We start from the raw sequence: 144,179 nt of genomic DNA, 5'->3' as shown, positions 1-144,179 counted from the left end.
GCCCCAGCACCCCTCCTGCTGCCTCTCCCAGGAGGAACTTTCAGGAGCACTGAAATTACCCCAAACCATTTTTAAAAGACCTTATTTGTCTGGAAAGTGTGGGAGGTGAAAGGTTCCTTTAAGGAGATTTAAAGTGAACACCATTAGCATTGCACTGTTCATTCAGCTTCTCTATCCATGACATGAGAAAAAAATGATCTATCTAAGCAAAAACTTCTGGTTTCATAGCAACAATGATTTTTTTTTTTTTTTTTTGGTGGGGAAATATAATGCAAATCAGTGCTTAGGTGCATAACTTGTGACTACTTTATTTCCTGTAGTAGAGTCTGTTGAAACACTATTAAAATATAATTTAACTAAATGGCTTCCTGGAAAATAATAAAAACAACAACAACAAAAAATCTTTCTAGTTTAAAAGTCAAAAAATGTCAAAGTGGTTCATGCATGAAAAATAAAGATGCTGTTTAGCTCTTATATAAGTCTTCCCATGAGATCTCAAAATAATTTTGGAAGAAAATAGTGTGGATTGCTCTTTCCTAGTGCTGGGAATCAAGAGCAGTGTCTTGAAGAGTGGACATCTCCACTAAACTTACTAGAACCAGGTTATTTTGTATTTGGGATCACAGCAGATCTTTCTGCCCTCCAAATTTGGGGTGAAAATGGCCACAGCTCCCGCACTGTGCTGGGTGTTCCAGGCATAGAGCAGATCTGAGGGATAAATACCAGCCTTACAGGTAAAAAATAATTTCTTATGCAGATGTTTTCAGCCTTGATCTTGAGGCAAGTCTTCAGTCCTGACAAGAATTGATAGCTAAATTTTAGGTGACTCTGGGAGCAGGAGAAATTGGACCATGATTTTCTGAGCAGTTCATTTATAAACTACTTCAAGGACCCCAGTGTCCCAATCAAAGCAAAATTTGGCCAGTCCAGATCTTGCCTTTAATCTTCTTTGTTTTCTGCAAAATAAGGAAATAGTTGCCTCAGGACAATCAAATTTATGCGTTTTCAGGAATATTTTATCATAACTCCATCCCACAAGCTGACACTTCAAGAGTTTCCCTTCCCCATTGGGAAAATGGGGCTAAAAGGGTTTTGGGGTGATGGTCAGATGGGGACAAGCAACTGGTATGACAAATGAGGTCACACCAAATCCTCACCACCCCCAAAAATGTGCTCAAGTGCTTCACTGCCCTTCCCCTAAGAAAAAAATGCTCCAGATGTTTAATCCAAACTCCCTGGCTGCTATTTAGAGCCTTTATGTCTTTTCATGTCCCTGATGAGCAATAACAGAGAAACATTATCACATAATATAAAATATTAAACACCTGTTGTAAATATTAAATTATATCCAAATAGAACCTGGCAAAGATAATACTTGATACTTTGTTTACATTGCTGCTGATTAATATTGGAGATTAAAATTAATACACAACATAAACATCAACATGCTTTTAGCATGCAATTAAGCTGAACAATTTCATCAGCACAAAATGTTCTCGTCCTTTCAAAACGAGACACACTAAAAACAAAGCTGCCCTGAAAATATCACTGAAATCAAACTCCAAGTGCAAAACATTTGGATCATTAGGGATTTTTTTTCTCCCCCCACCACTTCAAAAATGCTGTTTTCCAAACTAGAAGGCCACAGTTGGAGGCAGTCAGAAATGAAGAAAGAGGACAGGGTTAGATGGGATATTGGGAAGAAATTTTTCCCTGTGAGGGTGGGGAGGCCCTGACACAGAGAAGCTGTGACTGCTCCATCCCTGGAATTGTCCAAGGCCAGGTTGGACAGGGCTTGGAGCCGTTTGGGATATGGCAGGGGACTGGACTGGATGATTTTTAAGGTCCCTTCCAACCCAAACCATTCTGGAATTCCATTCTTGGTTCTGTGAAATCCCACCATGATGGGCAGATCCTCGTCTTCTCCATCACAATGTGTGTCCCCCTCTTCACTGCTGTGACAGGGCCATGAGCCCCACTGGTATTTTCTTTCCTGACAAAGCCATTTAAAAAGGGATGAGCTGAGACAATTGTTGGATTTAAGGTACGTGAGGTCCTCCTTTGGCGAGGCTCACTGCTGGAAGGACACCATGGGAGAAGGGTGCAAACAAACTTATCAGAGCCCGAAGGAATGGGACAAAGGTGGTCAGAGGTCGGGAAAACCTGAAGTCTGAAGGAAATGGGGAATAAAGGCTGAAGGAAGGGCTTCCAGCAGTCCTCAGAGATACAATAGTCCTTCAGAGACAGTTCTCCACAGCCACTGCAGGCAGGACAAGGAGGGGTGAATTAAGGTGCAGCGCATTCGAGGGAGGCTTAAGGAAATCTTTCCGATTACAAGGTTAATTAAGTGGGGGTATAGATTAGCTGGGGAAGCACAGGAGTCCATGTCACTGGAAATCTTTAAGAACAAGTTGGACGAGCATGTAGGAATGATGTGGAATAGAGTGTCACCTTGGAACTGGTGATGTGTTAAACAGACATCTCTTTGCTCTGATTGCTCTTATCCCCTGCATGTCACCTCCACAGGAGTCTGTCCAGCTGGGTTTTAGCCACATGGGAGCTAAGAGGCACATTAGCTCCTCTGCAAGCTCTCAGACATCAACCAGCACAAGTGGAGGCTGAGCCCAGGGGATGCCCACAGGGACACCGCTGTCCTTGTCGGGGATGTCCCACTGCTCTGACGGAGCAACATCCAAAGCTCCACCTGAAAATCCCATGGCTGATGCCTCTGCAGGGAATCAGGCAAGATGTAAAGCACAGGGGACAAGATGTGGGTGTGTAATTAGGTGACAGCACATGTCCTGGCAGATGATTGCAGTGCTAAAGCATGCCATATGCTCCTGCTCCTATGGAAATCTTCCTCAGCTGACATCATTATGGAGCATTTGGGAACATACGCCAGTCCCTTATGTTTTCTCTGTCCTTCCTAAATGTTGCCAAGCACCAAATACCTAAACACAATTAGCCCCTGACATTGCGTTGAAAGGCTCTGCAACATCCTCAAAGAACAGGGAATGTCTCCCAAATATCCCTGGAGTGCTGTAGCTGGAGAACTGCCCTCCAGGGCTGGGACAAATCCATAGGGGTTGCAGCAGCCAGCACTGGGAGCAAGCAGCTCTTGTCCCAGCCAGCCTTTACCCACCAAAGAACGGGTGAATCAGATGTGCCAAACTGGTCCCAGTTTGGGGTCAGCAATGACGGGACAGGATAGAAATGAGGTGGAGTGGCCAGGCAGAGCCCAGGGCATCCCAGCCATGACCTGGATCTCAGCAGCCAGAAAGCTCCCGGTGCAAATTGTAAAGGAATTTAGAAGTATTAGATCAGAGGGAAAGCAAGGAAAGAGAAATTGCCAACAGGGATTCTTCCAGAGCAAATTTCTGCCAATCCTCCCTGCTCTTTGACAGGAAAACCAGGCGGGAGGATGGAGGGAAGGGAGGATGGAGGGAGGGAAGGGTGCAGAGAAGCCGTAGCTGTGACAGAGCTTTGCTCAGGGAAGGCTCCTGGCATCGTCTTGGTTGACGACTTTGCAAACAAACAAAGGAAACCTGATCCAGGTGAGGTTATAAAGGTGGGGCACAACAGAGGGGAGCAAACCTGCACCCCTCGAGCTGCTACCAGGCATTCCTTGCCAGGCTGCAAGGAGCACCCAGTCCCTATAGATTCAAAATTTGCATTAGCAACTCGGTGATAGACTGGAGGAAGTGTGTGGATAACCCCGGGCTGTGAGGAGTGCCAGCTTTTTGGAAGGCAGATAATTAGAAACAATAAATTCGTGGCATTTATTTTGAGTGAGCTACACGAAATTCACTTAGAACAGAGAGGTAAAGGGCCTGTGTTTTGGATGGGTAAATAACACCTAAATCTAGACTGGGGAATAGCATTTGGATAGATCTAAAACACCATAAAAATAGCTGAGGAGGTTGTGGTGGGACCCAGCTTGGGATGATGCTCAGGAGGGAAAGGGCAGGGCAAGAGCCACCTTTGGGTGCACCCATGGGAGGTGACAGAGGTGACAGCTCTCCCTGGGCACAAGGCAGTGCTCCACAAGGCTTAAGGATAATACAGATGAGCTGGAGCTGGTCCAGGAAAGAGCAACCTCAAATGGTCTGGGAACCAACACAGAAAGGATTAAAGAATTGGGAGCTGCAGACTTTTTCACCATCTGCTATTTAAAAAAAAAAAAAAAAAAAAAAAGGGAGAGAGAGAAAACAAGCTCAGGTTTTGTCTGCTTTACCCGGAGACAGGGTGATAATTGGATACATTCAGCTGCCTATTTCTCAATAAGCAGCTTCACAGCAGTGGTTGGCTCCCCAAAGTGGGTCTCTGGCTCCTGGGCTGAGGTTTCCCAGGCAGCACCTTCCCTTTGCAGCGATGCAACACAGCACACAAAGCTTGGTCGTGATTTTCCTCCATCGTGCTGGTCACCCTTGGCTGCTTCTTAACTCCTGAAGCTCACAGTGATGAGATTCTTTTATTTTTATTCATTTTACAAAAGTTGCACCGTGGACACCTGTGTGTGTTCACTGGAGCTGTCCTGGAACAGCCACGGACATTGTTCTTTAAATTTCTGTTTTCCACCATTTTTTTGCAAAGCTGTTTCCCAAATCACTTCTTTGCAGTAGTGCCTTTTTTCTTTTTTTTTTAATCCCTCGGGTGCTTTCCCTGAATTTTTTTCATTCCCAGTGGAGGTCTGGGCATCCTAAGGAAGCGGGGTAAGAGTCCCCATCACACGGGGTGGGCAGAGCAGACATGGTACCCATTGTTCTCTGCATCCGCCGCGGCTACGAGGGGAGGAAATCGGCTTTATCTGAAGCAAAGGAAGACATCCATTAGGAGAATTATTGGGAAAAACTTCCTGGCAGTAGTGTAGCAATGCATGGGAACAAACACCCCAGGCAAGGGCGGAAACAGCGGTGGTTTTAAGGAGCAGCCTCGCAGGAGGTGCTGTCCCATGCGCAGGGAGGGGACGTTGTCACCTCGTGGGCCACACCTGATCCCCTCCCACGGGATTCCCCTCTCTCCCTACCCCATTACATCCCCCTTCTGGGGTCCCTGCACCCCCCTCTGCTGACAGCTCCAGGGTCTCACCCTCTCACACTGAGCATCCCTTTAAAGGCTGAGAAGATTCCACACTTTCTGAAGGGCTGGGAGAAGGGCAGAGGTTTTTTTACAAGGCACTGAGGTGGATGGGGGTGAAGGTGGGGGTTTCATCTCCCCTCAAGAGCAGCATTTGGCAGGGGTGGTGTCCACTGAATCCCCCTGCCACTGGCACTGTGCAGGAATATGCTGCAGGGTCTGCTTGGAGCCCACCCAAGCATCCTCTGCATGCAGGAGGTCCCTGCTAATGGGAAAGCCACCTGTTATTCCCTCAAAAACACACCCAAAAAAAATCCAGTTTTCTTCTGATAGCCCTTGCCAAGCAACCAAAAACCCCAAAGAGCTCCAAGCTGCCTTTTAACCAAATTATCTCCCCTGAACAATATTCAAGGAGAGAAAATAGAGCAGAGCCAGCCCAAGCAGCCACAGCCTCCATGGCTTGGCACATGGCAGCAGCCAACAGCAAGAGCAGAGTAAGCTACTGGCTCAGAAATCCCATGTCTACTGGGCTCTGCTTGTTTTTTCATTTGTTAGGGAGGCAGAAGAATCAAGCAATGCAATCTGTCATTCACTCAGCACTTCTCAAGTGTCTCCCTGCCCCTAATCTGGGATAAAAACTGTGGGATGCTGAGCTGTAGGATGTTGGGGTCGCTCCCCTGCCATGGAGCCCTGGGAGAGGGGCCCTGAGGGCACAGACACGGGGCTTCCCTGTCCCTGCTCAGCCTCGTTCCCATTGGTTGGTTTGTGTTCCCTGCGCGGGCAGAAGGACCCTTGGTCCCGTGACTGGAACAGTTCCTGGGCAGAGCTCCGGCCATGCGGCTGGAGAAATAAACATCTCTGAAACAGCTATCAAGAATCTGTCTGTCCGTATATATTTCCTTTCCACGGGACTCCTGGTTTGATATATGCGTGTTGCAGGATCCCCACTGCAACAAATGGTGGAGATTTGTGAGCAGAACGATCCCCGATCCCTAAGCGACTGATTTGTGTGAGTAAACCCTGGAAACTTTGGATTCCTCTTCTTGGTTTTGCTTTGCTATTCCATATCTAAACTATGGAGGAACCGTGGGAAGACTCTTGGCTCTCAGAGCCGCATATGGACATTTATCTTAAACTTAAAATGATTCTTGAACAACGATTTGTAAATTTTAGCTTGATTCAAGCTCAAAAAGAACTGAAACACTTCCTGGCATGGTTGTTTAAGAACTTTTTCTATGTTTCTTGGGATTTAATTCTTACGAAGGGCTTTTGGAAAACCGTTTGGACACAGTTAATACTGGAGTCAAAATATATGCCGATGGAAGAATATTTTCGTGAATATTATTTAGTTACCGAGACTGTTGAGCAATGTCAGCTGTGTCCTGGCGAAGGGAAGCCTGGCGCAGGGACCGTGCGGCCCAGGCCACGTGCACCGAGCGCTCTGAGAGCAGCAGCGAGGCAGTTCCCGCGCGCGGGCGGAGCCACGCGAGCCGCAGTGTCGGTGGCGGAGCGAGGCGCGGCGGGACCCAGCGGTGCCCGAATGGCCCCGTGCAGCGCGTGGTGGAGCGAGCCCCGTGAACGCCCGACCGAGAGGGGCGGCGCGCGGGCAGCGGCTGGCGGCGGTGGCGATGGAACGGAGCCGTGCCCAGCCGAGACGCGCGCTGGAGCAGGGCGCGGGGGAGTCGTCGCTCGGGGGCCCGGCCGAGACGTGGGTGCAGCGCCCGGCAGCGGCAGCGAAGCTGCGACCAGAGGAGGCGACGCACGGAGAACTGAGCGGCGCGGCCCGGCCCGGCCCGCGCAGCCCCGAACGCGACCCCGGGAAGAGCGCGCAGGCACCAGCAGCCCCGACAATTCCAACACGGGAGCGACCGAAAGAGACAGCAAAGACGCAGCGAGACAGAAAACAGCAGCCACTCGGAAAAACGAAAAGATCATAGTAACTAAGACCTTAGGGATAGTAAAATGGTATAATGTTAAGCAAAATTATGGTTTTATAACAAGGTGTGACAACCAGCAAGACATATTCGTGCATAGAACTGCTATTAAAAAGAATAACCCTGAAAAATGCATCCCAAGCTTGGGAGATGGAGAAGTGGTGGAATTTAATATTGTACTAGGGAGAAAAGGGTTACAAGCATCGCAGGTCACTGGGCCTGATGGTGTTTCTGTAAAAGGCAGTATATATGCAAAAAATCGTAGTCATGTTAGACAGTATCTCTATTGTAAGCCCCCCCTACAGTTTCCCTTTCCTAATCCCACCTTTCCCTTTTACCCTATGTCCTATTACCCCCAGTGTATTCCCAATCCGTTTTTTCATCCATGGTTTCCCTCACAAAACCATGCTTTTGCCAATTGTTTCCCCAAAAATCCCTTTCCAATGCCGAGTGGGGGATGAAAAGGGGGAGGGAAGAAGTTAAACCCTCTCCTGCCTCAGTTTCCCCACAAAGCATGCTCAGAGAATTCTGTCTCCCTTCTGTCAGCCCTAAGATGTTCCAGAGAATCTGTTTGGACATTTAAAGACTCAGGAGGGTGGCTTGTTTTGTCTTGAAACGGTTCTTGTTATGTTTATCCAGTTGTTTTCATTCTCCTTCTATTAAAATAAAACGGGTGAGGTGTTGGGGTCCCTCCCCTGCCGTGTAGCCCTGGGAGAGGGGCCCTGAGGGCACAGACACGGGGTTTCCTGCCCCTGCTCAGCCTCGTTCCCATTGGTTGGTTTGTGTTCCCTGCGCGGGCAGAAGGACCCTTGGTCCCGTGACTGGAACAGTTCCTGGGCAGAGCTCCGGCCATGCGGCTGGGGAAATAAACATCTCTGAAACAGCTAGCAAGAATCTGTCTGTCCATATATATTTCCTTTCCACGGGACTCCTGGTTTGATATATGCGTGTTGCAGGATCCCCACTGCAACAGTAGGACACATCTGAGCATGGAAATGTGTGTTGGGATGGATGTCTCAGGGAGTTCTGCCACTCACCATGGGCACACATTTCCTGAAAAGCCAGAGAACAGCAAAAAAATAAAAGCCCTTCCCTTCCACCTGTGTCCTTGCTAATCGCCTCAGTGGATGTCTCAGCCCATCAGGCGTGGTGGAGGGGCCCCCTCCTTGTCCCAGCAGGTCCCCAGGCCTCGTGCTGGGCACCAAAGCCACTTGGATGGCCATGGAACGGCACGGAGCCGGGTGGCACCGAGCCAGAGCCCAGGTTGGCAGACCTGTGGGCAGGAGGGTGCCACCAGGGCTCTGCCAACAAGCTGCTCCTGGCATCCACTGCTCCCCAGCATCCCTGCCCTCCCCACAGCCTTTCTGCTCCAACATATCCCTCTCTCCAAACCCGTAGCTGCACTGACATTGTTGCTGTCACAAACGCCCTGTTTAGGATCTCTGCTCTGAGTTAATCCCTGGTGGTCCCTGATATTCCCTGCTTTGCCTCTGCATCTCTCCATTCCCAGGCAATAAAATGACACTGCTCAATTCCAGCTGGCAAAAAAACCAACATTTGAGCCCCCAGGCTGAGGCTCCCTGGGGCCCGGCGAGGTTGGGGCAGCTCGTGTCAGGGAAAAGTCATGACCCACAGAGGAAGGAAGCTCCAGCAAAGAGGTGTATTTTTGTTACTGTGGCTGTGCTTTAAGTTTCTATAGCTACCAGAAGCAACTTGTCAGGAAATGCTGCTGCTCCCTTCTCCACACACTGCTTTGGAGTGGAAAAGCAGGAAAAGGGGCCCACTGGAAATTGTTGTAACTTCCCATATTTAAGCATCTCTCTTCCTCTCATCTCCATACCCCTTTCTGGGATGGAAGAGCACATTTGGTGATGCTTCACCGAGCTCAGCGATCAGATTGCAGGGCCAGATGCAGCACAGTTTTCCTGCAGAGCTGAGTGATGGTGGCCAAGGATCCTGAAATCCACTGGGAAGCCTCATGCCAGGCTGGGCAGGGGATGCTGCCAGAGGAGTTGGTCCCCAGCCCTCGGTTTTCCAGGTTCTGGGCATGGATGTTGCCTGCTGCTCAGCATCCCTCTGTGCCCTGCAAGGCCCCTACAGAAATGCAAATCCCGCTCCATTTTAGCTCCCTTTCCATGATCCATGAATCCTTTGGGGTTTACACACACATATAAATGAATGTGGCATGCAATGGATAACCTTTAAATCACTTGTAATTCTGGTTTCTGTTTTTGAGGGAGTCCAGCCCTCGGAAGAGAAGGAAAAGGGCTGGAGGAGACTCACCACCTCTCAAAAGCCAGAAGCACCCCTTGGAGCCCACGCAGAATCTCAAGGCCACCTTTGCATTCTGGTGCTTGCATCCACAGCTCCCTGCTACAGCAATAAAATCCACCTTCCTCCTTCAAACAATGAGCCAGTCTTCCACGTGTTTTCAGGAATATGTGCACGCTGTTCCACACAGTGCCTAAATTGCTTCAGCAGAACACAGGGGTGCTCAGACACAAGATGACAAACAGGGTGTAAAGAGCATTTCCTCGAAGGGGTTGAGGTATTTGAGTCCCACCAGTAACAAACCCCACTTTGTCCAGGGATGGACGTGTTTCTGGAGGCATCATCCAGATCCCAGGTGTTTCTCCTCCTTCTGCCAAGTGTTGGGACACAACAGCAGTGTGTTCAGAGCCCTGACAGTTCGTGTTCTCTAACAATTTGGGTGTCTTTCCGCAGCACACACAAACACACACACAGATGTCCATGTAAGTACTCCATCTGTACTTATGAATCAGTAAAATGTGAGGCTGGGGAGGTCAGGGGTCGGGTTCATACAAACATCCTGAAGTTCAGCTGTTTCCCCAAAGCTTGTCTGAACTGTGTGTGACCTCCTTGAGTCTGGAAATGCAAGGCAGCCGGTGTTCCTCGTGGGGTTACCAACACATCATGAATCTGGAAAAGTCTGCAGCACCACCAGCAAAAAAAACCACTTTCCTTGGAGTATTCATTTGATGCTTGGCTTCAGCTGCCGAGCAAGGCCAGAAGGGCTCTGGGTCATAGACAAATGCCAGACGGTGCTTTGGACACCTTCCAACCATGTGGGCACCCACTTCAGGTGTTGCTCTGCCTGTTCTTGCTGCAACCCTTGAGACCCAAGACACAGAAACTGGTCAAAGAAGTTTCCTAACCAAACAAAAGCTGCCTCTTTATCCTCATCATAAACTCTGCCTCCTTCCCACAGCAGGGAGATGACTCAGGGGCTGAGCCTGGACACAGGACCCTGCAGATATTCACAAGCGGGAAGGAACCCCGGGATCCCGATGGGTATTTTGCTGCCTGCTCACTGACATCATAAGGCATTTCACAACATTAAAATCACTGTTCTTTAGCATAACTCACAAACAAAACAAAGCCACCTCTGGCCAGCGTTTTAGTTGTGAGTTGCTTAACAGCAAACTATATTTCTGCCGGTTTTTTCTAACATGGGTCTTGCTACATTTTGATGTTGTGTGAAATGCCAGGAGATTAACAGCCTCTCTCTCCTGGGGTCTGCAAAATCTCCTTTTACCACTGAAACTAATTATGCTGTTAACCACTAATGCCCACGAAGGAGAGCTAACGAGTCACCAGACAGTGGGTGTTTTATCTCCCCTGCACGGGGAGCTGCAGCCACACAACACCCAGCACCAACACGAAACTCCCATGGCAGACAGACGGCCTGGCTCAAGGGAAAACCATGGAGGAGGTGCCACAACTGCTCCCAAACACCTCCCGTGCCTCCATCACCTGCTCAGGAACAGCAGCGGTGGAGATGTAAATGAAAGGATGCCCCCATTGCTTTTACATCCCCAGGACATTGTCAGCCTTAATGAGTTAATATTGTTAAATCCTCCTGTGCTCATCAGCTGGGAAACAGGGTAGGAAAGGTGCTTTCCAAAGGAGGCCCTCCCAGGACAGCATTTGTATATTCCCATCTCCTCCAACCATCTGCTGCCTTTCCAGGTCTCCCCAGGAGAGGGGTCCTGTCGTTGATGCTGGGTTTATTGCTATTGGCATCATCAGCTCTCGGTGTTGATATCACAGAGGCAGCACAGAGCACTAATCACAGTCCCTTCCTGTTTCCATAGGGCTGGAGCCATCGGACAAGGGAAATAAAGGGGATAAATTTGAGTAAACTCCTCTGTGAAGCTGAGATGGTGGATATCCAGGGAGAACACTCATGATTTGGCTCATCCTTGAACCTCCAGTAGAAGAGATCTCTGGTGGGGCAGAAAGATTCCCAAATGGGCTCAAGCATAACCAAACAATCTTGTTCATCAGTTTGTCCGTAGGGCTGGCAATGCTTTCCGTTGTCCTTAGGATACCACAGGAATTAAATTCTCATGGTACAGTGCAGCTCAGAGATGAGAGATGACCACAGGAACTGGTGCTATCACAAATTTGCAGTAGACATTCCTCCTGAAGCAGCCAGTTCAAACTCTTCCTTTTCCCCACATCACAGAGGTTGGACTCGATGTTCTTGGAGGTCTCTCCCAACCTTAATGATTCTCTGAGTCTGTGACCAGCACTCCTGGGAGCAGATCCAGAGCTGGGGTGCATCTTCAGGGGGCCCAGCCCAAATCCTTGGGGTGGTGGACACCTTAAACTCTGCAACCCACTCCTGTTGGGAGTCATGCCATGGATCATGTTTAGTGAATTCAATTGAAACAAATTTTCCTTGACCTTAGCAAAGGCCCTGGGAGCAGAAGGAGACACACTGGTTGCTGACTCCACGGTGGGCAAACCCCAAGATAGGAGCAGGATAGATCAGGATGCCCAAACATGCCTGGGAGCTTTCCAGCTCTTTTTCCATCCGTCATGGGTTGCAGTGTATTCTATTACCATCCCCATCAGCCGCTGAAATCAGGTGGGGCAGTGTTTCCTTGCCTCCTCCCCCCAGACTATCTTTCTGTTAATTGCCCATCATTGTCCTGCCGCCTGACTCAGAGATAACTCCCTCCGGACTATCTTCTGTTAATGAGCCTAATCAACACTTTGCCTCATGACTCATTACCCCATTGTGAGATGCTCCACCCAGAGGGAGGAACCAAGCATCCCATCGTGGATATAAGCTGAGGCTGAACACCAGAGACACCGGGCTTCCCACTGGATTTCCAGAGGACAGGAGCTACACAGCCACCATTGGACTTCCTGAGGAAGAGCAGACTGTTTTACTACAGGATCACTACTTCAGAGGACTGCAGCCACCGTTCTACCAGACTGCTACCACCACCCTGCCTAACAGGGTGTCAGGTTGTACCTTGACTCTGTCAGTTTGACAGTGTTTTCTTTTACCGTTGTTTTTTCCCTTTTTCTTTAATTTCCATTAAATTGTTATTCTGATTTGGTGCCTCCCACTGGTTTGTTTTCAAACTAGTACACCATCCTCAAACAGCTAAATCTGCATTCGCATCTACACTTTATCACCTCTCACCTGTCCACACAGCAGGTTATTCCCTGCATGTTGCCAGTTTTTAACCCACACATCCACGTTGTTAGCTGTGCTCGGGGAAAGCGGCAGCATCGCTGTCCCAAAGCAGCCTCCACATTTCCCTGCCTTCCTTCCCGATTCACAGAGCTCCTCCAAGCCCCTCATGACCAACTTCCTCTGCTGTGCAGCCCTTCCCAGCTCACCCAGTTTCAAGCCTAAGAACATTTTTATGTCTCATGCTTTGATGGATCATTCAAAGGCTTCAATCACCGTGTCTCAGGTTTTGCAGCCTTTCCTGAGCGCTGTTGTTTACTTCGGGGACTTTCAATTGCACAACGGTTCCTTCATGAAAATCTCACTTCCTCACACTTGGGTTGAACTTGTGGCTTGAAATTGTCTCTTTCTGTGTGTTTGTAAACATTTTCTGTGTCTGCTATGGCCAGGCAGCAGCTCTCTGCTTCCAGGGAAGAAATTGCTGCTAAAAAAACATCCCCTGCACAGCTATGATGAGTTCTGAAGGCAGAGAATAAAGTATAAGGTGCCACAGGGGTAGAAAAAAGGAGGTCAAAAAGCTTCAGAGACTCATGCAAGCCTGGAAAACTTCTGGAAGTGGAGCCGAGAGTGGGGAGGACTAGCAAAGGGAAAGTTGTTTTCCCCTGTTTTTGCCTTCTCCATTGCATTCCCTTTGCTCCCTGTGGAACTGCAGGGTCTTTGTGCCCAGGAAAGGACCCATCACAGGCCAAACTGGAGGACAGAGATCAGGGCATGAAGAGCCCCAGGGGGCTGGAACCCAAAGGTGAGCTCGAGTTACACATTTGGGAGATACTTTTTTACAGGGCAAATCCGGCGTTTTGGGGAGTTCAGGGATAAGCAGCATTACCAGTGGAGACCAACCCACCACAGACACACCCTGGGGTTTCACACCAATGAGCTGGGACCTTGATTTATGTCATCTGCCACTGCAAAGGTCCCTTGGGACTCCTTGGCTTCCAAGCTGCTCTCCCTCATCCAGGGCAGCTGTCCTGTAGGAGGTAGGTGATGTCTGGAAATGTTGTCCACTCTGATCTGGAGCCTCTGGGGTCTCCTTTCCTCCACAGAGTGGGTGGAGCCCAAGGGACTTTCCCCTCACTCAGGCTCAACATCTGGTGAAATCGCCATCCCTGGAAGTTTTCAAAAAGGTTGTGCGTGTGATACTTGGGAATATGCATCACAGCCTTTCCTCTTCTCGTTCCTCTTTTTTTTCTTTCAGAGACAAGTTCTAGCCCCTGGGCTGGGTTCCTGCTTGCTCTCAGCAAGCTCCTCTCTAATGACTTTCAGCAGGTTCATCCCAGACCCAGCAGCTCGCTTGCAAAATGCTGCATTTTTCAGACTGCTGCCATAAATGCACAAATGAGCTGTTACAGAGAGCATTGGGTGCCACACGCCTCCTCTGACCCCAGCCAGGGAGCATTGAGCTCCCTGGGGCTGGATAAATCATGGAGGGGTTGTTGTGGGTTTGGGTTTTTTTATTTAACCTGTTGTTGTTGTTGTTGTTGTTTTGGGGTTTTTTTGTTTTTATTTAACCACACAAACCCCACCCTGGGGTCGGCAGGGACCCGAGTGCCACCCTGGGAGAGCCCCTTTGCAGCTGAATGAAGCCTCTGTTGCAGCTCACAGTGGCACCTCTATGTGAGACACTCCAGGCTCCCTTTTGTGCTGGCTCCCCTGGCCCAGGGTGGCACAGCCACCATCTGATCCCCCTTTGGGTGCTCTGATCCCCCGGAGCAGATGTGCAAGAGTCGGGTGTGAAGCCCCCGGGGAGTTGGGAGGAGAGTCATGCCTGGTTTCTGCAAAGCCTGGGGCTGGAGCAGGGAGCCAGGGAAGTCACGGGCACTGAAACCTCATATTTAAGAAATAATTCAGATCTTTGTTGCTGGTCCTGCCTGTTCTTCTCCCAGATTAACACTCTGGGGCCACAGGGGCTTTGGGACAGGTACTGTGGCAAAGGTGGGTCTGCCTGTTAAACCCACCCTTTCCATGCCCTTTTCCCAGCACCCAGCAGCCTTTTTGCAAACCATCAGTCTGGTTTTCATGGATACAGCCCAGGGCACCCGCAGTGCTGGGGGCAGGCCCGGAGCCAGAGCACAGCACAGGGCGCAATGGGCAATGAGGTGCTGGGTGTTTGGTCACCACCATCCCAAAGTCTCTGCCTCCTCTGGGAACCCAAGCTGGAGCCAGAGAGGAAAACATTATGGGTGGGCAGACTCATGGTGTCCCTGGACTATCAGACACAGCTGAACACCTCCTGATGGACAAGGAAATCAAGTGATGCAACCTTGGTTTTTGCTGTTGACATTTTTAAACCAATTGGTTTGTCAATGCTGGACAAACAAAATGGGGAAAAGGCAATTACTGAGGAGAGCAGCAGCAGTGATTGCTATTAGTGTTATTGCCCTCTTCCCTCTGAGCCTTATTAGGTGCTTACATGAGAGACAGACTGCCCCAAAATGTCAGTGAGCACCAGACACTTGAAAATCCAGCCCTGAGGAGCTTCAAAAATCTTGTTGATTACTTTAGACATTGTATGAACATGAGAAACCACAGCAAGCCTGCCCTCAGGTGAGTCCCAGCCACGTCCATCAGTGAGAAACAGGGAGCAGAGCAGGGAGGGCAGAGGGCAGCTGTGCTTTGCAGACTTCTTCCACTGAACCAGCTGTGCTGGGAACTCTGCAGAGCAATCCTTGGAGCCAGGGGACAAATCCTGCCATCACTTCCATAGAATCATGGAGTCATGGAAAGGCTTGAGTTGGAAGGGACGTTAAAGCACACCTAGTCCCACTCCCTGCCAAAGAACACCTTCCACTAGCCCAGGTTGCTCCAAGCCCCGTCCAGCCTGGCCTTGGACGCTTCCAGGGATCCAGGGGCAGCCACAGCTTCTCTGAGTAATCTGTGCCAGGGCCTCCCCACCCTCACAGGCAAGAATTTATTCCTAATATCCACTCAGTTGTCCATTTCAAGTAAGGGAAAGAACCTCCATGCATCCTCACCCACATCCAGAGTTCTCCACCAGCCTTATTAGAGATGAGTAAAGCAATGACCATATTTCAAAGGGAAGACAGATTCCCCCCCCCCTTTTCTACAAATGCCGAGTGGCTGCAGCTGTAGGAACAGCCCCTGAAACTGCGGAGCTGAGCAGCAGCTTCCCCAGCCCTGGGTCACTTCACAGCAGCTGGAAATGGCTGGATCTGGGCTTTACATTTGAGGTGTGTGGAGGAACATTCAGGGAGACAGTGCCAGCCTGGGAGAGCCTTTGGTTCAAACACACAAAGAGCAGGGTGAGGAGCCAACACCCCCGAAGGGAACTGGGCTTGTTCCCAGTGACCCCACAGCTCTGCTCAGGACTGGAGAAGCAGTGTCAGATCTCCTGGTTCTCAGCCCAGGGACCTGATCATGGTTAATGCTTCTTTTGAACTCTCCCTCCTTGTAGGTGACATGGCCGTGGGTAGTTGTGGACTTCTCCCCTCAGCAGGATGTCGGTGGGTTGAGTTTTGCAGACACAGTGGGCTTGCCGTCTCCTGGGGACTTATATTTACTCTGCCTTTCCTTGCTGTTTTCTTTAACCTAAAATAAGATGTCCCAGACTGAAGGGAAAAAAAAAAAAAAAAGTGAGCATATTTTGCTCCCAGTGTCTGGATAAACATATCACTTCCCAACCCTTAAATAGAGTTAATGGGATGCGCTGTAGGGAGCTCATTGAGATGCAGCAGCTTCAGAGGCTGGAGAGAATTGTAGAGGTGATGGGGTCCTGTTTTCTTTCTTTCACTGCCTGCTTCCTTTCTTTTTTTCCTTGGCCATGCCCCACACTGCAATGTTTGGGAAATCAGCCCCCATCTGCCTTGCCCTGGCTCTCCCGCGGTGCTGCTCGTTAGGAGTGAGTGGCTGTAATTAACACAGCCTGAGCCTGCTCAGAGCTCCTCCTCGGGGGCAGCTGCTGGCTGGATCCATCTATTTTTTGCCACCACAAAACAACATTCATGTGCCAACTTGTCATTTGCTCTGCCCCCGACAGGGCTCCATCCTCCTCCTCCTCTCCTGAGTCGGACCGAGGTCTGGGAAGGTTGGTTTTGCCTCAGAGGAGAAGCAATGATCTGTTTCAGCCTTTTGACAGTGGAGGAGTTAGTAGTTTTTTTGCTTGGATGGGCTTTTTGTCTACCTCAGACCACCTCTGCCTAGATTAAATGAAATGTTTAAATGTTATCAAGAGCAGATAGGGCTGAAATTACATCCTCCATCAGCTGCAGACAGCGCTGGCTGATTAGCCTTTCACATTTTGTATCCCTTTAAGAATCAAAGATAGTGGGAGCAGGCTTGATATCTCTCACAGACCCTTTCAGAAACACCCAGAGGATGAGCTCAAAGGAGACAAGTGTCCATCAGCTCTCAGAGGTGTGCCAGAAGACCACAAGACGAAGAGAAGAAGAGCATGTGGCCCATCTTGGCATCCCAAAGAAGACTGAGAAGAGGCACCTCCACCATGCTCTGCACCCTGGATCCTCCTGAGCATCGCCAGCCCTTTTCCCTGGTTTGGGGGAGTGCTAGCAAAAGCACATTTCACTTGAACAGGAGAACTTTCCTTCATTCTCTTACCTCCAAAAACTGATCACAGAATCATTTAGGTTGGAAAAGCCCTCTAAGATCATCCAGTCCAATTCCCCCAGCACTGCCAAGGTCACCACTGACCCCTGTCCCCAAGTGCCACATCCACAGGGCTTTTAAATCCCTCCAGGGATGGGGACTCCAACCCTGCCCTGCCTGTGCCAATGCCTGCCCACCCTTTCTGTGCAGAATTCTTTCCTAATATCCAGCTTAAACCTCCCCTGGTGCAACTTGAGGCCATTTCCTCTCAGCTATCACTTGTTCCATGAGAAATGGGTCCTTCTCCTCCACTGCAATGTTCTGAATGTATGGGCCTAGCTAAAGTTATTATCCAGTACAACCAAACCACTCATTTTCTACCACATGATCAGAGCTCAAAGTTACCAGTGCTCAGCAGCCAGACCAGCCCACTACTCCATTTCCTCTACAACCTTGCTTCTGCCATCAAAGATTCCCGTTAAGAAGTCACAGATCCATCTCCACAAGTGACATCTCCACCAGTGCCTCCACCAAGGCAGAGCAGAAGGAAACTCTCCTCTGTGAATCAGCATTCAGCCATTAAAGCAGCCCTGCAATGTCTCTCTGCTCTTTCTGTGTGACTTTATTTTGGTTGCCTTCTTATATTTTTTTTTGATTAATCCCCTTTAAATCTGGCCTTCTGAAAATAACCTTGCCTCTGGACAAAGAGCCCATCATCTTCTACCCTCGTGAGCCTGACTTGCCCCCTTGCGAGGTCATCCCAGCCAGAGGGGACCTCTGGCTGCTGTTCCACCTCCAGGCTTCCCACTGACCCTGAGCCAGTCTCCTGGAGGTGCTGCAGAGAAAAGCACATCCAGCCCTTTGAGATTCCCAGGAACCAGATGTCACCAGAGGCTGCCAGCCCGAGACATCTTGGTTGACAGCTCAGAGATGTTCCTGCTGCTGATGGGAAATGACCCACGGAGCGAGGGAAGCTGCTTGGCGAGGGAAGGAGCTCAGCAGAAACAGCGTGAGTCAGCAGCCAGAACGGGCAGCAGCGGTGATGAGGATGGGCAGGGAGAGGGATGATGGATGGGGAGAGATGAGCAGCTGATCCAGAAGCACCTCTGGAGCAGGGAATGGCTGCAGGGATGCAGGAGCTGCTCACGGAGCTGCTGCCCTGCAGCACTGGGGACCCACCTGCCGTGTTCTATGCGGAGGAGGAGATTTTCTCTCCAAAGAGGAGAGGATTTTCTCTCTGACTCTATGGTGAAAAAAAAACCTGTTGTGGAGGGAATGGGGCATGGGTTAAGCAGCCTACCACAGTGCTTCTGATCTAGCATTTATTTACCACTGGGATTTAAATAACCTGCTCAGGGCTGGATATGAAATATGACTGAATCAGACGGACACAGCTCAGCGGGTGAAAGCCTGAGACGAACAAGCATCATTTCCTTCAGCTCCAGGGTAAAAGTTATTTAAGGACAAGGACTTATCCAAGGAGAGCCCCACAGTGATCTCCAAACTGTCCTCACAGCCAGTTGGCTGGAAAAGAAACCACCCCATGCATTGCTGAAGATTAGGAGCCTTTGGTGCCTGGTCCACTCTGTTTTTCAATGCAGAAACCCCAGGGTTGTCTACCCCCTTTTGTGCCCTCCCTCCCATACCTATATCTGCTGGTGGAGCTGAGAAGCTCAGAGAAAATGTGTGAAATTCAAAGCCCTCACTACATCTATTGCAAAAACATCTGCAGCACAACATCTGCAGCATCGTCACTACGTGCTAAAACAGAGATCTGAGCTGTTCCTTGCACGTTTACACACCACAGAAGTATCCAGAGGCTCAAAAATTGGTGTCCAGCCATGCTGGACAAGACTGGCCCCCAGACTGAAGACCGTGCTGCAGGGAGGAGGAAAGGACTGTAACCTCCATTTCCCAGAGGGAAACCAGAGGGTCTGGAAAAAAAAATAGGTGACCTCAGTCACTTTGTAGCAGAGCCCTCGTAGTCTGGTAAAGTTTCATGATGTTGTCTTAAAATAAAATGGTCTTTTATTAAAGATTTTCTTAGTGCAGCAGCAGGCTGAAATTCCTGTCATTGCACAGTTTAAAAGCCAGGCTGTAAAAGCAAAATGATACATCCCTGATCATTAATGCATCTCCAAAAAGGGCTCTCGCTCCTTTGGTTTGCCTTTCACAGCCTGGATGAAAAAAGGCTTATGTGAGCAAATCTAAAATTAATCACCTGAATGTCTTACAGATTCCCAGGTAACAAGGGCAGCTGTGAATCATTGTCTTTGCAGGATGCAGAGACATCAAAGATCGTCTCGGCTCTCCTCCTGCCCTTTCCCTGGATTTGTTGCTCCAAGACAAGAGCAAACCTCTCATCCTTACATGCAAGTCTTGGAGGCAGAAGCTGGGCAGCCTCACATGGATGGGCAGGAACTTGCAAATAAATAAAATTCTACCTCTGAAGCCGGTCATGGATGGCAGATCCCTTCCCATGGCTCTGCCTCATCCTCATTTTTCTTCCCTCCTGGGCTGTCATGAATAAATGATCCTTCCTGAGCAGCCAGGATGCTCCAGGAGTGGTTCCAGAGGCAATGGGATGAACAGGAGCCAACAGTTTCGATTGCTACCAGCAACACCAGAACCATTCCTGCAAGTGAGATATTTAGCCAAGCTAGGCCTTGGGCTTAAGTCAACAATTTCACCTATGGAAAAGAAATATCCCGGGTGGAAAACACTCTTAGTGAGAGAGCCATGCCTGAGATCCATCTGGTAAAGCCTTGCTGCCTACAAACTCTTCACCACTGACTCCCTTGGGAATGAGAGAGGGATAAAAGGGTATTTAAAGTGTGAGCATCAGCACTGGGGCGGGCTTGATCCACATCCATTGCAGTCCAGAGGATTTCCCATTGACTCCAGGCAGAACCCAGGCCAGCTATGCCCTGGGAGTCCTTACTGGGCTAAGGGGCAGTCTCTGGGCTAGTAGGAGAGTCTTTCCAAGCAGGGATTAATTTGTAAGGAGAGCTGGGAGCTGCAGTTGTACCTTGGGGCCCTGACCCAGCAGGGCAGGTTTGGTTTGTTCAGTATTCATCTGAGCAATGGCTGCATTTCACCCAGATCCTGCCTCGAGAACCAGTGGAGAACCTGATCTCCAGCCTGGCAAAGGGTGACCCTGACCCTGCTGCTCACCAGCACAACGAGCATTCCCTGGGATCCAGGCTGGAATTCACAATATCCTGCCTGCCAAGCATGTACCCAGCTTTTATCAAAGAGACATCAAAGATCCCTCAACCAATGTCTTTCACTGCCCTAAGAACACCCTTTCTGGAGGTTTGTTTCCTATTTTGTTCAGTCTCCTCATCCTGGTGCTGTGTTTTCCACGTTTCTGGCTTTCCCAGAGATGTGAGTCTGTGCAGATCTCCCAGATCCATTGTTCCCACTCCCTCCCCCATAACTGGAAGTTCATCTGTTGCAGTCTATTCAAAGGAACCTTTGCAGGATAAGGATAACCACACCTAGAGCCTCTTCCACCCATCCTGGAGGCACTGCACTGTGTACAACCCACTCTGCAAACTTTCCCTTACCTTTCAGGTTTCCTTACCACAAAACAAGCAAATCACTGTTGCTCTGACTTCTCATGGAAACAAAAGTCCAGGCTGAGAAAAACATCCGTCAAATTTGAGCCCAAAAATGAAGAGGCTGAGGGAGTTACAAGCAGAAGGGGAATGTTTCTCACAGGGCACTGCAGACAATGTGGGTTCAGGGTCAGCACAGGTGGTGATCACTTGTGTTTGGTGTCCCCCTTTTTGCAGAGCTGAGCGAAGATCAACTTTCAATCAGTGCCTCAAACATCTTCCTCAGAGGCTTCTTGAAGGCCCTGGGCTGGTGCTGCACAGCCTTGCCAGCTCCACAGGAGATGTTTGCCAGGAAAAGAGCTGCATTTGTTTTGTCTGAACTGGTAAGTCTGGGAAATCAGCTTAAAGCATTCCAGTTCGGAGACCCATTTCTCATAAACTCCTGAAGTCCCTTTCCTTCCAGCCTAAGCCAATCCAACACATTTGTTTCTAGGCTTAGATCCAGCAGAGAGCTTTCTTTTGAGTGCCAACAGCAAATTTTTACGACCACAAAATAAACCTTGAAATACGATCTGTTTAGATAAGCGGTGGGAATGCTGAGAGGCACTCGGTGATTTGAATCCAGAGGTGTGAACAGTTCTGCTCAAAGGACATTCAAAAATAATGGCACCAGGGCTGTGCTGCAACTTCCAGGAGGAAACAGATCATGCTAATGCTGGTTTGAATGGTGGCTCTGCAAAAGCTGCACAGGAGCAAGAGGAGGCGCATTATGAGCAGCCCTGAAGCAATGACGAGGTCCCAGGGAGGTCAGACCCCAAAGACCTGCCCCAAACCTGCCTCCCAAGAGCTCCTTTCACAGCTCCCCAGCAGCACAACTGGTTGTATCCTGGCTGCCTCCTGCCAAGCAGGAAGAGAATCTTCCCCCACACATCCATGGCTAAGTGGCTTTACATGTCCCGGTGCATTTTTTTTTCAGGCATTGTGCTGAAGGGATTCCCATGATTCCAGATGAAATGTCCAACCTACTCCAGTGCTTGACCTGCTCACCACCACTGAGGTACCCAGTTCAGACAAGATCATTCCCTGTGTAAAGAACATTTGTCTGAAAGCAAAACTGAGGAGCAGAGATTATTTCTATAACACCCTGAAAGGAAGTTGTAGCTGGATGGGGGTCGGTCTCATTTCCCAGGTAACAAGTGATGCCTCAAATTGTGTCAGGAGATGCTTAGACTGGATATTAGGAAAAATTTCTTCCCTGAAAGGTTTGTCTGGCATTGGAACAGGCTGCTCAGGGCAGTGATGGAATCACCATCCCTGGAAGTGTTCAAAAAACATGAGGATGTGGCTGCTGTGGACACGGTTTGGTGGTGAACACTGAAATGCTGGGTCAGTGCTGTCACGGGTTGTCACTCCTAATGCAAAACTCCACAAATACCAAAGGTTGTAGCTGGATATTAGAACTGCTTAAAGCCCACCCAGATAAGATAAGTCCTGGTGGAAATGGAAAATATTTGCACCACGTAGCTCTAGATGGAACAGTTCCTGGAGAGGAGGAGCCTGCAGCTGTTCGCACAGTAAGGATATCCCAGGCTCCTGATTTCCCATCTGTGATGAACTCAGCCACCCTGGCAGCACCCTGTGATGGTCCCCATCATCCCGAGGAGAAACCGCCCCGCCCAGACAGACAGATGATGACAGACAAATCAGCTCAGGGCTGAAACACAGCTGTGGCACAGAGCCAAGCCTGAGCCATCATCAATTTGGAAACCCCAGGGAGCTGGGGATGTTTGAACTCCTGTCCTCAATCCTGCCCTGTCCTCCCCTGGGAATTCAGGGTAACCACTTAAATCTTTGAAGCACCCCATGGTCAGGCTCCAGACCAGCTGAGCAAACCATAACCAGCTAAATCAGTGTCCAGTGGCGTGGCTGGGAGAAGTGCGGCGGTCAGCTGTGCGTTAGCGGTGCTTTCCCAGGGGAGCCGTCGGCGACATGGATGAGCTCCTCCAGGAGCCATCACAGACCTCCCCCCAGCATGCAGAGGGCACTTTGCAAGGCACAACAACACGTCCTCAAATTAACAGAGACACGACAACACGGGCGGCTGCTCCCCGCACTCCTGGGGGACGGGAGAACACGCGGCAGATGCCGCACAGCTGGCTCCAGGAGCAAAACCTGGCCTCCGACAGCTTTCCTGAAACACTGACATCACCAAAGGTGCTGTGGGGACAGGAGCCAGTGCTGCCCACCCTCCAGCAAGTCTTGTCATGGTTGATATTTTAATTAAAGCCCCAGGTTCTGAAGTCGATGTGGTGGTGCAGGCGGCTCCACTCTTTATATTTCGACCAATTTCGGCCCAAATGCCTCCACTGAAGCTGGAGACACAGTTCCTTGAATATTTTAGCAAACCCATATTTTGAAGACAGGCCCAAGGGCAAGCTGGAAGCCATCCTAATGAGTTATATTCAATCACCCAGCCCCCACAGATGGCTCCAAGACATGTCAGGTGTCCTGCTCTGGCACTGAGACCCTGCCTGGGTTTCCCGAGCTTTGTGTTAAACTTCACTGTGGATTTTTCAGAAGAAAGAACCCAAGTCTGGGACTCCTCTCTATTTTTATCATGTTCCATCAGTCCCAGCAAGAACCAGACAAACAACCCCAAGAAATGGCTTGGGAAGTCCGGAGGACAAAAATAAATGCCCAGACTGTGGTTAGAGGGGCTGAGCTTGGCAGAGCCAGCTTGGGCTGGAAAACAAGCGAGCTGTTTTCCTTTAAAATAACACTGGTGCCCAGAGAGACAGAAATGCCATCTCATGGGGTCAGGACAGCACAGATCCATGAGGCAGGAGAGAAGGACAGGTTTGGACAACCCCAGCCTCAGCATGCCCAGAGAATTGCAATCCCTGTGCTACGTTAACAGTGCCTTTCAGTCCCTGTCTCTCCCTGTCTGCCTCCTCCTTTCTCTTTGCCTCTCAGCCAAGCCTAAACTGGGATGCATCAAAAACAAGCTTGGAAATCCTTTTTTGGCCCAACTTCAGCCACCCATGGGCAGGGCTGGGAAGCAGATGTGGGACACGGTGGCTTTGCGGTGACATAACCCAGAGAAGACGTGGGTTTAGTCTCCTGCTTCACCTCACAGAGTTTCTGTGCAACCCCAGGAGGAGTGGGACACGTCATCCTTTGGAGCATCTCTTTCCTCACACCAGCTCTTTATCCACCTTATCACACCAGTTGCTGAAGATTTGCAGGTTGAAATAAATAAAATGGATACTCTGCTCTGGTGAGATTCCCACCTGCACTGCTGCACCCAGCTCTGGGACCCCCAACATCAGAAGGACGTGGACCTGTTGCTGCAATTTCAGAGGAGGTCACAGAGCTGCTCCAAGGGCTGGAGCCCCTCTGCTCTGGAGCCAGACTGGGAGAGCTGGGGGTGCTCACCTGGAGAAGAGAAGGCTCCAGGGAGAGCTCAGAGCCCCTTGCAGGGCCTAGAGGGGTTCCAGGAGAGCTGGAGAGGGACTTGGGACAAGGGATGGAGGGACAGGACACAGGGAATGGCTTCCCACTGCCAGAGGGCAGGGATAGATGGGATATTGGGAAGAAATTCTTCCCTGTGAGGGTGGGGAGGCCCTGGCACAGGGTGCCCAGAGAAGCTGTGGCTGCCCCATCCCTGGGAGTGTCCCAGGTTCAGCTGGATGGGGCTTGGAGCCATCTGGGACAGTGGAAGTTGTCCCTGCCCATGGCAGAGGGGTGGAACTGGATGATCTTTAAGGTTCCTTCCAACCCAAACCATTCAATAATTCTATGAAAAGAGCCAAGAAAATAAAACTTGTAATTTCTCCAGACCTGATGGAAGCAAAGAATCACCCCACCAATACCCCACAAGCCAATACACTGAATTAATCTGGGCTCTGGGAAGGAGCAACAGACAGTCTTGTCAGGGCATCAAGACCTTTCTGGAAGGGAATTTCTTACATAACTTGATCCCATCAGGGTGATAAACCCAGGTGTGTGGGTGGGATATAACCCAGGAGCAGCTTTTCAGGAAATTGAGATCAAGAAACAGAGGAGAGAGGAGGCACCAGCATCTTTTTAGCAAGGAAAAAAATGCTCTCTAAATTAGTAGGGACCAAATTCCCTGCCAGCTCCTCTGCTGAACCCAAGTTTGATCTAGAGCTGCTCTTGTGAGCATGGAAAGCATTTTGAACAGGGATGGGGATGGTTCTACCAAGCTTCTACCTCCCCCTAAATCTTGTCTGATGTAGAACTCTGGATCTTAGTGAAGGATCCAGGAGGCTCTGGGTGCAAGGCCCAGCTCTGGCCAGCCTGGCTGGCAGAGCAAAACCCTCCTGCTCTTTACCTGCTGTAAATAAAGACACAGCCTACCTTGAGCCTTCTGTATTCCTGGCAACTCTTAGGGAATTCCTGCAATCCTCAGTAGTGAGAATAATGCGATTGCCTCCTAATGTGAGATTTCCTTCGCTGGGTAAAGTACACCTAAGGGCTGCTGATGTAATTCTCTCATACTAAGCTGATTAAATGCTGAGGAGTTCGAGCCTTTTATAATTTTATTACATTAGATTCCAGAGATGAAATGAATAGAAATGACCAGACAGTGAAGGAGGCAGAGATCTGTGTCCGCAGATTTTAGAGACTCCAAATTACATTCAGACAATCCAGCGAGGTGTCTGCAAGAGCAAATCTAATAACAGAGTGTCTGTCTGTTCCACAGTGTGGATAAACTTGAGTTATCAGGGTTGTACAGTATTAAAAGGACAATTACAAGCCGAGAACACGGAAAGGTCGTGGTATCCCAAAGATTCACGCCGTCCCTTTGAGGAGGACCAGCAGCCATTAGCACTGCTTAGCCACTGGCTGCAGGGTGTTATTAGCACCACTAATGACTTGTAGTGAGACAGGAAGGTTTCTGGGGCTGGACAGAGGACGTGAGAAATCCATTATCCCTACCCCAAAATGTCTGAGCTGGACCACATCTCTCTGTGGAACCTCGTAAAGGTTTGGCTGAGCTGGAAGAGAAATCAGGGTTGAAGGCTGTTCTGAAGAAGCCTGGATAACTTTAAAAATCCGGACAGAAACAGCAAAATGCTTCAGGGTGCAAAAAACACCCTCTGTCATTGGCTTTGGGTCAATTGGCTCATTGCAGCCAAACCCTTAATTTCACTCTGGCTTAGACAAGTCAGCTGGGACAGAGATCACCATGAGGCATCTGCTTGCCGAGCTCTCTCCTGTTTCCCTTCACAAGGAAAAGCTGGATTTATGAGTAGCTTCCAACCAGGTCTCTGTGCACACCCTCGGGCCATCCTGGCCCTATTGACCACACATTTCAGTTGTGGGACCGGGTGATTTATGCCACTCTCCAACAAAGCAGCCAGTGAGGGCCACAGACCTCACAGACAATGTGAAATTCAGGGGATGTTCACGCACCGATTCTTTACATTTTTCTCTGGGCACTGCCATCAGCAAAACACTCCAGTATTCAGATGAGGGTCCTGCAAAAGGTCAGACTGAAATTTGCTTGCATATCCGAGCAAATATGTGTGAACAATTTCCCCCATTATTCTCTAAGCTTTACGTATGGCCTGCTCAGCCAAGAGAAGTGTGGTGCTTCTTAAAATATTTCTGGGGACTGCAGTGACTTAAAAAACTGCCTGAAAGCAATTCCTAGGCTGGCTGTTCAAATGCATTTTCTGCAAACAAAAGTTTATTTGCTATGTATAGATAAATGCTGTCAGTGGGCTAATTTGGAAGCACTGTTGATTACCCATTGTAATGAGGCCTATTACATAATTAAAAGTGTTTTCTCCTAACTGCATTTTTCTGCTAATTAACATTTTATGCCATCTACAATGGACACTTTGGCTGCATCAAAGACATTATTATGCAATTTTATCCTAAGAGCAGACTATGAATTATTAATTAATATCAAATCTGTTGATTAAAGGGTAATTTGTAAGCCAGCCAGTCATAGTCAGGAGCATGCTTCACCCATAAATATTCCCCTGAAACACCATCCAAAATAACACGGAGTAAAGAAAAGGTAGAAGATTGGGAGTGTGAAATATGGGAGACTGGGATAATTTATGAGGACCTCTGATGTTTTTCCAGAAATTCCTGTTGTTAGTGTTTTAATTAAACAGAGTCTTCTAAAACACTCTGTCATGTCCCAGCAGGATTCACCAAGGGAAAACTGTGGAATCCTTGTTTTCTGAGCAAGCCAGACAACAACAGGAACTTAGTGTACAAATTCACCTCAGCCTGGAAGTTCAGATCAAAATTTTACCCAGTTTGGGGGCGGAAGCAGCAGATGTTGGCAGAGATTGAGGAACACCTACAGAAATTATTTTGCTGCAGCATCACCTTGAAAAACAAGATGTGGGTGAGAGCAAGGCTGCAGTGTGAACATGGGGGCAGTTGCCTGCCCACTGCTCCCTTATACAAGTGCCCAAATTGGCACAAATCTATACAAATTTCTAAATTCATGTTCAGCTGGTCAAACCAAGCTGGAGGATGGATACTGGATAAAACCTTGACTTATCTGGGTCGAGAGTGGACTCCTTTCAATGTGAGCCAATTCATCATCTGAATTGCCCCCCATGAGCGATAATCAATGCACAACAGGTCCTGGAACACCACATCCAGCCCAGCTGCACCCCCTGACCCTCACCCAGCGGGAACAGGGAGCTTTGGAGGGCAGCAGTACCTGCTGGGAGCCAAAGCTAGCCTAAAAAGTCAACCTTGGGGCTTCATCCAAGATCAGGCATCTCATGGGACTGTTGTGGGACGCTGTGGAGTGCCCACCCCATGCTGCTTGGCTGCCCTGAAGTCAGGGCTCATCAATCACAGGCACCAGGACACGGAATCATCCCGGGATTCAGAAATGAAGGAGCAGCCTGATGCACCCTCTGCCAGCTTTGGCATCTGCTCACTGCTGCAGCAGCCTGGTTCTGCTCTGGGCTCAGGCCTGAACTGGCTGCAGCCCATCCTGAGGTCAGGAGAGGTGGTATTATAATAGTAGTAGTAGTAGTAGTAGTGGTGGTGGTAGTAGTAGTAATAGTAATTGTTGTTGTTGTTACAATAATTTTAATAGGTGTTGTTGTTGTTATTCTCATTATTATTATTATTACTGTTAATCAGGCTGGTGATGTGCCTGCCTGTAGCAGAGCTACAGACACCTGAAATGCACTCCACATGCTGCACAGATTGCATCCGGGCAGGGAAAAGCATCCAGGCTGCTTCCATCCAGCACATGCCTGTTGGGAAAAGCTGCTTGAGCAGCCTTGTTTACCAACATGAGCGGGCTGCAGGAGGGCTGTGTGATAGCACACACCACAGTCAGGCTTTGTGCTGGAAATGTAAAAGGGGAAGGGGAGAGGGAGGCGCTTGGAGTGCTGGCGGTGTTCGCAGGGTGGGACATGCCCAGCTGTGCTCACCCTGTTTCTCACACCCTCTGTGATCAGAGTGGCACCCGGGTGAGAAAAATAGCAAAACAGGTCATAAATAAAAAATAGGTCAAGCAAAGAGCTGCACTTCAGGTCTTGGACATCCATGGATGTCCCTGGATGGAAAGGGCTTCCCTGCAGGCTGAAGGCGGACCCATGACATCCATCCCTCTAGATCAGCTCCAGGATATTCCTGCCCCCAAAAAGGTGAAAATCTTCCAGATTCCTGGTTCAAGCACAAGCTCAAGCCCAGAGGTGAAGATCCTCTCCCCTCTCATCACAAGAGCTCTGTGTGTAGACTCCCCCCCACCCTCACTCAGCCTGGCCACGGGCACCTTGTTAAGTCCTGCCGGACCCAGGAGCATTAACGAAGCCCAGGACCAATTAATTAATCGTTGTCCTCCTTGCAAGAAAAGTACACAGAGGAAACAATAATCGGAATTCATAAGCCCTTGGATACATGATGGTTAATGAGAGCCTCTAACTACAGAGACCTGCAGGAAGATGCAGCTCTGTTTATAGCAGCCCTTTTCATTGAGTTTTCCCCATTTCGACTTCTCTCATTATTTCTGGAGGATGTCATGAAGAGCTCCTTCAGACATGCAAAAATGAAGCCAGACAGTACAGAGAGGGTCTGGAAGGTTTTTCTTTACAAGACTGGGTAATTCTGAAGGCAGACTAAAGGAGAGGTGTGTTAACATCTTTTTTTTTTTTTTTTGCACTCTGTGTTGCCACCTCACGTTTAGCAAGAAGTTTTGCACTTTGGATTAGCTGACAGGTCCTATTTCAAGTGAAAATCAGGTCTCCCAGGTTTGGGTACCACAAAAATAGTGATGCTCCCCAAAATTGAAGCGAGATTTGTCTGTACCTCCAGTCCCACACCAGCTCTCATGGTTTATTTGTAGGGTTATGTGGAAGATATCTTTTCTAACAGGTTTCTGGCCATCAGGACTGCAGAGGAAGCATGGAAGTATTAACTGGATGCAAAAAGAAAGGGGGGTCAAACGGTAGAAAATCATCCCCTTCATTGCTGTTTTCCTCAGGCTTTAAAAGCAATGCATCACCTGGCTAATTTCTGTTCTTTAACCACCAGAAGGTGGAGATTATTGGGGTCCCCCATTCACTACCCAGTGTAACTCCAGCCTCAGCATTTCCCCTCCTCACTGATGGTTCTCACGGTGAAACCAACCCATTCATTTGGAAAGCCATGAAAACACAGAGGACATCCACAATTCCTCCCTGGAAAGCTCTCTAGGTGGCTAAAGCCATGACATATTTCCTTCTCCCACCACACTGGGCTGGGGACTTTTTGACCCTGGCCTCTGGCAGAAAGCCAAGCCATCCTGTGGACTGCAATTTTTATTTTTTTTCTTAATTAATCATTTCACATTTGAGAGCCTACAAATATCCAAGCAATCTATTGCAGATTTACCACTCTCCATTTCCCTGATCTCAGCGCTGGGGCTCAGAGTTCAGCCCAAATCCAAGTTAATACACAGCAGAAGCTTTGCATGTCAATTAGAGGGAGAAGGTTGTTTTCTGCCTCGACCTCTGGGATCAAGTGCTAATGCACTACAGGAAAAGGCAGTGATTTATCATCCAAACCCCAGCCAGGACCACTTTTTCCTGGGAGAAGGGCTTGCAGTAACTTACTCAACACCATCAGTCATCTCTTGGCCGTCCTCTCAGGGGCATTCCCAGCATTGCTCCAGGACCAGGAGCCTTCAGCTCCGGACACTGATTGAACACAGCACCTTATTACTCATTTTATGGCAGCAGCTTGGTACCCAGGTCATGGAGCAAGACCCAGATGTGGAGAAGAGCAGATCTCATGCCCAGAAACTTTGTGGTTTGGGGATATGTTGAGTTTTGATGGTGATGCGACAAACGCTCCTCCCTATCCAGGGGTTGCTGGAAAGGGCAGCGGTAACGGAAGGAAAAGTGACCTGGTCATGAATTATGTCTCAGAGCAGCCAAAAAGCAATGTTTCAAAGCCATTTCACTGCCTGGTGTTGTGTACTGGAAATCACAGCCTGAGCTGTTCTCCTGCACAGACCAAAGTGGGGACACAGCATCCAAGGGGAGCAGAGATGAAGCTGTGACCCCAAATGTTGAGCTACCCATGGGGGCACAAGAAGAAAGAGCTCCCAAAAGATATCCTGGAGTGTGGCACAGCTCAGGATATTCTTCCAAAGGGAATATTTGAGGACAAAAATGAATATTTTTTTTTTAATCCCCCATAAAGAATTTTGTTTTCCTTCTCTTTCCCGCCTTTCCTTATTTTTAGAGGGAAGACTTTAGGCTGGGAATGGGTGAAGAGCTATAAAGTCTTCACCCCAGCACAGTCTCCAACACAGAGAACTGATGGCAGCCTGTCCCTGTGGGCAACATGAGCTGGGCAGGATGCCAAGAGCCTGGGAAATATTTCCAAATACCTGCCACAGAGTGCAGTCTGTGCATCCCTGGGGAAAAACAAATCTGCTCATCAGAGATGCTCCCAGGAAAACAGCACTGGGAGATGGTTTATGGGGGAGGAAGGGCCTCTCTGGACAGGATGGCCCCTCACAGCACACACAGCACATGCCTCTGCTTCCAGGAGCAAAGCGCCGTCCCAGGTGCCCTTCAGGGAGGCTCAGAGCCTTATTTGCCTTTTTTCCCCAGCTGCATATTCATCTGCTTAGTTTGTAAATCCCTGGAGCCTCGTTTGTCCAATTAGTGCTTGCTGAGTCTCTTGCTGCTGGCAAATAATAGGCTCTTCCATGCACTATTGCATTACCCAAAAGAAAATTACTTGGCAGCTAAGAACCGAGGCGTCTTCGTGCCACGAGGAATTGAAGGGAGGAAAGGCAGCTCCTGCACCTTAACTGGCCCTGACATAAGCCCTGAGTGGACAGGAGGGCTCAGCCCCATCCCTTGCAGGAGGGTGAGGTCATTTCAGTGCTGTTTCAGTGTTCTGGGAACTGGGATTTGAGAAAAACCTGCCTGGTCCACCCATGCCCAGAAGTTTTGTCATCAAACCACTTCACTCCTCTAAGCCTTCACTTTACAGGTGCTGTAGCATCCCACAGCTCCTCAGTGGCATTCCTGGCTTTGCTCCCTGTTGAAGCTTGCTGCTGGTGAAAGCTAATCCAGGAGCCTCCCCTCCAGCCAGACCTTTTGCAGCAGAATAAATCATCTGAGTGGGATAAAAAAGATTCCCAAGCATTTGAAGAATGAGGCTCTATTTTTAGCTACAACAACCAAAAAAACCCCCTCTTTTTTTCCCCACTCCTTTCTACTGGTGCAGTTCATCACTCAGAGGGAAGGCTGTTGATACCTCCCACTATCCCAGGTTGCTCCAAGCCCCATCCAACCTGGCCTTGGACACTTCCAGGGATCCAGGGGCAGCCACAGCTTCTCTGGGCACTCTGTGCCAGGGCCTGCCCACCCTCACAGGGAAGAATTTCTTCCTAAATTCTAATCTAAATTTCTCCTCTTTTAGTTTAAAACAATTCCCCCTTGCCCTGTCACTAACATGACAGCAGAGCATCCTGCTGGAGACCAATCACTTGTCTGGGGGGAAAAAAGGAGGGGCAAAAAAGGAGCAAAGAAGGATATAACTGATGAAATCACCCACACAGGGATGTAGCAGGGCCACAGAACCCAGGTTTTCTTTCCTCCAGCCTGACATTTAGGTTAGACATATATTTATTCCTTGACAGAGGTTTGTGAGCAGTTTGACCTGTGCTAATCCTTCACCCCCAGCTGGGAGAGAGCCTTGCACCAGAAATCAATCTGCCTTGCCTCCATTTCTTGTCTGACTGCACCCAGTTCCTTAGGAAGAGGCAAAAATGTCCCTCTCTGATTTATCATACAACTTTAATAAGTGCATTTTATAGTTCAGGTCGTATCCTTTCATGAGCCTCATTATTTTAGACTGGTTTTATAACAAGGAAAATGTGCCATTAAAGTGTCTTTCTCCAATGGCCTCAAGTAGCCCTTCAGTTAAAACCTCCCTCACGGCTTGGAAAGCTGGAATTTTGTTTGTTAATGCTGAATAAGACACCAAGATGATGGCACCAATGCCTAAAAGGTGTGTAAAGTGATGGTGGCTGCAGTTGGAGTCTATTGAGTGTGGCTGGATCATCACTCACTCCCCCACAAGGGGTTTGGAAGCACTGCCTATTTACAGCTTGCCAAATCCTGCCCCTGGGGATGGCTCTGTGCCCACAGGCCTGTTCTTCCCTTGGCTCAATTTTGGCTTTACAGAGGGCTAAAGCAGAACAGAACTGGGCTTGGATCTGCTGGAAGACTCTCCATCCACAGGCCAGGTTGGTATTGAGAGAATTGAAAGCTCCATCAGATTTCAGTGGGCACTGGGTCAGACCTTTAGTTGTTATCCAGCTAAAACCAATATTAGAACTGGAAATAAGCCAAAAGCAGAGATATTTGCCCAAACTTTAAGTTTAGTCTGAACCCAGATTGATCTGAGTAGAAACTCTGGAGCAAACTCAATGGATTTTAGGGACAGCTTGCACATAAACTAAGCCCACCCTTGCTAGATTTGCTAAAAACAAAAGTCAAACCATCCTCACTTGGCATTTACAGAGGGCCAGTGAACTCCCTTTCCCTGCATCCCTGTCCAAACAGACCAAATACCCCAGACTGCAGCCAAAACCAAAGTGAAATTCCCTTCCACACAGGTCCAGGGGAGAAACTGGCACACCCTTGGCTGGTGGTGTTTGACAAAGCCCAGCTATTCAGGCTCTGCCTTCCACCTTTACTGATTTCTGCTAAAATCTGTGCACCCCCAGTCGTTCTCTACCTGTGTGACCACACTTTGTGCTCTCCAGGTGGGTTCAGCAGGCTCTACTCCTCACCTTAAACTGTGTTTAGATCTGGGCTTGCACATCTGGGGGGTCTTGTTAAAGGAGGATTTTGATTTGGGGCAGCAAAGTTTGGAAAGCTTGGGAATGACCAAGGCAAAGGGTCAGCCATGACCTCTGCTCAGCACTGATGGAGGAAAATGTGATAAATGGCCATCCAGCGGACACCCTGGAATGATACAGTGCAGCAAACAGGAGCAATCCCTGGCCCCAGGGAAGGAAAACAGAGCTGGGTCATGGCTGCAGTGCCAGGAGCTGGTCCTGGAGCTGATTTTGCACATTCTGGGTGAAACATCATCCTTGGTCTGACACAGATAAGGCTGTCAGGGATGGCCGCTCACCCGTGTTTAAAAGATGCTGCCTGTGACAACTGGTTCTTAAGGGCCCTTGCTCCACAGCAGGATTAAGACAACCTTTCCCAGGCAGTGGGAAATGCCCCACTGTTGCTTTAGCAGACAGAAGGAGAACCTATTTTTACTTCTATAGCCACATAGTAGAGAAAACAGGCAAAAAAATTCCCCATATGAACTAAAGGGGTGTCAATACAGTCACTCCCAAATCCTCTCACTTTAGCAAAACCCAAGACATCTGCTGCTGAGCTGCACACTCAGCACCACACAGAAATTATTCCCTCTGAGCCCAAAGAGGAACCGAGTGAGTCACGGCTCCGCCACGGAGTCTTTTTGTCTCTCCTCTGCAAATATTTGCTGTGGGGCGATGCCGTAACTTTTGTGGTGCCTGCAGAGCAGCGTCTGAGTGTGTGCAGGGAGAGGTTGAACTGGGGGACACCAAAGAGCTCAGTGAGTGAGTGACTGCACAGGTGAAATGGTCCAGGTCGTGCTGCTCCAGCTCACAAATCAGGCACTGAATCCTGGCAAAACACCCAAGAGCTGCCACTCTCCCTCTGGAGAGCTTCTGCCAGCTCAGGCTTTACTCAGGTGGGTTAATCACTGTTGCCTCCACAGCCACAGTTGCCATCAGCTCTGTTTTGGCAGCAGAAAGGAGGAGAGGGCGACTCCACCTGCATCGGATCTAATTGTGGGTTGACACAATTAGAGCCCCAGTGTATTCCATACTTGGATACCAAGATGTTGAGATCCAAGGCCCCCAGAATCCCAAGATTCCCTGCCCAGGTGATCCTTAAGGTCCCTTCCAGCCCAAACCATTCTGAGATCCCTTGTCAGACCCTGGTTTAGGCACCAAAGCACTTGGGAAATGAACTGCTCCATGAAACCACGATCTCCCAGCCCGGGTGTTCCAGCACTGTGAGCTTCCAGGAGGATGAGCTGAAGCCAGGATTCAGCTGGATCAGCTCTTGGCTCCATGGGAAAGGCTGTGCCTGGGATGCTGTGCTTTCATGCCAAGATGCTGTACTTCCCCTCCACACACAGCCCTACCCCTGCACACCCAAAAAAATAAGAGCTCCCCTTTCCTTCCTGGGAATGTTCAGACCTGCAAAGTGCCCCAAATCCAAAATACGAGCAACAAGAAGCTGGGAAAAGACCCAGACAGGGTCTGCTGCCATCACAGACTCTCTGGCAGGGTTGGCCCAGGCCCACTGAGCACCAGCACGTCCCCCCTCCGTGGCAATTTACTTTAAGAAATAACAAAAATCCCCTGGTTTGTGCGAAGAACAGAGCGAGCCTGTTCCCCAGGCCGCATTAAAACGCTTAGCTTAGTGTTGCAACAGGTTTTTCAAACATTTCTGGCTCTGTAAAACATTTTAATAACCCTGATAATGTTTGTCATGTGGTTAGGGGTGCTTGGGCTGGAATAAGCTGTAACTCCAGCTGCCAGAAACCCCAGGAACCAAACAGTTCCTGTCTCTGGACTGTGAGCTGATGTCCCTCACTCACACGTGTCCCAGGCTGTTCCCTGGGATGGGAAGCAGCACGAAGCCCTCGGGGAAAAGGTTTTTAATGGCCTCAGAGACTTAGGCACATAATGCCACACAAAGCCAAGGAGGCTTAGGGCCAGATGTTCCACAGCAATTCCAGCACATATTCCCATGAGGGTTGAAGCAGAGCCCCAGGGAATTACATGGCAGAAGAAGGTGTGACAGCTCCTGGAGCACCAGCTGGAGAAGGGACTGAGGGGGATGGAGGGAGATGCTGGTTCAGAGAAGCCATCACAGCCCTGGATTCCACCACCCTGCTCACCAAGCCCCTGCTCCAGGGGCTGCAGACCTCTTATCCTACCAGTACCTTGCAAAAAAACCCCTTAAATTAATAAATTCCTTATGAAGAGCACGATTCCAGCTCCCATGGGGATGTCACTCCTCTGTGGTGCCTGTTGGAATGGTGGGAAACAGCGGTTTAGGTAAACAGGATATTCCCTGCAGGGAGAACTCGCATCCCCCAGCAAGCAGGAAAGAGGTGGATCCCTGGAGCAGGGTGTTTTCCACTCACTGGTAGAAATAGGTGGATGGAGCCCCAGGCTGTGCTTTTCCTGTTATGTGAGCAAAGTGTTAGGTGGGTTACTCTTTTCTTTTTTATTTTTTTCCATTTATCTTGGACAGTCCGGATTTATTTTGTTGATTTAGTCGAACATCTGATTGTGCCACACCAGTTTACTGGGGTTTTCACCCTGGCTTCAGGATATGTGATGTTGTTATGTCTGCTTGCACACGTGCATCAGCCCAGGGTGATTTTTACACTGCTTGAAAAGCGTAAAAATGGTTAAAAAGGACTCCCAGCAAAAAATATCAGAATAGATCCATGTGGTGGAGGAAATAACAGTGAGGAGAAAACCACCAGCTGAAATCCCAGGTCACATAAATATCTATGCAAACATCCCCTGTTTTTTCCTCTCCCATTAGTTAGGGAGGCCATAAGCAGCATCAGGCAGCTCTGTGCTAATCCTTTCTCTTCCCTTCTTCACCTGTATTTCTAAACTGTTAATTTCTAAGTGTCAATGAGACCCTGAATCCAAAAAGAAAAGCTTGGTACAAGCCCAGAGCATTACCCAGAGCTGGAGCCATCCTCACCAGCAGCTCTCAGGGACAGTCAGGGCTGGTGGTGCTCCTCCTGCTCCCCATGGGATGGCAGGAGAAAAGCCAAGGGGAGAGGTCAGGCTTGTGATCAGGTGTCTAGGAAGGGGCTGGAGGACCTGAACCACACTGCACTGCTCAGGAGGCTCTGCACGGAACAACGGAGCTGGAAGGCCATGGGAGAAGGTGCTTCTCAGGAGATGTTCTCACCCCCAGGATTCAGTGGATGGAGCCTGCCCTGGGGGACCCAAATCCTTTGGGAAGGGGATTCACAGCTGATAAATAGTCCAGAAGTGATTTAACTTTTCGCTTGGTAGAATCACAGAATCATAAAATGGTTGGAATGGACCTCAAAGCTCATCTCATTCCACCCCTTCCAAGGGCAGGGACACCTTCCTCTATCCCAGATGGCTCCAAGCCCCATCCAGCCTGGCCTTGGACACTTCCAGGGATCCAGGGGCAGCCACAGCTTCTCTGGGCACCCTGTGCCAGGGCCTGCCCGCCCTCATTATGAAGAATTCCTTCCCAATCTCCCATCCATCCCTGCCCTCTGGCAGTGGGAAGCCATTCCCTGTGTCCTGTCCCTCCATGCCTTGTCCCCAGTCCCTCTCCAGCTCTCCTGGAGCCCCTTTAGGCCCTGCAAGGGGCTCTGAGCTTTCCCTGGAACCTTCTCTTCTCCAGGGTGAGCAACCCAAGTGGTACCTGAGCCAGCAGGGGATGCAGGGGGGAATTACAGGGCTGAGGGCAGCAGGATGCAATATTTGCTGTCCCATTCAGCCACGTGTGTGATGCACTCGGATCAGCCTCCCCAGGAGCAGCACAGCAAAGCCTGGCCTAAGCCACTGACTTCTTTTCTTTTCTTTTCTTTTCTTTTCTTTTCTTTTCTTTTCTTTTCTTTTCTTTTCTTTTCCTTGTCTTGTCTTGTCTTGTCTTGTCTTGTCTTTTTTGCTATAGAAACAGGAACACTCCATGATGGATTATAGGACTTAAGCAAGAACATGGACCCTACAGAGGGAATAAATTCAGTGGGAAGGGGAGGCACAGAAGGTTGAGTACCAGGAGTCAGAGCACTGACTGATGTGAAATTGGCTTTGGTGGAGCTGTGCTGATTTATTGCAGCTGGAAATCTGAGCCAAGGTGCGAAGGGGCAGCCAGCAGAGAGGTATGGGCAAACTTCCCTGCTGGAGGCTGGTGCAGCTTTGGAGCACGAGTCCAGGGTGGTATCTCTGTCTCCAGGGGTTTCCAGGGCTCATTTGGCCAACAGGAATCAGGAAAATCCCATTCCAAGGAGCAGGGGATCACAAATCCCCAGACATCTCTCCCCACCAGCACTGGTGTGGTTCCTGATCCAGGGTGTGTGGTTTGCTCCTGAAGGACACAGCAGAACCTCTGTCTCCCTGTTGGCTTGTCCCCAGCTATCCCAGGATGGTGGGGGGACACCCAGCATGATGGCACATCCACACCAAGGCAGAGACCCCTGTGGTCCTTCAGCCACGCCTGCTGTGACCACTGACAGCTGAATCTGCTGCCACACCAATTATTATCAGTAGCAAACCTTACAAGGAGCTGAGGGGTGGTCAAAACCCGTCGAGGGACTTCCACCCCTCTTTCAGGGGTGCAAGAATGGGGCTGGGGTCCCATGGGCTGGGCAGTGAAAAGCCCAACACACCCAGGGTCTGCAGGCACTCGGCAACCAGGATAGCTCCAGGAAAGCTCAAGGCTCTGGCTGTGAAGTTTTTTGGGAGGCTCAGCTCCTCAGCCAGTGCCCGAGGCTGCAATAGGGAAAGGAATCCGAAGCAGCATTGAATTTCACTGGGATCTGATCCCCGTTCCCCCCAGGGCCCTTTCCAAACCCGCAGCCAGCAGAAGCAAACGCAGCACTTAGCAGCAGCAACACCTCCCACAGACTGGTGCTGGCACCTCAAAACACTGCTCCCAGGGCAGCCAGCTCCACAGGACACCTTCCACAAAAGGTCCCTGCACCTACAGACCTGCTGCTGCTAATTAGCCTTGATATTAATGCTGTCAGGAGCTCCTAGGCCCGCAATTAGACACAAAAAGAGGAGATGGATCAGTGGCAGGGGGAAGACTGGGAAGCACAAGCTGCTCCAGGCCAGCGGGCGGGCTGGAGAACATGTGCAACAAGAGACCTTCATGAGCATCATTAATCTGGAGCCTTTAACTGGGAGTTTGGAAGGAGCCTTTTCCATCTGTCTTCAAAGAAGGAGGGCCAGAGCTGCCCTGAGGAGGCTGGAGCAGGGTGGCTACCAGCCCCTATGAGGCTGGCTCGTGGAATGAGTTCCATCCTCCCTCTCTGCAAGCAGCCTCCTGGACCAGGGACACACGTCACAACCTTCTCCTGGCCCTCCTGTGCTGGCTCAGCCCTGCAGCCCCGGAGGAGGATGAATTTCCATTGCTGGTTATTGCTTACCACCGTATCAGCCATCAAAGTTCCCATGAAAACACTGAATAGGACACAAATTGCAAATTAGGCTTTAATTAGAAGCTGGCACCTGCTTTCTGACCAAGAAATACAATGAAGACATCTATATGTTGCTATGGCAGTCCAGAAACATAGATTTCTGTTTCAGGACCCTTTGAAGACAAATTTACTCAGCACTATAAACTTGTATGCCAAAGTGATTAACACTTTAATGCTAATATCAAGCTGGACCAGTTACACACATTTTATTCATTAGAAGGCATCATTTTTCAACTGTGTCTTATCAGTATGTAAATGAGATTTTGACTCAGTCATTGTCTGCTCCCAAAAGCGCAGCCAAAGTGAATTCAATTAATGCGATTTACATCCCAATGTGACACGCGAGGCTGTGCCGGGCGTGATAAGGGAGCCAGATGGGAGCTGGGCTCCCGGCACAGCCCAGCCCTCCTCCTCCTCCTCCTCCTCCTCCCGGCTCCCCGTCTTTGCTGGGCACCCCCGGAACAAGGACACGCAGCCAACTCCAACCCAAACCTGTTTTCCCCCCCCAGATGTTTCTGCTGGCAGGGGACACCCCGTCCCCTGCGCCTCTGGAGCCACCAAAATGTTTAAGAACGCGCAGACGCCTCCCCAGCCAGCCCAGGATCACGTCAGGGTAATTGAGGACAAACTCCAGCCGTCCTTCCTCGCTCAGTCGAGCCTTACAGATGTGCAAAACAGCTGGGTCAGCAGCTTCCGCTGCGAGGGCAGACCCTCACGAGATCCTGGCTTCCCCCTTAACCATCCCTCCGGCTTTTCCCTGGTTTGGGCCAGACTCCTGGTCCTCCTTATGCCTGGAGGATGCCTGCTCGCCGTGCTGGCCCTGCCCCAGCCGCAGGGTTCGGTGTGAGCCCCGAGGCTGTGCCCGGGCTTGGGCGCTGCTCGCCTGGGACAAAGGGAAGCAGGGCACTCGCTGTCCCCTGTCACTCTGCACATGGTGCTTCGCCCAGAAACCTGAGCTGCATCTCAGAGCTCGGGGTTTTTCTATGGCCCCCACGAGTCTTTGACACCTGTTTGGCCGGAGCTGGGAAAGCACAGGCAATCCCCTCCTGGGAATGGCCTCATGGGCGTTTTGCCAGCACCTGGTCAAAACCAGAATGTTTTGGAGTCATCCCAAAACCCCTGAAATGAGGCTCAGTGCCTGCTCTAAACACAGGAGCTTGCCCAAAAGTGCTACTGATATACATGGTCAGTGCAAGAACACGTACCCACAAGCCTGGAAGTTAAAAAAAGAACATTTTCCTTCAGTGTCTGAGCTGCACCTGGGAATTCAATGGGTGTTTCTGCCCTTGTTGGTGCCAGGACACTGCCCAGATGCTGCGTGGATGCTCCTTGGCTGGATGTTTGGATGGCTGGGTGTGAGGCTGAAAGCCACCAATACCAGGCCAATTTGTTCACAGGATAATAAATTTTCTGCTGAAGGGATGAGCCTGTGCTAAAATCTCCAAAGCAGGCAGCATTTATTGCTTTGTTTACCTAATGCTGCTTGCATCCAGGTAAACCTCTGGAGTCTTTCCCAATCCCAGAGTTTGCCCAGCCCAGGCAGATGCTCTGTTTGAGCACCGGGTGGGTCCACAAGGTAAAAGTGGCTCTGAGCAGCACCCAGGCTGAGCTGGCAGCCCTGGCACAGCTGGGAAACATCAGTGGAGCAGAGCCCACACATCCATGAGAGTTCATTAATCCAGGGAAGGTTCAGCCCTGCTCTCAGGCTGCATGGGGAGAGCCAGGAGAGAAAAGTGGTGCTTGGTGGTGCTGTACCCAAGAGCCATCCACCCTCTGCCTGCAGCAGGGAGCTGAATCTGTCCCCAGTGTCCCCAAGCTCACCCTGCCCGCTGTGCCCTCCATCCCTCAGGGTCCCCACCCTGCCCCTCCTCTCTCAGGCCCCAAAATGACCCTCATTTTCTGCGGCTGCACAGCTCATTTTCATGGTTGCATAATGCAAGGTGGGAAAGCTTTCCCAGGCACATCCCTGCCCTGCTTGCTCCCCTTCACCTCCCACCCAGGCACGGATGTTCATCCCCTCTCTCCCAGTATTCCCTGGCCCATTTCCACCTCCTGCATCCCCATCTCCACCACCACATCGATGTGACCATTTTCCCCACAGCAATCACCCCGTCCCAGCTCCAGTTGTGTTTCCAGGCATGGTTTTGGCTGGGCAGACCCCTTGTGCTGAGAACCACCAGTAAATCATCGTGTGCCCCCTTTCAGCCAGCCAGCACTTTGTTATCCCTGAGCACAGCCAACCTTTTTCCGCAAATGAAACATTCCAGGACAATTATTCACCTTGGCAGAGCGATTGTGGAGGAAAGCAAAGAGGAAAAGACATTTCTAGAGAGGCAAACTCTGCCTGGGAGCTGGAGCGGTCCCCGTGACCCCAAACACAAAGTCAATTGTTGCTCAAAATCTTCCCTTTTTAGGGTTCAAAGGACAGGCAATAAGCAAGCTCAAATTATCGCTGGGCTTTAATGAAGTTGCGTTCAGCCCGGGCAGAATTGCCTGTTTATTCATGCAAATTCACTGTAACCAGCTTAGGCACATTATCCAGCGCCAGGACCTGTGGGAGATCCCGGCTGCCTGGGGGAGATTAGGAGAGGAAACTCAGGGCCGGGTATCAGCACAGGCAGTTAAGGTGCTTCCAAATATCCCGATTAATACCCAGATTGGCCTGGCATTAGGATAACACAATAGGCCCTTCTTGTCTGAGTGCATATGACTGTTAATGATGGGCAAAGTCCCCAGGGGCTTGGGACGAGCTCCAGCTGAGCAGCCCTGCACGTCCAGCCAGGGAAAACAGCATCCCATTGATCAGCCCCTGCCCGGCCCTAATCAATACTTGCTTTGGCTACGTGGAAATGCTCATTTATCTGTTACGTGCAGGTAATAATGAGAGTGTTGATGTGGCTGAAATAAATCCTGGGGGATGTTAACAACCCCCTCCAGTGCTGGCATCAGCGGGAACTCTCATTTCTCGCTCCCACAGGGCTGCAGATTTTAGACACAGAGCCCTTGTGGCTCGTGCTGCCTGGGGAAGGGCAACCACAAGCCACTGCTTGCCAGAGCACACAGCGGGGGGGGGAGCAAAGCAGCTTCCAGGGTTTGTTTTAGGGGAATTTGGGCACCCAGAGCCAATGACCCTTACCCAAGCACCCTCCCAAGGACTGCTGAAGGGAGAACTCAGAGCCCCTTGCAGGGCCTAAAGGGGTTCCAGGAGAGCTGGAGAGGGACTGGGGACAAGGGATGGAGGGACAGGACACAGGGAATGGCTTCCCACTGCCAGAGGGCAGGGATGGATGGGAGATTGGGAAGAAATTCTTGGCTGGGAGGGTGGGGAGGCCCTGGCACAGATTACTCAGAGAAGCTGTGGCTGCCCCTGGATCCCTGGAAGTGTCCAAGGCCAGGCTGGATGGGACTTGGAGACATCTGGGACAGTGGAAGTTGTCCCTGCCTGAGGCAGGGGTGGAACTGGATGATCTTTAAGGTCTCTTCCAACCCAAACCATTCTGGGATTCTGGAATTTTAAGAGCAAAGGAAATTTCTCCAGCTGCAAGGGCTAAAGTTTAGTGTCAATTTTCAGTCACTGTAGGGTAAATCCAGAGTGATCGAAGCACACACCATCCCTCATGAGCATCAGTCTTGCAGGTGACGAGAGAGTTTGGCATCACTGATGCAGGAAGAAGGAGCTGGAGGAGCTGCCCAAGGCTCAGGGGATGGAGGGAAGAGCAAACAGCATTGGCCTGGTTACCCCATGCATCTCATTCAAGCTTATACCTTTAAGGTATCACAAAAAGCCAACCAAAAAAGAGATTTAAGTGCACGTAGCTCAAGACTGAGGTGTTCCCAGAGCACATGGCAAGCCTGTTCACCAGGAAAAACCCACATCCCTACAAAACAGATGAGCAAGGCTTGCTCTTAGGTGGCAGGAGAGGCAGCCCAAGCTGTTGTTCTGCAGCTTCAGGAAAGTGGGGTACCTTCGGAAACGTGTTGTTTTTCCATTTGTTATTTTCCTATTTAACGAGGCTGTCCCAGGGACACAAAGTAGCAACTTCCTTTTCCTTATCAGCTGCAGAGGGGGGGAAAAATAACAGGCTGCTGACCCCGGTTAACTGCTTCCCACAGCAGGGTGCTCCATGGATGTCACTGCATCCCCTCCAGGTCAGTGGGTTACAGCTCTTCCCAAGGATATCTGTTTCAACCCAAAAGAAAAAAAAAAAAACCAAAACCATCCCACACTGCCACAAAACAACAGCTGGAGGGGGAAAGGGGGTTTGTTTTCAGCTGGGCCTGTTAAAAATACTGGGTGCCGTGAAAGTAGGAGTCCTGTGTTTCCAGGAGCAGCTTTGTGGCCCTAATAACTCAAAATTGGCTCGGGTTGATGAGGCTAAAGTCCTCCTGCAGGTGGGCTGCTAACCAGCCTGGAGAGCAGGATGGGCAAGGAAAAGCCCTGTTAGTGCCTTGTGAGTGATAACGAGAGAAATGTTTTAACCACCCCGAGTCTTCCCACCAGTTATTTCCTGTTACGCTGCCACAGCCCACCCAGCATCCATTCCCTTCCACCAGACACCTTCAAACACCCTGAAAAGTGCAGGGCTGGGGCTGACTATCTAAAAATGTGAGGGAGTAAAGGAGATATTTAGTAAAGGCTTGACAGGAGATGGATAGGACGGCCAGGGCTCAATGCGAGACCTTCCTTTATGACAGCCACTGCTTCAGGCTGTCCAGGGGGTGGTGGGATCACAGTCACTGGGGATTTGGGGTTTTCAAGTCCCTAAAATACTCCACTCCCATTGCATTCTCCTTCTCCCCATGGAATTGCTTCATTCACAGGGTTTGTATCTCCCCAACCAGCCCAGAACCACCACCAGGTGCCATGACCCAAACAAGTCCCACGAGGAATTTCTTGCAGCCAGGGCTAAACTCCAGCTCATCCAACAGAAAGGCCTGGCTGCAGAACACACACGTGGGGGTACAGCCCTAGAAATCCAGAGTTAATTAAGCCTCTCACTGGCAAAAGCTTTTAATTGCATAGCAGCCGCCTGGCCGGAGGCTGGGCTGTGGGGAGGCTTCCTGCATTCCCGCTTCCTGGCACGCGATCCCATCCTGGCTGCAGAGCCCAAGGCAGCAGAGGAGGCAGTTCCCACATGGGGGTAGACCCAGAGCCAAGGTTTTGACCCCTCTTCCCCAGCCAAACCATCTCCAGTCCCCACTACAGGTGAAACCATGGAAGGATTTGCAGCCCTGACTTCTCCCTCCAGTCCCACACGTTGCTCTGGGGAGGGGGAAGAGAGCTCCTCTGCCTTGGGCTCATCTGGGTGCTCTCCTCCCCTTCAGGAGGGCTGGAAGAGACAGGAACATGAGGATGCACCTTCAGGAGACTGGGTGCACTGGGCACACCCAGAACCACTCACTGGGTACCAGCAGGGTCACCCCGGGACCATCCCCTTCCCAGCCAGGGGATGGGCACGGACACCCCAACCTGCTCAGCCAAAAGAAGCCACAGATGTCCCATCTGTAAATCTTTTGCCACGTGGTTTTGAGCCCCTTTCCCCAGCTGGGGAGGAGATTCCAGGCTGAAGAAGATTAAAGGTTGCCCAGAGAATTTGTGGCTGCCCCATCCCTGGGAGTGTCCCAGGCCAGGTTGGATGGGGCTTGGAGCAACCTGGGATAGTGGAAGGTGTCCCTGCCCATGGCAGAGGGGTGGAACTGGATGATCTTTAAGGTCCCTTCCAACACAAACCATTCAATAATTCTATGAAAAGAGCCAAGAAAATAAAACTTGTAATTTCTCCAGACCTGATGGAGGAATCACCCCACCAGTGCCCTACATGCCAAAATACTGAATTAATCTGGGCTCTGGGAAGGAGCGACACACAGACCTGTCAGGGCATCAGGACCTTTCTGGAAGGGAATTTCTTACATAACTTGATCCCATCAGGGTGATAAACCCAGGTGTGTGGGTGGGATATAACCCAGGAGCAGCTTTTCTGGAAACTGAGATCAAGAAACAGAGGAGAGAGGAGACACCAACCTCTCCTTAGCAAGGAATAAAGGCTCTCTAAATTAGGAGGCACTAAATTCCCTGCCAGCTCCTCTGCTGAACCCAAGTTTGATCTAGAGCTGTTCTTGTTGTGGGGCTCAAACTAGATGGCCTTTAATGGTCCCTTCCAACCCAAACCATTCGATGATTCTGTGCTAACCCAGGGAAATCTCACAGCAGCTGCAGGCAGGGACAGTGGCACAGGACAGGATGCTCACCCCTGGTGACACACAGCCCAACACTGCCTCCACACATCACTCATCCAGCCAAAAAAACATCAGGGTTTCCCTCCTGAAGGCAAAAAACCTCCACAAATATTCCTTAATCAAGCAATAACATTAAACAAAAATACTATTGGCGTGGGGTAATGCTACCCCTGAGTCCCCATAAACGCAGGGAGGGGCAAGCTATGTATTTCCAGAGGCAGAAGAAATGAATCCTCAGATCCTTCTATCACTGTGACATAATTTACATTACAGCCTGGCACCAGTGGAGATGTAATCATGTCACTTGATGGATGGGCCTGTACGAGGGTGCAAATTGCATTATTGACCTGCTGAGTCCGGGCTGCTCCGCTCGCCTTGGCCAGCGAGGGGCTGGAATGGGGATGTTTTATCCACCCAAGTGGATGTTGAAGGTGCGTGAGGCCCTTCCAAGCCCGTTTCTTTTTGTCCTGCCAGGCAGGCCCCATCTCTTTGACCCCGCTGTTAGAACCTGCTGCTGCAGGGACATGTGGCAGGCACAGAAATCGCAAATGAGGCTGTTGCCACCTGCTCCTGCACAATGCAAATCCCATTCATTCGGGACAAGGGGCTGCTGCCGGGAGCCCCTCGGCTGACCCAGCGCCTCACCAGTGCTCCCAGTACGCCACCGTGGCTGGGGGAAGAGCGCTGCACTCAGGGATGTTGGGTCCTGCTGGGAGCATCCCGCCGGTGGTCCTGCCGTGGGATGCAAAATCTCCTCCTCGCCTGGATAATACAAACCGAGTAGCAAAAAACCCCCCAAAACTACCAACAAACAAACAAACAAAAAAACCTACAAACAAACAACCCAAAGGAAATATTCCCGGGTTATATGTTCAATTTCTATTTCTCTTGCTGATGACGGAGCAGTCAGGGCTGGCTCCTCCGGGCACTGAGTAACGCAGTCGGCACCCAACCATCCTTCACCAAGCCCTACAATTGGGCAAAGCACCAGGACCTGTTTTAAACCCCTTTTTCGTGTCTCTGCATGGTCAAGGAAAGGTGGCAGGGGGTTGGATACTTCCAGGGAAGGAGAGAAAGTCCCAAACATTCCATGGCCACTCCGCAGACATCGCCTCCGAGCAGGGCTCAGCCTCTCCCCCTCCAAACCATCCATCCCTGAGCGCTTCGGCCGCTGCCCAAACTGCCCAAATCTTTCAGGCCGGCCAAAAATCCGCCACCCACTTCCCTCATCCACCTCATCCAGGAGGAGAAGGAGCTCGGGGCGAGCGGCGTCCCGGGGCCGCGCCGGTGACGTGCGGGGCAGAGAAACGCAGAGCACAGTAATTATCAGTCGCAGAGCCCTGTTAATGATTAAGTTTGGGAGACGCCAACAATCAAGCCTATTGAAAAGACTACAAGGGTTTCAAAGTGTTTCCTCCGAACCATGTGACGGCAAATTGTTCCGAGTAGACGGCTCTTAATTCAAATGCTCGTTGTCATGGGGACGGGATAACACCCCTCCTATTCAGGGATGCCACACAAGCAGCCTACTATTTGCCACAATAGGCTTTTGAGTTCCAGCCACACTTCATAAATAGCCCCCCAAAAAATGATCTGGAGATTGATATCGGCGCTCACCTTTCCTAGCACAACACAGCCTAAAGGCCAGAAGGTGCCGGGGCTGGAGAAAGAGCTGCGGGCACATGGATGGATGGATGGGTGGATGGATGGATGGATGTGGGAAGCAGACACTGTTCCCGTGCTCTCGTGGTGTTGATGGGGTTCAGCCACGTGTGCATGGGCTGAGTTTCCCTCTAATCCCGAAATGTCACTGACAAGGTCACATCTGCCTCATACCGGAGCTAAAAAGCTGCCTGGAAGCTGCCAAAGCATCAGCAGACACTGGAGGAGGGCAGGAGCTGGCACTGGCTGGGAATCCAGATATGGAGAGACATGGAGAAACAGCCTCAGGTTCTCCCAAGGCCAGGCAGCACGGGCTCAGCTGTGATCACCCACCCCATTGCATCTCTCCCCACACCCAGACCTTTGGAGGGCTCTTGAACCGATGCCTGAAGAAGCCTCCTGGAAACAGAGACTGGACAGGAGTAAGGGAATAAGGCAGGGATTTATCTGAAAGGCCTTCAAAGGTGCCCCTGGGGAGCCAGAGGCCACTGCCAAGATGGACCCCAAGGTGGACCCCAGGTCACGAGTTCTTCACCCTTTTATAGGTTTGGTTCATTTGCACAGCAGGGTTAATTCTCCAATTAAAGCTTCAGTTTAATGATGTAATTCCCCTCAGCTTACTCCCCTTAGAGGCTCTTCGGTTTATACTTTTTGGGCCTAGGATGGTCTGGGTGTCCTTGGAGAGCAGGCCTGGAGAGGCTTTGTTATGTCTACCTAGCATGAGAGGGCAGAAATTAACAGGCTACAAGAAACTCCAGAGTTACACACTAAGCAGTGCAGAATCTGAAAAATATAAAAGTTAAAACCTGAGGCATCATTTCCCCCTTTAGAGGCTTGACAAGGCCTCTATTTTGTCGAGACTCTAAACAAGGTACATCTAAGCTTATGGAAAGCATCCAGGCATTGCTGCTCCACCCAGCTTGTGAAATCTCTGGGACAGCTGACTGGAGCAGCACACGGGAGCCCTGAGGAAAGGCTGGAGCTGATTTCTCGGTGCCTGCTGGCGACAACTTGCTTCAAACTCCTGGGACTCATTCTGGTGTCTGAACCCAAGCAAAAGTCAAACCCTGCTGCTAGGGAAGGATGGAGAAGCTGAAACCTTTGGGCAGGCTCTGAGCTTAGAGCTGCCAAATTTGGGCTAAAATCAGCTGTGACACCAACAGCTGCTGCACGAGCCGCTCGCTCGCCTTCTGCTCACAGGGGCCAGGGAAACATTTGTACAAAATATGAAATCAGCTCCCAGGAGCTGCTGAAACACGCCAGAAATTTCTGGAACAAATCCTGCAGGCTTTAAGAGCTTTGTTCTCGTTTGGGGTTGCAAGCACAGGGCCAGCAGGATTTAGCAGTGGATCCCTATGAGTGCGGGTGTTTAATCAGTGGATCACCTTGCCTCGGGACACCACGGTTAAGGGAGCTCCGGCAGGGACAGGATAAGCTCATGGATGGTTTTTAAACACGTGGAAAGCACACTTGGCTCAGGATATCCCGTGCTGCAGAGCACCAGCAGCCGGGAGAGCATCGCTATACACTGCCCAGCCCCTGGGCTGGTGGCTGCTGGAGAAGGTTTGGAGAGCTTTATCCTTTCCCTGCCCAAAATCCCTTTTATTTTCCCTTGGGTGAAGCACAAAACCACAAATCCCCGTGGTTGGGAGGTGTGTGACAGCACTGGAGGGCCACGGTGCCACCCCAGGGTTCCAACCTGCTCCCCCTGAAGGCACCTCTGAAAGCACCCGGGGCTTCAGGCTGCAGAGGGAACAGCTCCGACAGCTTCATTGTTCCCTGACAGGAAGGAGGAGAACCATCACCTTCCCGCGTGGGAGCAGCGCTGAGGGAGAAGGGACCCGCTAGACGGATGAGTCATTTCCATCGCCACCTCCTCCCCCAGTGCGAAGCATCCTCAGGAAAGAACAGGAGGCAATCCTTTCCCTCCAAGCTCCCTGGCTGCCGGCAAGAGGAAGGAAAAAAAACCCCGAAGAGCTGCCAAAACCCCATCCCTGCAGGATGTGTGTGCCCCCCAGACCCAGCAGTGAGGGAGCAAATGCTCTCAAGCACCACTGGCACCCAGCAGTGGCACCCTTGGGTGCAGACTCAGACCACAGCAGCAGCCGCCCAAAAATGTGATTCCCAGCCCAGGGTTTCCTCCTCAACAGCTTCCCAAGCCAAGAGGATGGTGGAGACAACCCTGCTCATGAGTGGCAGCCTGTCCCCATCCCCAAAACCAGCTCCATGGAGGCATGGATGCTGCAGCACCCCCAGGCTCCTCACGTGATGCATCTCCGGCTGCTGATGAGGAAAATCCCCATCCTCATTACTAAAACAACTGGAAAAGGCAAAAGGCAGCACCACACCTCTCCCAGGAGTTCTACTCCTCGCTCCCACCTTGGGAGAGTGGTGAGGGACAACTCATACCTCCCTAAATTCCCTTCCAGGCTGATGCTTGTCCCATCTTGCAACTCCCTGCAGGCAGAAAGCCAAAGCTGCCTTCACCACTGTCTCCCATGTCTGGTAGCCAAGGAGTTTAACGCCAGGTAGGAAGAGATGTGAACCATCCAAACCCTCTCAAAACTGTCAGGGGACACATCAGCCCTACCATTGCCCCGTGCAAGGTGTAAATATTTCAGGAAATTAAAAAAGATGCTCTTCATTAAGTGTCTGCATGCTGGTTTTGGGGAGACAGAGGTAAGAAATTGTGCAGTTGTGGTGCTGTTTTATCAACCAGCACATCCAGATCCATCCAGAGCCACCATGGAAAGGAAAACCACAGTTACAGAGCCAGGAATGTTTTATCCTGCAAAGTGCCAGCCTGATTTAAAAGTCTCTCTACCTTCAGGATGCCCCATTCTCCCCAGTCAGCAGAAGAAAAGACTCGGAGGTTTCACATAAAAGGAGGCTTTTTCATGGGAGAAAAATGATGGAAGTAGGGAAAACAGAAGTGAGTGGGAAACACTGAAATCAGGATGCAGCAGTTCAAAGCCTGTGCAGGCTTAGCTGCTTTAATCTGAGCCCTTCCTCCCTTCCCTGAGATGCCCAGGGTACACAGAGCCGCTGCACGCAGCCGCTGAGCAAATGGTAACGGAATATTATAATCGGATTTTAACAAAATTAAAGCCCCTGCAACCCGAGTGGGAGAGCAAGGTAAACAGCACAGAGGAAGGCTTAAATGTGCCTTTCCATCCCACTAACTCCAGGTTTGCTCCAGCTTAGGCAGCAAAAGGACGTGGCCCCTGCACCCGCCCGGCACAGAGCGAAGCCCTCCCTAGAAGGGTTTCTGCCAAGGACAAACCTTTGCCACCATCCCACTGCTGCTCCCAACGCTTAATCCCCATTTCCCTCCCTATTATCCCATCCTAACGAAGGCGTCTGGTGACGGTGGACAGGGAGAAGCCTCGGCAGAGCCTCCCATTTCCAGAGGGGCTGCTTAATGAAAGGCTTCTCTATTATCAGGTTATTGCTCCCCGATTTTCTTAATTGAGGCGATGCACCTCCATCCTCTAAACTTCAGGGATGACAATAATTAGCACAGCGAGTCGTTATTGCTCTCATCATCTCTCCCCTTCAGGAAGTACAAGATCTAAGGCACCAGCCATGAATAGGAAATCCAGCTTTGCCGGGCACATTCTCACCGACCTCGGAGCCGCCGAGGAGGCGGATAATGAGAGGATTAACCCAGAATACATATGTGGCCCTTTAAAGGGGAATATTTATTAAAAATACATCAATATATCACTGCTGGGGCGCACACGCAGCTTATTAACAAGAGACCCCCCCTCCTGAGCGGGCTTTTGTCAGCAGCAAACAGAGCTGGGGAGATAAACAGCAGCTCCTGTAATTAAGAGTAGCCCTTGTGTTAATGCTGGTTGCTGTTACAGCAGCTTATTGTCGGCTGCAGGGCCTGGGGAACCAGGATGATGGCAAAGGCTAATGCTGAAAGGTGGATTTAGTTAGTAAAAGATGAGCCTGGAACATGGGTTTTAAGCAAAAGGTGAGGGGGAAAAAAAGTCATGCTTGGATTGAGTCATCCTGAGGCAAGATTTAACTGCAAATGAGGAGCCAGCACTTACAGAGTCACAGGATGGTTTGGGATGGAAGGAACCTTAAAGATCATCTCATTCCAACCCCCTGCTAAGGGCAGGGACACCTTCCACTAGCCCAGGTTGCTCCAAGCCCTGTCCAACCTGGCCCTGAGTGATAAAACTCCTCCCCTTGTTGGTGAAACACGCACAAACAGAGATATGTACGTAACATATATGTATGATGTTTATATGGGATCAGAGCTCCATTACTGGCACAAGACATGCTAAACATGCAGTATTGGGGGATCCTCTCCTGGTCATAGTCCCAAAGGATTCACCCTTTACCCAGCTATAGGAGATGAAATTGTCACAGCTTCCAAAAGGACCCTGCAGAGAGAGACTCACCTGTCCAACACCACAAGATTGGCAATAAACTCATGCTGAGCAGCAAGAACAGGAATCCCAGGGCAAAGAAAACTTGGGGACGGTTTGTGTTTCTGCCTGTACAGCCCCCCAGCCCGGCAGCAACATGTATATGTGTATTTAAAATACACCTGTGTGCTGCAAAGCTCTTCAAAAGACACCTCCCAAGGGGGCAGAGGGCCAGACACAGCGACCCCACATCTCCCCCAAAACCAGCACAGAGCCCAGCTGCACCCCCCCCAGCAAGGCAAGGGGAGAGGGGAGGTTATATTTATATTCCATTATATATATAAAAATACATAATATATAAAACATAACATGTAAAATATATAGAGATCAGATATTAGGAAGGAATTCCTGGCTGTGAGGGTGGGGAGGCCCTGGCACAGGGTGCCCAGAGAAGCTGTGGCTGTCCCTGGATCCCTGGAAGTGTCCAAGGCCAGGTTGGACGGGGCTTTGAGCCACCTGGGATAGGGGAAGGTGTCCCTGCCCATGGCAGAGGGTGGAACTGGATGAGCTTTAAGGTCCCTTCCAACCCAAACCATTCTGTGGTTCCACGATATTTAGAAGTTCCCATTCCCTGAGTGTCCCATTTTCAGGCTTCTTCCCAACACACACTTACTCTCAAGAGAGCGATTGTGTTCTCACACTCACACACCAACAAACAGGTTGCTCTTGCTGGTTTTCCTCATCAGGTTTCAGAAGCCCTTTGAGAGAACAGAGGTTTCAGTTTCTCCTTATTTCAGCTGGGTAACAAAATGCCTCATTGGGTTGGGAACAGGGACTGATCCCGCTCTGCCAGGGCAGCCAGCAGCTTGGAGTCTCCTTAAGCCAAGATTTTCACTCCATCACAGGACCCCAAAAGCAGGAGATTTAGGACAGACATCCTAGAAAGCACAACTGACTGTTTGGGAGTCCAAGTCCTGCTGTCACAGCTTTTTACACCCAGGGACCGAGGACACAGACTGAGGCATGTGCAAAACAACTATTTTTTGGTTGTATTTAACACCTGGGTGAAGTCTGGGGGCCCCATTCTGAGTCACTGAAGATCCAGCAAATTATCTCAGCTATGTGGGGGCAAGCAGCACTTAAAAATATAGCTGTTGTGCTTCCTCAGCCAATTTACAACTGCATCCATTGAATTAATAATGACCAGCCAGGACCAGCACTGCTGATAGAGACCAGCTCCCTCTGCTCCTGAAATATTTATTGATTTTAAAGAATTATATCCAAGCCTGGTGCAGCTCAGGTTATTTTCCATAGGGTTGGGTTAGGATGAGCCCATTTGCTTAGGCAAGAGATCAGGTTCTTCCAGGATGGCCCTGGGCAGAACTGATGCGCTGCAGGAACACTCTGGCTCTGAATATGAGCTTTGAAATGGTCTTGGGGTCTTTCTTTTCTGTGCTTCAAGCCTGGTTGAGGTGGTGAGGGGAACTTTACCCAAATAGGTCCTGTGAGAACATCACAAGGGTCATGAACCTTCAGGGTCTCCCTCCTCTTGTGGCTTTGGGTCCCACAGTGGCACAAACAGGGCCCACGGCCACATTTGATGGTGGTTTTGTTGATATAAAGAATTGCTGATGGCCAAGCTGGAGACTCAAAGCCCACTGGGACCCCTCAGCTCATCTGAGCTGGATATTAACCCCAGATACTCAGAAATTAAAAGGATGAAATTTAAAGCTGTTTTCCAGGCCCCCATCCCTTCTCCTTTGAGGGGCTGCCCAGGGGATCCTGTGATGGTCACAGTGGGGCTGAGAATGAAGTTCAGGGTCTGGGGAGTCACAGCTGCACAAAAAAATACCACATGAATGCCCAAATACCCAGGTGCAAACCTGCCCTTCCCACAGAGGAAGGATAAACCTCTGGACCTTGCCCATGCAGTGCAAGAGGAACATGGATCGCTGCAAAAATGGGGAAAAAACAAACCCACAACGTTTTCAGCAGCGTGGAATAAACCCTGCTCGAGGGCCTGCGTTTCCTCCAGTTTAATTAGCTCCTCAATGATGCAGAGCCAGCTTCCCCAGGAGCCTGAAGATGTATTTTTAGGTGCAACCACTCCAAAAATAGAAGCATCCCTGCAGGAAGCTGCAAACAGCCACCAAGGAGCCACGTGCGGGTTGTGCTGTGGATGCACGAGCTGAGAGCAAAACTTGCACCCATCCTGAGCACAGGGGACATCAGAACAGGGGCACTTCCAGCAGCCACCTCAGCACCCTCCCACATTTGGGCTTGGAAAAGTAGAAACACAGAAATTCAAACAGAAAGGAAACATTTTGTACATCCCGGTGTCACAGCACGAGGAGAGGTGGGGTTTGGAAGGGGACACACCACAGGAAACCTCCCCCAGTGAACACCTGAGCAAGTCTTGGCATTCCCATGGGTTGTCCTGTACTTCTGGTCATTCATACAGACTTAGGAAACTCCTCAGGACTTCTACTGACCCGTTTGCTTTGGCAGTCTCACAGAGGAAAACATCCAGATAAAGCTCCAGAGGAGGCCACTCTCGGGCTCTAATCCTGCCCCTGTGACAGGCAGAGCTCTCAGCAGAATCTGTGCCTTCAGGAATTAGTCCAGCCTTATTTTAAGCGAGTCTGGGACAGAAGACACCCTCCATGAAGATATTTGGCTAAACCTCCCTCCAAGGAGCACCCCTTGCCCATCACTCCCCCCCAGCCACTGCCCAGCCAGAGCTGACAGGGGATCCACAGGGATTTGTGAGAGCAAGATAGATCTCCAACTGGATGTGAGAGAAAGCCTGAATGCTGGGAAAGTAGCAATCATGTCCATTTTGTTTTAAAGCTTTTGGAGACTTTACATCCCACAGCATCACCAGCGGGTTTCTCCCCAAAACCTTCCCTCTCCAGCCAGGGCACAAGCACAGTCTGGCCCCATGGAGGAGAGTTTTTGCTGGAAGATGATGTCTAACCTTGAAGTCTGGCAGAAATATGGTGGTTTTCACCTTCTGGATGCTCCCTTAGGAACTCCCACTCAGCTTCCACCAAGACCCACAGAAGAGCCCCCCCCACTACAACCCCTCTGCCCAGGAAGGCAGAACCCTGCCAAAACCAGCCTGGCAAGATCCTTGGTGAGCACCAAACTGCAAACATCCCTGAGAGAGCTGCAGGAGAAAGCCAAGGTCACACACGGAGCAGGGGGGACACGGGGACCCCCGGGGGAGAACACACAGCTGTGTCATTGCAGAGGGCTTTTATGGCAAAATCATCTGAATTATTTGGGGTTGAATTAAAGCTGCACGAGCTTTCTTTTTTTAATCGCAGTAATAAATAGCTGAGTGAGTCACTGCCTGAGAAAACCCAGCAGCAGCTCCCGGGTAAACAACCTGCCGCTCCCGAACGCCGGGAACAGCCGGGAAAGGCTGGCAGGGCTGTGATGGGGGGCGCAGGAAAGGCAGCACAACTCCAGGCAGACAGCTCAGAGCCTTCCCTTGCACTTCCCATCCCCATTTCGAGGGACGGTGACGAACTGAAAGCAAGAGGAGCCAGGTTGGTACAGGAGTCAGGCTCGGCAGGCAGCACCTCACGGGAAGCGCTCGGCCCCGCATCGCACGGCGCGGGCTCTCCCGCTGCGAATCACCGCTAAAAAAATAAATAAATACCCCAAAAAATCCATTGCCAGCATCTGAACATCCCACTTTGGGCTTTTTCCAAGAAAAGCATCCCTGTATCCATTAGCTATTGTCTCCCTCTAGCGCGGGCAGACACCATCCTGCGCCTCTCCTGCCGCGGCTCCCGGCCTGGCTGGGCACCGGGGCTGGAGCTCTGCGGAGATCCGGAGGCTCCCGGCCCTGGGAACACGCCAAGCACCAGCTCTGCCTTTGCACTGATGAGTCAGCTTCCCACACTTTTTAGATTTTTCTTTCTCATCCCATTTTGTCCCAGCAGATGCTCCGAGCAGGAGGGATTTCTCAGTGACCAAACCGGCGAGGCAAAGCTTCCCAAATTGGAGATGGCTGCCAGGAGCGGTGTTTGATCCAGGGCTGGAGAGGACAGCGAGATGAAACAGCATCCTTCCCTCTTGCCAGTGCTCCTGGGGAAGCAGCCTGACCTCTCCTCGCCCGTCAGAGGGGATCAGGCTTTACTCTAAAGCTGGCCTTTCCAGGGGATCCTTTCACAGCTGCCTTTAACACCTCTGTACATCCCCTAAAGCAAGATAAAAACCCGCGCCTGAATTGCAGAACTAAAAGATCTCCTGCCCTCTCCAGGGAGAGTTCCTGCCAAGAAAGAGAACGATGCTGCAAATCTCTCCCCTTTTCAATTGAGCACTGCAGCAGCACCTTCACCCCCTGCTCTGCAGCTCAACCCACAGAAAATCAAGAGCCTGGAGACACAGCCAGGCTCCAAAGGCTGCATCCAGAGGCTCTCCAGGCACTGCTGCCCCTTCCAAAAGCATTTATTCCTTGCACAAGGCACATCCAGCATTTATGAACCCACTTTTTAAAGGAAAAAATAGACATTGCTTTACTTGCAGAGCCCAGTTCTCACTGGAATGATGTTTCAGAGAGCATGGATGACCAAGGGGACTCCCCCAGAGGGGCAGGAAAGAATCAGAGCCACAGGGACACGCCCTACCCAACCCTCCATCACTGAAGCTCCTGGGTTATGCTCTTAAATCATTTTAAACCTGTCAAACCTGCATGGATCCATTAGACTGCCACTCACCCCCCAAAAATAGGTGTTCAGACACCTGCCAAAGGACCAGCCTCTCACCCCAACCTAGGCAAGTGTGGAGACCCTCCAGGGTTCAGGTTCTCCTTGGATCTGTAGCTGCAGGGGGTGTCTTTCTATGTTCTGTATCAAACACCTGGACAAGTGAGGGTAGTGGCACTTGCTTTTTCATTCCACGGAATAAAATCTCCAAGGAACACATGGGACACGTTAGTGGCCACAGCTGGAGACCAGGGGTAGCTCCTTCTGTGAGGAAACCACATTGTCCAGTTTTTCTCTCCTTCTTCTGAGCTATTTCACAGCTCTCAGCAGGATTTAGCATGATTCAGATCACTGGAACCACGTAAGGAAGAGGTTTCTTTACCTCCTGTCTGGTGAAGGCCAATTATTAACTAAAACATAGCACAGAGGGGAGTGAGAACAGCTCAGGGTGAGCATTCTGATCTGTTTCACCTCTGCAATTAACCCCCCAATTAACGACTGATCCCTGTTTTATTGCCTTCCCTTGGGTAATCACGTCCTCAAGTGTTCTCAAGAACCAAACCACCCCTCACCTTGCCCACTGAAGAATCCCATAGGGATTCTCTTAGGGTTCCTCTAAGACACTTAAAACCCTAAAGCAGAGGAGGGGCCACCTGATCTCCCCACACCCCCAGCAGAATCCCTGTCCCATCAAAGATCCTCCCCACACTTGTTCCCAACAAAGCACAAGGTAACAGAGCATCCAGACCCCCTCCCCAGAACTCCTTCCACCCCAGACTCCCATCTAGGAGGTGGATCTGGGGCAAATGGACACACTCTGCACCCCACTGGCTTTGCCACATCCAGCATTTCCAGCTGTTCCTGCCCCTTGCACTCCCTGATTTTTCCCAAGGATAACACATGACACAGAACCACAACTTACATGGCAGTTTGATGGGGATTTCTTGTCTTTTTTAAAACCTTAATACCTTTTCTTTAAAACAACAACTTGCTCTGGAGTTTGCCTCTTTTCAAGCTGGTGCCTCCTCCTCTGCCCACAAACAAGCACAGCGGGTGCAGCCTGATGCTCATTTCGGGGAGGGGACAGGTGGAGACCTCACCTGAGTCATCCAAATTCACTTGAAAGAAGAGACCAGGAACACCTTGAATAATAGCATCCCTTTATTTGCTGACACCATTACAAAAACTGATTACATTAGCAACCAAAAAAAAAAAAAAAAAAAAAAAAAAAAGGAGTGTTTACTTGAGGTTGAAGTCAGAGGCAGCTAATCCCAAAAATGTAATTAAGTAAAACAGTGTACAACATCAGTATTAAAATGTCATTTCCCATTGGTGACTTTACCACGTTGGAGTTTTCCGAACAAGTTTGATTGAGCAAAATAAGATAAAAGATTATGTGTTTACTGTCTCTCCAGGAATGTAAAGGTCTAATTATCCAAACAGGTTTGTTTTTATTATAAAACTAAACTCTGGAGGTGTCTACAGAGTTGGGGTTTTTTTTAAATCAGTAGTCTAACAAGGATTAGAAAAGACAAAACTCTGTTCAGTGTTTCTGACGAAGTAGAAAGGGTGAAAACATAAATAAGGCTTTAATTTGGCAAAATATGATACAATGCCTTCTGCTATCCTCAAATGAACGATTCCCCCGTGACTTCACTCTGCAAGAGAAACACAAATCACCAGGTCAGAGGAGCAGCTTCCAAGGGAAAATCCAGGACCTCACCAGCGTTTCCTTGGTGTCAACCCACAAGGAAGCCCAGGGGAACGAGCCTGGGAGGTGGAGGCTGAGCAGGAACAGCCTCCCAGAGTAGAGGCCAAGGTGCAGCAGCACCTCCCTCCCACCTGAACAGCCAGGTGCCCTCTGCTGTCTGTGCATTACAAAGGCAGGAGCATAAAAAATACCTAAATCAGCAGTAAGACAAGTCCCCATCCTCAGCAGATGAAAGGGAGCCCTGACACTCCTTGCTCAGTGTCAAGGCTTTGCTGCCTCCCAACACAAAACAGTTCCAATTCAGACCCACATCTGCACCAGCTTCCTGAGAACGTTCAGTGCCTTGAGTTCATCCAACTTTCAGCTAACTTTGGGTCACTTAAGAAGTTTACCAGCACAAAGGCCCAGTTTTCCAGGCTGGCTGTGTACTGAAATAAAAGCCTTCTCCATGTGTCTGTGACTGGATGAAGAGCTCATGCCAGGCTGGTGCTTCAGGCACTCGCAGCCAGCCACTGCTGGCAGCTCAGTGAGAGCCCAGGGGGTTATTTTATATCCTCCATCCCAAAGCAATCAGAGCATGGAAGTGCAGACAAATTTGCTCACTTAGCAAACAAGGAGGAAAAACAGCACAGGCTCTGGGAGAACAAAACCTGGGGCAACTGCTGCAGGAGCAGCAGGGAGTGGAAGGGAGGAGTGCAATTACATGCCTAGAGAGGGACCTGGGGACACACAAGGTTAGTCTCAGCTGATTGACATGTGCATCCAGAGAGGAACAAATCCAGTCCCTACCAGAAGCTTTTTATGATTTGCATGTGGAATTCAGATCAGGTATTAGGAAAAGATTCTTCACTGAAAGTGTTGTGAGGGTCAGGCTCAGAACAGGCTGCCCAGGGCAGTGGTGGAGTCCCCATCCCTGGAGGGATTCAAAAGCCGTGTGGATGTGGCACTTTGGGACATGGGCCAGCGTTGGCCTTGCCAGTGCTGGGGGAATGGCTGGACTCACAGTCTTAGAAGGCTTTTCCAACCTTAATAATTCACTGATTCTGTGATCTGATTCTAAAAAGTCTCATATTTTGACACCAGAGTTGTTACATTTGAACAAAGTCCCACCATCACAGACCAGTAGCCTTCTCAACAGCTGAACTGGGGGGGCACTGGTCACACCCACCTGGCTGTAGTGTCCTCATCCCTTTGACAGCATTTGGCTTATTGACACGAGCAGCTTCTTGAGATGACCCACATCCTGGGTAAGATTCACCGCCACATTTCGCCTTTTATCACTCAATTCCTGGAAGAAGGAAAAAAAGGAAATCATTAAAAACTCATTTACAATCTAATTACCAAGGAAGCCTAGAATTAGATCCTCTGTATAAAATTACAACTCGTGGTGCAGATAGGAACAATTCTTGTAAGTCAGAGGGTTATGGCCACGTTTAAGGAGAACATGGTTCAAAGTCAAGGAGCCCTTTCCTGTTCCAGGGAATCACCTGCACATCCAGCTCCTACCCTCCCTGTCTGGGACTCCAGTACTCCCTGCTTCCAGGAATTGTGCTGGTATCCACAGCTGGTCTAGCCTCAAAGGTTATTTCCCCACCAGCCTGGCTGAATCCCCCCCAGAGATGTGGTTTATAACACAGGTCGAGGTGCACAGGGATGACATCTGACCCCACAGCTGGAACAGCAAAACTCCTGGACCACCAAGGACTGGGTGTGACTGAGGATCTGTGGGGTGGTGTCCTCAGCAGTACCCGATACCCGAGCCCAAGGCAGCTCCAGCTGTGAAACAGCATTTGGAACAGCTGCCTGGAGAACCACACCCTCCCCCACCCACAGCTATCCCATGGATTCACCCTCAGCTCCAAACCACTGTGAAATTCCCACTTGCCAGCAACACCTGCACTTGGATGAGGGCTTCACAAAGCAGTCCAAGCACCAGCCAACACGGAGAAAAGGAAAAATGAAAGCTACCATGAGCTAGGAAGTTTCCTGTGCTGAAACGAAAATGCTGAGCTTGTGGTCTGAAACAAAAATAAATGTCTTTTTTTTTTTTTTTCCCTAGGAATTCAACAGTTTATTAGTCAGGAAGTGTCACAGCTGAAGATGGACTCTCCCCCTCCTGCCTCCCTGCCTGCCAGCCTTGCTGGGCTAACAGTGCTGTGTAAACCCTGTTTTATTACCTTTATTGATTAACTCCTCCAGAGACGCACAGAGCACTCCACATCCAACACACACCTTACTGTTCCTCATTCAGCTCAGAACACAGACATGCAGATCACCTGCAGGAGAGCTTTTCCTTGAAATTTAACAGCTAAAAATAAGCAACTCTGCCATGGTGTCAGCAGTGCAGAAGTACCCAATTCTCCACAGGAGTGCAGAGGTGTCGGCAGGCGCTCAGCATCCATCAGCCCTGCTCTGGTGTTACCCCAGAATGAGACTGATGCACAATGTGGGTGCAAATCTCTCCCCAGAGCTCCAGGGAAATTAAAGGGAGTTCAGAGAGGGCCATTTTCCTTGCTCCCATTTGGCTGGAAATGCAGAACGAGCAGTAAATCAAACTCAAGCACCTGCACCATTACAGAAACGACTGCGGGCTCAGACAAGAGAACAAAACAATCTACAGCAAATCTCTTACTCCTGTGCAACTGGTAAACATTTTCCTACTGTAAAAAAATCACTGGGATCTGTATTAGGGTAGCCTTAACCTGTTTTACCCTTATCAAAGTAGAAAATCAGGTCTGCCAAGGCTGAGACTTGGCTTAGCAGTCTCATACAGGCTGATGGAAGTGGAAAGGCAAAGGCAATTAGCAGCCCAGCAGATGAATTAATCCAGCACTGACCAGCAGTGAGGCTGCCTGGGCATCAGCACAGAACGCAGCAGGAGCAAGGAAGGAGCCCTCCAGTCCACTCCCACCCCCATTTGTGGCAACAGCTCCTCCCTCCCTCCCTCATTTACTGCGTCTCCCTTCTGTTTTGTGACCTCACTGATCTCAGGCAGTGTTGGCTCATGAATTATAGACACATCCCCAGCCCTCCCGGGGGCAATCCTGGCTAGATCCCGATGGATTTGGGCTCAGCACAGTCCTCCTGCAGCTCCTGCTAACCCAGGAGTGTACAGCTGCCTTACACAGCCACTGCTGAGCCCCAGCCCTGTGCTCTCCATGACTCGGGGGAAAAGAGGGGAAACTTAGGTCAGACATACAGAAGAAATTCTCCCCTGTAAGGGAGGTGGGGCCCTGGCACAGGGTGCCCAGAGAAGCTGTGGCTGCCCCTGGATCCCTGGAAGTGTCCCAGGCCAGGTTGGATGGGGCTTGGAGCAACCTGAGATAGTGGAAGGTGTCCCCACCTGCAGCAGGGGGTGGAACTGAATGGTCTTTAAGGTCCCTTCCAACCCAAACCATTCTGGGATCCTATGATTCCACTCCTTTGGGATATGGGGATGAAGAGAGGAAGAGGATGGCAGCGGGGAAGCCCCTGTGATTTCAGATTCAGACCCAGCAGCTAAAACAGGAGCTGAACCGTCTGGACAGATTCCCCTCCACTGTTTCACACATATGGCATTCCCAGTTCCCAGTGATGGAGTGTTCTACACTGAGATTTGGGGGGAAAAGCACATTAGATTTCACATAAGCCTCAAAATAAGCTCAGAGCCTAAGCAAGCTGCTGAATATAAATTACTCCCTTAAAGCACACTAAAAAGCCCCCTTTAGTCATCAGCTGGTCCCACAAGTGACAAAGCAGCTGATTAGAAACCCCAAATGGTCTATTTAAAACAGAAAGAAAAGGAGTCTAAAGAAAACACTCTGAGTGTGTTTGAGGGTTTATGCAAGTATCATTTCTCAATTTTGTGGGTTGGTTCCAGCACCCAGAAGGAACAAATATGTTTCATTTTCAAGCATGTGTTTTCAGGTCCTTCATAAAAAAAAAAAAAAAAAAAAAAAAAAAAAAAAAAAAAAAAAAAAAAAAAAAAGAGGCACTGTTGCTAGGTGGAAGTGGCTGGAAGACTTTCTTTTTTGATCTCAGAGCTATTTTCAGCTGGGTTTTTAGGCTTCTGGGGAGACAGTTTCTTTTTCTCCCCTCAGAAAAAGAAAAAAAAAAAAAAAAAAGGCAGCAGAAAAGGCTTGAAGAAAAGATAATGTTCTAATTCCAGCCTCTGCCAATGGCTACCTGTCAAGAGTGCTGCTTAGACAATTAATGTATTTTTACTAATGAAGGCTTAATTACAGGTTTATTAGGACTGTTTTTCCACACTCCTCTCTAGAATAAAGCCATGGATATTCTGGCAGAAACCTGGGTTCCATGATGTGCAGCAAGAGCAGAGCGATACGAGAGCCAGAGGGGTTTTGTGAGTTTAGGCTACAGCAATTAAGCCAAACGAGCACATTTGGGCCACCACAGGGCACAGCTCATGACAGCCCAGCTCAGGAGGGCTGACCAGAGCCACAAATGCCATGGCTGATGGCATGGCTGGCCCAATGCACCACACGGGTAAGCCATGAGGGCACAGCAGAGAGAGCTGGGCATTGGCTTGAGAGGGGCTTTTCTCCAGCCTGCTGCAGACAGGGACACACAGCACCTGGCTGGCACCATAAACCCCTGGCCTCCCTCTGGGAACACAGCCCTCCCATCCCTCCAGGATTCAGCTCCCAGGGCTGGCACATCTGAGGTCTCACAGGTCCAGTTGCACCTCTGGCTCAGACTCGGCAAGCCCAGGGTCCATCAGCATCCAAGACTGATTAGCCTGGAAAAGCCATTTCATTCCTGCTAATGACTGCAAAAGCTTTTCTACAGCTCTCCTCAGAGGACCTCGAGCTTCCCCTCGCAGCTGATGAAGCCACTGAGGCTGAGCAGCTAAAAGGAGTCAATACAAATTATTTGTCCTATCAGCAAGTGCTCCTCTCCCCTCAAACGACAGCGGTTCCTTCCACTCTGTCCCTCAGAAGAAAATGGGAAATGAGCTCCATTGACACCAGTGAGCTGGGAGAGAATCTGCCTCAGCCTTCCCGTTCCCAAGTGTCTCCTGGAAAGCTGTTCCAGGGTTGGTGTGAAAGGTCTTTTTTCCAGAGATGGAAAAAGCCCCAGCCCAACCCCCTGTGCAGGTGGTGTCTTTAGGGCAACACTCTGAGTACCAGCTCCACAACCATCTGTGCTAACAGCAACCCACAGGCTCAGGTGAGTCACCTGCAAGTGTGAAAAGCTGCCCACCTAATTCCAGACCCTAAAACTGGAATGTCATTGCTGGAGGATACAGGAACACCAGCAGTCTGCAGAGTCACCCACCCACAGGACAAGGCAGTGCTCAGGGCTGGGCCTCACTGAAGCTCAGCTTAGCAAGATTTTTGCTGCTGGACCACATCAAGGTCAACACAAATGCCCAGGAGCCACAACCAGCTGAAATCAAATTCTGGCTCTTGGCCACAGGTGCAGAGGAGCAGAAAGAACCATGTTCTGGCAAGTGAATCTCTGCCTGAGTGCTATAGGTAGTACAAGGCTGCCTTTCTTTGGCATTACTGATGTCAGCAAGGGCCAACCCAACAGTGTTTACAGCCCACTTAACTCATCAGCACAGTTATTTTTAGCTTCCCTTTTCCCTTCTTGAAGGGACAAGTCTGGGGATCTCCTCACTTTTGTCCAAGCCAAACCAAAAACCCATCAAAAGCCCAGAATCTCTCCCCTCCCTCCTTGCAAATCCAAGCCACGGGAAGAAGGTCACGGTCTAGACAGCAGCAGGATTCCCAGTGAACCCTTGACACCCTGGCAAGCTGTAGGACTGGAAGCTTCATCAAGCCCTAATTACCCACCAGCAGCACTTTGCTGGACCTCACTTCCCAAGGTTCCCACTTTGCCCAAGATTTGTGTGGCCCCTGAGCACGAGCTCATGGAAACACTCACCGAGTCTGTGCAAACGTCGCTGTTTTCAATAACATTGGCATCCCCTAAAACCTTCCCAATTTCTCTCTCAAGAGCTGCCAAAGACTCCTGGGCCTGTAAGGGAAAGATGTTATTAAAAAAAAAAAAAAAAAAAAAGGAAGAAACAGGGAAAACACAACAATTAGCAAAGCCCCATCTCCCTGAGAGCACCACAGACACAGGAAATCACTGTTCAGGAGGAAATCTGTTTATGCCAGATTTGCTCCAGGGACCAACCCATTTGCCAAGACTGACATGTCTCCTCACAATCAGCATGGTGCATGTCAGCCTGTCTGCAGCTGAGAGCAATCCTACAGGGAAGCTTTAATAGTCTCACATCAAGTTATTAGGTAAAAATTGTGCAGTAAATTTTGCAAGAGCAGGAGTGCAGGTCTCCAAAATCCTGTACTGTGAACCATGGACATCAGCACAGCTCGCTTTGTATGTTAACATCCAAGATAATTGTCCAGAGAAAAATGTTTTAAATTCTTTATTGTAACTGGTTTCCTTTGGCTTCTCACCTCCTGGCAGTGCTTTTGTGATCATCTATCCCTGTCCCAGGACAAGATATGCTCCCCCAACAGCATTTCCCACTCCAGCCCTGGAAGAACTCAGCCCAATTTGCTTACTATGCTGAAGGAACAAGGTGTTCCAGAGTCTGGAGCCAGAGCCCAGCCACTCCACAGGCTACTCCTGTCTCCATTTATCAATTCTCCCATGACAGCTTTGCTTCTGCAGTGACAGACAGCACTGAGACCTCTCATGCTTCAAGATTTTCCACTCCAATCCATCTTGTAAGAGCAGTCACCAAGGAAAAGCACAGGAAACCCACCTGTTTGTCCCATCACAACTGCACAGATCTAACTTTTAGGACTTGCAGGCTCCTGGGTTATAGTGGATATGTCGCCAAGCACAAAAGGGCAGATGCTTTGTAAACCAGCTTGTAACCCTCTGCCATTTGAGTCTGGATTTAAAAGCCTCATGCTGTGGTGTGGGTGGAGGGCTGTGGGATGGGCTTTTTGTTAGGCTGGGGTTTCTTTTAAATAAAGAATTATTTGTCAGCCCCAAATCACCACTTGTTCCTACTGGCATAAAATTATCATGAACAAGGGAGCCTTTCAAGAAGGACAATTAAACAGAGCTGTTAGCTGCAGTTTCATCATTTCTGCAGACATGATGCAGGTAGAGGCCTTACAGCCCCAGTCACTTGGAGAACCAGCCAGTGAAGCAAGACACCCCACCAGGCAGGCAGTTTAAATCAAGTTCAAATCATCATTTCCAGCACTGCAGAACTACAGACATTGAGGGGTTTTGCAACCCTGTTATAATGTTATAAATGTAACATTATATTATATAAATGTTATAAATGTAACATTTATACATGCAGCTGCTAAGGGTCTCTGCTTACCTTGGGCAAGTCACCAGCTACCTTTTCTCTCTCGTTTTGATCAACTTTGAGTTTTGATAGTGTTTCATTTAGCTGCGTTTTCAGCTGCAAAACAGTAACAGAGAAAATCAGTTTCCCTCACACACACACAGATTTCGTCTGTCTGTCCCAGGGATTAACCCAGCGCACATGGACTGCGAAAGGAGGAAGATTTACTAACAATTACTGCACACACTGGATTAGGCAACATGTATGATGAGGTTTACAGGGACAGTCAAGAAAGAGAGACTCCATCTGTAAAGATAAAGGTAAAGAGTGGAAACTACAGAAGACAAAACATGGTTGGCATTGGCTTCCTTACAAATGGTTTCAGCTTTTCAACTCCATTCCAGGAGGAGCATCAGCAATACTGACAGTGCATCAGCCTCTCCAGCATCCTTATCACAGGAGTCAGCCCAGACTCCAACTTAACTCACAGCAAATATGCAGAAATGAAGATTGTCATCTTCCTAGTGCAGGCTAAACAGTCTCTCTACTGCTGAATAAACTAAAAAGCTCTATTTGTCATCTTAATAAAGCACCACTTACTACAACTATGTTGACTTAACCAGTCTGTTAATGTCACATCAAGGCATGAATCACTGACAGGGGGATATTAAGTTGTCGATTGTGTTTAGATTCAATCCAAAAAAGTGAAACTATTTCAGTCAAGAGGGATGAATACTTCATACTGGCTGCAGTCAGTACTTAAACTGCAGCCTTCCAAAGGCTACACAGTTTTTTAAAGGTTATTTTGATTGCTCTTCAACACAGCACACAGAACCAGCCACAGCACTTGAGGCTTGAGCCTCAAACAGAAGTGCTAACAAGGAGCTCAAGTGCCAATTTTGTTGGATTTGTGCCTCTGAAGTGTGCTGTGCTAATGTTCACTATTCCTGCTGTCAATCTTCCTGGGAGCCAGCAGGAGATTAAAGGAGGGAACAATGGACTACCCAAAGCCCTGAATTCTCACCGACTCCAAACCTACACATTGTGTTTGTCTCACCCTTGGGAGGCTTCCCCCTTTGGAGTACCTGGACTGGTGAATGCTGGGTTTATACATTTTGGGGAAGCTCCTCTGCAGTTTCAGCTTCTCCTTGCTTACCTTGTAAATAGTGGGCAACCCATTATGAAATACCGTAATTTCTATTCCCCAGCCTCCTGCAAAAGCCACTCTCACACACTCAGGACAGCACTCCTGAGCCAGCTGCATGGGGGTGGTCATTTAACACATCCTCACACTCCCAGCAGCACAGCACCATCAGATTGCACTCAAGCTGCCCTAGCAGGGAGCTCAGCTTTTTAAGCTTTTGTTGTGCACAGACATAATAAATTGTTGCCTCTTATATTCAAAGAGGTTGGCGTTTACTGATTAACTCCAAGGTATGCATTCAATTCCCATTTCCCTTGCTTTCAGAATGAGAGGCTCTGCTTGCTGAGCCAAGTGTACTATTAACTTAAGCAGATTGCTACTGTGGTGGTAGTTATTTTTCTAAATCAACTATTTCAACCCAGTTACATCAGTGGCAGTAGCCTGGTTGTCCCATCATCCCAAAGACACGGTGACAGAGACAACCTTTCCCCATTCTGGCTCAAAAGCAGGAAAGCACTGGCCAAATACAAGCAGAGGAAGGCTCTGACTGCTCCTGCAGCCTTAAAAAACAGGTCACCGAAACAAGTGAGAAGGGAAAGGGCTCAAAACGGAAACCCATGCATCCTTAGGTCTATCCTGTTAATCCAAGTCCTTCTTGAGAAAGCAGCTATAGGAGCATTATTGGCTGGAAGCATTTCTAGCCAAACACGCTGTAACACATGCAAGCACCAAGCCAGCACAGCCATTCAGCCACTGCAGGGTGTCAGCAGCTGAATGGCTGAATACTCTGAATTAATCTAACTTTGGGTCTGGCCAATTTTAGTACATACAGAGCAGGATGGAAAAGGCTCTGCACAGTCAGAGCACCTCAAAAGCTTTGGGGGAAAAAAAATCCCACCAGAAAATAATCCTCCAGTTAAACCAATGAGAGCACCACTTCTGTTGCTCCAAGGACATGACATTTGCTGCTGCATATGCCTACACTGCAAATCTTCTCAAGAAGTTTCAGGAATGAAAATCTTACAGACTTCGGGAAAAAGTCTTAAGAACCAGACATGCTATTGTTAGGAGCAGAGAAAAGAGACAAATTGTAAAAGTCAGACTACATAAATGATTTCGATGGACAAAAATATCAAGCTGAAGAGGTTAGCAGAACAGACAGGATTTGAAATAAGTCTCCGCTTCATACGTATGCTGGGAGCCTCGTTTGTGCCCAACGGAGAACAAGCTTCTTACCAAATTTAACTCTTCATTCTGTCTTACTGCTTCAGAATATGAATCATCAAGTTTTTTCTGCAATTCAGTCAAGAGATCTTTGAGCTGAAATGAAGTTTAGAGTTTTAGGATTTGTCTCCTTAGGATGCCCGTTCTCTTCTGCTCAGTTATTTGTGTGCTGCTCTACCCTAAGGTCACAAGCATACAAACTCCTCAGCCACAGGGGCTAAGCACTAGGTTAGTTTGCCAGCCAACTGGTAACCAAAAGAAAAAAAAAAAAAAAAGAACAGCTTGGACAATTATGTTTACCTCTCTGACTTCTGAAACATAAGTAGATCGTTCTATTTCTGCCTTTTCTAGTTCACTTTCCAAATGTTCTCTCTCTTTTTTAAGCTAGGAACAGAAAAACAGAGTTAAAACAGATGTTTTCAGTGCTTTCTTGCAGTATCATTTGCTTGATTTATAATTAGCTGTAAATTTCTATCAAATATTCCATGATGTTTAGAGAGCATTTCAAACCCAGTGATTGCACAGTGCAGATTTCAACTTCAAAAATAAGATAAAAAGAGAAAGAATCAAGCCCATGATTGTCAACAAGCAGCAAACTGCTCAGTCTCACAAGAAAGAGCCCCAGTGGGTGAGCACAGAAGTAAAAATCAGAACAACTTTCCAGCTTCTCTGCCTTTTAAAAACACTGCTCAGGTTAAACTGAAGCACAGGCTGTGCCACTGGCAGGAGAAAAGCCTGAGAAGTTCAGATTTACATCACAAGCCTAAATCACGTTTAAACAACATAAAATTTCGAAGACAAAAGGAAAAAACCACCTGCACGTACAGTTTCAACTTCTTTGTTTTCTTCCTTTAACCTCTCCACCTCGTGCTGCAAAGAAGTGACCACGGAACGCATCTGCAGTTTGGGGGGAAAATAAAGATATTTAGTTGGGTTGGTCTAAGACAAACTCTGCATAAATACACAAGATTCTAGAAACAATCTAAGAATATTAAGGATGAAATCAAGAGTGGCTGAATAAAATAAGATGTTCACTCAAATAATTCAATATACTGAGTCTACACCATTCCTACCTATTCCCAGCCCAAGTTCTTTGACATATTTAGAGCCCACATGCCTGAAAGATTTGGAATATAAGCACTAATCCTGTTGTCCATTAGCCATGGCAAGGAAAATATCCTTCCCAGACAGGGAATAGTCACCATCCACGTACCCAAACCCAGCATTTTTAGCCTTATTTGGGGCTGTGGAAGTGCAGCAGATGGCAGCACATCTATAGTTCAAGATCTGACAGCCTTTATAAGCCCCTCAAACAAGATGTTTATAAATCATCTGTTGGCTGCCAGGTCCACACAGTGGCACTCAAATTTACTAAGCAGAGATACTTTAGAAATTACTTTTCAAAAAAGCAGTCTGACCTACTTTAATTGTAGATTAGAAAAAAACCGTAAAAGCAGTTTTTCTTCCCACTTCTGCTATCAACAGAGCCTTCCTAAAAGGAAAGCTTTGCAGGCAGTTTCAAGTGTAATTAGTTGACCATAATGGATTGAGCAGTACTTTAACAGCTTCCAAAAAACTGTTATGATTCTATGATACTTCAATTTTAGCACAAAGAGTCCATATCTGCTCACAAATATACTTGGAAAAAAACCCATGTGCTCAATAAAAATAAGTTACCAGGATTAGAAAAATATATATTCCTGAACACATTAATGGGACACTTGTACGTTCCTCAATCTTTGGCTTCCTATCCCATCAGCATTAATGTTACTGTTTGGCTGCTTCCTGCAGCACCTGCAAAGGACTCCCCTGGATCCCTGGAATTGTCCAAGGCCAGGCTGGACAGGGCTTGGAGCAACCTAGGCTAGTGGGAGGTGTCCCTGCCCATGGCAGGGGGTTGGAACTGGATGATCTTTAAGGTTCCTTCCAACCCAAACCACTGTGATTCTGTGACTGTGACACAGATTTATCATAATGGTCAAACACCTTCCACCTGTGCTGCTTATTTTGCTTCCTTCTGTAAAGATGGCAATAGAAACAGCTACACGAAACCAAAGATATCAACAAATCCTCCATTTTTCAGCTTCTTTAATAGAAATATGTTCCTTTAAAAATTAAAAACCAGCCTTTACATGAAGTTAAAGTATCAGAGCACCAAAATATCACTGATAAGAGGAATCATTCCTATTATACTTGTTGCAGGCTTCACCTTTTTCACCCCCTGGTCATGCACACATCAAACCAGGCAGCCAGGGCTGTTCCACACCTGCTTTCACAGAGCTCAGACACTCTCTGTGACTTCAAGCAGAACCTGCCTGGCTGCTGAAAAAAAAAAAAAAAAAAAACCAGCTTCAGAAATACCTGTTTAAGTTCCTTCTGTGATTCTTCAACTTTTATCTTCCATTTGCTTTCTTCCTCTTCCACACTCCTCTGTAGCCTTTGTAAAATCCCTTCCTAAGAAGAGAGAGGGATTTGAAAGCTCAGAGCAGAAGAAAGGCAGCTGGAACATCACAGAAGTGACCAGGCATCCCACTTACTGTCTCTGCCAGAACAGATTTGTATTTCTCACACTCCAGCTGCAGCAGGATGTGCATTTCCTCAGCCTCCTTCAACTTCTGCTCCATAGCCTGGCAAAGGAGGAAAGGGATCACAAGAGTCATATCTCAGTGGATGGATTTCAGTTCTATTCATCTTATTTCAACAAGCTGGTATCACTCTTGGGCAGGTCTGTCTTTCCAACCCACAAAAAGACAACAGCAATTGCAGTGTTCACCTGCAACTCTCAATCACAAACTTTGAGTTACTGAAAAAAATCCCCATTACTTAAAAAAAGAGAACAGGGATTTTCAATTTTATGAAGTCACAATTCCACAAGGTACTCATCAAAGATGCAAATAAATTTCTGTAATTATCTAAACAGCAGGTTGCCCAGAGAAGCTGTGGCTGACCCATCTCTGGAAGTGTTCAGCACCAGGCAGAATGAGGCTTGGAACAACCTGGTCCAGTGAGGGGCATCCCTGGCCAAGGCAGGGGGGTTGGAACTGGCTGATCTTTAACTCAAACCATTCTAGAATTATATAAAACAACTTTCTTGTGACTTGTCTGAGAACCTGAACTTCCCAACCCAAAGCACAATTTGTAAGATTTATACTGGAGAAATACATTATGCCACACACCAGTTATCCATCTTTCGTGCCTACCTTGACATCTTCAGATCCTGAAGCCTCTCTCAAGTATTCTTTAGCCATCTTTTCAAACCCACATATCCATTCACTGTGGCTCTGTTGGGAAGTCAATCAGTTAAAGCTGAGAATAACCTCAGGAGAACTCTCCTCAGGACATCTGCCTCCCCACTGCAGGCTGAGGGAGCAGTGTTGCAACGCCCCAAGTCCCTGGAGCTCACACACAGCCCCATGGTTGTTGTTCAGCCAGTGCCACACACAGCTGGCAGCAACCCAGGAGCACGAGGTGATGAGACACACACACAGTTCAGGGGGGCCTAGATGAGCTGAAATACAGCTGGGTGACAGAGGACTCCCTGCAAGTGTCAGGGCTCTCTGCATAAGCATTTAAAGATTCAAGGGAACCTCTCCTGAAATCCCTGAGCAGTTCAAGCAGACACTTGCTGCATGGTTCTCAGAAGGTTATTTTATAACCTTACAGAAAGTCTTTTTAAAGACTGGTTCATCAGGACGCTTACTTTAGCACATTTGGGAACAATTTTAAATATGAATATTCAAAACCTCTAGAGGTTATAAATGAAATGCACCCATTCTTCCAGACTCGCTTGATGTTATTCATCCCATCTGAACTCCACAAACCCAGGGCATTTTCCCTGCAAACCACTGAGAGCCACCAAGAATATAAAACTGAAAATTGGTGCTTGGGGACAAAATAAATCCTCCTAAATTGTATTAACTGTCACTGAGGCACTGCAGCTCCTGTGGAAAGATTGGGAATCTACAGATCCCCATCATGCCAGACAGCGAGCAAACACAGCAGGCATTATCCACCCCTGACAATTTTCTGTCTCAGTGAAACACAAGATAATACAGACAGGTAAATGTTGGGGCATAAAACACACAAGATAATAACTTCTTTGTCGTTGTTTTAACACTTCTTGAAGCAACCAACTGCAGCTTTGCCTCCCTGTGCAAGTACAGGTATCACCAGCAAGAGACACTCTCATCCCACTGCAAAAACCTTGGGATAGAGGGCACTCTGAGGAAACACTCCAGGACTGCCCAGCACAGCAGGACCAGAGCTCCCTGGCTCCCAGAAGGAGATTAAGAGCCACTTCTCTTACCATGTTGGAAGGAAGAGAGACTTTGGGGAAGAGCTTCTGGAGGAGCTGGCGTGTCTCCACCTCGGCAGCTTCCAAATGCTGCTGCTTCTCCTAAACCAAGAGGAGGGCACAGGTGAGACTGGGCACCACATTCACCGACCTGGCAACAGCCTCTCCTATGCCTACAGCAATTTACTTAACCCAGAAAGTCTTTTTCTAAGTGAGAAAGGCGCTACACTCTCTAAAATTGCCAGTAAATTGCTTCAAAAATGGGCACTGAATTGCTTCAGAATTTGGCCTTTGCATCTGTTCTCGCTTAAGCTTTTATTTTCTGAAGTTCTCCTCCAGTCCGGCCTGTTTGTACAGAAATTACACCATCATTCACTTGTCCACAACACAAGCTGCACTGTGCTGAGTAACTGCATCCACAGATCACACCAGCCCTGCCACCCAAGTTAAGTGAGCTCAAAATCAAATAGTTTGGTCAATCAACTTTTTTTTTTTATCCGTACTTTTAAATTAATTTTAGGTGTGAAAAAAATCACCGTAAGTTAACGTCATGACATCAAAAATAGAGAATTAAAGTCAAAAGGAAACTTTGTGTTAATGCACATTTGAACCAGGCCAAGAAAGTAAGACTTTAAACATTACTTTTAAATACTTAAGAGGAAGCCCCTTACATCCTCTTTTTCCCAACCCTGGATGCAAAGGGAGATAATTATTAGAGCTGTGTGACAATCTCCAACTTTTCTTTGTTAATGCTTTTCAAATATAAATACCCAGAGCCACAGACAGGCACCACAGACCTATCCCTCCCTGTATTTAACATTAAAAGCAGAGCAGCCATAGGACACGTGCTTGCTGTGCTTGTGGCAGATTGGTTTCGTTTAGCCATACAATGCTCAGGCTCCCACTTAAAATGTAGAAAGCCTGAAATACTGCTCAGAAAGGCAGCTTTCAGCCAAAACCCTTCACTGATATTCAGGATTGTTTTTCCCTTTGACATCAGTGCTACTGCCTGGCTGCTCTGAGTTCCTGTGCTGCAAGGGATCGGTGGCATGAGCAGGTTGAGATTCAGAGACAGAAACGGACAGGAGACATTAGGTGGTGAGGCTGTGCTAAGTGTGTTAGTTGGCAACAATTTAGGAGCCACCATGAAGTGGCAAAAGGCTGCTGAAGTCTTCCAGCTGCAAGAGAAAGCAGGCAAGCGTTAGCACACGGCAAAAGCAGGTACAGGCTCCTCCCAGCACAGAGCGGAGATGGCTCCAGAACGCAGGCACACAGCCCCAAACCAGAGCTCCTCTGCTTCTGGCTGCCTGACTGGTGTTCTTAAAGTTAGTCAGATGCCTTTTTTTGAGTCCTGCACAGTGACAATTAACAGCGAATCAGGCCCACAGCAAACCCGAGCTCCTTTCAGAGCAATTCGCACCCCGTATCGTTTTGAACATTGGTCCAATGGTCCCTGTCGAGCTTCACATGCCTTCAAGGAGGAAATTCACAGCTGTGGTCACACCGTTTTCCTCAGATGCTCCCAGGTTTTTAAATAATAATTTAGTCCTGGTTCTTCCCAGGTCCAACAGATGTGTTCAAGCACAGCCAAAGCCCAGTAGAAGAAAGCGGGTTGCTCACCAGCACAGCTTTTATTCTGGAGCTCCCCACAAACCAAAAACACTTCACGACAGCTCTAACAATTATGCAAACAGAAATCAAAGGTCAGCATGCCCACAAACTAACGATTAAAAAAAAAAAAAAAAACACAACCTAAAGACAACAGGAAGAAGCAGAGGTGAAAGTATATGAATGATCACTCAGAAGAGATTATACTTAAACTGCAGTAAAAGTTAAATGCCTCCATTTCACTTAAAAAACCAGCTGCAGATCTGCTTCTAGCTTAATGCATCATTTCTAGCAGTCAACATTACAACCTTGGCAGTCTTGTTCACTTTGTCCTGCAGCAATTTTTCAGTTGATGCCAATGCTTCCATTGCTTCCCAGTTTTTCTCCCGAAGGTCCTAATCATTTTTAGAAAGAATGATTTCAGTTCAGCCAATATTCAAACTGTTTTCGCTTTTACTTCAGAGAAATATTGCGCATTACATTCCGCCATTTGCATTTAAATGCTGGTTACTGCAAGGTGATTTTGCTGAGGAGTATGACATACACTAGCAAAAACAAGTGTGATGTTCAAAGAGTCTGAATGAAAAGTGAGGGGAAAAAAATGCCAATTTCTGCCCAACCTGCCCCTGTGTCCAAAACTGATACAAGTGTTACTGCAGAGCGTTACCACTACAGCGACCCCACACTTTGACTGCACTTGGAAGAAGAAAGAGGGAAGTTTTCAAAAGTAGTGAGGAACACAGACACCAAACCACAGATTACACAACAGAGTGTTAGGCATGTCGCAGTGCAGAACCCAGCACAGACCCAGGAGACACGGAGGTGTGTGCATTTACACCCCTGATCCTGCAAACCAGACCTCAGCCCAAACCTGCTGCTGCACCGGGGCTGATTTCAGGAACGCAAACCTCAGGGTTCACAGCTCTCTCCACTGCACCCAAAGAAAGCTGGTTTGGCGCTCACCAGCCCACCTGGGAGGCTTTGGGATTTCAGCAGTGGTGAGCACAACCCCGATCCACGTGGGAAGGCCACGGTGCTCCTGTGTCTTTCTTGGCGAGGTCATCAAACGTGTACTCCACAAGACGTCAACACAACTCAGTGAGAGGCTGAGAGCTCTTCTAAGAGCAGCCTCACGGCTCTTCTCTAGGAAGGATGGTGGGGGCTTGCAGCGAGGCAATTACAGTGATTGGGATTTAGATTTAATTTTTTCCAACCCTCAGAGCAAATCTCCTTTAGCAAAGGGCTACTTTGGAAAGGTTGCATTTTAAATTCATCAAAACCCTAGCAAGCACCTACACTAGTTTTACTTTACCACTTCTATTTGCCCGCAATCCTAAGGGCTGTTCACAGGCTATAAACCCAATATTGGCTAAAACTGAGAAAAAGACCTACAGGCCTGTTCTGCCTTTAGCAGCAGCCAGACTTCTGCCTGCAGCACAAAGGGTATTCAGACCTTGTGAATCCCCAGGAAACAGACCTTCTGTTCTGCCTTTCCAGCTCATCTGTCTTCTGAGACTACTCAGCCACTTCCTCTCTACTTTATTTCAGCTCTTAAGCAGCACTCCTTGCTCGGAAGTTCAAGTTCTCAATATTTTTCTTGTGCATTTTCCTTCGATTGTCCAATTATTAAGAAAGAAAGCTTATTGCTTTAATAAATAAAGCTTATTCATTGGATTTTACAGGGTATCAAGGAGAGACAGGTGAGATAAACACCCTGTATTTTACCTTTCTTCCATATAACTTAAAAGATAACACTCTCCTGCCCTGCACAGGTAATGCATTACAAGGAAGTAACTCCACAGCTCTGTGATGGAAGATACAATCTTTAATTCCATCCACAAACAACCCAGACTGCACCATCAGCAGCTGTTGTGAAGGAAGGCTCAGTCCTTCACTTCTTTTGGAAGATCAGGATTAGCGACTCTTAGGAATGGGAAGAGCCAGATCCTCCTCCCATGTCCACACACAAGGACCAGAACTCTGTCAGAGCACAGCACCTTTCCTCCTCCCACCCTCCCTCCCCTTGGCAAAGGACTTGTTTCTGAACAGGGTAAACCAGATTTGAATCCAAATCCAAGAACTTGCTGTGGGATGTGTCCCCTAGCAAGTCTCCTTCCTCTCATGCAACCAACAAATTGTCCAGGAGCTGACACGACTCTGAGCAGTGAACTCAGGTGTGCTGAGTCACTCCCAAGAGGAAAGGAGTGCCCAGGGACACAATACAGCAGACAGCTGTCAGAAACACTCTCTGACTCTGCAAAATGCCCCAGGCCTCAGGAAATGCTGGGAACACAGGTTTGGTTGTTTTGGGGGGTTTTCTGGGGTGGTGGGGGAAGAATTTCCTTACGTTGTTCTTTTTCCTCTGCTGCTCAAAAGCATTTCTCTGAGAGGCGAGCTCGCTTTGCAGACTGGCAATTTCCTTCTCTTTGCCTGCAACCCTGAATTAACAAAGGGAACCACAAACAAGTCAGGAGATACTGAAGAAATTTCCAGTGAAGCACTGGCACCCTTTCCCACACACTCACTTGCCTTCCCCTTCCAGCAACACGCTCTCTCTGAAAAGCTGTTTTCACTGCCTTGGCAGCATCGCCTGCTTCCCACCGCTCCCTGAACCACTTTGCCTGAGCAAACCCATTGTAAAGCTGTTGTTTGCCTACAACAGGCATCTGCACACATTTATCAAGGCCATGGAAAGGCAACACATTAGCTGAGGGTAGAGTCAGCCAGCCCACGCCAGCACAACACCACAGAACAGGCACTGCCGGCTGGATGAGAGCGTTCCCTTTCAAGCACCTAATCCACAATTTTTAAGTCATTTAACTTGAAAGACAAATAATTCAGCCAGCCAAAAATGCATGACAGTGGCAATTTGCTTAGCACAATATAGCATTAACTTCCACATAGTTATTTAATGTGCTTCAGCCCCACATTATAACACAATTTTACCCTTGAGATTTTCCCTGGGAAGATATTTCCACCAGACAATCTTATCATAGGAACAACCCTCTGCTAAGGTGAAATTCCAAGAAAAAAAGCCTGTCACTTTTGCTTGAAACACCAACATTTAACTCTTCAGCCATACAGCTGAGCTGGAATGCATTCAAAATTACATCAATCAAGGCTTGCTTCTGTGGTGGGCACAACATATTGCCAGCACCGTCTGCCTGCAGGAGATTACACCTGAGGATTAGCAGTGTGAGCACAATCTCCCATGTTCAACTTTTATTAGACAGTAATTTCTTTTTTTCTTTTTTTTTTTTTTTTTACTGGCCACTTCACATACTCCGATATTGTACATTTGGCATTTATTTCTAAATTCCCTGAGCAATTAAGAGAACTGAATCAATTTTCTAAAGCATTCAACTCCTGGCAGTACTCACACTTGCAGAAGCTCCTCACTTTGGACAGCCAGAGATGCCTACAAAGAGACCAGAGAAGTGTTAGGAGCAGAGCAGCAGCAAAGACCAGGATCTGCCTGGTTAACCAGGCACTGCTGCAAGCCCAGAAAGCTGCACTCTGGGCCTTTGAGGGAATCCTGTCCAGCCTCCTCTGGCCAGGAACACATCAGGCATAAGAAAGAACACAAGGCTGCAAATCCACATGATAAAAGGAAGCAGGAACAGATATGCAACAGCCAGAAAAGCTGCCTCAGTGCAACCCAAAACTGAAGCTGTCCTGGATTTCCATGGGCAGTACAACTCCTGGTTTTCCATGCCATCCATGCAAGCTACCACCACCCACTTTTGACTTCAGTCAGTAACACTGCAATTGGAAGCTGTACCTGTTTGCAGTTCTCCTGCTTTAATTCCTGTATTTGAGCTTTGAAAGATTCATTTTCTTTTTGCACATCCTGTTGAAAGAAAAAAGGCAATATATACTTATGCATAAATAGAGATATACACTCAAAATACATAGACTCCTCAACACAAGGCATTTCTGCCAAAACTTTACCTGCAACTGTTTTACTTGGTTTGCAATTTCTCTCTCTTTTTCTTCCACCATAGCTTTCAACTTCTTCATTTGCTCTTCTTCCCCTTTCAACCTGCAGAGATGGTTTAGAAAGTAAGGAGGAAGGGTTAAAGTAGGAAAAAAAAGTTAAAGTAAGAATTTATGCTAAAAAGGGACAGACACTCAAACTGGGACAGTTTGTGCAGCAGAAGATAAATACATTTTCTGTGTTGAGGCTGCCTCAGGTACCACACACCGGCTGTACCGGAGCTCTGCTGGGAGAGCAGCACGTCACAGGAGCTGCTTTGAAGATAGAGCCCTTTCTGGCACAGCCTCATACAACCTTCCTCTGACTTGGAGCAGCCAGACTAAGCAGAGTCAACACAGAGGAAAGCCTGGCAGCGTTTCTCCATAAAACAGGCACTGGAGAATTGGCTATTGCATCTCAGCCTGAAAATGGCAAAAACCGGATCTGTTCGCTGCTGCTACCGACTGAGCCACAGGCACTGCAACCCTTAAACATGCTGAACAGAAGGAGAAATTAGCACTAGACACGAGAAGCAGCAGCAGTTCCACGAGTTAATAGAGCCCTGGGTGCACATTCCCAGTGTGTGAGCAGCACAGCTCAGGGCAGGGACGCCAGGCACGGCAGCAGCCGCGCTCCAGCCACCGGCACTAACAGCTTATTTTAGCAAAGCCCATGAAATTCCTGACACCAATTCAAACATTCCAATTTAAGACAGACTCCATGCATATTCCCAGCAGGCACTTGAGGAGCTGCTACTCCCCATACTCACAGGTTCTCCACGTCCTGGACTTGGGATGCAGCAGGTACCTGAAAAAGTAATTCCCAGTCTCATTTTGATGGCACAGTTTTCAAATTAACAGCAGCTCTTTGCACGAGAAGGGGCAACACACAGCTTGCAAGACACTTGCCAAAGAAATACCAGGAATTCTGCATCAGGCACTGCTCCAAGAATATCTAAACACATAATGGATTTCAGAAGCAGAGCTTACACCAAGCATCCCAAACGTCACACCAGCCAATTGCTCTCCATTCAATCTTTTGCCTGGGATAAATGCCTGTGTCTAGACATCCACTCAAAATAAAAGTTCAACTCAGTCCTTTCCTTTTACCATCAACAAAAATCCAAACTGAGCCGGAATACCACCTTATTGGAAAAATTCTTCCATTAAGTAACACCTGGGTTCAAGGTTGTCCAGTTGTCTGCTCTCGAGTCCAGTGCAGGAAATCAAAAGCCAAAATATCCCAGCCCCAGGGAAAGGCAGGAAGGAATCACAGCACAGCCTGACCACTTCAAGAGGAGCTGCTACGTTCAGTTACAGCCAAAGCTCCTGCATGAGCAGAGCCTTGCAGAGATGCTGCTTCAGCCTGGCAAGGAGGTGCCTGGGACACAGCTGGGACGCTGTCTGGGAGCTCCAAGGCTTTCAGACCCCCAAAGCACCTCGTTATGCACAGTGTCATCCAGTTAAAGCTCTCAGAACTTGCTATCCATGTAAAACCTGTTCTGGATGAGCACAGCTGAACTAGTGGGCTCTCTGCATTGTAAACTAATAGCTCAGTCAAGTAGGATTTAAAACATCTCTAAGTTGAAGCCAATGCAAATCCTCTGTGTGAGGCAGAGGAGAAAAATATCTTCCTGTTCAACCAAGCAGCACTCCCAAGCCACATCCGCTCTGCAGGCTGTACCTGTTGGAGTTGCTGCAGGTTCTGTTGTTCCAGCTCCTGAACTTTACTGGTTAATTGTGCAATTGTATCCTTCTGACCCTTTGGACAGAAAAAAGCAAGGTTAGAAGTGTGAATTTATTTTTCCCAGCCAGAAATGCTGCAACAGAACTTATTTCCCTTCAGAATATTAAAGCAGCTTACCTGCAAACATTCTCCTTTCTTAACAATCTCTTTCTCCTTCTCTTCCAATAAGGCCTCCATGGTTTTCACCTGCTTTTCCTTCCCCTTCAACCTGTACCATTAAACACAGACACACAGCATCAACCCCTCACTCTTTCATCCATCTGACAATAAAACATCCTATGCTTTGCAGCACCCAACAAAAGCAGCATCTGTGATCAAAGGCACAACCACAATTCACCTGCTAAAAATCAATGTGTGAACACTTCCACTTCAGCCTGGGTTAGCAGGAGATGCCCTTGATCAATGGCACTGCTCATTAGGTGAAAGCAAACTCTGCGCTGACACATTGCAGGGGTTTCACAAATGTGTGCTCTCCTCACCCAAAAATACTTCCTTGCCCCTCCCCAGCTGGGGATACAAGGGACTGACTGGTCATTTCCCCACCCCTACAGCTCAGATATTACCAAAGCAAGCTTTCCACTATGCCTTGCCTACACCCCTCCATCCTGATTGAATTTAAGGGGTCAGTAAGGGGTGCACAGGGCAGATCAGACATTAATAACTGCACTTACAGAGTCTGAAGTTCTTTGACTTGTGATGTTATTGTCACCTAAAGAAAGTAATAAGCACTTCAGTTCAATGCACATGAAAAAGGCACGTAAATGCTAAAAATTGCTCTATGAAGAAACAGGGGGAAAAGCGTTCCGACATTATCAAAATAGGCACTGTTTTATTGCAGTAAGCATAAAAACACATTTTTAATTACAATACACCAAGTCTCTCCCACTATTCCCATTCCCCACATTTAAAATGTGACTTCCAGAGCAGCAAAGGAAACAGTGCAAATGGGAACATAAGCAGGCCCACAGGAGACACACAGGGAGAAGCAGAGAGTGACTGTGACCACCATCTCACTGGCAACTGCACCTCCAGCCACAGAGATCATCCCTGGCCATTGAGATCCTTGCATAAGGAAGTGCTTTTTAGGTGCTTTCTGAAAAGCCAGCACTCCCTTAAATTGCCATTCTAAGGCTGAATGTGGACTGAAGACACAAGATTTGGTGGGAATGTTACTTTTGAATGCTGTGTGAAAGCCTGACAGTGGTTATCTGTGTAGATAATCAATCCTCTACCACAACACAGCAGGAGCTTCAGACATTCCCAAAAATCTCTCTTCTGCTTGCAGAAGACCAGAAGTTGCACAAATACATCACCTTTGGAGCAAGCATCCCTCACAGAGCATTCCAGAGACAGCAACTCTACACTGCATTTTTTTCTGGGCTCTGACAGTTCCAGGGAAGGAAATACACACAAATAACTCCCGCAGTTCCTGAAAATTTGCTTCAGAGGAAAAGCCCAAGATGGAAACACATTCTGTGAAGCTTTGCCTAAAAAGGACAAAACTCCAACACTGAGAAAGGGGTGACATGTTGGAATGTAGCTAGGACTGGAAAGAGTGCAGAGCAAAAACACAACCCACACAAACAAGCAAACTTCCTGACAGCACGATGGATTAAGCTGCCTGCAGAATGGGCTCCCTAAGGAAACGTGGGCTTCCCTTGTTTTGGATGCCAGACAGCAATCAAGCCAAAAAAACCAATACTCCTCCATCCCTGCATTCCTGATAGCTAAAGCAAAACTGACTGTGCCAAGACTGAACTCTTTTTGGGCACTGGGAAAAAAACAGTGTTGGGTTTAGCTGGAAAGCAGGTATTATCTGGGCCTGTAGGATTACTCCAGCAACACAGAAAAAGGCCAACAACAGGAGCAGCAACTTCAGCACTTGAAATTTCCAAGTTGCCAGCGTCCGAGGATGTCCTAGGATCTCATGTTCACTACATGGACAGTGTGCCCAGACAGAGCTGATGTTGCAATGCATTAAGCTGTAGCAATTCCTGCCAAATCTCATACTAATGGTCCAAAAAGCTCAGGCTTCCAGAGGTGTGTGGTTTCTGAAAGACAGCACTAGTTATCCTACATATTTCTGGCTATATATCCAAGAACAGTGGAGCTCTAGCATTAAAAAGTTCCTTACCCGATGACATTCACCAGTGAAACAGAACACACTAGAACAGAAACGAGTGAGCAGCACATCCAAGGCAAGGCTGGTTCACACTGCTGGCACTAAAGTATTTTACCTGTTTTTCCATCTCAAGCTGGGAATTTCCTACTTCTTCTTTCAGAGCCTCTATTTCCTGTGTCAAAGCCTTTTCAATGACAAAACAAGACAGGGTTGGACAATGGAAACACGAAAACGCCACAAAAATGGATGCTACAACTTGATCACTGTAGAATGCCATGCAGTAACAAACAAATGTGGTCGTGGCATCAACACAGAAAGGAAGGCAGGGATTGCACAGAGATACCTGAACAGTCTTCTCCTTGCTTGCTACTTTTAGGATTTCAGCTTGTAGGAGTTCTTCCACTGATTTTATTTTTCCATCCTTCTCATGGATCCTTAAAAAGAGCAGAGAAATGACATTAGCTGGATGAAAAAAATGTGCTACTCAAGCAAACACACAAAATTTGGTTCTGCTATCCCATCATATCCTATCACCAGCCTCTGGGATCCACAGTGGGACCAGGCAGGAGGAACAAATAGGAAAAATAAGACTGGGACTAGTGCAGAACCAGCTGGCTTTACATAACCATCCTAAATAAATACTATTGCAGTCTAAAAATGCAAATCAAGATATCAAGAGTGCTTGGAATGACACACACTTAAAATCAGCCTTCACTGGACATTCCAGCAAAGTACTTATCAACTCAAAACTCACACAGCCTCACTCCTTTTAAAGTGCCTATGGAACAAAAATGATTATCTGACAAATCAGAGCAATTCCTCATCTAGTCAAAGTAAGGCTTATGAAATTAACTGCTTAGCAGAGAAGCAACTGGATTTTCAGCAGGTATTGATCTGGTGTGACATGTTTCAAAAATGAAAATGCCTCTTGCCACACACACACTTCACCCAGTTAAAGGCAAATCATTTCAGGGAAGCAATACACTTGTAGTCATGGAATGAAGACAAAGAGAATTAATAATCAGAAATTAAATCTGGGCAGTAACTTACACTTTCTGCAGTTCCTCCACCAGTGATTGGAAGGAAACCTGTTAAAAACAGAGCTTCATCTTAGAAACAGCAGAACAGAGCAAAACAATCTGTGACCATTAAGGGGTGAGGATAGAGAGTTGGAGCTCTCTGGCACTGGATGAACGATGCAGCAGCCTAATGATTTTATGTATCCGGCTGCTCCTAAGAAAATTAGCTGTCAGTCTCCAGTTCCTAGCAAACCAATAATACCAAGCCTGCTGCAAGTTCCAGGAAAACAAAGGCAAACCCACACCATCTTTACCTGAAGAGGATGAGGTTCAGGACCAGCATTTCATCAGCTACTCTTTAATACTGACACTACTGTACATCTCTTCAGGGTCATGGTGCCTCCCTCTTCCATAACTTATTTTCTAGGAACTAATTGCCCTCCTGAGCTGTCCAAGCAGAGCTGGATGTCAAGGAAAGGCACTTCCTGATCAGCACATCAAAAATGACAACACTGTGACAGCGTCACTGATCAGACACAAGGAGAAGGGGGATAAGCGACACCTGCAGAGTGTGGATTGACACTGGGAACCTCAAACGTTCATCACGAAGCTGAGGCAGTACGAGCTGCCTGCCAGCCATGCCTGCTGCTCCAGGCTTCTGGAAAAGGAAACCCACAGCAGTTTCAGAGCATGGCAACCTGAAACCAACCCACAGCCAGCACTGACTGGATCCTGCACGTCTGCCCCGCTTCTGACACTTCTGCAAAGGAAATATTTGACAGAAGCACCAGCTCCCAGACCAACACTGAAAGAAAACAGGATGCTTTGCCAACAGGCTTCAAAGGCATCTCCACCTTCTTCCCTTGACTTTTGCAACCACAGCAAGATTCTTTCAGATTTAGTTTAGGTGTAATAAAAGTTTTAGATTAAAAGTACTACCTGCTCCGATTGCTGAATTTGCAGGCTTTGAAGTTCTTTTCTCAGAGATGAATTTTCCGTTCGCAGGGCCTTTGAAAGCAGACACACAGATAATGAAAGACTCATTTGTGGGGGAAAAAAGTGTTAAGCTTGACAGAAAAGTAATTTCTTTTAGAATAAGTGAAAGACTTTGAAAGTCTCAAAGAGACCCCCCTCTGCAGCTGTTGCAGCCAAAGTATTCAACAAACTAATTATTCACCATGGATAACTTGGAGTGGACACTAATTTATAGGAAATTAGAGCCCAGGTATAGAGCAAGGTGGGAATGCTGTAACTGAGCAGAGAGGTCAGGAAAACAAACGTAACAGATCATGTTCCAGGCCCTCTTTTGGACACCCCATTTATTTAGATGTATTTACATAATACTAGGTTCTCCCACAGACAGGCTTCACACCACTTTGGGAATACAAATAAAAATTATAACACCACGGGCTTTAACAGTCTAGATCCTACTCTGGAGTCAATAGTAACATCCAAAATATATAAGAATTCAAAGATGCCTTTGTACAGAAACACAGTACAGGAATAAAAATCATATAATCTAAACACTGTCATTAGCATTATTAAAAAATTGTAGATTATTATTTCAAACAAATAATTTGCAAAATACCACCATCCCTGGAGGGATTTAAAAGCCTCGTGGATGTGGCACTTAGGGACATGGTTTAGTGATGGGCTTGGCAGTGCTTGGGGGATGGTTGGACTCAATGATCTTAGAGGTCTTTTCAGCCTGAAGGAGTTTATGATGTGCTCACAGCTTTGGCTGTTCAGTAACCTCAGAGTCTGAAACCCCTCCCCAGCACACAGATGTCAACAATGCCCCTGAATTTAGGCACCTTAGGAAAGGGAACATTGTCTTGGCTATGTCCAGGTGGACACAGCTTTCCAGCAAAAGGCAGCTCAAAACAACCAGGGATTTCTGTACTGGCTCTCCAGGCTTGTCCTCATTACCTTCCTTATAAACAAACAGGAAGGAAATAACTTTACCATCATCCCAGGAGACTCACTAGTTTATAACCCACTTAGCCCTTCCAATTATCAACTAAGCAAAAAAATGCAGGAGTCTCATCATGCCAAGTTTGGACAAAACACCCTTTCCTAAAGAGAGATTCACTGGAGATTAAACCAAATGTACAGCTCTAGAGATGTATTCCCTTTCGTCCCAAGGGCATCCTAGCAAAATCTGCCCTAGACTAAGCAGAGAGAAGCACTTATTCTACCCCACTGATGCTCGTGCTTAGTCTATCTTATAGAAAAGGTTTTAACCTCATCTCCACAAAGTGCTTTTCCTATTCAGAAGGAATTCACACTGAACCATGAGCACTCCAACATGCACTTTATGTCTACTTCCCCATCAAAAGATGATACAAGCGATTTTACCTTCAGCTCCTCCTCTTTAGTAGCCACCTGGATGAGTCCTGCCTCAAGCAGCTCTTCAACTGTCTTGATTTTATCATCCCTCTCTCTCATGCTGAAAAAGCGAGGGTGAAAATTAGGAAAAAAGAGAGTTTAACTTTGAAGGCAGTTCAGCTATCAACAGTAACCTTACTGCCACCAAAATCTTTATTTTAGACTCTAACTCAAAACAAAAAAAAAGTTTCTTACCTTTTTTCCATCTGCTCTATCAAGTCTTTGTTTGTCTATGAAGAAAAAAAAAAATAGAGCCATCATTAATTGGATCAATAACGGTTTGGGATTTAAAAAACAAGTAATTGGAAAGCACCAAGTTAACCAGAAGCTTGGTTACATGACTCATCCAGAAAGGAAAACAAAGTAGGGGGAGAAAGTCCTCATGGCATGTGTGTCTAATATTGATGCTGGAAAGATGTCAGTTTTTCAGGGGAGGGACAGATCCAGCCCAAATGCCTTGATGGTTTTACACTGATGGACTGGCAGCCAGCTCAGTACCTGAAAAATCAGCCTCTTTTGAGCATTTACCAGAACTACAAGCTCCACCTGAGGCTCACTCAGCAGAACATTCATGATTTCTCAACACCACCACATTGTGAGAGAACAGATGGGAAATATAAACCAGCTTCCAAGAAAAATCACCTCCAGTCTTTGAGACAGGACACCAGATCAGCCAGGCCCAGGGGAGCAGTGGCTGCAAATCTGGCTCTCCACCAGAGGAAAGGGAGCTGTTCCACACAGGGAGCTCCTGACTAGCAGCCACCAACACAGCACAGGAAAAGTTTCCTCTCCTGCAAGTCTTTTTCCAGTGTTTCAGGAAGTTTCCTCATTCCACAATGGTGCAAAGTCAGGGATGTTCACAAGGGCTCTCCCAGAGAACATCCCAAAGGAGATGGAGCTGAACAACACAAAAGCTTTGAATGTGCAGCATCCTGTGAGCACCAGTCCGGCTGCAGCAGGTGAACCATGGGCGAAAATAGAGAACAGGAGGCAAAAGACATCATAGTGTAAAGAGTTTTCTATTTCCAAGGGTCAAAGTGGTTGCAGAAATAAGTTCTTGCTTGTGTTAAGCTATATGAGTCTTCCAAAAAATCCACATTTTGTTTTGACACTCTTGACTAGGTCTACAAGGCAGTCACAACTGCCTTACTTGACCCTCCATGAAAGAGAAAATACCTAAAACAGCATCAGGTTTTGACACCAACTAATCCAGCCTACAGCCAGGTTAAGAAAAAATGCTGAAGAAATTAAAAGCATAGAAGGTATTTGATAAAAGCTCAGCAAACACTGGCTGTACCTGCTCAGACAGAAGAGTCTGCAGCTTCTGAACTTCAGCTTGCAGGGCTGCGTTTTGATCCTTCAGAACCTGGAAGAAAATTGAGGCATTTTATCAGTTCAGAACTGCAGAGCCTAAATACAGTGTTTCCATAATGGCAAAGAGGTAATTAAATAGCACAGAAGTCATTACAGAGAGTTCTTTGGAAGCTACAAGACTACAAAGAGTCCTTTCCTTCTCTGTCTTGCTTTTCTGTGTTAAGGACAAAAGTATTGTCCTTATGTTCCCATGAGAAATTCAGCTGTTACCATCTTTATTCCCTGGCAGAGAATCAGACAGTACCAAATGTGAGAAGCTTGGAAAAAAGCTGCTTTGGTTTTCCTCCTAAAGCAGCATCAGCATCGTGTCAAGATTTGATAACTGCCTCTTACAAAACACTCCTCTGGCAAAGCAAACGGTCCAAGTTCCCCTTTCTGAGTTCCCTTCAGCTGCCTCCATGCACAGCAAGGAACTGGCAGTCCAGCAGCAGAGAGGTTTGCACAGCTCCCACATTTGGTCTGACCACAGGCTGGGAAGAGGTGGATGGGGAGGACAAACAGACTTTGCCTCTCCTCCTGCATTCCTGCTCCATACAATGGACTCAGCAGCCCTTAACACACAGTATTTTAAAATCCTCCTCTATGATTGCTTTCTGTCTTTCTAAAGACTTGCTTGGTGCTTTACAAAAGTGAAAAGCAGGACACGTGCTCTGTGCTCCAGCCCCAAAGCCTTACAGGGAAAACACAAGCAGGAAGGGACAGCAACAGTGAGGATTAAATGCATTGCTCTGTTTTGAACCTGGTTTTTCCTTCTTTCATGTGCATGGGAAAAAGCAGCACTTCCTTAGGTGGAAGCATTTAGAACAGCACTGGTCTGGTTTCTGTTTGGGATCAAAGAGAGGAGGCAGGGGAGAGAAGCAGTGCACATGATATTCATGCTGAGAGCACACTGTGGATTTCTGCACCATCATGATGACGATGATGATCTGTACTCAGTTCTCTATTCACTTCCCAAGAACTGCTGGAACTGCCTGCAGGTGATTTTTGCCATTACTCAGCACTGAACTGATTACAGCACATACCCATTCACAACACCTCCAAGGCCTTTTTCCTGGGTAACAGTTACTACAGAAACCATCACACTAAAACGATGCTCATATTCCCTCTCACATTCATTTTCACTTCACCTACCATTTTATAATGTTTCACCACACTGAAAGCCCTCAGAGTGTCACTAACTCGCAACTTGCCTGCTTACTCCAGCTTGCCATCTCTTCCCACTCTCCTTTCCACAGTTTATACACCTGTGACCCAGCCCACACTTCACTGATGACTCAGTCACCAGCTTTATTCCAAAAATCACCTGAAATTGTACTTTGTTTCCTACTCCATTAATAGAACAAGCTTCTTCCCTCTTATTCTCTGACAGCTTAGAGAAACTACAGAGCCTTGGAAAGGGACTCTCATCAAAACCTCTTTGAAAGTGTCACTTTAATACAAGAATCAAGTTTACTACCTGCTTCAAAGAGCTCCAGGAGACTCCAGAGGCTTCTCCTACAAAAGCATCCTGCCTCTGCCACTGCCCACTCACTCTGTCCCGCACTAGCAAACTCCCCAAGGTGACAGTGGGAGGTTCAGAGGGACTGACCTCACACCAGAAACATCAGAAGAGCAGCAGCACCCACCAAGGGCTTTAAAGGAGTTAAATGGATGGAGTCATCACCTCTCTCGGGAAGCAGGGCTGTTTGTAACAGCCCAAGTTCAGAAGAAAAGGCCAAGGAGGCAGAGGGCAAAGAGGAATTAAGCTGCTCTCTGCACACACCACATAGAAACAAGCAGCAGCTTTGCTGTGCAGACCCCAGATGTCAGAACAAAAGCTTCAGCAGTTTAGCTGCAGCCTTATGAGAAGCAATCTGGAAGGAGGCAGAATTAAAATAAGCATTTTTACATCTGCCTTGACAGAAAACAGAGGCTTGGTATGATAATCCAAGCAACAAAGGCTCCAAACAAGAGCACCAAGGCCTTGAAAGGCACATTTGTGGGTGGAATGCAGGAAAATCACAACAGTTTTTACTGTACAACCTCCTCTAACAGAATTTAAAGCCCTCACTCTCCACAACTGCAGACATGGCATTTAACTTGTGTTATCCCACCTCTCACTCTGCTGCACAGTCTGCTACTGGGACATCCCACATTGCTCCTGCCTTACAAACACAATACTGTAATTTACCTTAGCACCCAAAAGTCAGTTTTATTTCATTGTTCTACAGGTGCTTCACAACCTCTGGAGCCTGGAAAACTTACTGAAAACAAGCACAAAAACACCTGTTCTGTATCTTACCTTGAATTCTTCTTTTGTGTTTGAAATCTGCGTGAGTTCTTCTCGAAGCTGATCTTCAAGAGTTCTTATTTTGTCATCTTTTATGTGAATGCTGAGACACAGCAGAACAGTTAAACACGTCCCCATCCAAGTCTTACAAAAAGCATCATTGAAAAGAACATAAAAGACTGATAAACATTGTTTATCAAATCCCAGAGCCATTTACCTTTTCTGCATCCTTTCCAGCTCATGTGCAGCAGCAGCCTAGATATAAAGAGGATTAACACAGACTTAGGATACATCACATGATTCAATCAACCTTTCATTCCACAATATTAAAAAGCTAGAACAACTCATTTGGCCTCCCAGCACATGACTGAAATCAAGAGTGAAAGGGGTAAGCTTGTCTTCATGCACTTTTACAACACCAATCTACAAGCATGCAATTGCACAAAGGGAATGATCTCTAAGAGATTCATTTGACAACTGGGATTATCTCTAATTAAACACTTCATTTCCACTTCTGTAATGAACAGACCACATAGCAGCAACAGAGGGACAGCATCTTGTTTGGCTCTAAAAACATCTCTGTGGTGAGGAAGGGGGGCTGTGTGCTTTGGGGGGGTTTTGGGGGGGTTGTTTATGAATCTTGTATGCAAATGCCAGGCCTGCACATTCCTAGTGCTCACTCCTGTGAAGTGTCCTGCACTCTGTGTGCCTGAAAATCTAAACCAACCAAGCAAAATGCTTCAGTAACTTGGATATCCAAGCACAAGACTTTGCTGGTGAAGGAGGGGAAAGAATTAGTCCTCCCACCAGCTCTGAGAACACCAGGGAATCACATATTAGCCCAATCCGGAAGCCTCACACCATTAATGTGCTTAAGCAGAGCTTGCTTAAAGCCAACAGATCTGCATTTGCATTTATGACAGAATAGGTACTGGGAAGGGAGCAAAGTCAAAACAACTGCTTTACCTGTTCATTTGTCAGAGCCTGTAACTTCTGTACTTCTGATTTCAGGGAGAGGTTCATATTCTGTAAGACCTGAAGGAAGGAAAAAAAAGAAATATATATGCAGTTCATACACAGAGAGTATTTCACTCTCCAGGGTGACATTGCAGGGTATTTTTTGATGGAAAATCCTCAAGTTTCCTTAACAACAGCTTTCCCAGCATCTAGCATTGCCTAGAAAAGCAGACCTGTACCTGAAAAGGCTGTTTCTACACCCAAAGAGGGCAGCCTTGGGGGCTTCATTTTGTACAAGCAGCCAGCGAGCCTCTCCCTGGATCAGCTGGCACATGCTTTTATTATACCTTGAGCTCTTCCTCCTTGCTGGTTAAGTTGGCACGTTCATTGCCTAATGAGTCCTCCATCTGCTTTATCTGTTTGTCCTTCTCTGCAATCCTGCACAAGGGAGAAACAGGGACAGATCAGTACAAAAGACTCTTCTGGATGGAAGTGGTGCAGGAAGCATCAAGCTAAACCCAAAATACACCCTGGCCCTTTAGTCCAGCTCCTGCTCTAAATCCTGCTGACTGTACACTTTGGGTCCAAAAGCTTTTCCATTTTAAATGTTGTCTGCTTGCCAAAACATTTATGAGACATTCCCTAGTTCTGAAACACAACTACCACCCAACCTCCCAGAGGGAGAACCCTCCTGGCACAGCCCCCCAGCCCAAATAATAACAATTCTCATGGTCACGCACATTCCTGCACGCTGCACTGACCCTGCACACAGGCAGGGGTAAACAACAGAGGAGATGCTGCTTTCTCTGGAGCTCAGAGCTACAGCAGACTCCAAACCTGAGGCCAGACACGGAAGGGAAATCCATAGGAAGCGGTTTCCCAGCTCCCAGGTTGATCTCATGAGAAGTTGAAAGCACAGACAGCAACATTTCCTTTACCAGTCCCTCCCACATGCTCTGCACGTGAGTGGAGGGAAGGTGGCAGGCACTGAAAGCCACTAACACCTCCCAAATCCCAGAGGAAACAGATGCTCACACTTTGTGAAGTTCTTCTGCCAGGACTGAAGCCGAGGTCTGCAGGAGGGAAAAAAAAATAAAAACAAATAACTGGAAGTAAAGCAAGTCAAAGAATCCTCATCTACAGTGAGCCAGGAATAGCATTTGTCTGCTTATTGTAAACTGGCACAGGATGCTTCCAACAATTTCCTGGCTATGGAACATTGAAGGAATACCAGCACATACCAATGTCCTTTCCTCTCTGGCCTAATGCAACATGAAGGGAAGAAAGACCCCTGTTATTTGTCCTTCACTAGATTCAAACAAGCCACAGGGTTCCCCAGCACTTCCCTCCCAGGAACTAAGTGCTTTATGGGACATTCTGCTGACAAACCACTCAAATGAAGAAAAAAGAAGAAAACCCTGCACAGTGTATCAGGAGTTGTGCTGGGAACAGAAACAGCACCATAAAACCAGCAAGGGGCGTTTTTCCCTCTGGAAAAAGCCTGTCCCTGTGCTGTCACACACAACAGGACAAGGGAGACCCATCACACTGCTTATGAAGGCCTCAATGGACCTCTGCAGACTGACACAGAACTTCTATGTTCACAATTCCAGTCCCTCTTAATAACTAAAAGATATCCAGAGCAGGATCCAGTCCCAATTCACTTCTCCAAAGTGTCGTTTGCACATCCACTGTCCATGGTGGAAAAACTTCCCTGAATTTTCATGGCCAGTTGGAGCTACCTGGGGAAAGCACACACCTCCAACATGCTCCCGCTGTAACTCAGAGCTAAAAAGTAACATTTCCCTAGGAATTTATTTCCAAAGCCCTTAAAGGACTGGGATGAGAGGAGCAGGCCATGAAGATGCTGTAAATCCAGAGTGGCTCTTCCCTCACTACTCTCCTCACTCAATAGGTTAAAGCACTTCAAGCAAAGCCAGATTTTCAGCCTGATGTCAAATTTAATCAAATTCCATCGAGCACACCCACGATTAAAAGAAGACAGCACCCACACTTGTGCCCCCAAAGCCTTTCTGAGCTGATTTCTGTGACCCTCCTCTACATGGAAGCAACTCCAGTGATCCTAAGGCTTTAGACAGTGTTTAAAACAGAAATAATGTCTCAAAACAACTAGCCAAACCAAAATTTTAAAGATTAAAATAACTGAGAAAGGCATTGTGCAGGTTTGGTGGGGTTTTGGTGTGATTTCTCTTTTTTTTTCTTCTTCTGCACAGAAATCAGCACTAAAATGAACAGACAGCTTCATACACTAGCTACCACAAGGGAAAAAGCACAATCAGGTGGTTCACAGGAGGACTACAGAAAAACCAGAAGAACCACAAGACAGAATTGTAGACATGCAAAGTTACAGAAAAAAAACCATTGAAAAAGGTACCCTACCCTTTAGTTATAAATGAGAGCCATTATGGGAGAAAATAAGTGGATTTTCCCCCCCAAAAAAGAAAGAAGCCTAAAGTTCTAAAAGTGTTTAAGAAACATTAGAAAAGAGGATGCTAACAATTCTCTGCTTTCAGCATTACATCTCATACCCAGCTACAAAAAGTCTTACTTTTAATGAAAGTTCACAAGTCATGACTACAAAAGAAAGTCTGAGAACATGCTGTACCTGGGCTGCCATTTGTGAATGAAACTTCTGAAGCTGAGCATTCAAAGCATCATTCTGCTCTATCAGCTCCTTGTAAGAGAGCACAGAAAGAAAAGCAGGCTGAGATCTGCAGCTACTTGACCTCTGCTAGGATTAGCTTTTAGCCATGATTATGTTAGTAAGAACAGTTCAGCATTGACATGTCAGACACTTTACAAAAGATGCCAGTTTTTTCTCCCCACTACAGCCAACCAGTTAGAGTGGAAGCACCAGAACTTGTTCTGTATCAAGGAAAGTATTCCCAGCTCCACCGTAATCCATCTGGTTTCCCTGAAGCCCTCAAGAGTTATGTCCACCCTGCCTCTCACCACCTGATGCCAGGAGGAGGGAGATCAACAAATATCAAAGGTTCATGGCTGCTGTCCCAGGGTGTTCCCCAGACCATGGACCATTTCACAGCTTGGGAAATGGGGTCAGCACCTTTTCCTGACTTGCCCCAAGTGCTTCTCAGGTGTGAGGTGGCCCCACACCTCCTCACAGCACCACACAGGAGGTGTCACTTCACAAGCAGAGTTTTTTCATCCTTTATTCAGTGGAAAAGCCTTACTAAAGCAGCATTTCAGGGATATTTCGGCATTTCCACAGACACAAAGTGAGAGGAAAAACCCCAAACCCTTAAAACACTTGAGCAATACTACCTGCACCTGCATTTGCATGGAGTCCTCCTCAGAAGCTCTCTTTTGCTCAGCCTCCAATAACTGCAGCATCCTCTGCTCCAGCTGCTGTTTTGACACCATTGTATCAGTAAGTTTACTGTGCAAGCTCTGGATTTCATTGTCTTTGGCCACAAGCTTATTCTGCACATCTGTAGCAGAAATGTCAGGATTTTAATTCAGAAGTCAATATTTAACTTTGGGGGAAATCATTTTCACAGTAAACAGGGAGGCTGATTAGGAGCCTCACTTCAACAAGCCAAGGTTCAGCTCCCCCATCAGCATTCAGACTACCTGAGGTCCCAACACACACCTTCCCCAGGGTGCTGAAGCAGGGCTGACTCCACCTGAGCTTGATTTAAGACATTTACTCAAAAATGCCCTTTTTTAACAAATGGCAACAGCAAGCTCACTGCAGCAAGCATTATTCTGTGATACATGCCTTGCTGTGCTGCTTCGTGTTCTGCTGTTCTTTTCCTGAGATAAGCCTGGATTTCTTCCCATCTTCTCTCTGCTTCCTGCTGCTGGACCTTCACATTGAAGAAAGAGTTGATGAAAAGAAGTCTAACCTTTAATTTATTTTTGAAGCATTCAGAGTGCTTCTCCTCAGTGCTATTCCCAAAACATACAGCAATGAAGTGAAATTGTTTCTTGTTTCCATTAGGGCACATCTGAGACAGAGTGCTCTGTAATCCTCCTCCTAGACTAGTTTAGCCTATTAATTTGAAAGGCAAATTGTGAACAGGATTTCATTATAGGCTCTTAACAGAATGGTTTGTGTAATATGAAAATGTAGCATCTTTGCCGTGATAGTTCAGAATTAACACCAGAAGCCAGACCAGCTAAGCATTACATAAATCTGCATCCAGTAATTAAAACATCTTAACTCTAGATACCAATTCTGCACCTGCCAAGGCAAAAGGCAGGGAGAACTTCTGGTATGTAAGATTTAATTGCAAATATTAAAGAAATAATGAGCTCTGGATTGCCATTCTCACCTGAAGACACTTTCTCTTCCAAAAAAAAAAGAAGCAAAAGACTTTTTCTTCCAAAGAAATTGAAAGAGATTCATCCAGAAGCCAGTCCACTTACATTTTAACTCTTGAAAAAGTATATTTATTTTCAAAATTAAGCATACATTTAAGCAAAAGCACATAGCTTCAAATAAAAACCACACAAGGACAATGTCATCTGGATGAATGGCTCCAAAGTATCAACTCTTGTTGGAATTGTACTCTCACAGAAAGCAAAGTAAAAAGCTAAACTGGTGATGTTGAAAAGATATTTACCTGGAAGGTAAGTTTCACTTCACAGGGAGGTCTGTAATCACTCAAAACCCAGTGCACTGAATAAAAACATTAAATAAACCCCTAGGCTGGCTCAGCCCATCTGAAACAAGCAGCTAAAGCAATTCCCACACGCCTCACATCCTGGCTCACATAAAATCCTGAGCACAACCTGACAGGCAGAGAAAACCCCAGGCACCTTCAGCTGAGCCACTGCCTGCTCTGCATTCTTCTTCTGGAGCTCCTCTTGCTGCAGTTTGCTGCTCTTCTCCCCCAGCTCGTTCATCAGCCTCGCGTAGTCCTGGCGCAGCTTGTTCAGCTCGGCCGACTGCCTGAAAACAAACATTTCCACAGGGCTTTTCTACAACGAGCAAAGGCCACACAGCACCTACTCAAATGTCAACACCCAGTCCTGTATTTGCAACCAAAGGGCTGTACAGGGTGGGTTTGGGGCGTTTCCCCCCCCCCAAACTGTTTCATCCTAGGAAAGGGATGAGAGCCAGGTACTCCTGGCCACAGCAGCAAAACACATCACTCCTGGCCATCAGCACAACTCAGTAGCTACAACCCAGGGTCAGAAACAAAAGGTCAGCAATAAGCCACAAGCATCAGTTCCTTGAAGAGGTTTGCAAGCTGACTGCTATGATTTGGGCAGGCTGATGTAAACCAGAGAGACTGAGCATAAGGAAAGGTCTCGCATTGAAATTCACATTCTCTTCCTCTTCCCATAAAGGATTATTGATCTCAGGCTTGCTCAGGACTATTCCTCCTGGACTAACTGCAGACATTTCTTCAGACTATTTGCTGCCTCCTGGCCTTGACCTGACTATTAACTTATGGAGGTATCTGATGCACTTTCTCGGCAGGGAGAGAAGATGTATTTGTTCAGCCCGAGGGAAGAATTCTAAGAGGCTCCCCTTTGTGCCTAAGCAAGTAAAAAGCATTTCACATTTATCTCAAGTTTGCTTGAATTAAGGCCTTCTCAGGATAACTGTCTAAAAGATAATGATGCTTCATTTAAATGAACAGGGCCCCTAAAACCAGGGTTCCACACCCTTCTCTCACCACTTGACATTCCAGACTCCAACAGTAACAAATATCTGATATCAAATATCTCGTCAGTTTTGTCTTCTACACACCTTACCAGGGTGCTCAGCTTTTACCACAATGGACAAAAGGAGCAGCTCAGGGGTAGCCTAAGTTGCAACTTAACTCACTATAGACAAAACTTGGAGATACCTTTTTTTCTTGCTCCAAACATTTACACCACCAGCAGATAAATCCAAGTGCCACCGCAGCAGTACCAGTAACTGCAAGGTATTGATACTAATCTCTAAGTTTAGAGCTGCTGTTCTCCCAAGAGGTCACAATCAGCACCTCTCCTAAAGCCCCAGGGGAAGGATACACACCCTGCCAAAAACAGTAACTGTGCCTGAGCACTGCTGCACTGTTTCATTTAAAGCCTCAGCACCACAGCCTAAAAGCTCAGGCTTCAAGTTGAAAAAAAGGTAATTATTTGCTCTGAAAGCCCTGGCTCAATGCAAACACCACCAGCTACCTGTCCAGCCCAAAACATTTGTGTTCCCAGCTTAATCACTAATTCAGAGACAGCCAAGGACTCGGAAACAAAAGGAGAAGCCAAAATAACTCTTCAGAGGAGGCTCAAAAACACCCAGAGTTCCGAGTAGCTGCCAACATACTTGCTCTCCATTTGATTGGTGGAAGTACTGACAGCATCTCTCAGGATACCATTTTCCTGCTTCAGGTGGCTTATTTCTGCCTCCATCTGCTCACGGAGTTGCTGGAACTGATGGGGAAACAAAGTCAATTCTGTAAAAGATTAAGCTAAGGAGCAATAAAAACAAAAAAACCCCAGCTTGTAGCAGTAGATAAGATACCACAATAGTTTCAGTAAATAAAATGAAGTGGATTTTTGGGAAAAGGGGAGCTTTGTTCCCTCCTCACACATCCCTTCTTAAATTAAACTGTGCTACTGAGACCCTCATGCTCAAACCAAAGCACAGGTTTCCTTTTATATCAGTGCATCAACCTATTTATCAAGGCAACCTTTTTTATTGTTTAAAAGACTACATAAGTGTTACTCAGAATACCAATTGCTCAGCTACACAAGTTGAGGTATTTATCAATAACTGGGTATCAATATGTTACTTTTCCAAAGGGAAATAAAACAAACGTGCTGTAAGTTATCATTAGAAGTTTACAAAGCCTTTAAACAAAGCAGAAAAAGTAACAAAAAACTAAAAATACATGAATTATAGCATGCAAACTGCAAAAGGCATCTAATCTAATAATCTAATATTCTGATTTTCAGCAAGGTTCCAAACTGAGGCAGAAAGAAGCCCTGATAACCCAAGGTTCAGGATAGTGTGAACAAAATCAAAAGACAGGATTCAAAGGGAAAAAAAATGGACTCTGCATATGCAGACAACAGCAGAGCTGGTCTTGGAGCCAAAAGTCTGCTCTGAAAATCCTCAGGGACACACAACACTCTTCCTTTATCAGTGCCAGTTTGTAGGTATGGCTGACACTGCTCCAAGATACCATTCATCAAGTGGCTGATTCATCAATGAGCATTTCTTACATAAAAAAAAAAATCCAAATAAAAGTTTGTGTAACAACCACAGCAGCAGGGAGCAGTCCCTTGTAGGGCAGCCACCTCCAGCTCTGCACCAACAAATGTAACAAGCTGGGCCTTGGACGTTTATTGGGGGGGTCTTTTCCTTGCCTACTTCGTTTTTTAATGCCAACAAGAGAAGCAGGGGCACAAACCCCACAAAACTGGAAGCTGTGACCATTTTCAGCTCCTCTGCCATGCTGCAGCACATCAGCAGAGGGAGCAGGACCGGAGCACTGGATCTTTTGTATTTCCTTTCTCCAGCTCAGCCCGGCACTGCAGCATTTGCTAAAGCCTCCCAGGTGTGCCCAGGTCTCCATCCCCTTCCCCAGCCAGCAGCAAGACCCTCTAATTGTCCAGTTATTTACACAAGTTCCATGGAAGTTTCCTCTGCTCCAAAACTGCAGAGATGCTACTCTCCAAAGTGCCAAGACAGAGGACACAACATGAAAATTGGGGAGTTCACATGTTGGGCTCAATGCTGTGACATGCATACAGAAAAAAAACCTTCTAGAATGAAATCTAAGAAGTTAAATTGGTATAAGAAGGGCCATTTTCCTTAGAAAAATCTAAGTTAAACTTTTTAATCTGATGGAACAAACCCTTCTAAGGTCACTCCATAAAGCAACTACAACAGAAAGTAACAAGAGTCTTAAAAAAATACAAGTGTCTGCTCTTCAAATATTTCCAGCAAAGCACTCCCCCAGGCAATGATATTTCATGTGTATTATGCTACGCCGTCACTCTGTACTATAATCTTCAAGACACTTATCTGCTGGTAAATGATCATCAGCATTAGTGGCTCCCTTAAGCTGGGTATTTCAATTAGATTTTACACTTTAATTGAATAACATTTCAGTAGAACACCAGAAAGGGAAAGTAACTAGATCAAGGACCAGCTGCCTGGCCAGCACTGGGCTTTACACACCAACTAAAGTCACCTGTGAGAACTCCCTGTCTTTTTTTTAAGTCAGAAAACTGCCACAAAGTTTTGCAGTAACGTCTCAGCATTTACCTTTATCTTCATCTGCTGAGACTCTTGGTAGCTGACGTGGATTTTGCTCTGGAAGGTGCCGTGTTCCTTCTCCAGAGCGTTGATGCGTTCTCGCATCTTGGCCGTGAGCAAACCATTCCTCTCCTTCTCTGCAATCAGCTCCTTGGGTGGGAAGTAACAGGAAAAGGGAAACAAATAATCCACTGCTCCTTTCTAAAGGCTAAGAGTCTTTAAGATAACTAAAAATACAGCAAGTGTGCATCAAAACCAAAATCAGCATTGATCTTCACTCAGCAAATTCACAGTATCAGACCAAACTTCCAAAACCTTATGATGATCCTAAATCATCATAAATCTCACATTTATTAAAAAGTTTACCAATTTAAAACACTGATCTTCTGTTGTCTCAAAGAGATGGGAGTCTTTTTTCTATCTCTGACCAAATCACAGAGTTCTAACAACTAAAACCACGGGTGTATCACAGAGGGCAGAGTTTAGATTTTCATCCCAAGTTTAGCAAAATGGAAGAACACAGGTAAAGCACCATGGCAAAATAGAGCACTTTAGAGCAAAATAATTGCTTTGTAGCAGGTTGCAAAGCCAACAGCTTTGCCACAGGAGATGGGCTATTAGTGCACTACAAAGGCCAGAGAAGCCCTGAATCCCACCAGCATGATGCCATATTATAGCTTTCAGATGAAAATACGCATTGCTTTTTAATCTTTTATTAGCCAGTAATTCAACCCAGACACCTGAGAAATCCACAGAGCTGCTCCTCTGCAATATAAATGCACTTGCTGTAGTAAGCAAAAATATTAAGTGCAGCTTTCAGCAGCTCCCATCACACAAAAAGGAATTTTTACCACCCAAGCTTCAGGTGTTTCCAGCCACACAGCTCCTAACAGTGCCAGGGAGCCCTGACATAATTTAAGTGCTCTAAATTATTAGCCTGAATACCCTCCATCTCTTCAGAGTAGTTACAGTTTTTTTCACCTTTTAGTTTAAATAAGAGCTATTCTGTCTTGTAGATCAAACTCAGTTTTAAGACACTTCTGCAAATACAATCTAGACAGCTTGACACAAATCTTTCTCCATGTTATTTTTAATTAAGATGCAACTAAAAGAAGAGCACCAGGACACACTGCAGCTTCTTCTATCCCTACACCAATCCCACTACTCACTTGCAGTCCTCAGTAACCCAGCTACCCTGTCAGGGCAGAACCAGAGATCCTGGGAAGATTAACTTTTCACGAGCTTCTGTTTTGCCAAATACCTCTGAATCTTGAGGTACTCAGCTCTTGCTCTCATTTATCCCCTCCAGTTGTTATCTTTATCAAGATCCCTACAGGAATAGCTCTGCACCTTAAAGCACCTTTAGCTTTTGACAGTGCTTTCAAGAGAAACACATTAATTGGAAGATAAGAGCTTTTATCAGTCAAGCTGAGCTTTACCCTCGTTTATCCTGATACTTCAGCACTGCAGCAACTTTGCTGTTATCCATTTTCTCCCAGCTTTTCCCTTCCCCAAACTAGATGGAAAAAACCCCTGATGACTCCTGCCTCTCTGCAGATCCTGCCTCGCCTTCACAAGCCCCACTTTGCACATGGTTTTTCCCCAACCACATATGCATTTCCCACACTCAGATTCCTTCATACATTCCCTCTGCTTCTTCAGCAGCAAATCCCTCTTTCCAATTTGATTCTGTAATCCTGAGGTAGTTTCTTTCTTCCCTCCAAACACATCACAAGCCCCTTCTCCATAAGATTACATACTGACTGTCCCAAACCTCTTGATCCCACCTGTGAACACACACCTACCTGTGCCCTGCCAGGAGCTCACACAATACCCACTCCCTTCTCCCCTCCTCATCTCCCAAGGCTCCCAACTCCCGCATCCTCTGGCCACTCTGCTCCCATCTTTGCCCACCCAGCTTTCTGTGCCCAAGTTTTGTCCCACAATTCCTGAGTCTAATGCTCATGTGCTTCCAAACCAGCCAAAACACACAAATCCTTCTCCTAAGACTCTCAAATTCAGTCCATCTCCACCTCACTATTTGTTCTACTTTAACTGTTTTCCTCTGAAACCTTCATAAAAAAGTATATTTTCACAAACTAGTTTTGACAGTAATGCATCAGCATCCCAATAAGTCCAAAGCAATCAGAGCTGCACCTCCAGGGGCTGAACAGGCACATTCTGCACTTTCTGTACCTTCCTTCTTGAAGAAAACTGGTGATTGTTGTGCCTAGAAGCACTTAAGCACGTGAATGCTACAATAAGGACCAAATTAAAACTGCAGCGCAGGAAAGACGTTTAATATTTACATCCATGAAATAGTCTCACAGTGGTGAAGGAAGTGCTTTTAAAGTAACCATTTGAAAAGAAAAACAGGCTCAGCTTACAAGTCTCAGTAAATGAACTCTCTGGAAAAACTACTGGAAAATACTTGTGCATAAATACATTGTAAAAGCAAACGTAGTGTCTTGGTAAGCCTTTTCAGCATAAATATTTCACCTTTTCACTTATAATATGCTCAGTAAACCAGCATTTGCTGGCTGCTAGTCCTACAAACCCCTGCTCCTCTCTATACCCATGAACCCCTCAATGTTTACCTGGGAGAGCTGCTTGCACTGCTCCTTTGCAACAGCTGCCTCCTCCTTCATCGCTGCGAGTATCTTCTCCTTGTCCTGGAGCTGGTGCAGAGCTGCAGCCGTCTCAGCCTTGCTGGCCTGCAGCAGGATGACATAAAAATAACCACAAATAGTGGCACAGCACACTGAAAGGCAGCAAAGCAAACCCGAGAGGAGGAAACACCCCCTCCTGCCCCCAGATTTTCCATCTGCACGGCGCGCGTGGCACCACTGCTACCCAGTTATGCCACTAATGGATCCCATTTCACCAGGCAAGGAAATGCATTTTCAAGCCATGGAAGCCAATTAAGAGGATAAATGGGCTCTTAAGGTGCTTCCCATTGCAAAAGAGCTGCTGTGGTGGCAGTGGGGAAAATAAAGAACAGCCATTAAGAGAAATAATGGGAAAAGATGCAGAGACACTGAATCAGTCAATAACTGCGGTTGGAAGGACTTCCAAGATCACCTGGTCCAGCCCACACTCAAAGCAGGTATAATCCAAGAACTGTAATTGCTTGAAATATCTCAGCACAAAGGGAAAAGGAAACACTAATCTGGTGTCTCCTTCCACTTCCCAGGAGAGCCTCCAGCTGATATAATTACATTTCTACTGGCACACTGACACACAAAGTTTCAGAGATACTCCAGGAAATAGACCTAAAAGAACAATCCCCTTGGTCCTGCCACTTGCATACTGGTCCTACCAATCAAATCAATGTAATAAGGAGCACAACTTCTACGTGTTTGGGCTCAGACTTGGCTCAGTGAAGTGTGATGGTTGCCCAGAAGGGTTGTGCAGTCTCAGTCCTTGAAGGTTCCAAGCTAGACTGGATAAAGCCCTCAGCAGCCAGTGCTGACCTCAGAGCTGGTGCTGCTTCGAGGAGGAGGCTAGACTACCTTCACTCAATGAAGCCTGATAACTGAAGAAGCAAAGAAGTGTCAGTCCCACAAATGCACTCCAGATTTGTTTGGAAATTCTTCTTTAGTGGTAATGTGCATGCCTGCAGTACAAAGACACTGTCAGGGACTTCCATGAGCTACAGAGAGAACACTGTTCACACTTCCACCTACAGAAACCTACATGTTTTTGTTGTGTACAAACCCAGGAACTCATTTTCATCCTAAAGGTTCAGCTTTAACACCAAACCTTCCTTTAACAGAAAAAAACACAGCAGGCAGGGTGGCTGCTAGAACAGGTGACACCATTCCAAGTGTAGCACTACTGGGTTTTGTCCTTGGAGGTTTTCAAGATGCAACTGCACAAATTCCTGAGCAACTTGCTCAGAATTCAGTGTTGGACCTGTTCTGAGATGGCTGCTGGACTGCACAACATCCTGAAGTCCCACCCAGCCCAAACTGTGTTGTTATGGTGATATATTGCATTAACTGGGCTGACACGTAGCCAGTTCTGCATTTCTGCTCTGGTACCACGTCTGCAGAGGAACACAGGACTGCCAGAGTTCAAGAGTGACATTCAGGATGTGACACAGTGACACCCACAGTGAGTCATGGCAGGGAGGAGTAGGTATGTGCCCAGCAACAGGATGGTGAGCAATGGTCACAAACTAAAACACAACAAGTTTCACCTCAACGTGAGGAAGAACTGCTTTCCCTGGAGGGGGTAGAGCCCTGGAACAGCTGCCCAAGGAAGGAGTGGAGTTTCCTTCTCTGGAGACATTTCAAATCCACATTTCTGTGTCACCTGCTCCAGGTGGCCCTGCCCTGGCCAGGGACTTGGGGTGGCCTCCAGAGCTCCCTTCCAACCCCAAGGATTGTGTGATTCCGTATTGGTAAGATATTGGTGGACACCATTCTCTTCTGTCTTGACCACAAGAATTAAAAAGAACTGCCAAGCACTGGCACAGGTTGCCCAGAGGGGTTTTGCAGGCCCATTCCCTGACAGCTTCAAGATATCCAGACTGAACAAAGCCCTGAGCACTGTGGGCTGACCTCAGAGCTGTTCCTGCTTCAAGTCAGAGGCTGGACTACAAACCCATTGAGGTCCCTTCCAAACCTGAATTGCTCTACGATCCTATGAAAAATATCCAAAGAAGTCAGACTACATTGTATAGACTCGCAAAACACAGAATTAGCTGATCAAGTGCACAGCCACAGCAGCTTGTTCTGAATTTCTCCCACAGCTTATCCTATTTACACATTTGGGAAAGATCACTCCCAACAGTCAGCAGCCATCCTTCCCCGTGCCAACACACGCGCGTCAGCAGCAGCACACCTGCTGTATTCCTTGTTCTCCATGGCCATGCCTGCTCTTTCCAAGTGGCCAGAGCCACCCCTGGCATGGCAGATGGCAGCACAAAAGCATCAGACAGCTCATTCCCTGCATGCAAGGCAAGCACAGACCAGCTGGAGAGAGTCTTCCAAAGACAGAGTGCCCAGATCACACGAGAACATTGACAGAGCTAATCTGACAGCACCTCTTCCACTTTCTGTTTGTTTAATAAATTTTGTCTGCCCCCCACAGTCATTCACCTTTTGCAAGAAATCATGAATTGCACCGGATTTTTCCTTTAACACCTCCACTACACAACGGGCCTCATCTTCAGAGAAGACCATATTCTTCATGGATGTTACAAAATCCTTGAATTTTACTTCAGCATTCTCTGCAACACAGAAGGGAGGATTTATTTACTTTGGACTCCATACAGAATTATTTATTTTGCCTTGAAACAGCATGTGATGGGGTATCATTATGCATTATATTTAATTCCAGTCTGAAATGCCAAGAAGCAAGAGGTCATGAACATTCAGCAAAAACAACATCTCTCCAATTTAAATCCGATAACAATCTGCCAGCTGATAGTTTTGGGAAAAGAGAAAATCCCACCACTTTGTTTGCACAGTTGGTAACGTTTATAGTGTTGCTAGAAAGAAGACAAAGCATAACACAGATTTTGGAGGAGAAAAATAGCACAAATGTGAAAAACTGAAGAGTCCTTTCCAGGGTATCATGACAGTAATTTAAATTGAGCTCCCAATTTGGAGGACAGCCTGGCTGCACAAGCAATATGCACATGACAAGTTAATTAATTTTTAAAACTGGCACATTTTTGATTACAATATATGGAAGACAAAAATATTAACTTCCAAATTTAGATTGAGGGAACTGCAGCAAGAAGAGTTCAGGAGTAGGAAGATAAATCAGTATCTTAGTGGCTGACCAAGTGTTTAAAGAGACACACACAAGGAAAGACAATTCAGCTAAACTATTCTCTAACAAAAAACACTGCTCACAAACAGGCTGCACGTAGACAGGTCATTAGGTGGCCCTCTGACTCCAGGGAACAGGAGCACAAGACCAAGGCATCCCATATACCTGTCAAACATTCACCAGTGCCCAAAACTATGTGAAGGGATGGGAAGAATAAAAAAAACCACAAGCTTAAAAGTGATGCTTGGTCAGAAATTGTCCCATAGATCATGGAGAAGGGTCTGGGTTTCTCACCACAGGTGCTAAACACGTCCCTGAAACCAATTTACACATCAAACCCAAAGATCTGTCTGAAAAATAAATGAACAAAAAAGCAGTGATGACATTATGCCCTGAAAGAAATTATCACGGATAAAAATTGCTGAATAATAGAGCAAGGGGAGGGAGTGCTGAGGAGTTCTAGCACACTCTCTCTTCTAGTCCTAAATCCAACTTAGTCTTGGCCACAGACTTCAGCTCACATCGGTGCTGCATTGACATCATCAGTGATGCTGTTACCAGGAATATGCCAAGATCCTGAGACCACAGTCCGGTGAGCCGGGAATCCATCGCAGCTGGGCCAGGACCAGCCTGAGCCCTGTGCTCCCTGAAGGCACAGAGACCTTGCCCTTGCATCCAAGGAGCTTACAATCAGAGCAGGGGGAGATTTCTATATCGGGAGGGCAAATCCCAGCTGACACAGGAGAATTAGGAGTTCATGGAGAAGGTCACAGCGTGCCAAGGAAATGAGAAGGGACGAGTGCACGTGAGGGGCTTTGATGCTGCAGGACAGTAACATGCAGCCACTGAACCAGAAGCACAAGAGGAGCCTCAGGAATGTGGGAATCCAATCAAAGAGCTGCCAGGAAGCTTTCCAGGGGGCATTTTAGAAGACAAGACTAAAAAGAAAGGTTCCAAAGAATGAAGTGAGTGACCAGACAACGCTGAAGAATCAGCCTAGCTACTCACAAATCTGAGGTCTCACCTCATGGCTCGGTATATCTGTCAGGCTTTGACATAGTCAGAGGCCTATTTAAAGCTTCAGGGTGGAACACAAGGCTCATTAATCACTCCAGGCATTTGTGGGAGAGTATGAAGGAAGTTCCCCTGTCCCAACCAATTCCAACGGCACTGAAGGGAAAATTCAGAGTCTCCCTGGAAACTGCCAGACTCTCTCCACTGGCAGTCTGCTTCAGGTCACTCTGTATTGCACTGTGTCAGTCTCGGCTCCATGAACAGTCCTGGAGCATGCAGGCTGCACTTCCAGCCTCCAGCAGACTCCAAGAGCCTGTGCTGAACGCCCTGGGTTTGGAGTCCATCCCTGTGGGCAACGTCTGAACTCTCCACTGTGAACTCCCTTGCTGCATCTGTGTGGTCTGTGATCACCCCTGTGCTCACTGAGGACACAAAAGCCCAGTCAGAGCTGAAAAGATTCAGATGGCACAAAGCCCTTTCCACAGTGCCAAAGACAAGCAGAAATGAGCACACACAAGAAGAGCATCCTGCTCTTTTGTTTTCCTCAAATCCTTTCTTCACATTACATCAGAGAGGATCCCCCTCCCCACACATCTTCCCTGTTGAGGTTTGCAAGCCGGCTATGCCAGAGACAGACTGAATCATCAGTTTCTTACCTTTATCTGTTTCATTCTTCAGTTTCTTGCCACTGCTCTTCTGGATCCCCTCATTCACATTGTGTTTTACAACTTCAACCGGCTCACGCTTTTCCAAAGTGCCTGAGTCAGAATTATCCATCAAAGGAATATAAGTAGTTGCTTGAATAAGAGGTTCATCCACCAAAACTGTAATCATAAGTCCATAGGATGGGTTAAAGCTTTGGAATAATTGACACCAACCTTTTTAGAAAAGGTGCCTAACATATTAAAAGTTGAAGTAAAACATCTCTAACCTCAACAGTTAATTATACTCTCTATTTCTATTATCCTTCACAGTTTAACTCATTAAAGCTCTTCAGGTAAGTCCATTAAATAAAGGTCTCTAATGCATAGTAATTTAATAGCTTCAATTAAATTTCTACTTCCAAAGCTGCCTTTTAGCATTTTAACAAGAAGACAAGAACCTTTACATTTTGACTTTCATTTCACTTTAGTGAGAAAGTTGCACATAGCATCAGTGAGACTGTTTTACTTGTGCCTGTGCAGGAAACCATTCAGCATCCCTAACATATAAGTCAAGTCTTTTGTCCCTATTCTGTTAAAAGCTGGTGCTGCACTGCCATCATTTTCATGGATTACATCACCTGTGAACTCAACCACTTAGGCAGAACATGCAGCAGGGGCAGCAGTCAAGCTTATTTTGCATGCAGACTCCACTGCACTTAATGAAGAGCTCTCATCTGTCAGAGCAGGCTTTGGGCACCATTAACATGCAGAGAGGTACCCAGGGCTATTGCCTGACCCCAGGTCTCCATTCCCACACCACTGGATCACCGTGGTAAGGAGCAGCCTCTGTCCAAAGAGCTCTTCAGCGGAGACAAAAGCAGGCAAGGGGAGAGCAGGAGTGACAGACCTGGGGCAACAGGTACAGCCAGAGCGGCAGCTGCTGCTTGCCCAGCTCCTGCTCCACACTGCCTGCAGGATGCCAGAGGCTGTGCATGGCCCAACAGGAAAATCACTGCCCCAGCCAGCCCAGACTGCAGGGCTGATGGACAACAGATGCCAGGCAGCAGCACAGAGAGAGAGGAGGAATTGGGTGAGATGCAGGGTTTTGGGCATCAGTGCAAAACAAGTATGCACTCCTGGCTGCCAGAGAGCCAGTTATAAAACACTCTTAAATTCTGGCTGCTGTAAAAGGAGCAGAATAGGCCAGATGGACCTTTTTGTGTCACCTGGTAAGAGCCTTTCACTTAAGCAGCCAGCAAACACCTGCAGGTACATTGCAAGCTCAGAAGTGAGGAGAGCTCTCCTCTCGCAGAAACAGCCACCAGCTACTCCAGTTGCTATCCTCATATTTTTCCTTCCTCTCCTTATTAACTTCCCCTCCTTTCAAAACCTTTTTAATATCAATGAGACATTTTGCAGGATGAAATCCCCATAGTACTGTCTTGGCTAATCCTGATGTCCACCGCTGCTCATTTTTGCTCTGTCATTTTGGAGAGGTGGCTCGAAAAAGAAACAGTTTGCATTCAAGTAATGCATAAGCTATTGCCCTGTAGCACTGACAGCTCAGCTTTGCTGCTGGCTGAGCTGGTACTGACATTTATTGCCACATACAGACAAGTTTATGGCCCCTAAAAAAGTGCAGTGCACCTGCTTCCCATCAGGAAAACAATAAGCACATCCATAAAAGGTGATCACATCCTAAGTTCCCCATCAGTAGGTTTTTTCCAGGAATCATTTAGGAGTTTTTCAGTTATACAGGAACTTTACACTGCTTAGAACCCCATCCTGGACTGAACAGTGCCCACACCCTTATAACCTGACCAAAGTACAAAGGGAACAGTGGGGAACAGCGCCTACTCCAGGAGCAGCCCATCAGCTCCCAACTTCGCAGCTGCCCCAGCAGAGAAGAGTCCTGAGCAGCTAACAAGGTGGCCTCACAGAACTTCATGGTCACGCTGTGTCCAAAAGCCAGACACAAGAGCACTCATTGTAAAACATTTTTAAAAAAGGAGAAAAACACACACACAGAGGCACAGTGAGCCAAGAGGACACAAGAAGCAGCATCTTGGCAGAGAACAAGGGATGACGAACAGTGAAGGCCTTGACAGCAAAGATGAACAGTTTGTGTTGGAGCAAGAGCCAGCCAACAAAAGGACAGTAAGAGAGGAATGTGGCCAAAGCAACTGGCTGAAAAAACTGCAATCTTGTTTGGGGCAGATGACTGCAGCAGTTCCAGACATGCCTTGCTCAGAGCAACTTAAAACCTGCTCAGCTTATACTCTAAGTCTGCACATTACTCCTCATTCAAGCATGGATGTTTGGATCCAAGAGAGCTCAGAAAGGTTCACAACATTCATTATCCCGTGCTCAGTGGTACCAGACGTTCATAAAATTTAAGAGTATCTCAGGCTCAGCAATCTTTCCTACCTGCAATTCCTGCGTTTTCAAATCAAAAGAGTTACTATTCTACAAGTTCCTTTTCCAAAGGAAGAGAAACTGAAGCATGGACAGCAAAAAGGTTTAACAGTCAGGTTTACCTGAACAATGTCACAGACTGAATTCTTACCATTATCAACTTTCTGCTTCTTTGCAGAGACTTTCTTCTTCCCCGACACATTTTCTTGCTTTATCTCCTGGTGGAGCAGCACCGGTTCTTGCTTTTTGGCAGGAGACACAACAGAATCAGTCTTACTATCTTGATCATCTGCAACAGACAATTAAGACAATACGCTCTTCTGGATATCCTCAGCAATACTTTTCAATCAGCAAATCTGTAATAACCAAAGCCTCCACTCCCAGGAAAACAAACTCACATCTTTTAAATCAGAACAAAGTTATTCACATATACATACGTACACAGACACACACACACACTTCCCAGATCAAGTGAGACCCCAAAGCAACAGGAAGGTTTAGCAGAATCAAGAGCCACAGCACCCAGTGATTTTTAAGACAGGAACCTCATGTGCAAGCAGAACACACGGCAATGCAAGGAACAGTTTAACAACTCCAATCCAGATTTCACTGTGACAGAGCAGACAGCACATGTTACCCATATTAGTTTCTTATTTAGAAGTGTACTCTTCCCTTCCGTGAACCCACTTGGGCACTTTAAACACACACCCCCAATAGCTACTGGGACTGTGAGAAGCAGAAAATAAGTGTTTCCCATCAGGGAACTGTTCTTTTTAAAAGCAGTTTCTAGTGAGAATTTTTTTATCATTTTGGACAGCCTGTGCTATATTAAGATTCTTGCCAGAGCTGACACGCACAGCACAGGGCTCTGGTGTCAGCTCCTGTAATCAAGGATAAGAGTTACTTGTGGCTGCCCTCAGAACTGTGCTTGCAGACCACGTTTTAACTGTGCCACAGAGATTTTTGGATAACACCCACAAACAAGACTGGATACTTTCTCTGTTGATAGTGGGTGGGTCTTTTTCTCCTTTTTTTTTTTTTTTTTTTTTTTTTTTTTTTTCCAGAAAAATACAAAACCTACCACATCAAGCAGCAATGTCATTCTTTTTCCTCACTCCCTGTGTAAACCTGCTGTGCCTGCATCTCACAAGGGGATCAGCAAATATCTTGGGTTTCATTTCTAGAACTGGGTATTTTTATTCTTTTTTCACTTCTATTCCTAGTCAAGACAACCACACTGAGACATGTCAGCTGCTGAGGATATGGTCAAGACAGTCAGAAGTGATTTTGATGAGTTTTTGGTCTGTTCTAGGTTGGATATTTCAGTTACAACAGCCAGACCAGTTTTAGCATCGGTTCCATTCAGTTATAGAGGTGTAGCAGGCGGGCAGCAATGAATCAATCACCAATCCATGAATCAGCCACCAAACACCTCTCTGTGCATTAACCCTGAGCTTAAACAGTGATTTATTTTGCAGACTGCTATGAGGTTACTCGAGATGCCCTCCTTTATCAGAGCCACCACTCTTAGGACTCCACTTTTTCACAGCCTGACTCAGAATGCACCCAGCAAACATCTACTGCCTTCTCTCAGGTAATCAAAATTCTGATTGAGAGCAAAGCAGCCAAACCACAGAGCAAAGCAGAGGACGAGCTACTCTGTTCCACTTCATCTTTAGTAGAAGAAAGCAAGGACGGGAGGAGGAAAACCAGAGCACTGCTGCCAGATGAAAAACAGGAGGGAAAAAAGCAATAGCTTGTAAAAAAGGAGAAGGTTAGAAGGGAGCTTTGCCCCATAGAGATCAGGCAGAACAGTTGTGAGAGACACTCTGTGGCCTTGCAAAAAGCAGAACACAGTTTTGGCGTTCTGTGCAAAAAGCATATGCAACATCAGGTACCCATTCCATTTTTCTGCTTCTTCTGCCCAGGCTTCTTCTTAGCTGCTGTTGATTCAGATGGTGGAGTGGGCTGTTTTGTAACAGGGACTGGATCTACTTTCTTGCCTGAAGACTTGGATCCTTCCAAGTCCTTAGTTACATGATCATCTTGGTTGGCCTTGTGCTTCTTCTCCTTCTTCTTCCGCTCCCTGACGCCGGCGGAGGCCTCGGTGACGCCCGAGGGGACGGGAGTGACGTGCTCTTCATCCGTGCTCAGGGCATCAGACAGCTTAAAGTCCCGAGGGGCACTTTCCGAGTCAGACTCGTGGATGTTCCCGTTCTGAGCCTCTTTCTTCTTGTTCTTCTTCTTCTCGGTTTTCTTTTTGTCAGCCTTGGTAGGTGGGAACTTTAGGTCCCGTTTCTGTTTGGCGAGGACTTCATCGTATAAAGTCTCTTTCATGAAAAGCCAGAAGAAGAGGAAGATGACTGTAATAACCACAGAAGGAATGAGGATGATAAAGTAGGTAGACTCGTAAAACTCCATTGTGCTTTTTCTTAGCTATGATTTCTTAAAAAACCTATAGGAGAAAGAAAGAAAAAAAGAGGAAGAATTAGGTTTTGAACAGGTTTTCCCTAGGTGTTATTTCCTCCACCAATTATAATAATAAAAGAAGATTTCTCATTGTTACAGAGTAGCCTTAAAGTAGCTTTAATAAAATTATCAAACTATATCAGCCATGGAACAGCTCCTGGAATCATTTACCACTTGCTTCAAAGTTGTTGGCCTGGATAGGAAGAAATGCACTTTGCCAGACTGCTGATCTGGGGAGAGAACAATTCCCTTCCCTTGCTTTCCTTCATCTTCCTCACTCTTCCTTCCCACGCGACTTTATGAAAGTGAAAGCTTTTGATTTCAGAAATACATGAGACAGCATTTTCAGAGGCTGTGAAATAAGGACCAGGGACCAGAATATGCAGAACACTGCCTTTTTTTTTTTTTTTTTCCTCCATAAATCAAACATACTGAATTAACATTCTTACCCTGGCAAGTGGGAGTTAAATTTCACCTTGCTTTTGTTCCCAGATTTATGACAGCTTCAGAAGTAGAATGAGGAGAAGACAGGAGAGAGCCCTGAATTTTAGTCAGCCATAAAGAATCAGATATTTTCAAAACTGTTTTTTGAAGTCTTAAAACCCAGCTTCACACTCATGAAAATTCCATACATTTATGGGGCAACAAGAAGATCTGTTATTTATTTTGACCATGTGATGGTATAAAACTTCCAGGGCACTTACACAGACCAGAGGATTCCAGGACAATTTGCTGAAAACAATATTTTTGTCCCAAGCATTACATTTATTGTCTTTTTAAAAACAGCAGGAACCACAAAGTTAAAGAACAGTCAAAACGACGTTAAAAAACCTAACTTCAGGGTCAAGACATGCCAGATTTTCCCATTTCACAGCTGATTGCTATGAACAGACCTGGATTTTTGCAGAAAGAATCCAAATCTTCTCCAGACTGTTTGTTCCAAGAAAGAAAAAAAAAATTTCACCAGATATTGAAAAAAAAAAATCCAGACATAATCCAAACTAATTAGGCAATTCCCAATCCACCAACCCATCATAGGAAGCACATGCTACAACTACATTTTCCTGCACACAAGAAAAAATGACTCTTCAACTTGAGTGTCCCTTGGGACACCCATTCTCTTGGGAACAAAAGGCAAGGGATTTAACCCAGGTTGCTTGGAATATTTCCACTGCTGCTTGAAAAATGAAAACAGATGTGCGTACCGAGGGCACAGGGAATAAAGTCCACGAAGAAGCTGCATGGTGCAGGCAGAGGACAGGCTCTCCTTGCTGCTGGGCAGAAGATTTACTCATTTAAAGTTGTTTTACCTCAATTCCTGACTGTTTTGGAAGCTGCTATCACAAACTGGCTTGTGCCATCCTGCCACACTGGAGAGAGCTCGGTGTGGAGTCTGGCTCAGGCTCAAGGGGGAATAGTTGTTACATAGAATAATTTCTGGACAGAGAGGAGTTACTGTGATAATATATTTGTACAGTGCATTGAGTAGCACAGAAAGCAAGGATTGGGAACTCTAATTTGGCTATTAAGTTATCCAAATAAAAGACTAACACTTCAATACACTAATTATTCATCAGTTGTCTTAACATTAAGTCTCCTCCCAGTTTGTATTTATTTTCTGCATGCACGCAGCTCACTGAAAATTACAGGGTCTAAAATTACATCCAGCACAGAAAGTTTTGGAAGGGTTGAGAGGGATTGGAAGAAAAGCTTGTCTTTTGGGGAGAAAAAGCACAGATGCTCAAAACTAAGCTGGAGCTTTCAAAATGATTAATTACAGCTACTTGATAAACCCAGCTCCCTGCACTAAGTGATCTAATATTAGTCATCTTTTGAAGGAAGCAGATCTTGAAAATTTGTCTCAGCCAAAGTCAATATTGAATGCTTGGGGGGGGGAAGCTAATCCCCAAAGTAAATATGTAATTAAGCAGATTTCTCACAAGTGTAATTAAGTTGATCATTACAATACATTACTGCAACAGTTACAATACCCAAGCACAAGGAGCCCAGCTCTGCCCTGCTGCTGACACCATGCACACAGCCAGCCATGAACTCATGGGATGGACAGTCACACCCTGTCAGTCCCTACACATTTCCCAGCATCTGACACCAGATGCTCAGGTCAAACCACAGGCTCAGGGTAACATGTGCTGCTAAAGAGGTTCAAGGCTCAAAGGTCAGGAGGGCACAGTGGCCATCGAGGCAGGACATGCTCACACAAAGCGGTTGTTGCTCCGAGACCAGAGAGCAGAGACGCATTTAAAAGCTTCAGCTGCTTCCAGAGGAGCCATAAATACTGAATTACAACAGCTAGTCTGGGTGGGGAATGTGTGCTGGACTAGCTGAGGTCTGATCTCAGAGCAGCACAAGCAGTGCGAGCTCTGCCGAGCCTCTGTCCCCCACCCTGCTCCCCCTCCCTGCACTTCACCAAAAACGGGATCATCTCCCAGATCTGGAGCATGACACTGCAGTGATGAGGTCCAGAGCCTCTCCAGGCTCCATTCCTGCTCCTGTCCCCCTCCTGCTCATCGGGGCAAAGCCAAGCACAAGCCACGTGAACCCTTCCACCCCAAACACTAATCAGAGGCAGGTAGATCTGATCTCTGAATGCCATACACAAATCCAGTTTTTCACATGCAAGCAGGGTCCAAAAAAACTAAACCCAAATAAAAGTCTCAGGGTTTAACTAGAATTGATTAAGCACACAGGAAAGGCAAGCAGAAGTTCTGCTCTGATGACCATGCACTAATTTCTCATCTCAGCCCAGCAAGGGTATTTAAAACTCACTCAAGGGGGATCCCACTGCTGCTGGCTCTATGCAGAATGACAAAACAACATCCATCACACCACCCCGTCAAAATGTCTTTGCAAAGAGGCATCCTTGCCATGGGGTAAATTGGCAGTATTTTGGTTCACACACAGTTTCCAGTTGTCCTCTGACAATCTACAATTACTAAAACAGTTCCATCATTCCAATTGATATTTCTGTATTACACTGACAAGCCATCTAGGAAAAAAAAAAAATCTATAGGGGGGGGAAATAGAATTCTATGCCATGCAAAAAGAAACAGGATGAAGAAACTCATTCTGTTAAAGCAGCAAAAAACAACTGCTACATTGACACACCTTCACCCACCAGCTTAACTGCTCCATTTAGTTTTACCATCCCGGTTAGGAGACACCCTCCCAAAAAAAAGCTTTTCTCCCACAGAAATGCTGCAATGGAACTTTTATCACTCGCAGCTCCCTCAGAGAACTCCCCAGGGCGGCTGCACCAGCTCCCCACCCGCCCAAACCCACAATCCCAGGCAAGGCACTCCCAGTAGGAATCACACTGCACTCCCCCTCTCCCTGCTGCCTACAAGAGGCACAGTGACTTTAGCTACATTTAAATTTCAAGGTATTTGGTTAAATACTCACCTTTCACTCATATTTGATATTTGACCTGCTCTTGATCACATTTCTTAGAGTCCAGCACCCGTGCCAGGCTCCCCCCTTGCAGACATGCTCCTGTCTCACCCGTAAATTCCAGACCTCACAACATCCCTTTAGTCATTCTGAAAAAGGGGAACAAGCTGCATCTGTCCCAGGCCGTGCACAGACCCAGTTACTGTTCCCATCCCGCCTTTAACAAAAGAATTGCACTTTTGTTCCCTAAACAGAGCCCGTGCCACAGAAAAAGGACTATTTCTGAACTCCAGTGTGCTATTACTGCTTGCACCTGACTTCCCCTGCCAGTTCATGCTGCCCTGGATTTTCTAACCCACCCTCTGCCTTTTTGAATTTAAATCTCAAGTTTCACTCTGCACAGATACCACATTTCACAGGATATCCATTCAGTTTAGGTCCAGGGGATTAACTTACTTGAGAAGATAGAAATAAATTATAGCTCCATCTGGCTAATGAGTCACTCACAGCTTAGTCCCAGCACATGAGAAGCACAGCTTCTGTAAATGCTTGGGTCCCAAAATGCACATAATCTTCAGGGATTTGTGCCTCTTTGAAAAACTAACATTAAAGGGGGGGAATATAGGTACCAAGGTGCCTTCTTTTAAGTACTAAGCAGTTTTAAGAGATACCACGTATGATTTAGCCAAGGCAAGAGCTCCTTTAATTGGGATATTTTCCTGGGATTTTCTCAAGCTGGCAAGCAGACTCACATCCAACAGTCACTAGGAACACAGCAAGCAGTCTCAGAGCAGTATCTGGATTCAATAAATTCCTCAAACAGATAACACTATTTTTGTTCTCCCTAATCTGCACACAGTTTGGAACACGCTCCCTATCAGCCAGCTGCAAAGAGGATCCTCTTGAAAACAGCTTCACTCCCAAGCTCATCCTCCTCCAGAGCTTTTTGGGAGAGGATGCCCAGCAACTTGGGCAACTAAACCCAGACTCTGCCAAAGGCAAAGAACAAAATTAAATAAGAAGTTCAGCCACTCCATGCCTATTCCACATTCATACAGCAGGAGCAACCAGCTCTCTGTGACTTGTTCATGAGTATTACCTGACTAAAGCACTGCTGGGCTCAAGCTCTAGGAAGGGGGGCTGCCAGAAAAACCTCAGGGTAGTTCATTTAACATCACTGTTGGTTTAGGACATGGGAAAACTGCAGAATTACAGCTTAGGTTGGTTTAGTTTTAGGGTTTTTTAAGCAGCACTGTGTGTTACTGAAAAAACAAGATGGGTTTTTCATGCCCCAGGACAAGACACAAGACAGCAGAGCTGCTGTGATGTGACACAAAGGAGCTGTCGGAGCAGGCAGGGATTTTAGCCCATCAAACTTGCTTGAGTTCATTAACACCTGGCTAACTTCTGCAGGTGAGCCACACCTGCTGGCCTCAGCCTTCACAAAACCACCCAGTCCAGAGAACACCAGCAAGGAGCTGACTGCACCCGAGCAGTTTTTTACACAGGAGAATACGGTATTGCACATAAATCTCACCTGACAAGGAAAAGGCACAGTTCCAGTAAGATCACAATCTCCTCACGGGTCACTTTATAAACGGCACAGTTTAAAGTCATGCATGAGGCACTCACCACACAGAAAAGCTGTCTAAACAGACCTTTGAGTTTTGACCTCAACGACAGTATCAGAGAATTACACAGTAGAGTCATAGAAAACCCCGAGTTGGAAGGGACCCACAAGGATCAGAGCTCAACTCCTGGCTGTGCACAGGACACCCCAACAATCTCACCCTGTTCCTGAGAGCGTTGTCCAAATGCTCCTGGAGCTCTGGCAGCCTTGGGGCCATGCCCATTCCCTGGGGAGCCTGTTCAGTGCCCCACCACCCTCTGGGAGAAATCCTGATATCCAGCCTAAGCCTCCCCTGACACAACTTCAGCCATTCCCTCAGGTCCTGTTGCTGGTCATCAGGGAGAAGAGATCAGCATCTGCCCCTCCACTTCCCCTTGTGAGGAAGCTGAGACCAGGATGAAGCCTGTCCTCAGTCTCCTCCTGTCCAGGCTGAACAAGCCAAGTGACCTCAGCCACTCCTCTCATGGCTTCCCCTCTAAACCTTTCACCACTTCCATGGCCCTTCTTTGGACACTCTCCAATACCTTTATAACCTTCTTATATCGTGGCAACCAAAACTGCACACATTACTCAATGTAAAATTTAACCTACATATTTGTATTCTTTTTAAATTCTAGTTTTATATCTGTATTTCCATGCTCTGTTTACACCAATCCTCCCAAACCCAAGACTGGGGGGGGAAGCAATAATAAACAGCATTTCAAGCTCTGAATTTTTCATTTCCATACCTGCCCTGACAGCATGATTTGTGCAGCCACAGGAGAAAGCTGTAGACACTCAAAAACACCAACTGAGCCATTCAGGTATTAGAACTACTCTTCCCAGGAAGGAAACCTGTTCAAGGGAAGCTCAACAGTGCTTGACACCCCCTCCAAGGTGCTGACAGCAAGAGCAGAGAAAACTTGTCAATAAACCTTGCTCTTCACTTTATTTCACTGATACAATTAAGCCATTTGCAGAGCACAGGCTCAGTGCTTCAAATACCCTCTAGGTAAATATTTTCCATTCCAAACATGCCACTGTTTGTACCATCTGTTGGGCTCTGTCTGCTCTCAGTCGCTTGATGTTAGTTAACACAGACAAGCTCTTTATTAAATTCCAGAAAGAGTAGCTTTGCTTCAACAAAAGCCTTTACTTTCAGAGGGTTCTTCCAACACAGCTTCAGAGCCAACACCTGACAAAATGCAGCAGCAGCGCCGAGAGGAAGCTAGGAGCACAATACGGCTGCGCAACCTCGCCGCCAGTATCCAGCAGACGTCCTTGATCTTGTCCCAGTGCCAGCAGCAGGGAGCACCCAGCTACCTCCCGCAAGAGGTTTCCACCACAGCCCAGCTGTTCGGGCAAGTTCCTACAAGATAAGGCAGGGCATGGATTCACCAGGTGGCAGCTGACGCCCTGAAACCACCTGGGCTGTAGGATAAAGCCCAGAACTGGAATTAGCATCAGTGAAAGTGGAGCGAGCAACCTCGCATTTAGCCAGGGATAAACGCGCACACACCTGCTGCTGGCACAGAGTGAGGACAACCACGCTCCACGTTCCTGCCTGGCAGCTCACCCAAATACCCCAAAACTGCACAGACCCTGTCACAGCAGCACCCCACAGCATTCACCAAATCATGGGCACAAATACACTGATATCAGGAACAGTGTGGCAGCAGGACCAGGGCACTGATTGCCCCCTGTGCTGGGCATTGATGGGGCACCTCCAGTCCTGGGGGCAGTTTGGGCCCATCATAAAAAGAATGATGCTGAGGGGCTGGAGCATGACCAGAGAAGGAAAAGGAGCTGGGGAAGGGTTTGGAGCACCAGGGACAGCTGAGGGGGTTCAGCCTGGAGAAAAGGAGGCTCAGGGGGGAACTTCTAGCTCTCCACAACAGGAGGGGGCAGCCAGGTGGGATTCAAGCTCTGCTCCCAGGGAACAAGGGACAGGACAAGAGGAAACAGCCTCAAATTGCACCAGAGAAGGTTTAGTTTGGATATTAGGGAAAATTTCTTCCTTGAAAGGGTGGTCAGGCATTGGCACAGGCTGCCCAGGGCAGTGGTGGAGTCCCCATCCCTGGAGAGATTTAAAAGCCATGTGGGTGTGGCACTTGGGGACATGGGGCAGAGGCGGCCTTGGCAGTGCTGGGGGAATGGTTAGACTTGATCTTACAGGGCTCTTCCAGCCTAAATGAATCTATATTGTTCAGCACAGGGTCTTAGGAAACCAAAACATTTTTTGCAGTATTTGTGAGGGGATGTTATTTGGGATAAAAGCCAGCATGCGTCAGGACCAGCGAAAGATGTCCTTAGCTCCACCAGATTCCAGAAACTGCAAGTTTCCCTTTAAATCACTACCAGCTAACACACACACCCCTATTATCTCCAAAGTCAGAAGATAATTTGTTATCTTTACACTACCTTTTTCCAAAGGGCCTGTAAAGAATCAAAGGTTTCTTTCTTCCAGCAGGAATTACTCAGCAAGTCTGCATCTTCCCATCACTACTTCCAAGGAGTCCCTGAGGCTTCCCCAGCTCCTTCCTTCACGCATTCATGTACAGACACGATCTGCCCACACCACCATGAACTACCTGAGAGGCACTTAAACACTCAAGCAGCCAGCTCAGGCTTTTGGGTAAGCATTTCCCCTTTCCCTACTCTCCACGCAGGCAGGGACCAGATCAGACAGTTGCTCTTCAATCACCACCCGCTTCCGTGCACAGGGAACTGGGAAGTGATACTTCTCAAAATAGGAAGGCATAAAAAAGATCACAGAATTTTCTCAAAATAATACTACAAATAAGAGCCAAATCTAGCAGACTTATGGCCAAAGCTGAGTTTAGGTTCCCAGTTTGAGCAGCAATTCCATATGTCGCGTAGTTTTCGAGCATCTCCTGCAACATGAACCCATCCAAAAGCACGAGCCAGGTACAGAATTCAAGCTAGGACTCTTGGATCAGACAGGCAAAAGCATTAAACACACACAACCACACCCGAAATCTGCTTCTGCCCAGCACCTGGACAGGAGGGAGGGACCAGGCCACGCCTGTTTTATTCCAATTAGCTGTCTGGGAAGTTCACAGGGGTTTGTACAATCCAGGCTGCTGTGACACTCCACAGGAGCTCAGCTTTACCACACACAAAAGCCATTTACACAGGTTTAAAGCTGCTGTGCACCTCAACAAAGGCCTTAAGACAACTGTTGTGGTCTAGTGTATAAATGGACATTCACAGTATAATCTTCACCTCAGACCCATAGAAAGCCTCAGGGAGCAGCTACCAGTCCCTAAAAAGCCAAGGGCAGTAAAATATAGGTCTGAGCCCAGCTGGGTTTGCTCACTTTAACACAGCTTAATCCCTTTCTGATGCAGGAATAAGCTGCATTACTGCAAGTATGTTCATTCTGCACCTACCCCTGCCATGCTCTATTACTCAATTAAAACAAGGTCTGCAGCACCCATGGGAATGATGCAGCTGACCATTCTCTGGTCACGAATGAGGCAGAGCCCCAAATTCCAAGAAAAACAAAAAAGATTAAGGTCATCTCTTGAGAAATTTAGGGCTGCTACATCCTTTTCATCCCCTTACATCCAATTCCAAGCATGGAAGGAAATTCTTGGCTCTGAGGGTGGGGAGGCCCTGGTGCAGGCTGCCCACAGAAGCTGTGGCTGCCCCATCCCTGAAGTGTCCAAGGCCAGGTTAGACAGGGCTTGGAGCAACCTGGGATAGTGGAAGGTGTCCCTGCCCATGGCAGGGGGTTGGAATGAGATGGTCTTTAAGGTCCCTTCCAAACCCAAATCATTCCATGATTCTGTAACAGAGGAAAGCAGGTATGAGCAGTAGCTTCTCAGTACTCAAATTCCTCTCATACCTTCACAGCAATCTGCAGAGAGAAAAGAGCTGGAATTAAACATTTTCCCTTTCCCAGTGTATATAGCAAATATAACTGTAAAAATATACATTCTGTATTATGAATTCTTGTTTATATTTTTAAAAATAAATGTAAAATAAGAGGAGACAGAAACAAAAGAAGCAAATGCCTTTGGTTTAGCTTTTTTCTTTTTTTTTGCCTTAGCAGATTCTGTGAAAGTATGAATGGCATCTGAGCACTGGGAAACTAACGCTCATTCAAAAAAACAACACAGGCTTTTATATAAAAGAGCTGCAAAGAGTCAAGGAGAAAACCCGAGTGTACTACCTGCCTGTGCATCCCAGGAGAAGTCAAATCCGCTCCCTGCAAGCTTTGCACAGCCCTAGCACCACAGTTTTCCCTCAGGCTGCGTGGCAGCAGCAGCAGCCCCTCACCTCCCCGGGCAGGCACAAGCTGTGCTCCCGTCTGAATCCAGGGCAGAGCAGACGCCCTCGGCGCCAGAGCGACAGGAAAACCACGACAGATTGCTAAAGAGGATGGCATGTTGTTTATGGGTTGTGTTTCTCAAGTTTGGACATAACTGAGAAGAGATCAGTCTTAATTTATTGCTTGATTCTCCAGATTTCTACTCAACTTTGCCCTTAACTATACTCACCAGGCAACTTTTTAGCTTACTCACTTGAATTCCTCCACACACACAAGAAAGTTTTAAACCTACCACTTGTTCTGCAGCTCTCCAGACCGCCTGGTGCTAAAGCTTTTCTCCCAAATTTCTCACTAAGGCAGCCACAGCAACAGAGAAGCAAAAAATACCCAGCCTTGAAGGGTGAGCAAGTCACTCAGAGCAACTTTAGCAGGTCTCTGTAAGTTGGATTTATTAACCTTTGTAGCCCCAGACCCCGAGGGTGCAGAGGCTGCCAGAACTACCCCAAACCAAGCCATGCACAGCCCAACAGTGGCACAGTGCTGCTTTCACCAAGTTTCCACCCACGCTGAACGAAGTCTCACAGGAACTCAGGGAAGGAGGAATGTGTGCACGGAGGTGATGGCACAGGAGGAAGACAAGAACCCTCAAAATAAATGGATTTGGAAAATTTCCTATAGTAATGTATCACCAAAGGTTTTCCTACAAGAATGTATTAAATTCATGATAAGAATATTAATCTTGTTCATATTAGAATTTCTTTCCACTACAAAAATAAATCAGGCAAAGATATTCTTAGTCTGAACACCATAAAAGTGACTTTATCCAGACTTATTTTTGAATGTATTTTTAAGGGATGAGAACAGAATTCTTCTGCCAACAAAGACAGGTATTAACCTAAGAGAATCTATTTAGTTTCAGACTTCTTAACCAGACAAGATTTCACCCAAGTGCGTGCATGCTGTCCTTTACCCTGTTGCAAAAGGAACAAACGAAGAGGAAATGACTAATCAAAGCAGCAGCACATTAATATATTTTGGTATGTGGAAAGGGAAAATTGTAGCTGGTATTTTTAACGTTCCCAACAGGAGAATGCAGGGCCATGCATACACCGGTCACCACAGAGGCCCGGCAGCTCCCAGGAGGGGAAAATAAAAAAAAAAAATAGAGGAAAAAAAAGTGAAGCTGTGTCCTGAAGAGGAGTTCTGTATTTTCCATTTCCCAGCATGAGCTCTGCTGGAACAAGAGCCTGGAAAGGAGGCACAGCTGGGGCCAGCAGCAATGCCCAAGTGATAACAGGTGCACTTTGCCTGAACTGTAGGGAAAAGCCAGCCTGGAGAGGTGCTCTGGAGGGAAAAGGTGAGAGTTTCTTGGAGCACTGCCACCAGCAAACACTCCTGTAAATCCCACTGCCACCCTGCCCTGCTGGGTGCCCTCATCCACAAGCTGATAAGAGATAGTGCAAGTGTTTCTGTGCCCCAGGTGGCATCCAGCAAGTCACAGCTCACCCACGTGCCATCCATCCCACACCATTCCAAGCTTAATTCCCCCTCAAAGCTCTCCATTCCCTGCACAAGCAAAACACAGCACCTTCACATCTTTCCTTGCAGTTACTCTGTCACTGAACCCACACGAGCCCAGCCACTGATGTCCCAGTTCAACTGGATTTAACAACTGGTTTTTAATCCCATGCTCCCCCTGCCATGGGAAGTTCTTTGGGGCAGCCACAGTAACAGGCTTGCTCAGAGCAACAGGGCAGGAGCCTGACTACTGTGATAAACCCAAAATTAGAGTTTCCAAACCCCCTCCTAAAAGAGATCAAAACCAATCAATCCAGCAACAGCCCCGCACGGTCATTTGTGCGGTGGGATGGCACAGCACAAAAGCTTTGCTCGCTCAGGAAGAGGAGCTGGACCACTGCCTGTCTGTCCAGCTCCAATTGTTCCCACACTTCATAATTACGGACTACAATTCACCCTTTTTCCAATGCCAAACCCCAAAAGGCTCGTAACAAAACCATTCTAAATACTAAATGGGAAGCTGAACCAACTGTAATCGTTCAGATTCCCTCCCCTTGCTGCAACACTGCTGGATGCAAGGAGACACAGAGAAACTAATATTTAATGTTTTGCAGAGGGATTTGTGCTCAGCCACCCCGTAACACAGCCAGAAGCCTGAAGCTTAAGCAGGTCTTTACCCTGGTATCGCAAAATGACAACCTCGGTCATTCCAGCAACAAGATTTTCCCATTATTTCTGTTCAGTGTGCTGTTCCACACAGCTATACAAAGAGGTTGGACCACTGACAAAAAAAAAAAGCTTCGTTAACCTCTCAGTGACTCGACAATCCTATTGTTGAACAGCAATGGACAAAAGGAGAAGCCAGCAGCAGACGGATGCTCTCATCTATCCGAATTCCTAGAGGAAAATGAAATTGAGCTGCACTGGGAACAGGCTGCACAGCAGAGGAGAGTTGTTAGCTCAGAGAGAAATCAAAACTTCAGTGATTGTGAATCATATCAGATCTAGATGCTTTCATGTGGTTTCTTCTAACTACCTGGAGTCTCAAGATATTATTTATTGCACACATTATGTCTAAGCAGTTGAGTGATTTAAGTTGTCTCTAAAGAGAAAACGTGTGATTGCTGTATCAAAATTACTGTCAATGTGGCACAGATGTAGCTAAATGAGAGCATCAAAAGGCAGCAAGTGAAACAAGATTGCTGTACCCCATCACTCAGACTGAGTCTTGATAATTCTTCAGCTGCAAAGGGAGAGAAATCAACAGGGAAGATCTTTCCTTTGTCACCACACACAGTACAATAAAAGAATGGGGGGGGAAAAGTATCCATCAGTTAAACAACCAAAGTTCACAGAGTGAAAATAAATTTTCAAATATGCCAAGAGTTTAAAACTCAGGGGTATGCAGCTAGTTTCTCAACTCTGAGATTTTAAAAGGGCAGCTTCAGTTTAGGCTGGATGACGGGGGGAACAGAGACTCAACGCAGAGAAGTCAAAGTTCCTGTATGTTGACAGAGGCATCAAAAATGAAATTATCACCAACATGCCCAGCACAACTACCAAACTAGAATTTAGGGAGTACTACAAGGCTGGAATTGCCTCCTCTTCAGCCCACACAGCCGGGTAAGCACTGCATCGGCAGGTCTATTTTTGCTTTTAATACTCTACACCACAGTCATGGGTCAGAAAGACACAAAAACACTGGAAAATCCGAACAGCCAGGCTTTAGCAGACATTACTTGCTACCCTCCCTTCCCCTGTGCACAAACAGCTCTGCTGCCCTGAACTGCACCCAAGGAACAGGACCCTGCCCAGCAGTTCAGGCTTCCTCCGCTCCCACCTTGCAGGGAGGGGTCGAAGCCAGAGGACAATGCTGGCGTGGGAACAACTGGGCAGCAATGGGCCATGGCTGCATTTTGGCTGCAAGTCGGGAGAACGCTCTCAATCCTCAATCCAGCGAGGTGCAAGGTGCTGTAATGGTCAGCCTGCAGCCTCTGTACAGAGCAGGGGCACTGTATTTTATTTCACTCTTTTGCTGGTAGCAATCAATGAGTTTTAATCCACAGTCACATTAAGAACGACACCTCCAAAGAGGGTTGGATTTTATTCAAATGTGCATTAAATTTTAAATCATTTGCCAGATTAAAGCATTGTTCACACTCTGTTTACAAACCCTCTGAATGCAGGGAACATTTAGAGGTACACTCAGGACTGAATTTGGACCACAGAAGGCTCTGCTGGTGATCTGCTAGTACACTGGTATTTTGACTTTCTGCTCCAGCAGAAATTTGCACCAGCTGAAGGCTGAACAAACTTCCATCAGGAAAACTTCCACAGTAGATAGGAGTTCGTTTGACTGCTCCATAGCAAAGCTGTCTTTCAGCATTTATCCTACAGCATGTTATCATGCAGGCATAAAGACAGCACTTCCATACCCAAGTCAGATCCCTCATGCTGTAGGACATGGTGCTGTTAATACTCTTAGAAATAAAGTTTCAAAATGGTTTAGGAACAAAGAGGCTTTAGAAGCAATCCCTGCAGCACTGGCACCATACAAGTTACACCAGTGCATTTCAAAGTATAAACTGCATCAGGAGCTGGAACTTCTAACTATTTAAAAGCACAACGTGAAGGTTTAGAAATTGCTGCTGAACTCTGGTCGTTTCCCTGCTGAGGCAGGTGAAGTGTTAAGGTCTTTCTCTGCTCTCCTTTGAGACACTGCACGTATCTCATTTATCGAGGGCAGCACTAAGAGCTCACCTCATCATCCATCCAAAACACCTCCTGCACTACAACAAGAATTTCACTGGCTACAGCTCCACTGAGATGCCATCCTTCCACCTTCCACACCAAGGAGATGTGCTCCTGAACAGCAGAACCACATATTCCTCCCCACAAGGCTTCTTTTCACCTTGTTAACCTCTCTGTGCTTCATTGACCAGTTTGCTGAGGGCACACACAGCTGAAGAAATGATACACAACTGGTGTCATCTCACGGTGTCATCACCCGGATCCTTTAGGCTCTGGCAGGCAGCTTTAGCAGGTCACATGTTCTCAGGAATCAGTGCAGTGTTTCAGCAGACCCCAAGGCAATACTTGCATCTTAAAACACCCAGAGCAGGGGACCAGACTCCCCTCCAGCAGCAGGGTAAAGGCTCCAGCTCCTCCACAGACTTGCTAAATGCTTGAACCACACCTGAGCCACATGGTGAAGGAGCTTTCTTTTACCACCTTCCTCATGCAGCTGCTGATGCCCCAGGTGAGTGACGCTGAGTGTTGCTAATGTCTCTCTGAGCAGCAGCAGCCCAGGGGATGCTGCAACACTCCTTACTGGTCCCAGTTCCACAATCCAGTTCACTGCATAACCCCACGCACAAGGCAGTTTTGAGAGCTGGGCAATGCCACACAAGAACCCTGCAAAAGATGTGTTCAAAGCACATCTCTAAAGGTTTCCTGGTTCTTTCCACTTGTGACCATAAGGACCGAGACTGCAGGAGTTTCCTAAAGGAACTGAAAGCAGTGAAATGCTTATTTGAAGAGTTTCAAATTCAAGTCAAGAACCCAACATCCCTGAGTTCTGCCCCCAAAACGGCCTCCTAACACAAGCACACACACCCGCCCCAATGTGCTCAGCACTGATCTGAATTCAAGAACATGCCAGGTTGTTAAAAAGGCCTAAAAATGTTCAGCAACAGAAATGCAGAGTAATTGAGGTCATTTCTCTCACGCTTCTCTGGGTTCTCACTCCCCTTGCTGTCCCACAATCTGCTCCTCCTTTGGCGTGCAAGAATTGAACAAACACTTCACTGCAACCACACAGATCTAAACTTATTTGCTTCCAACTTAAGTTACATCTCAAACTATTACTTCAGTAGCCTATAATGCCAAGCAGGGATTAAAAAAAAAATCTACTTAGAAATAGGTACACCTGACCTGAAGCCAAAAAAATTCTTCTTTTGGCACACAAACAGCATAGAAAAAGAGGCAGAAACTTGGAGATGGAGGGCAAGGGGCCGAAAAAGGCAGGATTGTAATGGAAACATTTGATCAAGAATTTTCACAAGCCTTTAAAACTTCTGAGAGCCAACCCCTTCGCCAGCACTTCTCACATGCCTCAGACTGCAGACCATGTTATGCAAGTTCTAATTGTGCCTCCAGAACCCTCCCTGCCACCCACAGGCTCTACACCTCAGCAAATCCCTGTGTGGAAGTACACTGAGGCAGAGAATAACCCTCCCACACCTGGCCTGGGGTGCTGCCACCTGTGCAGAGAAAGCCTGGCCTTGTTGGGCATCTTGAACCAGGCTCTAACCCCTTAAAAGCTGCTAAAAACCCCTCAGGTTTTACATACACACACCAAGCTATAAAGGTTCACTAAATTTAGCACGCAACCCAATCCTAGTGGTAACATAGCCCAAGCAGAAGATATGGAAGTGACCTTAGGTGAAGGTAACAAGGAAAAGCTGTCAGTACTCCCACTGAGCTGCCGTGGGAAAGCCCAGAGAACCCAGTAAAATCCTAACAAAGCCTCCATAAATCCATCAGGCAGCTTGGTGGTTTCCAAGGCTTTGAGATCCCACCTCCACCTCTCTTCTGGACAATGCTGCTCATTGCCCATGCTAGGACAGGGTTGGGAGGAACCTTCTCAGCACACTTCAGGGCAAACAATTCTCCATGAGCTTAGAGAAGTGAAGGTTCATGGACCTCCACCACCACTGCTGTAAACACAAAACCAGGCAGTATGAAGAGAAAAAGCAGCACAATCCTTTGTCCTTTGACCACAGCTGGAGCCACACGTGCTGCCAACAGGTGTTGAACCAAGCGAAGGTCAGTAGGTGTGACATGGGATACAGCATTGACCTCTAACCTCCCATTTTCTGCCAGCTCCCAGCACCACACCCCCTGAGAACTGCAGACACTGCCTGCTCCAAGGACAGGACACAGTGAGTCTCCCTGGAGAACAGCGAGTTAAAGGAGGCAAAAGAGTTCCTACCTAGTCCTGGGGAAAAGGGCCCTTCTTGGCACAGCACCCTAAACTCCGATCACTTCCCAGATCTGAAAATGCCCTGTGAAAGATCCAGTGGGTATGAGCTGCTGCAGCCATGGTGATGCTCTCAGGTACACCTGGAGCTGAAGCAGACAGGAGCAGCAGGGATGCTGCAGCTGGCTTCACGTACTTGTTTTTAGGTCCTCACACAGCATTAAAGGCAATGCCTATGTGAAAGCCAAGCTGGGATGTCCACATGCAACATTCAGTGATGGTTTAGTGGGCAAAGCAGCACTTAACACCAAGGCAGCCTTTCAAACCAGTTTGGGAGGCAAGAAGCAGCATCACTTTCTGGGGTCAGGCTTGGGCTCCCACCCACACCAAAGGAGACCCTGCAAGGAAGGGCACATGGGAACTGGCTGCTGCAGGAAAGCAGTTTCACGTCGTATCACAGAATGGTTTGGGTTGGAAGTGACCTTAGAGATCACTGCATTCCAAGCCCCTGTCACGGGCAGGGACACCTCCCACTATCCCATGCTGCTCCAAGCCCCATCTAACCTGGCCTTGGACACTTCCAGGGATTCAGGGGCAGCCACAGCTTCTCTGGGTAACCTGTGCCAGGGCCTCACACCCCTCACAGGGAAGAATTCCTTCCTAATACCTAATCTAAATCTCTCCTCTCTTCATTTAAATCCATTCCCCTTTGTCCTGTCAGTATCTGACAATGCAGCTCACCCACCAGCTGACTGCCAGGGGTTCAGGTCACAGATGGGACCAAGAGAAAGGCACTACCAGCTGCTCTGCTAGTGACCCCCTGGCATCTTCACCTGCAGGTGCTTGGCCTCTGCTTTCCCTCCTGTAAAATGGGCAGCTAAGTGCCATGCCAGAGCCTGGCAGCAGCACAGGACAGGTGCTGATGGAGAAACATCCATGTGAGCCAAATGCAAGACATCAGCTTAAACACTCCTGCCACCCAGCACTTCCCACCCAAAGCCTGGGAACCATTCACTTCCTCCAATAAATTGGACTTTTTAATCTGTTGTCATCAAGTGTAGACTTTCCAACCTAAAACCCCACGGCAAATAGGCTGGGAAAGAAAACTAGTCATGGCTAGTGGTCAGATCAAACCAGGAACAATAAAATTAGGAGCTGACTGATATTATAGGCTCTCTTATGAGTCAGTCACGATCCGGTCCAATCCTGGCGAGCTCCCTGAAGAGCTGCACCTTGTGCAATAGCTTAGTCATCATCTTCCTTGACAGCTACGCACTTACAAACAGATTATGAGTCCACTCACACTTTCCCATGAAAATTTTCCTCCCTGCCCTACTACAAGCAGGATGGAGCAGAGTGGTGCCAGCCTAGGAGTGGGCAGCTTGTCTCTTGCAGGGGAGGAGATAAAGCTTTTATCTCCCAGACTCAACAACTTCCTTCCTGTGTGGTAGCAGGCAGACAAAAGACAGGTCTTCACACCACAGGCAGGAACGAGATGTACTAAAATTTGTCACAACCCTGAAATAAAATGCCCTGCTTACCGTTTTCAGTCCATACAGGAGGGTGTAAAACAGAATTAATCCAGCATTTCTTCTACAAGGAACTTGCAGGGTGGGATTTGGAAGCAAAAGAATAAGGAGCCCAAAATAACTCGGGTTGAGTTTATATTGCTCTGGCAGCTAAGCAAAAGTTGGTAACACTGGACTGAGGTATTTCCCCTCTGCAGGATGAGAGCTGGATTGTTTTTGGAAGCACCATGAATCAGGGGCATAAATATACCAGGCTTTAAGAGCCTTTGACACCCACGTAATTCTGAACTCCAGCTTGATTTTCCCTGGGTCATTCAACACATGCTCAGCGAGCTGGACATGAGACAGGCAGGCTGAGAAGGTCAGCTATTCAATTAATAGGTGTGATCCCAAAACCAGAACTTGTGTTTTGCTGGATAACAGCAACATACCTCTTCCGATGCTCCATTAGTCATTCAGCTTCTGATGCTCCATTAGTCATTCAGCTACAACTTGAAGGAAAAACAAGTTTTGCTCTATTTCCTCAACTTCACAGCACAAAAGGGCTTAAAGATGCTTCCTGCAGCAGGGGAGCTGTGATGCAGCAGCTCCAGCAGAGCAGTGATTTGCAGGATTGCCTGGCTGCGAGCAGATCCAGACAGGAAAGCCAGGCAGCAGGATCAGCCAGAAGGAAGGGTGTCCAATGGAAAATGAGAAAAAAACCCTGCAAGAAGAGCTGTTCCCCATGCTTTAGTAGCACTGAAAATCCTGCACACCTGAGAGCAACTGCAGCAAAGAGCTGTAAATGTAAGAAGAGGACAATGCTATTTATAATAGGGACTATTAGTGCAAGAAAATGAGTAGCTTGTCCACATGACTGATTTACAGACACTTTCTCCGAGTTACAATGCAGCCCCAGTGATGCAGAAGCAAAGATGAGATTTCATTTGAAACAGAAAAAAATGTGATTCCTTTACATAAATCTTCATGGGAAGAAAAGGAGAAGAAACTACTTTTACTTCTCTTCAGTAACAGCAAGTTAGAGCTATGGATTTCGGTAAGCAGTGTGGCCACAAAGCACTAACAAAAACAGAGAACATTGCAGAAAAGGAGGAGGAGAACTACAAAGAAGTAAGGTTTCTGATTGCCCCAAAAGCCTTACAGCTCCTCTCCTCTCCCTCCCACTGCAAACTCACTGCACAGCAAAACTCAAGGCCTGAAGCACCCAAACTACTTCTCTGCATCATATAGTGGCAAGGAGATTTATTTGTGCTAGTCAGAGATTGTTTCCAGAGTTTTCACATGCACACAAGTAACAGACACCATTCCTCTTTTTCCCTGTTTTCTACACTATCTAAGAGACTTTAAAAAAACCCCTCACCTCTAAATTGGAAGCATTAAAAAGGATCATGAGATTTGCATTCTTTAGCACCTCAGATTATATTAGAGTTTCCACTGCCATGACTCCCCCTTCCAAGTCCCCACCAAGCTTCAAACACAGAATCCTCCTATCTGAGTGGACTTTGGTATTTCTTGTACCAAGACCGGAGCATCCAGACTGACAAGACGGCCAAGGCAGCAGAATTTTTGCACTCCCAGGAGATCTCTGTTTAATTTTGCTGCATGGAGAGATCCTGCACCAAGCCTGCCCTCTGCCCAGGACCTATATTTAGGGACTGAGCTGACCCGACAGTGCCCCCATAAGCTCATTTATCGAGATTCACTTATTCATTCTAATATAATCTAATTAGATGCAGCAGTCCTGTACACAGGCATGGCAGTGACCAGGCATTGATGAGCTCAAACACAGGGAACCCAGCCCAGGTGCTACTTAGTTCTCACAGAGAGGGGAAAACACCCCTTGCAGAGGAATGGCAGGAATTGCAGATGCCTGTGCACTGTCTCAGAGTGCACCTGGATCCACTCTGCTTCTTCCCTCCACCAGGTAAGTAACAATTCCTCAGCTGGAAGCAGCAGCAGAGTCCAGATCAATGGACAGCACTTATCGATGCAAGGGCTGCTGCTCCTGCTCTTAAATCACTGGAAATAGGGGCAAAAAAAAAGAACAGGAATCAGTCTCTCAGGCAGCACCCACGCCAGCAGGCACAGATGCGTTCCCAAACTTCAGACCACAGGCATCAGCCTGGAAAACGTGCCAAGAGTCCACATTGTAAGAAAATACTTTAAAGGCTCTATTCTGGCAAGAAATAGGAAGTTTTCAAAGCTCCCAAGTACCCTCTCTCCTGCCACCAGCTGTAGTTCAGGCATGCTAACAGGAAGAAGCTTTTACATTTCTAAAAGCATAAAGAAATACTTTTCTTTTTTTTTTTTTTAAGTCCCCATGTGTTTTATTTGCTTGGACATCTTGTATAACGATGAGAAGAGAAGCAGATTCCTAGGAGTCATGGGCTGGTAATTCTCCAATTTATCATCTCCATAGTTTATGCACAGTCATTAACAAGAAGTGATTTGTCTGGGACAGATTTAGCCCAGCAACTCCCTGTCTCGTTAGCCTGAAACAATCACCCGAGGAATGTCAAAAGGTTTGTGAGCTTAGTGCAGTGAGCAGCCCCCTCCAAAATATTCCTACTTTTAAAAATAGTCCAATCCTGCTGCTTTGCCAATGCAGAGCAGGAAGTTTAAGAGCTAAACACAGATACGTAAAATTCCCCTTATATTAAAAATAAAGATTCTGATGGGTAAAGGTAAAACGTTGTCACTGACAAGGAAATCCTGAGAATATTGATAAGAGAACAGCACAAGGAGACTTAAAGACTTTGACTTGGTTAACCTATGAAAACAAGGGGTCAAGAGGGGATCCGATTGCTCTAATTACATCAGGAAGGGAAAACAATCATTTAAACCAAATGGAAACACTAGAACCAAAAACAAATTACACAACCAGGCCACGAACATCGTGAGGATGGGAATTCAGCAACTGCTTGAGACTTCAAGGAGGTTCTCCATGAGCTCTCCCACAGAGATGGAGAAAGAATAAACGGATCGAGTTTCACCTTGGAAGTAGTTGTGTTATGAAAGGCATCCACAGCACGGATGGGTGCTAAAAACAGGGAAACTAAACTTGATTTGGGTTGCTGCCACAGCTTTTGGAGTGCGGAGCGGGATGAAGAATTACCTCCTCCTGCCACTCTGTCTTCTGCTTCCTCCCCATCCCTCCAGGACAGCACAGGGGGAATTCACACTATTTACTCAGGCACATCACTGGGGTATGACCAGGGAACTAAACTTGGGAGCTGAAGCCTCACAAAGTCAATGGTGAGAGGTGGGTGCCTTGGCAGCAGCGCGGGAAAGGGATTAGGAGACACCAAGTTTGATGCTTAAAATAAAACGCACGTCCTCTCCCCCGTGTCCTCGCGCTTAAGGGTCTTGGGTGTAGCTTAAACACAGACCTGGCCATCACTGCTGAAATTCACAGGGAATTCCAGTTCCTAAGGGATTTTTTTAGCCCCGGGTTTACAGCAACCAGGGTCAAGAATGATGAGACCTTTTTGAGCCATAACCACCAAATCTCCAACAGCAAGAGCAGATGACGCAAATGAAAGCTATTACCGAGCTAACCAAGCAATACCACAGCTTTACACAGGCTTAAGCAAGTCCTTCCCTTTTCTTCAAGGGGTGTCAGAAACAAAGCAGTCATCAGGTCTGTAACAAGGGTTTTGTGACAGTAGGGGATAAAGGATCAAATTAAAATCTCATTGTGTCCTTCAGATCCTACTGCTGCTATTTCTGAGAGCAGAAAGCATCTTCTTGAGAGCAGCTAGAAAAGTGGGGTGGTAGGAAAAAAAACTACCAAAAAAGGTATTTGGTAACAACTCTACCAGAGAATTAAGTGTTTCTCTCCAATCCCCAACCTTTCACTGCTGCAGTTACACACAAAAGTTATTTTAATCACAGTATGCAGAAAGCAGCATCAGCATATGAAGCAAGAGAAAAAATATGTGGTAAAGCAAGTTGCATGGCCTGTTCGCGGGCAGAAATTACAGCGCAGTTACAGGCAAGAGGTCCACGAGGCAGAGAAACACTTCCAGCCCAAGCCAAACAGGAGGATGATAGTGATCCACCGAGAGAAAAGGCAAGGAAAATACCTGAAAGGATGTGGAAGACAGGAACTGAATCCCTTCTCAACTTTTGCAGCAATCAGTTCAGACTGCCCAGTGAGAGATTTTTGCCTTGTCATAGGTAAAGAGATGTCAAACAGAATAGTTCTGTCGACTAAATACCATTTGTGTTGGTGGACAGAAGCAGCAACGGCAACACCAAAGGAATGGGGGAAGGGAGAATTTTAAACAAAAAAGAGCTACAGCAGGGTATCAGCTCAGCTCCTCTTCCACAAAGAAAGAAATGATCCTTGAGGTTTTCTAACAGTGACCTCAAAATACACAGCACAGCCTTTGGGGGAGTGTGGGGGAAGAAAGGTTATAAAATGACAAACCTAAAGCACACGGGTGGATGCACATCACTAGAGAGCAGAACTTGTCACTGTCTAATGCAGAAAAGATGCTCAGCTACGTTATTCTTAATAACCACCTACTCAATTAAAATACTTCATCAATCGAAGGCAGCCGGGTACAAAAGGTGTAGCCTTGCCGCCTTAACTCCTCTTTCCTTCTCAACAACTTGCACGCTGGAAGAAGGGAGTAAGCTGTGAGTAGAGAAGAGGTGAGGGGACATTAACACCTCCAGGGTTAACAGAGCTGCACACAACCCATACCGGAGCCGTACCAAAGGGCACAGGCAACCTCAAAAATAAAACACCGCTGACAACATCACCTACGAAGGTGGAGAGCAGCATTTGCGAGCATGTGACACCAGTACAGGCACCCAAGCCGGGCCAGACCGCGGTAATGAAGCGCAATGCTCATTAAAGCTCGTACGGCCACCCGGGCGCTGCAGCATCCGCCTCTCGCCAAACCTCACCCGGGGCTCCGACAGCCACGGGGAACGCTCCGAAATCACATTTCGGGCGTCGCTTCTCGCCCAGCCGCCCCTCGGCGAGCGGTTCAACGCAGCACGCTCCGGGAACACCGCGGACACGGCGTGTTTGCCCCGCTTCACCCGGCTGCGGGGAGATGCGCTCGGAAAGCACCGGAGCCCCACCGGAGCCCCCCGAACCCCGCCGGCCCCACGGCGGCGGCCTCTCCCCGGCGCGGGGCCGCGCTCGGACCTCCCCACGGCCGGGCCGCAGCCCCGGGCCCGCCGAGGCCTGGGCCCGCCGCCCCTCGCCGGGAGGCCCCGGCCCCGCTACGACCCGCGGCACCCCCCGGGCGGGACTCACCGAGACGGCGGCAGGCAGGGCAGGGCAGGGCCGGGCCGGGCCGAGGCTGCGGGGACGGAGCGGGAGCGGCCGGTGGCTGCGCGGCGCGGGCGGCAGGAAGGGGAGGAGGCGGCCCCGCACGTCCGCCGCGCCTGCGGCCGCCCCCCCGCGCGTTAAAGGCACCGGCACCGCCCGGGCCGGGAGCCCCCGAGGGCCGGCGGCACCCCCCGGGCCTGCCCGGCACGGACCCCGGCCGCAGCCCACCCACGGGGGAGCCCCAGGAGCGGGGAGCGCCCGCCCGGCTTTGCCACGTGTGTGGGTGCATCACCCAGAGCCGCCCGTGCGCTGGGGGATCGCTCCCCGAGCTCCCCACGTGGGGATCCCTCACCTGGTCCTGAGGTTCACCCACCGAGACTCCCCCCACGTGGGGATCCCAGGGATCACCCAGCCGGAGTCCCCCTACGCGGGGATCCCCCGGGATCACCTACCTAGACTTCCCCCACGTGGGGATCTCACCACCCCCAAGCTCCCCCATGCTGCAATCCCTCACCTATTCCTGAGGATTAACCACCTACACTTCCACCAGGCGGGGATCCCCAGGCATCTCCCCACCCATACCCCATCCATGGACAGGGATCACCCACCCAGACCTCCTGCACACAGGGATCCTCCCACCCAGGCTTCCCACACGTAGGGAACACAGGTACATCCACCCAAACCCCACCCAAGCATGGGAACCACCTCTGGCACGCAGGTGTCCCCAGGGATCTCCCCACCCATACGTGGGGACCATTCTCCACAGACCGGCCTGATGCGGGGATCTCACTGCCCACACCCACCAGGCACAGGGATCGCCCATCCAGACCCCCACCCTCCTTAATTACCCCCCGCCCCCACAGTTCCAGCCAGTTCCCACCATATCCCTCTCCACCCCTTTTCCCAGAGCTGGCAGGGTGGGTGGGTGTGGGGATTCCAGGTGCCCAAGGCAAGCAGACAGAGCACACCCGAAGGCCTCCTCCAGGACATGAAGGAGACCAGACACCTCCTCAAGACCAGGAATAGAGCTTGTCCTTCAATTTCACTTAAATATCTTAAAACTGCCTGGCAGCCCTGCCTGCAGCATAGACATACCAGGGGCTCATTCAGGGACATCCCAGCAGTCTGCGGAGTCTGCAGGGAGGAAGATTAACAGGATTTTTTCAGCTCTGACTTCTTAGAGCCCCGGGTTGTTCTTCCCTCTGACGTGGATCCTTCCCGAAGTGCTCACAGGGCAGATTTCCTTCTCCTGCCTCAGCTCAGCGGCTGACCACGGATCTGTGGGTACCCACGGGGATGGAAACTGATGCTCTGTCTGTTACTTGGGGACAGCGAAACAGCCCAAGAAGTCACCGAGGGCACCCGTCCAGCTCCATCGCTGAGGGACTGACATTAACTCTCAGCTTCCTGGAATCCCAAACATTTTGGGGAAAACACAGGAATATGCACCTTTTTTGGCTCAGCAGCACAGCTGAGCCAGCGGTGGCTGGGGGGAAGTTCCGATGCTGGTCAGGTATCCACAGTGTCCGGTTGCAGCCGGGAGGCAGCCGGCAAAAGGGAGTTATCCCAGCGCAGCAGAGAGGCTTTGCACGCACCCTCCCATCATTTCTTCAGCTCTCTGGCAATGAGGAGCCTGGTTTGACTTCCAGGTCCTGTTGCTCACAGCAAGCCATATGTTTATTTGTCCCAAAGCATCTTTGAGAAATCAACCGCTCCATAGCACTGGGTATCAAAGAAGGATTTGCATGGAGCTGCGGGGAGAGCTCAGCATTCCCCTCTTGGCCAGCCATGCGTGTCACTCAGCTGCAGGCTACCGCCGCATTCCCAAACTATCCGGAGCAAACAAAGGCAGCGGCATGAGGCAGATGCTGACGGAAGCTGTGCCTTTGCCTGGGAGGTGAAACGGGCCTGGAGGCGAGGCCTCGCTGGCGGGGTGGCCACGGGGGTGTGGAGGCGGCTGGACACTTGGAATGTGTGACCGGCCATCAGCTGGCCAGGCAGCGTTTGCTGCTTCATCCTGGAGCTTCCCTGGCTCAGCACATCCCGGCCAGTCACTCCACTCTAGCAGGAGCGCTGCTGAGAGCAGCACATGATCCAGCCAAAGGCAGCATCCCCACCCCACGCTTCCAAGGTGAAAACTGAAGGCCAAATATTCCTAATATTAACCATTCCAGGACTGGTTGTGGCAGGGCTTAGCAGCAGCAGATTCTGCAGATGTTTAATTGCTCTTGTCCACAGGAGAGTTTTCCAGCTGGCATCAGAAGCAAATCGCTGCTTCCCAGGAATGGGATTTGCTGCCTCCCAGAAAGTGGGTGGGGGTCCTGCTAACAGAGAGAAAAACACTGGAGCCACGAGCCTGGGAAGGGCGTTGGAGGGATAGGGCTGCCTGTCCTGCCAGGAGTGGAGCCACAATGGAAGAGCAGAGAGTGCAAATCAGCTGCTACAGCTACAGAGGGGACAGGCACCAATCTCTGCACTCTGTGACCAGTGACAGGACCCAAGGAAACAGCTGGAGCTGTGTCAAGAGAGGTTTAGGTTGGATATCAAGAAAAGGTTCGTCTCCCAGAGAGTGATTGAGCACTGCCCAGGCTCCCCAGGGCATGGGCACTGCCCCAAGGCTGCCAGAGCTTCAGGAGTGTTTGGACAATGCTCCCAGGGATACACAGGGTGGGATTGTTGGGGTGTCTGTGCAGGGCGAGGAGTCAGACTCATGATCCTTGTGTGTGTCCCTTCCAGCTCAGGATATTCTCTGATTCTATGATTCAGAACTTTCTCCTCTTCCTCCTTCCAGGATTCAGAGTTGATTTCCTTGCTGGGTGGTCACTGCTTGCTCTGAAGGATTTCAGCTGAGAACATTCCACTTCCTACCAGCTCAGAAATCTCCAGTTCTTCACATCTTATGGATTTGCCACAACATCACAGCATAAAGGACCTGAAAATGCTTTTAAATCCCATGTCAGATACCATTACCCAAAATGTAAGGCAATAAACTATCTCAATTGTGTGGATTGGGAAACCTGGTGGAAAACCTCACCGGAGAGCCACTGCTGTGCCAAGCAGCCAGGCAGGCTAATGGGGCTGAATGTCCCGACTGCAGGGAGGAAATAATGCAAACAGCCACTGAAATCCCACTCACATTAGGCAGCCACTCATGGGGAAAAAGAAAAGGTTTTAAAATGCCGCAGGAGCCCCAAGTCATTAGTTTTGTCAGGAATTTTGCTTTCTCAGATCACAGGGAAAAAGCCTTCAGATCTGTGGATTCAGAGGAAGCCCAAGAAAAAGGCAAGCTATGCACTGAGCAGGGCTGTAAGTCATGGGGGCTGATTATTGTTAATGTAGCATTTTATATAAGAACGTGAGAGATCCTTATCAATGCCAGAAACAAATGCCCTGCTTGTTTCAACACCTCACTGAATCCAGCTAGGAAAAAAAAAAAAAAAAAAAGAGCAAATTCTGGATTTTCTCTCCCTCTTTATTTGCATTAAAATTTTTCATACTATTTATAAGCATGAATCCCTACAATTGACAGGAAGTGGAAATTAATAGATTATAGGCACACGTGCCAAAAAACATTTCAACTGCTGCTAAAGAAAGTCACAAAAATTACTACAATTTTCTTCTCAGAGTAGTCAGCTAGGAGTAACTCCATTGTGGAAACTTGAGCTACATGGAAAAAGACGTTTGATCCAATTCAACTGTAAGGGAATAAAAATAAATCTGTCCTAAGCAGCATCTGTCAGCAGAAATGACACTGGAAACTCTTGCAAGAAGAGTAAAAGCCCATAATAAAAAACAACAATCTAAACCATGACATTGTATGTGAGCAGGATGAAAATCCATCAGGCTATTACCAGCCTCCACATAATCCCCACACTATCACAATGTAGATGTGCTTTTAATTAAATTGAGATGGTCACATTTTGTACTGCTGGAAATCCAGCTAATTAAGTGAATTGTTAGAAACTGTTTCAGAGCTCACTGGAAAAAAAAAAAAATTTATAAACTACATTCACCTTCCATTTCTGGATTTCATCACTGTAACAGAGCACTGAAAAGCCCAAAACTGGGTTTTAAAACTGTACTGTTCAATTTTATCACACTCAAAATATGACCAGCTATGAGCAGCACAATTAGAGACACCCAGACAGCTCAGTACTCATCTCAGTAACTTGACACCTTCAGACTGATCACACTTAAATGATGATTTCTGCCAGTTTCCCTTGAGGCTCTTCACTGCCCACCTCTCAGCACAGGCCTGACCCCAGTCACTCCCAGTTTTCACATTTGCAAAGTAAAACAGAAACCGCAATGGGAAAACCCCTCTCCTGCCCTCCCTAGACTGCTGTTCCTGTACCAGACACCTAAGCCACACTTGCCCACTCCTGAAATGCTGTGGTTTATACCCAATTTAGGAGAAGGAATTGCTGCCTGATGCTGTAAGTGCTACATCCCACCCAGCTGTCCCAAATGCACGGCTCCTGGCCGTGCCACAGCCTCCCCTAAATCCCCCAGGAGAGAGCCCTCCTGACTGTCCTGTGTACTCACACATGCCAGCAGAACAAAAGAAGCACCTAAATCCCTGCAAGATCAGGGCCTGCCATCACTCTGAATAATCCCTACTCAATTTCAAGTCAATTATTATTCCTACACCTGCATCACATGGTTTTAATTTCCTTTTTTTTCCAAAAAAGTTCAGTTTTGACCAAAAAGCAACAGCTTTAGCTGGAAGCACTCACTGTAAAGGTAAATTTATCTGCTGTGACTCCAACAGGTCATCAGGTCTGGGCCACAGAGGTGGAATTTAATTTCTATTCTGGAGATCTCAAGCCTTTGGTATCAGATAGAGCTAAAGGGATCACAGGGAAGCTGGACAGAAAAGCAGCTTTCCGAGCAGCACAATAATAACCATGCTTTGAATTCCCATGAGAGTGCTGTTTCAAAGCAAGTTCCAAGTTTTCTTCTTCTTTCTTTGTAGCATCCTAGCAGATGATGATTTTTTAAGAGTGGGTGGTTATTTAGTAAAGCAAATGCAGAAATGACACAGAATCACCTTGTCTCCTGTAAAACACTCTCTGTGTGGTAGAACAGTGCCAGTTCAAATCTTTTTCTCCCATTCATCACTCACAGCACCTGCTTGTTATTTTTGCTGTTCTACATTAATCTAGGGCAGGTTTTAAATTAATACTCTTCTTCATCAATACCTATGGAATGAAGATGTTTTCCTTTGCAAAGAAAAACCTTTGCAACACCAACACAACACCCCTCTTCAGCACAGACCTGTTGTTCACCTGAAATGTAGCAGGATGGACAGCAAACAGAATATGAAGTGAGAGATGGGGAGAAAAAAGAAATGGAGAGTCAGACAGACCTCGGGCTCCAAGGGCTCTTCCAGCCTGAGGATCAGGTGTCCCATAGCTGGAGCAGCCTGCAAGGCTGGCTCAGCACGTTTTCCTCCTGCAGCCAGGGAAGGACATCGATTGAGCTCTGCAAGGCATCACAGGAACAGCATGTATCAGGCTGACAAACTTCTAAGGAAATGTGCAGCAAACACCCTGGTACCTGTCTGGATAAATCAAAGAGCACAAGGAGCCATCCCAGCTGCTCTTGCCAGCACAGAGTAGGTTAATATGAAAGTATTTTGTCTGCAGCTACACAAGGGATGCATCCGCCTGCGTGGCGCAATGAGTGTCACACCAAGGGAGCTTCATGCTCTGGTCCCCAGTTTGCTTTCCCTGATGAAGGGCACTTCCCACAGGTGGCACACACCTGTGTTCCAAGGGTGGCTGGAGACTTGGAAATGTTTGCAAATCCTTGGGTCTGAGGAGACATCCTGTTCTCTGGTGCCCCAGGAGATCCAGCAATTCCCAGTGATGTCGCAAACTCACCGTGCATCCCTCGGCAGGCTTCTATTTTAGCTCACACCTAAAATGAGCAAATACTCTTCTCTTCACCTCTATATCCAATATGTTTTAGATAGTAACAAGCCTCTCCCTAGTGAACCTACAGCTGCCCACATTGTGCCTAGACTCGGAAGGTATCTAAGGGTTTCTATCATACTGTTCGTAAGGCCTGGGGGACAGAAAGGGTTCACGACTAACTCAGATCCTCTAGGGAAAACAGAAGGCACCAGAAAAGCCAGTTCAACTCATTTTACCCAAAGGGAAAAAAGAAGGTTTAGTAGGCCCTCTATAAAATGTCAGAGAGAAAACCTTTACTTTCCCACAGGGAAAACATACTCATTAACAAATTAGGTGAAAGCTGAGTGAGATGTAAAAGGTCTGAAACAGCTGCATTCCTCAACGCCTTTAAATGGCCTGTCTTCACACACTTCATTTATTTTGGACAGCAGCACTGCCCATGCCAATTTGGAAGCAGAGGGGACTGTGAAAATACCTGGGGATGAATGTATTTTTAATGCTAATAAGCAAATCTTAATTGATCTGAGCAACACTATTTGGGTTTTAGAGAACAACCAACTCGGGATCCTCCCAAACACATGCTCATCTGGGTTCCTCGTTTTCCTCAAAGCACTGTTGAGCAAACCTTCACAACTCTACCTGAGTAGAAACAGAGTTCAGGGGAGCTACTCTTGTATTTATGAGTTGGGTAAATGCCCACTGAAGGCAGGCCAAAGCAATCACAGCATTTAATTATTCCTGACATGTCACAGGGAAAAAAAAAAAGAGGAAAAAAATAACACCTTTTTAATGAAGGGCACTGTGACAAGTGAGTTTTCTCCACAGCCTGCAGATACCAAAAATATAAAAAAATATTCCCCATAATATCTTGGATAGTATGGGGAAAATTAACTCATATTCCACTTCAGAGACTGACCATAAAAGCCAAATGCCATAACCTGTTCAAGGGAAACTGCAAAGACAGCAAGGAGGAGGGAGGAAGATCCAAATGGAGGGATGAAGCTGTAACAAAAGGGATCTCAGGCTGGGTTCCTGCTTGGCTGGGATGAGCATGGAAATGAGATGAAGTGCAGGAGCACAAGACAGCAGAGCTGGGCACAGACTCTTCCATCATAGCTAAACTAACAGCGTTCATCAGCATCCCACGGGTGAAGGGCTGGAGTGACAGAAACAGGACGGCGTTAACAGTTAATTATGTGTGGTAAAAGTACAGAACCATCAAGGCAAGGGGATTGGAGCTTCTGCTGACATCTGGCAGCGTTTTGGGGAAGTTTAGCTTCTCCTGAGGTCCTCGTTGATTCAGGAGCACTGATTTTCTGACGTAAATTGGAGGAACAGGTAATGAGAACTGACTAATCACCGAGCTGTATGCCCTGCAGTCTCATTCCAGTGTCAGTCATGATATCCTGCTGATCACTCAGGCAAAACTCAGTTTTAGGGGGGATTCAGTGACTAGTCAGCACTCTTCCTTGACTCATTGTATTTGCATTTAGTTGTACAATGAGCTGATAAAAACTGTGGTGGTGTCACAGCTTAGCTGACACAGCAGTGAAGGCATCGCAGTACATGCTCTAATTCCTGGAGAGCTTGCACTGAAGGTCTGGACGTGCTAATGTCACTGCTCGTGTCTTCAGTGTGACTGTGACCCCTGCAAACTGAATTAACAGAGCTCTGCCAGCATCTGCTGCGTGCACACCTCTCCTTTTCCGCGCAAACACGCAGGACTGCTATTACTATACTGTTTTTCCAGATAAGGCTTAAAGGATCAGTATTTAATTGCAGCAGTGAGTTCAAGGCATGAGACACGGTGTTTGCATTAGAGAGATTTGTCACAAAACTTGGAGGGAAACAGAAGCACTCGGATGATCCATCACACACTCACCTCATTTAAATGCAATTCAATTTAGCCAGACCCTTTGGCACAAAAGTGGGAAAGATGACTTAACAAAAAGCACAGAAGAATACTTCTGACCCCAGGTGTCAGATGGATTTGTGTCTGACATTCACAGAGGAGCTGTCCAAGGAAGCCTGCAGCCATTCATTGCTAGGCTGCAATTAAGGTGGCAGCCAATGTTTAAAACCTTCCTCATCCCATTCCCCCCTTTTCCGGCCACATTTTAAATACAACACAGAATAAAAAGTAAAAATAGGCTGCTGTGCTCTGCCCCACGTGAGACTGGGCCAGGATGGCACAGATGGGAAAATTAAATTAACTGCACGGTTTTCAAGTCACCATTCAGCCTTTCAGTTGAGACAGATGACTTTTACTTACAGTGCTTCTTCCTCTGGCATTCAGTGGAGGATTTGGCAATCCTCTCTGGGTCTGGTTCTCAGCAATTCTCTGACATGGGGGCAGTTAGTGCCTCCATCGCACATAATAGAACTGTAGAAGCCAGAAAAAAATAGTTCTCTTCTAACCAGTTTAGCCCCTTCCCATTTGACAGAAGTGATTTTCTTTCCTGATCCAAAAGCCAAACGCACCCTGGTCTCTGCCAGTGAGCATGGCAGGCACACGTATTAGCACACGAATGCTCAGAGTCCACTAATGTTTGCAAAAAGTATCAAATTGCCCCATTACTGCCCTTTTCAGGGAATCAGAGAGCCCCAGTCTAACCAGGGCAAAGAGGCAGCCTTAGCACTGGCTGATTTGGGCTGCATCATCTGACACAGGGAGGGGCACACAGCACTTGGGGGTAAATGGGAAGTTACAGCCTTTCCCATCACCCAGTAAACCTGGAAAATCAAACTGGATTCTGGCTCAACTTCTAGTCATTGTAGCCTCACTTCTGCCAGAGGGTTACTCCTGATTTACACAGGGCAAGTTAGACCCAGATATCAACTCTAATGGACCTGATTCTGTTCATGTTTATTTTACACCAGCACAACCTAATGATGATGCTAAATAATTCACAATTAAAAGTCAAGTTACTCACTATTACTCGGTGAGTAGTCATAGCAACGTCTTTCCTTCCCTGGCAATAAATCCAGTATCTGCTGACACTGCCAAGCATTGATCAGGTCTAGAATGGAGTATTATGGGACAGGTAAGTATGAGAGAGTGATGGTCACACTTGTCAGACCAAAGGCAGTCCAGCATCTCTCTCTCAGTTGCCTTTTGGGCTGCAGGCATTTCTCGAGAGCTTTTCCAGCTCCATGCAGACCCTTTGCTCCCACTGACCTCATGGCAGCTCACCTACTCCTCTCCCTGACCCCCCCTGGGGTCCCCCTCAGCACCTCACTCTATTTACATCCCTGACATGATGGGAATCAAGGCACAGGACCAAAACAAGGCTAAACCACACAGAAGGAACAACCTCTGCAGCAAGACTTAGATTTTGCTGTTGACAGAGGAGTGCTGGCTCCTGGAGTAATTAGAAAGTGCGGAATCTGGAGACATCTTGTGCATAATGTATTGGGTTTTTTCCCTTGGAACACGGTCCAGCTCTCAGTTGCTCTTCTACGTGCTCCAAAGGCAGAGCTTTAACACTGCAGGCAGCGAGGGCATGGAGAGATGGAAGCTACACCTGAGGCAAGCTACATTCTTCTGAGACAATGACAGCTGTAAAGGTTTAGCATAAAGTTCAGGAGAGCAGAAAGGAGAACACTGTCAGTCACAAGCCTGTAATTCTGAAACTGGCTCCTTAAAAAGATAAGATAAAGCCAAACCAGATTAACCAACTTCAAAGCAAGCAGCAAGGCATTTAGGGCATGCTAGAATAGAAGGCAGCTGTGCAGAGCACTGATGAATTAAACAGGTAGAGGTTCCTTACTGACTTGCTCCTTGTCCCTTCCAGGTTTTTGGAGTGTCCTGTGATTAGTCCCATCCCCTAACTAGATTACAGCATCCAGATGATGCAGCAGTGTCTGCTACAGAAATGTTTAAGAGGCTGATCCAGGCGTGCTAGCAGCAGCTCTGTGGAACAGTCTTCCCCAATTAGTTATCCAAGGAGAAGTGATATTGAATGACTCTTACAACGAATACACAAAGCACTTACTGTTGCGCTAATCATCAACTTTCTAAGTAAAATTAACCAATTTGCTAATTAAGACTCATGACAATTCATCATTACAGTAACTCTGCACTGCAGTGATTCATCACCCCATCACCAGCTCCTCTCGGGGACATGAGGAAGGGCTGCCTCCAGCGGCTCCTTCCCTGCTCCGAGCACTCCTGCCAGGAGTCACTCGGGCCGGGACCTGGATGGCTGCTGCTTTCCAAAGGGAATTACAAAGGTGGGGGAAAAGAGAAGGGGAGGAAAAGAAGAGAGGGAGGAGGAAAAAGGGAGAAGAAAAAAAAAGGGGGGTCCAGAAGAAAAGAGGGTGGCTGAAACCCCAGGCAGTTTGAGAGAGAAATAATATTTTTTAAAATTGGGATGGGAAAAATAGTTGCCTTTTCTAACATTATTTGACTTGGATGATCAGAAATTAAGCAGGTAGGTCTCATGAGTTCTAAGTGGTACATTTTGAATTAACATCTGTCCAACCCGTGACAGGGGTCAGGTTCCTGGTGAAGAAGGAAGGAGCAGAGGGGGAATGATGCCTCTGATGACTAAGAAGGAGAGACACAGGAGTTGGGAGACTGAAGGGAGAAGCCCAGGGATTCAGTGCCTCCTGCTCACTGGATCCCTGCTCTCTGGACCTCCCACCACCTGGGCCTTCACCCCCTGGGGCTCCCCATCACTGCACACCTCCCTCATGGAGCCTGCCCCACACTGGGCACCACAAGCAGATGCCCAGCTCAGAAGAAGAGGCTGCGAGCACAGAGCCCTCCCAAGGCACAGCCATACCTGCCCTCCCTTGGGCAGCAGCCAGAAGACCCTTCCCCTACAGCAAAGCAATCCTGAAAGCTTGAATTGCACACACAGTGTGACTCTTGGATCCTCAGATGATCTCTCAGCTTTCTAAACATCTTTCCTTCTTCAGATGGGTAAACAATCTTTCACCCATTTAGCCTGAGACACCAAACTCCACGACTGACCCAAAATCTCATCACTTCATGCTGCCCTTGCCATTTGTTCATATCTAAGGCAAGAAGCAATATTAAGAGATTTGTATTTTATGTTCATGTCTGATGTAGCCTCACTCACTTGAACACCGTAAGTTGACCTTCTCTATCTCAGGTTCACAAAATGCAGACAAACCAATTCCCAGGGGCTGCAGGATGAACATATCACCTTTCCAAGGGGTTCTGTAATGAAGGATTAATTAGCTGAGGAAACTCACAGCACTACAGCTGCAATGCTGCAGGCAGAGCTGCACCAGGGAAGCCCCAGGAGTACCACAGTATTCCAGCTTCCCACCTTGAGCACAGCAAGAGTGTCACACACTGGGGGAGCACCAATGTCCTGGCCCCCTGAAATGTCACTGCAAGGGCAAAACTCGGCACAACCCCTGTGCTCTGTTCAATGATTTCTGTGGGCAGTGCAGACCCACACTGTCAGGAAGCAGCTGTGAGGGCTGGACCTGTCACTGCTGGTGGGAGCAGAGCCCCCCACCACAGACAGCCCTCAGTACCCCATCCTGTTGTGCCTACAAAAGTATCCTAGGTCACAGAGCTATCTGCAAGCACCCCAATCACCTGCCAGCCCTAAACGGGACATTTTAATTTAATCATCCCGAGCTGAGTCAAGCTAGCTGCACCAGTCTCCCTAATTCAAGGTACAACCTCTCTGGGTCCTTTCCTTGCTTTGCTGCCTGATTTGCCTCCTGGGTGCTCCAGGACAGGCCATGTGATGTAAATCAACCTGCTTGAGGCTGGATTTTTCTGGGGCTGGGAGGATTTGGCACCTATAAATTGTAAGGTGAGTCCCAGAAATACTACAAACCACCCCAGCAGGCTGGCTGAGGAGAGAAGGATGCTCATCAGCCATGTATGCTCTGTTCCCTGGATAAAGAGCACTGATCTAAGCCTTTGCACCTCTGAGGCAGTGAGAAGAGCCTGGCAGCAGCTCCCAAAGACCTGCTGCATGTCTGAGCTTTGACATCTTCTCCCAAATGGTTTCTTCAGCTCAGCTTGCTGTTTGTAAGCAAATCTCTCAGCAAAGTCCTGTCTGGCAGAGCAACAAGTGCAGTGATCATGACAGTCAGCACTTCCACCAGCCCAGGCAGGGACAGGGATGTGTTCCCAGCTGTGTCTCCACAGAAATCCATCCATCCATCCATCACCACACAGCAGCAGGACAGGAGAGAGGGAACAAGTCAGACAGCAACTGCTGGCGTAGACTCAAGCAGTGCCCAAGCCAAACTGCGTCGGCAGCGTGACACTCCCACAGCATCCATCAGCCAGGCACAACATGAACTCCTTCCTGGGAACGTGCTGCCTCACAACGGGACATGGGAAAAGAGAATGGCCCTAAATCATCACTTACAGAGAGCAGGAGTATGCTCCAGAGGGGGAGTCTGCACGGGGAGGACAGCGAATGTAAAGAGTAAAGGTTTTCCGCCTAAGAGTGTTTACCCAGATGAGAACAAACCATTTCATCACAATGCCTTCAGTTTGAAGTTTACACT

At 47.6% G+C, this 144,179-nt stretch overlaps 1 protein-coding gene across 13 annotated transcripts; it reads right to left on the bottom strand.

Annotated features, from left to right (window-relative positions):
- Positions 1–56,582: 56,582 nt before the first annotated feature.
- On the bottom strand, positions 56,583–131,821 carry KTN1 (kinectin 1). Of its 13 annotated transcripts, none has more exons than XM_048306049.1 (44): positions 131,737–131,821; positions 108,549–109,105; positions 106,802–106,939; positions 104,248–104,415; positions 101,899–102,029; positions 99,391–99,507; positions 96,803–96,943; positions 94,853–94,959; positions 93,352–93,484; positions 92,309–92,396; positions 91,852–92,018; positions 91,175–91,243; positions 89,584–89,621; positions 88,896–88,986; positions 88,558–88,626; positions 87,809–87,846; positions 87,604–87,694; positions 85,246–85,314; positions 84,144–84,178; positions 83,919–84,009; positions 82,500–82,568; positions 81,592–81,629; positions 80,885–80,975; positions 80,657–80,725; positions 79,091–79,128; positions 78,537–78,627; positions 78,357–78,434; positions 77,443–77,480; positions 76,649–76,739; positions 76,479–76,547; positions 76,078–76,115; positions 75,045–75,135; positions 73,006–73,092; positions 71,102–71,191; positions 69,996–70,076; positions 69,333–69,422; positions 69,157–69,249; positions 67,621–67,692; positions 67,096–67,179; positions 66,808–66,891; positions 64,461–64,544; positions 63,035–63,127; positions 58,314–58,433; positions 56,583–57,092 (listed from the first exon to the last, which is right to left on the bottom strand). In XM_048306049.1, exons 2-43 carry the CDS (start codon positions 109,069–109,071, stop codon positions 58,329–58,331), a joined length of 4,068 nt encoding a protein of 1,355 aa, XP_048162006.1. In that variant the 5' UTR covers positions 109,072–109,105; positions 131,737–131,821; the 3' UTR covers positions 56,583–57,092; positions 58,314–58,328. The 13 variants fall into 13 exon arrangements, with proteins under 13 accessions (XP_048162006.1, XP_048162008.1, XP_048162014.1 ...); XM_048306051.1 differs by having other exon boundaries at positions 104,248–104,349; XM_048306057.1 differs by having other exon boundaries at positions 108,654–109,105.
- Between the last annotated feature and the right edge of the window lie 12,358 nt (positions 131,822–144,179).

This window comes from Corvus hawaiiensis, chromosome 6, assembly GCF_020740725.1.
Source record: "Corvus hawaiiensis isolate bCorHaw1 chromosome 6, bCorHaw1.pri.cur, whole genome shotgun sequence".
Classification (NCBI taxonomy): Eukaryota; Metazoa; Chordata; class Aves; order Passeriformes; family Corvidae; genus Corvus; species Corvus hawaiiensis.
This window is presented reverse-complemented; position numbering and strand designations above follow the sequence as displayed.

Excerpts from the sequence above, each read along its gene's own strand:
- KTN1 (XM_048306049.1), bottom strand. The coding sequence starts at position 109,071 with ATGGAGTTTTACGAGTCTACCTACTTTATCATCCTCATTCCTTCTGTG. Across the intron at positions 96,944-99,390 it reads AGTGCAAGCAGCTCTCCCAG|GAGCTGATTGCAGAGAAGGA; the intron begins GTAAACATTGAG and ends TTCCCACCCAAG. Across the intron at positions 94,960-96,802 it reads CTCAGCAGATGAAGATAAAG|TTCCAGCAACTCCGTGAGCA; the intron begins GTAAATGCTGAG and ends TTTCCCCATCAG.